Genomic DNA, 128333 nt, shown 5'->3' with positions numbered 1-128333 from the left:
ACCGCTGAGCCACAATCCCAGCCCTAAGCTAAAAGTTTTAAGCCACCTAACTAGCCCCGACTGTCCGAATGGCACACCTACAAGTTCTAATGATGAAACCACCCCTGTCATACCCTGTGAAACCAAAACCCGCTCTGTAACTGATGGCCATTTTCACATCCAGAAAATGAATCCCCATGGCCCCCGAGTCCAAGAAGAACAATAAACAGCTTCCCTGAATCTGTTGAGATCTGTACCTCTACCTCCCATGCCTCTCTGTATCCCAGGATCAGCCTATTCAAACAGGCAATAGAAGACAGATTTTTAGGTCTGATACTCTGAAGCCAGAAAATGTGGGTTTGAAACCTGTCTGGTCATGGCTCCATGACTTGGGGCAAGTTGCTGAATTTCTCTTAGTCTCACAGAAATGTAAAATGATAACTAGTGCCTTCCTCCTTCGCCTGGGCTGAGGATAGTGGGAAAAATTAAATGGCGTGATTCCTCCCACAGGAAGTCCTCCTGAATCGCCAGCTGTGCCCTGCTCCCTATCCCTCATGAAGTCTCCCTGACACTTTCCTGCTGAGTTTCCATACATCTTTGAATTTTCCTTCTTAACCTCAGCCCACTGGCAATTTATCTTTTAGTGTTTGTTTTTATATTTTATGCTCACAATTTTCTGGGAATTCCTTGAGAGTTGGTATAATTATGCATTTTCCTTACTGCCAAATCTCCTAGTGCCCCATATAAGGGCAACATGACGGGTGCAGACCTTAACAGATTCAGGGAAGCCGTTTATTGTTCTTCTTGGACTCGGGGGCCATGGGGACTCATTTCTGGATGTGAATGGCCATCAGTTACAGAGTGGATTTGGGTTTTATAGGGTACAACTGGGGTGGTTTCATCATTGGAAGTTGTGGGTGTGCCGTTCAGACAGTCAGGCGCTAGTTAGGTAGGGTAAAACAGCAACTTGCTTAAAACAAGTTGTAAAACAGCAACTGTTTTACAGGAGGGTAGCTGTGAAAGGTGGAAACTCATTGTTACTTGGAGAGATCCGAGTCCAGATGGTGAGAAATGGGTATTTCTTTTTCTGGAATTTATTGTCTCCCAGAGTTTCAGTATTTGTCTCCTTCTTTCAGGGTCCATTGTGATCAGGAAAGGATCTCCTGGAAGGTTAATGCTTGACTAGTTTCCTCTCCCTCCTCCCGAGCTTCCTGTCTGTCCGTTTTCCTTTGGGGGCTATTTTGTAGTAAACTTATTTTCCATAACTCTTCACCCAATACTGTGTGGCACTCAGTAGGTATTCTATAAAGATCATTGAATGAATTAATAAATGAATGAGTGATTGACTCTATGAAATAGGTTCCATTGTCCTGCCCCCTTCATTTATTGATTTATTTATTTAAGTATGGGAGATGAAACTCAGGGGTGCTGTACCACTGAGCTACATCCCTGGTACTTTTTATTTTTTATTTTAAAACAGGATCTCACTCAGTTCCTTAGGGTCTCACTGACTTTGAACATGTGCTCCTCCTGCCTCAGCCTCCTGAGTTGCTGGGATTAGAGGTGTGTACCACGGTGCCTGGTGTTAGTTCCCCCATTTTGTAAAGAGAACTTAGTCATACAGGGAGTGACTTGCAGAGTGACTAAGCCCTTCTGAATGTCAGCAGCTGTACTAAGAACTTTACTGATAGTACCACTTGTTACCCTCAAACTGAAGGATATGGAAAAAAAAAAAGTCCAAGGACATTTCCCCTAAGCTTTTTTTTTTTTAATTTTTTTATTAGTTGTTGTTGGACCTTTATTTATTTTTATGTGGTGCTGAGAATCGAATCCAGTGCCTCACACATGATAGGCAAGTTCTCTACCACTTGTGTGCGTGGTTTGTCCTTACACAAACCATCCATTTTGGGGGTGGAAACTGATCCCAGTATAGTACTGTCACAAGGCCATTTGTCAGGAAGTAGCAAAGTTGGCATTCAGGAACTTGATGCTAGAGTTCAGGTGACTAGAGGAAATGATAGAGAGGAAGGATTTGGGGGGCTCTAGATGGGTGTGGCCCACCTGTCAGGAGTATTAGGGGGACTCTGCCTTAGAGGGTTTTGGACTAGGTGTTCTGAGTGGCCCACAAGCTCAGAGATTCTGACTGGGATCTAAGGGGGCACACAGGGGTGTTCCAGTGGTGGGAGGTGGGGACTGGGCCAAGGCTCATCTGTGGGGCTGAGCCAAATACATTGAAGAGCTGAGAGAGGCTGAGTGTGGCTGACATGAAGGAAGACTGTGGGCCACAGCTGGTCAGAACTGAGTAGGCCCTTAGTTCCTCGTCCAGCTCCCTAAGCCCCTCTCATTTTGCAGATGGAGATACTGAGACCCAGAAAGTTCTATATTTGTGATTGGCAGGGGCAAATCTGGGAGTTTTCCCTAGTTGCCAAGGGCATGGTCTCTGGCCTACATTAGGAATCACTCTTAGGAACAGCTCTCATAGCCTTTCTTACTTACCCTGGCTTTGGGATCCTGTTGAGGGTTCAGTCCTCGCCTACTGCATCCTCTGATTGGAATAATTACTAATAATTTCCCTTTAGTTCCTACTAAAATATTTGTACCCATGCAAACTGTGCACAAGATAATTGATATTGCATTGTTTATAATAAGTTGGGAATGACCCCAGTGCCCATGAAGAGACTGGCTAAATAAGCCATGAGACTTGTGACAGTGGAATGACCTGGACAGTGAGCACTCTCTGTCCTAACACAGAAAGGCCGTCACAGGGAAAAGAAGAGACAGAATGGGAGAAGCTGGTTGAAAAGGAGGGAATAATAATTCCTTTTTTTATGTGTTTGTCTATGCATAAAGAAACTTTGGAAATTTACATAAGAGATTATGGGCGGGCAGGGTGTGGTGACACATTCCTGTCATCCTAGTACTTAAGAGACCGAGGAAGGAGGATCCCAAGGTTGAGGCCAGGCTGGGCAAGCCATCAAAAACCTGTCTCAAGGGGCTGGAGATGTGGCTCCAGCGGTAGCGCGCTCACCTGGCATGCGCGTGGCCCGGGTTCTATCCTCAGCACCACATACAAACAAAGATGTTGTGTCTGCCGAAAAATAAAATTTAAAAAAACCTGTCTCAAAATTTATAAAAATTTTTTTAAAAAGTGTTGGGGTTATAGCTCTAGGGTAGAGCACCCCTGGTTTCAATCCCCAATGCCACAAATAAAAAGAAAATACATTACTGAAGGGGGTACTAGGTGCAGGGGAGGGGGAAGGAGAGGATGGGAGAGGGACTTCATTATTTGCCTACTTATAAATATTTTTAAAATCCTGTGAATGTATTTGCCTATTAATAAAATAATAATGGAGACAGCTGCTCTTGAGCTCCTGCAGGATATTGTAATCCAGGAATGGTAATCAGTGTGGACAGATTTCCTAATTATTCAAGAGAAGTCAGAAATCTCAATTTTACTGTAGAATTTCTTGAATATGATACATTGACTCCAATTTTTATCAAACACTTTTCAGGCCAGTAAATAAGTCAGTGGGTCAGACATGGCCTGAGGGCCACTGGTTTTCAGCCCCAGCCCCATGGCTTCCTGCTCCCGGCTCCGGGGTTCTCAGCATCCCAGGTCTCTGTCCTTGTGCAGGCAGCTGCAGGGCTGAGCAGCTTCTGCCCTGTCCCTCTTTTGGCACCTTCCAACCCCTGCCCCTTGGGGCTATGACATTTGGGGCTTTTAACTCAAGATCTGGAAGGCAGAGAGGGGTTATGAACTCTCAGATAATTCCCTCCCCTGGGGCACGGCAGGCATCAAAGCCCAGCTGCCTCCTGCTGCCCACCCATCTGTCCTTGGGAGATGGGGACAGGAGCTGGGCTGGCAGTGATGGGGATGGGGGTGGGCAGGAGTTTCTGATTTGAGCTGCAAATGGCTGGGCTCTGTTCAGACTCAGAATCCGAGACGAGACATCTAGAGATTATTGGAAAAGGAATCCGTGGCAGGGGGAACCTAGTTGGTGTATGCTGAAAAAATTCCCCAGGTTACCAAATTCCAAAGCCAGAGAGGCCGGAAGGACCATGTGACTCAACTCCCTTGAACAGATAGGGACCAATCTCTGTGCTTCACTACAGGTCCTAGGCCAAGGGCTTGCCACCTCTCTCCTGGGTACCTGGACTGCCCCATCTCCTCACTGGACTCTCTGCAGCCCCCTCCCCGCTTATGTCCACCCTCAGCCAGAGGGCCTTTTAAAAAGGGAAAGCTGATCATGTCTGCTTAGAACCTTCTGACTGCTTCCAGCCTCACCTGTCATCTCTCCTGCCCTCCTCTTTGACCTCACCTCCTGCTCTTTCCTTTGCTTACTCTGTTCCAGCCACTAGGGCTGTTTGCTGTTTCTTTTTATTTTTATTGCTGTTGTTTGGTACCCAGGATTGAACCCAGGGGTGCTTAACCACTGAGCAACATTGCCAGCCCTTTTTTTGTATTTTACTTAGAGACAGGGTCTCACTGAGTTGCTCGGGACCTTACTAAGTTGCTGAGGCTGGCTTTGAACTCACGATCCTCCTGCCTCAGCCTCCCGAGCTGCTGGGATTATAGGCGCCCACCACAATGGCCTCTTTAACAAGCCAACCTTCTTCCTTCTGTGGGGCTTTTATTCCTGCTGTTCCCGCAAAGCCTCCAGCTTTTTCTTCTCTAAAATGTTGCCTCTTCAGAGGGATTTTTCTTGATCAGACCCTCCCCACAAATATGCACCCTCTTTATCCCCTCTCCTGCCTTCCCCCCTGCCCCCATTGGGATGCTGGGGATCCAACCCCAGGGCCTTGCACATTCAGGCAAGTCCTGAGATGCATCCCCAAGCTCCTGCCTTATTTTTTATTCGTGACATTTATTTCTCTCTAACATAGAAATGCATCTTCATTTGTTTCTTGTCTAGAATGTAAGCTCTGTGAAGGCACCAATCATGCCTAGATTGTACTCCATTGTCCAGCCAGTGCTCCGTGGAGCCTGGCACAGAGCAGGTACACAGTGATCCTGTCCCAGCTGCCACAGAAAAGGTGCAGGTCTGCAGTCCAGGTGGTGGCCAGTCATGACTCTGCCATTGCCTGTTGGGTAGCCTTAAGCAAGTGGCCCCGTCTCTTTAGGCCTGTTTCCTCTCTTGTCAGACCAGGGAATCACTAAGGCACTTTCAACTTAGAATCCTGGGGTCCTCTCCCTGCTTCTGTTTTTTTTTTTTTTCTTCCTTCCTTAAAGAATATGAAAGTCATTTAAATAAACACAGTTGTCTTTATTTATTTATTGAATAGATAATGCACTCACAAGGTTAAAAACTTAAAAGTACAAAGTGGGTACATTGAAAATCTCTCCTCTACCCTGTCTTCACCAGCTCCCTTCCTGAGGCAACCAATGGGATGAAGTATTTTTGTGTCTTTCTTTCTCCCTCTGTTGGTCTCTTTTCTCTCATTTATCCACCCCATATCCCCACCATTTTAAAACAAATGATAGCTCAGTTACATACAGTTAAGTGCTTGGCCCTTAAAAAAAACATACCTTTGTTTTCAGAGATTAGTCTGTAGCTGTACACCAAGAATGCTTTGTTTAGCAGGGCACCGTGGCGCACATTGTCATCCCAGAGGCTTGGAAGGCTGAGGCAAGAGGATCACAACTTCAAAGCCAGCCTCAGCAACTTCCTCCACTCCCCGAGACCTGTCTCAAAATAAAAAACAAAAAGACCCTTTCTCAAAATAAAAAACAAAAAGGGCTGGGGATCAGGCTCCATGTTTAAGTGCCCCTGGATTCAGTCCCCAGTACCAAAAAGAAAAAAGAAAAGAGAAGGAGAGTGCTTTGTTCTCCTTCATGACTCTATAGCATTTCATTGCATGCCTATACCATCATCCACTTCCCAAGTCCCCTAAATGACAGGCAGTTAGGTTGTCTTCAGCCTATGACAGCAAGACTTCAGTGAGTCACTTTGTGGATCCACTGTTTGGATATCTGCAGAATAAATTCCTAGCAATGGACTTGCTCATTGAATAGTAGATGTGTTTATAATTTTGATGGATGCTTTCCCTAGGGACTGCACCAATTTATCTTCCAGACATCAGCATTGAGAGTGGAGGTATGTGTCAATGGCGAGGTACTTTTTTGGGGGGCGTATCAGGGATTGAACTCAGGGGTGCTCGACCACTGAGCCACATCCCTAGCCCTGTTTTGTATTTTATTTAGAGACAGTTTCTCACTGAGTTGATTAGGGTCTCACTTTTTGCTGAGCTGGCTTTGAACTCACCATCCTTCTGTCTTAGCCTCCCAAGCTGCTGGGATTCCAGGCATGTGCCACCGTGCGGAGGAGGAGAGGTACATTTAAAATGGGCTGTGGTAAGTCTTCCAGACTTCTTAAAGACTGGTATATCTGCCTTGCTCATCCTTGATTTTCCCTTCAATGACATGGGTGTCCTATTTCAGAAGGGGAAATGAAATCATGCATTGAAGGTTCCTGGACCCAGCAGGGCTTCCATAAATGTTTGTTGATCTTCCCCAGCTTAAAGTCATTATGTGCCGCAGTGGCTCTGTGGGAAGAGGGACCTGGTCTGTCTGGGTTACTGCTATAACTCCTAGTTAATTCAAGGTTCCAATAATTGAGGATTGAGTGAACGAGCCCTCTGTCTGCTTTTACTCTGCCCTTGGGGGTTTGTGACCTACCCTGCCTGACCTTTCAGCCTCTTCTACTGTTTCTCCCTTCTCCTGAGGCTCCAGGTACTCTGCTGCCACAGGCCTTTGCACCTTGCTGCTTATTCTGGATGACAGACTTTGCCCACCCTGCCCCCACCCTTGGTGCAAGTGTGGTACCCCACACTTGCTCGCTTTGTTTTTAGTCATCCTTGAGTCACTTTATCCAGAAAGCTTCCTCCACTCCCCGATTGAGGCTAGGACCACCCTCTATACAATCTCACTGGACTGAGTTTTTCTTTCAAGCCTTATCACAGAGAGGAATAGTAAGGGCATAAATGCTGATCACATCCTTGTGGCTGAAAGCCCAGGAGACCCAGGATTGGTCCTGTCCTGTTCACCACTAGGTCCCCTGGGCCAGACACTAAGTCGGCACTCAGTAACCCTTGCCCTGAGTGAATAAGTGGATGCAGACACCCACGACATAGAGGGGTTGAGCTGCCCATCTCCACCCGAGACAGGGGAAGCCCTGACTCCATGGCCCATCCTCTTTCCAGGGGAATAAGCTACTCAGGAGGTTCTGGATGGCTGAACCTCAGGAGGTTCAAAGGCAGCCTCAGCCATTTAGCAACCCAGTGAGATGCTGTCTCAAATTTTTAAAAAATAAAACCTGGAGGGAGGAGAGGGTGGAGAAGGAGCAGGAGAGAATTAAGGGACCCTCAATTTCCCTGCAGTTAGATTAAGGCCTTACTCAACCATTCAGCAGACTTCTCTTGGCACCCTCTGAGGGTCCTTGTCCTCAGTGGATTCCTGGACTTGCAAGAAATCCAAAGGTATTACAAAAAATTCTGATCCAAAGCAGGAAAGTGATTAATGCCAGAAGAAAATGAGAATCAAATTCCTTTGGAAGACCTGCAGGAGAGCAAAGGGTATCCAGGTGCCTGTCCCAGGTCTTCTAGGAGGAGGGTCCTTGAGGGAAGAGTGAGCACTCAACAAGTAGAGAAGGAACCAAAGGGCACGTGGGGGGAGGCGCAGTCTGAGCAAGGCAGAGAGTTGGGAAAGCCGGGGTACTTTTGGGAACTAGAGGTTAAGAGCAGAGGAAGACAAAGTGGGAAAGAATGGATCTCAGAGTCAAGGACACAGAGGCGAGTTCCTGAAAGACCCTGCAGCCAGTGCTTCTTAAGATCCACAAAGATGGAAGAGAACTTAAATGCCTGTCTGCATGAGACAGCAATATAATACGTACAGCGGTGACACTGGCCGGCCATAGGAAGCTGACTACACCCAATAGTGGTGAGGATGAGCCTCACAGAGAGCAGAGAGTCGTGAAGGAGAAGAGCTGCTCCAAAGGGGAAGGGGAAAAGCGTGTATGTGCCCCATAACAGGAGATGCCGCACCAGGATGTTTGGTGTGGTGCTGGGGGGGTTGATGGGAAGAGGCGAAGCAGTCCCCGAGTCACTCAGAGCTGCAGAAGCAAGGAACTGAGTGGGACAGATCTGAGAAACATCAAGAGAAGCTTAAAAAAAAAAAGTAGGAAAAGTTCACAAACAGTACACTCATCGCTGGGTGCGGTGGCGCACCCCTCTAATCCCAGTGGCTCAGGAGGCTGAGGCAGGAGGATCACATGTTCAAAGGCAGCCTCAGCTATTTAGCAACCCAGTGAGATGCTATCTCAAATTTTTTAAAAATAATAAGAAGAAAAAGGGCTTGGATGTGGCTCAGTGGCTAAGTGCCCTTGGATTCTACACTTAGGTATGCTTCTCTCTTTCTCTCTCTCTTTCTTTCTTTCTTTCTCTCTTTCTTTCCCTCCTCCTCCTCCTCCTCCTCCTTCTTCTTCTACCAGAGATTGAACCCAGGGGTGTTAATCACTGAGACACATTCTCAGCCCTTTTTATATTTTGTATTGAGACAGGGTTTTGCTGAGTTGATTAGGGCTTTTTTAAGTTGCTGAGGCTGGTTTTGAACTCGTGATCCTCCTACCTCAGGCTCCAGAATCTCTGGGATTACAAGTATGCATCACCACACCTGGCTTCCCTCTGTGTATTATATTACTATAAGAATTTCAAAAATACAGAAACACATAAAACAACACTATGTATTTTGCAAGATATCTTAAATATGTGAGGATGCACATCAAACACAGTAGAGAGGGTTTCCATGAGGTCAGAACTGAGTGGGGGTGGGGGACAAGGAGAAAATTACGTATAGAAAGGGTCCTAGCAGGTGTAAAATGATTATTTGTTAAGAGTTGAGGGATGCAATGAATTCAACCCTCTGTACTTTGGTGCATAAAAAAATAAATGTAAAAATTAGATGAGAAAAATCAAGCAGTGAACTAGTTCCTTTACACTATAGAATGTTTCTAAATGCTTTTTTAGTTGTAGATGGATATAATACCTTTGTCTTATGTATTTATTTTTATTTTTATTTTTTAGTACCAGGGATTGAACTCAGGGGCACTCAACCATTGAGCCACATCCCCAGCCTTATTTTGTATTTTATTTAAAGACAGGGTCTCACTGAGTTGCTTAGTGCCTTACTTTTGCTGAGGCTGGCTCCTACCTCAGCCTCCGGAGCCCCTGGGATTATAGGCCTGCGCCACCGGGCCTGGCTCTTGTTTATTTATTTCTTTTATGGTGCTGAGGATTGAACCTAGTGCCTCACACATGCGAGGCAAGTGCTCTACCACTGCACTGTAACCCCAGCCCCATACATCATACAATATTTTGCAGCTATTAAAGAATAAGAGAAAACTCTGAATGCACCAACCAATGATGGCTGAGAGCAACAGGTTTGGGACTAGGCCCTCCAACCTGCCTCCCTGCCCCCCACACACACTCAGCCCCTTTCTCTGGATCCATGAGTAGGTCTTTAAAGGCATATCACAGTTCTGAAAAGATACAACCAAACTAGGACTCTCCGGGGAACTGAGATGCAGTGTCAAAAAGTAGCTTTGATCTTCTCGGTAATATTGTCATTTATTTTTCCCCCAGTTCTTGAGATTGAACCTAGGAGTGCTCTATTACTGAGCCACATTCCCAGCCCTCTTTTTTTTTTTTTTTAATTTTTAAAAATTTTATAACAGGGTCTGGCTAAGTTGTTGAGGCTGCTCTCAAACTTGTAATCCTCCTGCCTCCACTCCTCAGTCGCTGGGACTACAGGCTTGCACTACCACGCCCAGTAATATTGATAAGAAGAATCTATTCATGGAATTTAACATGAATGAATACAGGTAGTAGTGAAGAGCAGCTCAGGGAGGCATGGAATGTTCTGGGCCTGCACCAAATCAAGCCATAGGTTCATCTGTTGCCTGGTGAAAAATCTAGGCGTGAGGAATTGGCAGACCTGTCCCCACCTGGTGTCCCCATCTGGCTGCATGACCTCAGGAAGGTCCCAGCCTCTTTCCTGGCCTCAGTGTCCGCATCTGCCCAATGGGAATCAGATTTCTGCATCACCCAGGGATGTGGGAGGATAAAGGGAGGGCACAAAGGGGAATCCCATGAATGTAAGAGATTATTCTCTGGGTCAGGGGAGGAGAGGAAGCGGAGGCTTCCCGTCCACCTGCCAAGCCCGCAAAGGCACAAAGGAAGTGGAGGGCGGGGCCAGGGACCACCCAGGCAAGCACACAGCCATCTGCTGGACAGGAGCTCTCCTCAGCAGCGGGGCGGGGTGTGTGTGTGTCTCTTGGATCTCTCAAGGGCCGGAGCTGGCAGAGCCGCCACCCAGGCTGCCTGGAGAATTGGGATGTCCAGCTGGTTTCTCACACTGAGCCCTCTTAGCCTAGTCACCCTTTCAAGCCCCCAGCGTCCCCTCCCACCCCGACACGCATACACACAACCCAGAGGACAGTACCACAGCAGCCCCTGTTAGCCCATCCTCCCGCCAGAGCCAGAGGGCTTCACCAGGCAAACCCAGCGATGCCCGTGCCTGCTCAAACCCTCTGACAGCTTCTCGTTGCTCTGAGAACAAACTCCAGAACCTTATTTTCCAGAAGGCTTGGCCTGAGCTGCCACTTCCCTCTTCAGCATCTGCCATCCGTGTGAAGAGCCTGGACTCAGAAAGAATCCATTTTGGTCAGGATTTGGGCTCATCTCTTCACTCATTTATTCAAAAATGTATATTGGGCATCTACTATGAGCCAGGTACTGTTCTAGGCATTTGTGATAAAGTTTCCTGTCTTTATAGTGTGTCCTTTACCGCAGAGGGAGGTCGACACTAAACTTAATCAGTAAGGAAATGACATAGCCTGCTGGAAGGTGACAGGCTACAGAAAAGAAGAAAAATCAGAGCAGAGGAAGTTGATCAGGAGTACTGGGAGGATGTAGGTTGCATTTATAATTAAGGTGGTCGGTGGGTCTCATTAAGAAAGTGACACTAAAGCAAAGACTTATAGAAGGTGAGGAGGCAGAGGGGGTAAGAGGAGGCAGAGGGGGCAGCCAGTGCAAAGGCCCTGGGGTAGGACCAAGTCTGACTTGTTTGAGAATAGCAAGGAAGTAGGAGGGAACTCAGGGAGGGAGGATAGGTCAAGTAGGGTCCTGTGGGCCTTGGTGAGGAGTGAAATGGGAGCCTTGGAGGGTTTTGACCCTGAGGGTTTGAAGGAGACAGGACAGGGAAGAAGAGGAAGCCCAGAAGGATCGTGATCTCAGAAAAAGTTCTATGGGGGACTGCTTTAGCCAAATCCTGCAGAGCAGCTCCAGGGTCTAAGCTCCACCTCATTGCCATCCACCCCACCCCTGCCTTGCCACAGACCAGGAAGATGGCTGAGATGTTAGGCTACTGCTTGAAGGTTCCTCCAAGAGGCGCCAGCAGCCCGAGGGCAATCCTCCCCAAGGAGAGATGGGGGGGCTGGTCACTGAACCCACAGAAGTGACTAAAAAAAAGACATAAGGGGAACAGTGGGGCATTGTTCCTGGTGGCTCCAGTCCTCACATACCAAAGCCCCAGAAGCCACTTCCTGGACTGGGATGACGAAAGCTGGGGACACACTCCAGAATGATGCCCTGGAGGTTCTGGGTTAGAAAACACCACCCTGCCCAGACCTTGATCTCCTCTGCACTCTCCGGGCACCTGGTGGTCCAGCCTTGACTCCCCTGCCTGCCTCCTGTGATGGTGAGCTGGTTGCCCTGGGTTCACGCTGTTCGTCTTCAGATAGTTTGGATTTTAGGAAGTTCATTCATTCATTCCATAAACAGTGCACGAGTGAGTGCCTACTGTGTGCCCTACTGTGTACCCGGCTGCAAGGTTATATCTGGAGATACACAGTAAACAGGAGAGACCCACTTTCCATCCTAAGGAGCTCATGGCCAAAGGGAGAGATTCAGAGAAACAAAACAAAACAAAACAATCCATCTGATAAATGCAGAGATGGGAGAACCCAGGAAGCTGCAGGGGTCCAGAAGAGATGGTGGCCAAGTGGGGAATTTGAAGAAGTTGTGCAGGTGGAAGAAAATCCATCCAGGCTGGTGGTGGAGTGTGTGCAAAGGCCCTGAGAGCCCCACCATGGGTCACTGCCCCAATGTCCCTGGGTTCAGCCACCATCCTCCTCTGGATGGTTGCATCCACAATCCACAGGACAAAGACACCGGGAGGACATCATTAATTCCTTGACTTCTTGGTGGGGTTCCTTCCTGCAGGTGTTAACTCACCCACATTCCCTACTCAACCTGCATCAGCAAGCAGAGACCAGCCACAGTCACAGGCTTGCGGTCCAGGGAGGAGTTTGTGGTTTGGGGCGGGACACTGACAATGCTGTCTACAGCCCAGTGTTCTCAACACCTCCATTCCCCCTCGGACCCCATCTCCTGCCCTCTTCCTCTCTTTCTGGCACTGATCTCTCTGTTCTTCCAAAGGCTCATCTCAGGGCCTTTGCACCTGCTGTTCCTTCTGCCAGCAATGCTGTTCCCCCAGATAGCCACCTGGCCCACCATCACCTCCTCAGAGAAGCCCTCCTGGACCACGTGCAAAGTTCCCTCTCTACCTGGCTCAGTTCTGTTTTCCCCTCTAGCACTTATCACCACCTAATTTGAGGTGCATTTACATGCTCCTTTGTGTATTATCTGTCTCACGCAGTGACTGGGAGCTCCTTGAGGGCAGGGACCATGTCTGGTTTTGCTCATGGCAGATTCCCTATCACAAGGCTGGGAAGTCAATACACATTTTTGAATCTGAAACCTAAGTGATCTCCAAGAGCCCTTCCGGGTCTAATCATCTTGAAGTTTTGGTTATGACAATGACTCACTTCCCCAAATTCCAGCGGCCAGGGGTGGCCTCTAAGAAACTGCTGATGTGGGAGCCTCCATCCACCCCTCCCCATCCAGACCCATCTGGCAAGGGTCAGGGGTCACTCTGTCCAGCCCTCTTTCAGCCCCAAGGTGGGAGAGACCCGGTGCTAGGGTACAGGCGTCTCTGAGGCCCGGAAGAAAGGCTCGGCTCCCCTTGGCAAATGCCCCGCTTCCTTCCCAGGCCTGTGTCTGCATTTCTGAACCAGAAGGTGCTTACACAGAACATCCTGGGTTTGACGACAGATTCACCCTCGATGAAGAGTCCTTAATGAACCTCCCTTCCTCCCCTCACCAGGCGGCTTCAGGGAGAATTAGCTGTGTCTCTGGTAGTTACAGGCAGCCCAAGGCCAGGCAAACAGGAGGTGCTACTGCGTTTCTGGGGCCACGATTTTGGCAAGAGTCCAGAGACAGCTGTGGAGTGGAGACAGCACACTTCCAGACCCCGTCTGAGCCTGATTGGCTGTGTGACAGGCGTTGCTCTTCTTGTCTTTTCTTTCTCTTTTCTTTTGTAACTAGGGATTGAACCCAGGGGTGCTTTACCACCGAGCCTCAACCCCAGTCCTTTACTTTTCACTTCTTATTTTGAGACAGGATTTTGCCAAGTTGCTGAGACTGGTCTCGAACTGGTGATCCTCCTGCCTCAGCCTCCCAAATCATTGGGATTACAAGTGTCCACCACCAATGCCTGGTGAGGCATTGTCCTTCTGGCCTCAGTCTGCAACTATAAAATGGGGCAATAAGAATCCTGTCAAGGTGGGCATGGTGGCGCACACCTGTAATCCCAGCAGTTTGGAGGGGCGCTGAGGCAGGATGATCGCTAGTTCAAAGCCAGCATCAGCGAAGGTGAGGTGCTAAGCAACTCAGTGAGACCCTGGATCTAAATAAAATACAAAATAGGGCTGGATGAAAGAAACTCTTGCTTTCTCACTTTCCTTTCACTGGGCATGTGGCTCAGTGGTCGAGTACCCTTGAGTTCAATCCCTGGTACCAAACAAACAAAAAAATCCTGTCTATACAAATGTTGCTGTGATTAAGTAAGACAAGAATGTGAAAGGGCGAAGCTGCCAGGAGCCAAAAGGGAAGAATAAAAAGCTGGAATCAGGGAGGCAGGAGGTCAGAGTCTTCTCCTCTCTTTGAGCCTTGGGTGTGGCTCCTATACTAATAAGGGGTTTAGGCATGGAGATCTTTAGGGGACCTCTGTTATTTTGTTTGTTTTTTTACAACAACAAAAAGTTTATTTGGTAAAGCAAACAGATGCAGACCAAATACAATGGCGAGAATACCAAAAGTTTAATTGACCATTTTATGTTTAAGTTCTAGATGTAACAGTGTAACCAAAAGCTCTGTCCTCCTCCGTCTTCAATCCAATAACGAAGACAAGGTCTTGAGAAAAAGGGAGAAGAAGGTCTATTGCTTTGCTAGCAAAAGAGAAACAGAGGGCTGGGGATATAGCTCAGCTGGTAGAGTGCTTGACTTTCAAGGGTGGGGACAAAGAGACCATGAAACTGACATCTCATTAAAAGTCACATCATTCTGAAGACAAGAGAACATCATCTTTCAAGTGCTTTAAAAAAAAAAAAAGTCAACCTACAATACTAAATCCAGTAAAATTTCACTTAAAGAAAGAAAGTGGGCTAGTGGTCAGTGACACACATCTGTAATATCCCAGCAACTTAGCGAGGCGCTAAGCAACTTGGTGAGACCCTGTCTCAAAAAAAGAAAAAAAAAAAAAAAAAAAGAGCTAGGGATGCGGCTCCGTGGTTAAGCGCCCCTGGGTTCAATCCCTGATACCGGCAACAGCGGCAGCTGGGAGAATAGTGCTGTCCCGGCCTGCAGAGGGCGCTTCAGACCTACCCCACGCTAGGCCCCGCCTCTCGGCCCCGTGCGTGAAGTTTGCGCGTCACCGTTCTTTGAATTGCGCAGGCGCGCCGGAAGCCCTCTCGAGCGGCGCTTGCGCAGACGGGGCCTCGGTGCGGCTTGAGTGCAGCTCGGGGCCTGATCGGATCTGTGACCGGAGCTGTCTAGAGCCATGCTGTCACCGGAGGCGGAGCGGATCCTGAAGTACCTGGTGGAGGTGGAGGAACTCGCCGAGGAGGTGCTGGCGGATAAGCAGCAGGTGGGAGGCCGTCCGCGGCCCTGGGCCCAGCGGCGAGGTCGTGCGGAAGTGCGCGGGGGGCAGTGAGTTGGCCTGGGCTGTGCTGTGGCCCAGCGGCTGCGCCGACGTGGGTCAGTCACTCGGCCTGGGCCCTTTTTCGGCGGGCGTTGGTTAAGAGGGTGCCTGCCTACCGGGCATTCCCGTTCTTGCCCTCTCTGGCCGCCGCGGGCTCCCCAGCATCCCTTTCAAAACGCAGTTCTGAACCCCTTTGTGGATCTCGGTGCTGCACCGGATCAGGGCTCCGAGGGGACAAGAGGAACACGGAAGAGGCCGGAGGGGCCTTCCTTGTGACTGGGCGCGAGGGGAAACGTTAGGGCCTGGTAGACCCGCACAGGGAATTTGGGTGGGTCTAGTTCATAATTTTAGTGCTTGAAGGTAGTTCATAGGTTGGGGGGCGGGTAGGTTTTTAAAGGATCCCTGTGTCTGCTGCGTGCAGTGCACAATATAGTGGGGGCGGAGACAAGGGTGGAGGCAGGGAGACCTGCAAGGGGCCATCGTCCTAGCCCAGACTCGAGATGGATCTAGGGACCAGGGGGTGGTGGTGACGTTAAAAAGTGAATTGATTAGAAACATTTTGGAGACGGACTCAGTAGGCTGTGATAATGTCTAGATAAAGGAGTGACTGAGCCATCGGAATCAAGTGTGATTCCTGAATTCCTCACATCTCCAGTGAGAACATAGGAGAGGGAGTCAGGTATTCATGAGAAGAAGAGGGGCTTGGGAAGAGCCTGTCAAATTACTGTTTAAAGGTCTGCCAAATGAGAATCAATATAGCAGTTAAAGTTTATCATACACTGTGTGTTAGGTACTGTGTTAGCTTATTCAGTTTCTTGTTCAGGTACCTACAAGGTAGGTTCTGTTCATAGCTCCATTTGGTGGGGTGGTGCACCAGGGATTGAACTTTGGGGCACTCAATCACTGAGCCACATCCCCAGCCCTATTTTGTATTTTATTTAGAGTCAGGGTCTCACTGAGTTGCTTAGCGACTCAAAGTTACTGAGGTTGGCTTTGAACTGGTGCTCCTCCTGTCTTAGTCTCAGGTGCTGCTGGGATTACAGGCTTGTGCCATGGTGCCCAGCTCTTTTATTATTGGGTTTCTTATAATACTAGATCAGAATTAACAAGAAGAGCTTTTCCAAAAACAGAGCATCTTAGGTCTGCTTAATTACAATGTCTAGAGAAAAGGTTTCCATTCCATGGTAATTCTGATATACCCACAAGTTTGAGTGGATAATATAAAATTACCCACTTAGTCAGTGAATGTTTTCTTAGCACCTTCTGTGGGGGCTAGATACCTGCACAAGGCCTCACCTTTAAAGACCTGGAAGTTGAATCCAGTTTAGGCAGGATGTTATTTTCGAAGCCCCTCATCTGTTGAGAAGAGACAGGTTGGGGCAAGAGACAGCTAAGTTTCAGTCTGCTCCTGTTTCAGATTGTGGACCTGGACACCAAAAGGAATCAGAACCGAGAGGGCCTGAGGGCCCTACAAAAGGATCTCAGCCTCTCTGGTAAGTTGAGACTTCCTTCCCTGGAGGCCTATTCAGTCTTTGAAGTCATTCACCTTGACCTTGTTAGATATCAGGCAGGAGGCCACAAATGTGTGTGATTCAGTCTCATGGGAAATTAAAACAGTCTGTGGAGTGAAGGAGCAAATGTCACTGTTCGATAGGCCATTATTAGCTCTTGTCTCGCTGATGATGGTAAACATTGAGATGGGGATATATATAAAAATGACAGTTCAGGCCCTTATGCTGTACAACATAAGGCCCTTGTGCTGTACAACAACATCCAATCTTGTCTTTAGCTTTTGAACAATTTCCAGTTATACATCTTATGTTGTACAGCATAAGATTGGATATGGGTAGATATTGAGACTATCCAGGAGGAAGGGAGGGGGTGGTGTTCTTTGGATAAGGCCAGGTGGCTGTGGCAGAGTAAGTAAGAGGGGCGAGGTGTGAGATAAGCTTGGAGATGGGCAGCAGTCAGGTCATAATGAAAGGCCTTGGGGCCAAGGGAGACATTTGCATTTTGTTTAAAGTTTAGTAGTATGTACAAAACCTTCCAGTTGCTTTCTATCTCACCAGAGTACCAGAGTTGTCCTACAAGACTCCATGTAACCCAGCCCCCATAAACATTCCCCTCACCCCCACACATTGACTCACACTGTCTCTTTGTTGTTCCTAACACCAAGCACACTATACAGATCTTTGCTGTTCCTGTTTCCTCTGCCTGACTCCCTCTTTCCCAGATGTCTACCAGGCTTACACCCTCACTTTCTTCAGTTCTTTGTCAGATATCACATCATCAGTGAGGCCTGTACCACCTGGTATGAGTAACGCATCCTCTCCCTAGTATTCCTCTTAACTGGCTTTCTTTTCCCACCAGCTCTCATCAGGCTCTAACAAATCATATCTTCCTTTATTCCCTGCCATCTACTATAACACGAGCTCCATGATGCAGGAGCCCTGTTTTCTTTTGATGTGTTCTCTGAAACAATCCAGCAGATAATAGGTGCTAAAAATAAATACTTGTTGAAAAAATGACTGTTTTCTATTTCAGAAGATGTGATAGTTTGCTTTGGGAGCATGTTTATCAAGATGTCTCACCCTCAGACGAAGGAAATGATTGAGAAAGGTAAGGCCTCCAGAGGATAGGTCAGGGATGTGGTTGCCTTTCACATCAGCTGAGCTTTAACCCAGGCAGTGAGATGGAGGGCAGCTCTGCTACAGGGTTCAGACTGATGTGTGTTTTCATTCCTGCTCTGTCACTATGGACTATTTCCTCATCTGTAAAAGGGGCACACATCCAAATAGCACAGTTAAAAAGATGAGATGAAATAGCATATGTATAACATAGTGCTTGTTTATAAACTGGGTTACAAATAACAGAAGACCCAACAAATTAAGGCTTAAGGAACTGTGATTCTATTTTTCTCATGTAAGAAGTTGCCCAGAAGACTGCCACAGCTGCCCAGCAGTGGCAGTTTAGTATATTCTCATGTCACCATTATGGGCCTCATGTCCCATAATGTGCCAGACTGAAGGAAAGGCAGATGACCCTCTACATATGGCCTTGCATTCTGTTTGGAAGTAAGGCCATCCTCCCCAGGGACTTCCTGGAAATACCTCATTGGCCAAGGCCATCCATAGCTAAGTCACAAGCCTATTCATAGTTGCAAGTGAGCTTTGTTTTTTATGTCCCCTGCAGTAGAGAATGGTTGAAAACAGGTTTGGGGAGAGCAAACCTCTAGTATCTGCCACAGCCTGGGCACCTAACATGTTGTTTCCAAAACCATGAAAATTCTGAAAGCTCTGGAGAAACATCATAGAAGCCAAAAGGCTTTGTAAACATGGGTTCTTGACTGGGAAAACATTACACATATTTTCTCCTCCTTATCTTTTAAATCATATGGGCCAACAGGATCAGCAAGGTTGCCTTGGTTCCTGAAGACAGAGTGTCTTCTTTATTCCCTTTGAAACCAAAATTCTCAGGAAACTAGATCAAGCCTATAAGAGTTTCCAGCTTTTGTTTGAAAAACACAGGCACAGTGTGGTTGGATAAAGAGTTCCTTTGCTTGGTGGTAGGCCTGAAGCTGCTCAGGCTGAGCTTTCAGCAGGGTCACTTATCTGGGTTTAGGATCTAATTCTGGGCTCTGTTAGCCCACAGGTGTGATCTAGTCACTGTACCTAGAGGGATTCCAGGACACATCATTGTTCTCAGGGATATACGCTGACTAGACGGACTCAGGAGACACTATTTCCTATTTACAATGAGAAATAGAACCATTGAACCAGACGCAGCAATGCTTGCTTGTAATTGCAGTGACTTGGGAGGCTGAGGCAAGAGGATCTGAAGTTCAAGATTCGCTCAACAACTTAGTGATACCTTGTCTCAAAATTTTTAAAAAGGGCTGGGGATGAAGCTCTGTGGTCAGCCACCCCTGGGTTCTATCCCTAATACTGGGGGTAGGGGAAAGAAGAAAGAGGATCATTGTCTAGAGCCTGAAGCTTGGCTATCCAGGGCTTCTCCCCAGCCAAAAGATCGAGAGTCTGAGGGAAGACAGATTAGCCAGAAAGTTACCCATAGCAGGTGGGAGTTCATAACATTTGATAGATGGTTAAAATTTGAGAGCTGCTTCTGTCATGTACAACTTCTTAGGTTCATGTCACCTAAGAAGTGAGGTAGGATCACTTTTTCTGTCCTCAAAATTAATTAGATTAAGCTGAAGCGTTAGAGTTGCCCATTGATTGTTCAGGTCACACATTTTCTAAGAACCCCTAACCTTGATGGAATCGGGTTTGTAAAATTCGTCAGTCATCTATTTTCCAGCCATCAAGGTTGGCTAGATCCCTAATTTTGTTTCTCACATTTAAATCTTCCCTTGCTCACTGAGGGCCGGTGGCCTGCCGTGCTGAGGTGGCCTAGCCATCCACTGGCCACCTCAGTGTTCTTTGCTTAACGAAAAAAAGATGAGTAAACCAGGAGTCGGGGAACTGGATGCCCAAGCCTCGTCTTGGGCAGGTCATGTTCTTCTTGCTTTTAGCCCTTCCTCAGTTGATTTCTTTCTTTCTTTTTTTTTTTTTTTTTAATATTTATTTTTTAGTTTTCGGTGGACACAACATCTTTGTTTGTATGTGGTGCTGAGGATCGAATCCGGGGCCGCACGCATGCTAGGCGAGCGCGCTACCGCTTGAGCCACATCCCGAGCCACATCCCCAGCCCCCCTCAGTTGATTTCTGAGGTCCCATCTTGAGGGGGTTAGGGAGAGGCTGGGTTTCTCTCTCTGTAATACAGCCTCATTTTTTCAGATCAGGACCGCCTGGATAAAGAAATAGAAAAACTCCGGAAACAACTTAAAGTGAAGGTCAACCGCCTCTTTGAGGCCCAAGGTATTGCCCTGGGGGACCTGGAACCAGGAGGGGAGGGAACCATCAGTCACACTTGGAAGGACAGGATGGGAAGCCCCTCATAGATGGACAGTGATGGGAGCTTCATGTGCTGAAGTATGGATAGGGAGGTTTGTGGGTCTTTTAACTCCTGTCATAGCTTCTTTTCCAGACATCAGAAACTGCCTGGGGTGGTGTCATATCATATGCCAGCACTTGATGTAGGGACCATGATAATTCTGACCGAGATAACTCAGGTGATAGGCTGGGGCTGGGGGTCAGTGGTAGAGTGCTTACCTGCACATGTGACACACTGGATTCGATCCTCAGCACCACATAAAAATAAGTAAACAAAATAAAGGCCTGTGTTCATGTACAACTAAAAAAATCAATTAATTAAAAAAAATTTTTTAAAGCTCAGGTGGTGAAGTTCAGGACTAAAATCCTAGGTAAACCTAAGCATTTCTGTGATGGAGTCTGGCATAAATCTGTAGTTCTGAAGGCAGCAGCTGTGACTTTGCAGGTTCTTGAGGCCCTGGAGCTGTGTTGCTGTGCATCGTCTAGTGCGCTGCAGAACCGGAGGCCCATCCTGTCAGACAGGCTGTTTGGCAGCATTAATGCAGAGTTAGCCGCTTTCCTGGGCCTGACTCCAGAGCCAGCAGTAGGTTGGGCAGCAGGAAGCACAACTTGCTCACGAATTCTTCTCCCCCCAGGCAAACCGGAGCTGAAGGGTTTTAATCTGAATCCTCTCAACCAGGATGAGCTTAAAGCTCTCAAGGTCATCTTGAAAGGATAAGACTCAAGTACCAAGATGGGGGACCTATGGACCAGCATCCAACCCTCCAACCTTGAAACCTGCAAGGACAGGATGAGCCCTGTAAGGGCACTGGTGTCAGAAATATGGCTGTGGCTCCTCTATGAAGCCTCTGTCTGCAGCACTTGGCTGCTGTGGGATCTCTCAGCTTGTCCCTCTCTACTGTCTGACCACTGAGGCTCGGTGGACACAAGACCTATTGACAGGCCCTTCTGCTACCAGTAGGTGTGTGGGGGTGTTGAATGACTGCAGCGGGCACTTCTCAACAATGGCCTGCTGTCCAGATGGGCCCTGGGTAGGGAGAAGGGAGAGGTGGAGCACAAGCTCCTGCCAGCATTCCTCTAGAGCGGGGAGGCCTTTTCAGGCAGCATGTGTAACAATGGAAGGAAAGCAGGAGGCTGGGTTGGCAGGTGGCTTCTGAATGAAGCCCGGACTCTGTTCATCACCGCCATCCATGAGCCAGACCCACGTTTCCCCCACCTCCAGTTTTGTCCTTCCTGCTGGCTTTCTGGAGCAGGTGCTGCTTATCAAGCCCCACAGCTGCTCTCAGTGGGGCCTTGCAGAATGCATTAGGAAGGGCTTCCCTCCTAGTTCATGTTCATATCTAGTGCCTCTGAAAGCTTTTAAAGGAAGTGGTGCTGCTCAGTCTTGGCTTCTTCCTGGCCTGAGATGCTAGAATAGCTGTGCTGTGAGGACAGAATTGTCATTTGTGTTTATTGAAGGATCAATAAATGTTAGCTACACAAACAAGTAGTTTCTAGTTGTTACTTCATTCAGTCCTTCACTGAGGACATAGCATTCCTTTTAAAATATAATTTATGAAGGGAGGAGGCCCTTCCCTTAAAATGATACCAGGCTCAAACAGGTAACAAGTAACAAATGAGGTGTTGCAGCTCACATGGTCCCCTCGCTCCACTTGGCCCCAAGTGATGGAAGAACATGGGCCAGTATGGCGAGATCATAAGACTTCCAAGAGGAGCTGGAAATCAGGTGGTTAAGTTGAATCTCAAATATTGCTGACCAAATATTTAGAAACTTGAGTTTCAGTCAGGTAAAACACCTTATGGAAGCCAAATATGACCCAGACCTGCAATTCGCATCTCTGTGTAGAAATCCCTGTTTTCCCTGAAATAACCCTGAGAAGTAGGAGGTGGAGTCGAACAAGCTCCACGTCTGTCCACAGGGGACTAATTAGAGGAGTGAGTAGTTCCAGAGTGGACAGCCGCATGGCCGTGAGCAAGGAGAGGGAACTTGGACCCCAAGGTAGAACAAGTTCCAAGCTACACTGAGAAAAGCAAGAGGCAGAACAGGTGTGTCCAGCTGTGTGTCGACACTATGTGGTTCCCTCAAGGCAGAAACTAGGGTGGGCACAAGGGTGGGAGGGAAGATGTCACTGTTTACCCTTTTTTGTAGATTTTGAACTTTATGTAAATATATTGCATATCTTAAATAGAAATGTAAAGGTAGGAGTTGCAGAATTAACTTTGGTATATGCCGTCTGGTATGACTATCTGGCTTACAGTGTCCCCTTTGGAACCTTGCTCCTGCTTGCCTGGTGGGTGGGTGCCCCAAAGAGCCAATCAGATTCTTTTTCCTGGAAACAGGAAACCTGGAGCCCATGCCTTGAGTTACACAGCCTTGCCACACAGGGATAAAGGGAAGTTCCCTTCCTCTGGAGGCAGTAGGTCCAAAGCTGGGTTCTTGGCCTTTCCAAGGCCCCTTGGCTCACTTTTTGAATTGCTGTTATTTTTCTTCCCCACATTTGCAGCCCAAACAACCCAGAAATGGAGAGTTAGAGGGAGCCACCTGGATCCCTGGATAGGTAGGTCCCCATGGAGCAGTTAGCCTGTCAGTCAAGGTTGTTGTAACCCCTCTGAAACCAAGAATAGAATTTGGACTGGAATGTTGAAGGCAGGGGTGGGTAGGGATGCAAAATATTTTACTTGTACCCAGTTCCCCATGCAATCTTGTTTACCCGCCCAAGGATTTCTGGTTTTGAAAACTCAGCTCCCAACTCAAATAGGAAGCCCCAGATAGGTGCCTAAGGCACCTAGATGACAGACAAAAGCATTTTGGGGTGAAGGGGTGCTGGAGATTGAACCCAGGGATGCTTGATCACTGAGATGCATCCCCGGCCCTTTTTATTTTGACATGGTCTTGGATAAGTTGCTTATGGCCTTACTTAGTTGCCGAGGCTGGCTTTGAACTCACAATCCTCCTGCCTCAGCTTCCTGAGCCACTGGGATTACAGGCATGTGTCACCACTCCCAGCCACAAATGCATTTTTGAAGAGACACTAAGCAGCTTTACCTCCCAACCCTCACCTTTTCCATCTGAAAAATGGGCACACTGACTTTCAGATGGTGACCAGGGAAATCCATGGGTTCCACTGAGAAGCAAGGTCATTGTGTTGCAAAAAGGAGGGCTCAGCACTTCCCCAGACACCTAGTAAACACAATCTAATTGCTTGCTTTGCAAGAACAGTTTAAAGACAAATTCCCTGGAGCCTGAACTCTTGATCCAAGGGACCCTTCCAGCATGATCTGAGAGGCACCAAAATGCCAAAGCCAGCCAAGCCTGGTGGTGCACACTTGTAATGCCAGCTACTTGGGAAATGGAGGCAGGAGCATTGCAAGTTCAAGGCCAACTTTAGCAACTTAAATAGACCCTGTCTCAAAATTAGAAAAAAAAGGACTGGGGATGTACTCAGTGATAGAGCACCCCAGGTTCAAGCCCCAGCACTGCCAATTTAAAAAAAAAAAAAAAAAAAAAAAAAAAGCCAAAGTTCAATGAACCTGGCTGCAACCAACAGCCTCCCCTGAGCCAGACCCAGTGCCCAGTGACTTTCCTCCAAGTAAGGCCTGTGCTCATTTATTAGATGTGATCTCTCTGGGGTAGCAGAACTTGCTGCACACTTGTCTTCTTTGGGTCCATTCACCAAGCCAGTCTGTCAAGGTTAAAGCCCCTCCAGTCCCAGGGATTGGCTGTCTCCTGGTGCAAAGAAGCCGGAGGGTGGGGGTAGGGATCCAAGGGTTCCATCCAAAGCAGCAAGCAGAGGCTGCTTAGCCAGTAAAGCTGCTGCCAAGCTGGAGGGAGAGAGAGAGGGAAGGGGAAGGCCGCGAGGTACCACTGTGCTGGGATCTGGGGTGGCACCTTGCAGGGCCTCTTGGCTCCCCATGGCAGCTGGGGTCAGCTGGATGCTTTCTTCTGGGCTTGGAGAGAGCGGAACAGCTGCCTCAGCTGTTTTTTCCTATCGTTGACGCAGCCTGGAAGGGAAATGAGGTGTTGGCTGGGATGCTATTCTTGGGGGGAGTGGAGGGTTCCATGCACCCATTAGGAGAGAAGAGGGGACAGCAGGAGTTGTGCAGCCACATGTGGCCAGGGTTTGCATCCTGGCTCCACTTCTGAGCTGCCAGGGCCCTCAAGTAGTCATTTACCTCTGTGAACGTCAGTTTCCTCAGTCAGGACAATACCACCCACCTTGCAGAGAGAACATAAGGACCAGGCAGCAAGAGCTGAGGTTGGCTGGCCTCCAGCCAGGTGCTGCAGGTGTCACACATGCATAAACGTCTTAAACCCTCACAGGGCCATGTGCCCCAGCTCATACAAGCGGCCCCATGGGAACTTGAACCCGGGCTATCTGGTGCTGGAGCGGAGCTCATAACCACTGTCCCAGGCTCACTTTAGTCCTGCTGTTGCTCAGTGAAGATGCATAAAGCTAGCACAGCATCTGAAGCCCAGGAAATGCCAGCTTTCTTGCCCTACCCAGCCTGTGTGCCAGGCACAATTGGCTAAGAGATGAGTTGTCCCCACAAGTGGCCCCTGGCTCACCAAAATGTGTCCCTGGGCAGTCCCTGCCGAGGCCACCTCCCAGCATGTTCATGGCGCAGCCTGTTTCTGCCTGCTTTCACAGCTGATCCTTAAGGCATCTCCAGTCATTTAATCTGTGCCAGGCATATTGATGGCACTCATCAGTGCTGCCTGAATGACTTGGCCACAGTACTGACCTGGAGGTACCTGCCATCTTAGCACTCAAACCCCTGCCGGTCATCAAGGCCTCCCTGAGCTGAGAACCCACTATGTCTATCTGGCCTTAGGATTTTCCAAAGTGAGTCCCCTGGAACCCTAACTTAACTGTCTATCATTGGCTCGTTCATCATGCCAAATCTTCCTGTCCAGTGCAAACCCCTTTTTACAAGTTGCAGACTGATCTCTTATCTGCTGACTTGTCATCCAGATATTCCTGAACATATCCCTAACTCAGTCCTCAATTATCTTCCTCCTGCCCCCAACCCCGACCTCCTGTGTTTACCACCACCCACCCAAATACTCAACTGGAAACTTGGAATAATTCTAGAGACTTTTAAAACAGTGGCTCTCTACCTGCACTGAGTCATTGGGAGCTTTTAAAAATGTCAATGCCCAGTCCAACCATATCTTTATTTCTGATAGGCATATTTTTTTAAAGTCCCCAGGTGGTTCTGATGTGCCACTGAGATGAAGAACCACTGTGCCCTCCCTGGGCTACCCAAACAGGTGCCCAGGAGCCAGCAGCACTGGTATTGGGAGTGTTTTGCCCACAGAGATGGCTGCGATTTTCCCCATTGCTACACATATCTCTGTGAGGTGACTGCCACTCCTCTCATCAAGAGGGGGTCTATTTCCTCACTCTGCAATTCTGGGATGGCCTAGCAAATCGAATTGAGCAATGGATGGAGCAGAATGCCCATGTGGGACGTCCGAGCCTCTGTCTCAAGAGGCTTTACCTTGTCTTTTCTTGGAACTCTGGGACTACCAGGGGAAGAAGCCAGGGACAGGCTGTTGGCCACATGAAGGAGGCCCAGCTGACAGCTAGTATCAACCCTCAATTGGGATAATGAGGATCTCCTGGGTCATTGTGTCCCAATAAAGCTGCCAGGGCCTACAACCTATAAGTCACCCCAGGAGAGACTTGAAGAATAATGAAGAAATAGTCATTTGAAGCTGCTGGGTTGGGGAGGGCTGGTGACAGCATAGTTAGTTAACGGAGCATCACCTGAGAGCCTGTCAAAAATGCAGCTCTCAGGCCCCAGCCCTTACTGAATCCTAATACACATTTTAACAAGATTCCCAGGCATTACAGTCTCCACCAACAAGGCAGCGCGGCAGACACTGGGGCTCCATGTGGAAAAGCTGATCACAAGCCCCCTCATCTTTGCCTTCATCAAAGCAAATTGTTTGTTCCAAACTTGTAGCTGGGGTGGCCATGTGACCCAGTTCTGGCCATTAAGATGCCTTACAGGTCCCTGGAAGGGCTTCCCTTTTGGATAAGAAGTTGATGCCTTTAGAACTTTTCTGTCTTCCCTCCTGGGACAAGGCACAGAGTGTCTGGAGTTGGTGCAGCCGTTTTTGCAACCATAAGACAATAACTATGAACACCAGACCAACTGCTTAGTATGGCTAGGCAGAAAGAAGAAAGAGCTGGGTCCTCAGGGTATCACAGCCATGTGTCAGCCCTGTGTGGCCTACCCAAGACTTCCTGTGGCTCAGATAAGCCAGCCCCTCTCTATTAGTTGGCTTTTTAGTTGCATGCAGCCAAACCTGATCCTAAGTCCTACCAACCCTAAAAAAGATAAAAGCCACCATGAAACAAAACTTAAAAACAAATGACAAACCCAGGGAAATCTTTACAGTAAGTTTGACACAGGGGTAATGTCTCCAACACATTAATATCCAAAGCTTTTATAAATTGAAAAAAAAAAAGCTATAAGCAACCCATAGAAAATAAAGAGCATGGATAACTTACAAAAGAAGAACTGCAAATTTAAGAAACTGAAACCTCACTGGGATCAATGGAGTGCACATAAAACAATAATGTGCCACTGCTTTTTACCTATCAATTGGGTTGGCGGAGACTTTTTTCTAAATTACAAACTGGCAAATTGGTGCGATCTTTCTGGAAAGCAGTTCGGTTGTAAAACGTTCATTCCTTTGGCTCTGTAAGTCTGCTTCTAGGAATCTGCCCTAAGGTAATAGCCAGAATTTCAGTTGGATTATGGGAGAGGAGTCCATTATGATATTATAAAAGTAAAAAGTTAGACTTGTGCCAAATGGCCAATCAGAAGAGACTGGCTTCGTGAATTTGGGCACACACGCAAACTCAAGTATTTCGCAGCTGTATGGGAATTTTAACTAAGAAGTCAGGAGAGTCCAGCAGTGAATGTTCGGGTCTTGGGGTCACTAGAGTTCAAGTCTGACTCATCACTTAAGACTGAGGCCTCCAGCAACCCATGACCCATCTGGAGACCATTTCCTCATCTGTAGAATGGTAATAAAACTCACCTAAAGATACAAGATAATGTGTGTAAAGGGTTTAGTCCAGACCTGGCCAAAAAATTCTTCCAAATGGGAGGTTCTGATTAATATTCTTGAATGGGAGATGCTGGACTCAAAATTCCAGCCCAATGCCAATTTTAGAGAAGAAAAAGTATGAATATATGCATTTTTGTAAAACTCAAAGGAAACACGCCAGATTGTTAAAGATGGTTATGTCTGCATGTTTTTTTTTTTAATTTCCTTCTTTAGTTTTCAAATATTCTACAATGAGTGTGAATATATATGTGTGTGTGTGTGTGTGTGTGTGTGTATTTTTTTTCCCCAGTACTAAGGATTGAGTCAGGGGTATCTAACCACTAAGCTACACCCTTAGCCCTTTTTATATTTAATTTCAAAGCAGGGTCTAAGTTTCCCCCACTGGCCTTGAACTTGTAATCCTTTTGTCTTAGCCTCCCAAGTTACTAGGATTACAGATGTGCACCTGGCTGTGTGAATACTTTTTGGTCTTTTTTTTTGGTGGGAAGAGGCTACCAGGGATTGTCAGGGGCACTCAACCACTGAGCCACATCCCCAGGCCTGTTTTGTAATTTATTTGAGACAGGGTCTCAAATAGTTGCTTAGTGCCTCTCCGTTGCTGAGGCTGGCTTTGAACTCAGGATCCTCCGGTCTCAGCCTCTTGAATCACTGGAATTGCAGGTGTGTGCCACCACACCTGGCTGTGTGAATAATTTTTATAATCAAGAAAAAATTTTCACTTTTTAGAAACTAGCTTAAAGCCAAGGCCCGAGGCCCTTAATTTCTCTTAATGACATTATGCATTTTTCCATTGGTTTTCCACTTAAGCCTTTTGGGATCCGCCTCCTGACAGATCAACAATGTCTCGCTGTGTGCCAGACAGTGTTCCAGACACACACGGGAACTGTTCCCTCTTAATTCCACAGATGAGGACCAGGAGGTTGACTCCCTTGCCTGGGGTCACAGAGCTGGTGAGGGGCAGACTGATTCAGACATTCCACTGCTCCTTGAGGCTGCCTCTAGACAACCCACCACCTCCTGGCGCAGCCTGGTGCCCACGCCCCACCTGGCACGACATACCGAGGTGTGTGTTGGTCACGGAGTTTCCCATGCCTGACAGGTCAGCAGCCCCCTCCTCTCTGCTGACAGGGCCATCATTCCACATAAGGTCAAAGCCTCCGACTCGCTTTTCCCTTCCTGTGAGCCTGCACGGGCAGAGACACAAAGGTTAAAGAGGCCAGGACCCAGCCCTCTCTCAACCCCATGGGTGTCCACCCTGTCAGAAGCCCTTTTTTGGGTCCAACCATTCACTGTCTGTTCCCTGGACCCCACCCAGGTCTCTGAGAGGTTGTCCTCTATTTTTATGCTGAGGTCCTCACACATGCCCTCAGGAAGATGCTCCCAGTTGTGATTTTCACTTTAAAGTCTGTTTTCCTCCCCAGACCATAAACACCACGAAGCTAGGGACTAGGTCTGCCATCTTCATTACCAAATTCCTAGTGTGTGGCCCAGGGTCTGGCACACAATAGAGTCTCAAATGTTTGTTGAATGAATAAGCAATGGTAGGTTTAGTGGATGCCTGAGGTTTCTCTGCTCAGAATCGGTTCACCTTCTTTCAGTCCAGTGGTGCCTCTGCTTTTCTTGAAGAGTTACCTGTCTCCCTCACCCCTAGGCCTCGGGTGGGGGTTGCTCCTACCCCCTGGTCTATCAGAGTTACAGTGATTGGTTCAGGAATGGGCATTCTCACTTCCAGCATTGAGAATTGGCCCTGCAACTTTTGCTGGAATAATTGGGAGAAAGCTGATACAGAAGAGTGGGGGTGGGCAGAGAACAAGTGTGTGAGTGTGTTTGTGCGAGAGGGAGGGAGACCAACCAACTAACATTGACTAAGTACTGATGCACCCAGTCCTGAAGCTAACCCTGGGTCCCTCCCATTACATAAACATTGTTATAACAATAAATAGTCTCTTATTTGGGCAGTTACTGTGAGCTTAGCATTTTGCAATAAATTATCTTAGTAAATTAAAATAACCCTGAGGGACAGTCATTTCCCATTTTACCTCTGAGGAAACTGAGGCTCAGAGAGGTGAAGTGATTGGTCCAGGGTCCCATAGTTAGGAAATTTTGAATAAATCCTGCTAGATTGAGTCTCAGAAAGCTGTGGATGGCCTTGCTCCCTTCTGGAGAGGCGGAGTCCTTGGGCCAGGACCTGACCCTGTGTGGACATCCATAAAATGTGGGGCCATCCAAGGGCCTGAGTTCTCTTCCCTGGTGGAGCCCCGGCTGCCTCACCTGGCCTCCATGTCCACCACGTGCAGTGTGTCCTGCAGGAGTCGGGTCTTGAGCTCATAGTCCTCCTGGCTGCTGGCCGTGAGTGACGGGGATGCATTGACCTCCAGGAGCCACCTGGGGAGGAACGGGAGGGAGAATCTGAGGATTTCCTTGAGGCTAGATGCGGTGCCTGGGACCCACTGTCACTCCACCCAGGCGGCTGCTCCGTCTTTCCCTCTGAAGAAAGGGAGCTTAGAGGAGCAGAGCCAGCCCTGGGCGAGGGGGACCGTGGGGCCCTCCTGATGGTGATGCTTTTCCTTTTCCAGTGGAGACCTGAGTGCAGGAAGATCTCTTCCAGAGGGAAAGTTGGCCACAGCTAGCAACTGACCTGCCGGGTTGGGGGCTGGGCAGACGGGGATGGGGGTGGGAGGTGGCGGGAGACGCCATCTAAAGGGAGAGCTGTGGGCAGCTGCAGGCAGCGTTGCCCCAGGGGAGCGTGAGCCCAGAATTATGAGGTCATCTGATTTTTCTAGAAAAGCCCCAAATCCTAATTTTTAGGTAAACATCTCCCAGATTTTGTCAAAAAAATTAAACACAGAAACATTCTGAAGATCAAACCTAAAATACCTGTATCTGCAGGTCCCAAACAGCCCAGGACCTCCAGTTCCCTGGAGCCCACATGGGTCTGGAGGTTTTGTGCAGCCTGCTCATTTTACAGACAGGAAGCTGGGGCACAGGAAGAGCAAAGGGCTCCCCCGCTGGACAGTGTGGGGCCAGAGACCCCCTTTCTACTCCTCCCAGCTTGTTCCCGCCTCAGTCTACCCTAATGACGCAGCCAGAGCTCACTGCCAGGGGCAAAGGAGAGAGACCGCTGGGTGCTGGGACTCAGTGTCCCTTTAGCCAGGAGCTGACTCAGGTGTCACCACTCCTGGCTCTGAAAGCCCACAGCACCTCCGGGGTGACCTTGGGCAGGGGAGTGGCCTCCTGCATCCAGCAGTGCCGATGGGGAGCAGCCCAGCCTGGGCACTTGACCCTGAGCTTCATTTTGCCCTTGACTCGCCGCTGACCTCCCCCTCCCCCAAGCCGACAACCCACGGGTTTCCATGTCCTGTCGTGTCATGTGAGGCCATCGCTCTGGTCCCTGCCAGCTCCAGCTTGTTCTCCTCGCCAGCTCAACCCCCTCCATGGGCAAGAATGCACCACATTCTTGGCAGGAACAGCCACCGTGACAATATTCCCTTACGTGGCACTTCACATCCTCCAAGGGCCAAGACTTCCAGAGGGGAAGTGTTTTGCCGGGTATGAGGGGAGCACCCCTGACTCAGCCCACCAACAGGACAGGCTTCCCAGAGCCAGCACGAAGCCCCGTGTCCCACAGACCACAGCTCATTTGTCCCTCCTAACAACCCTAGAGGCACAGCACAGTGACCAACCCTGTTTCACAGACTGGCAAACTGAGGCACAGAAAAAAAGAAGTGTATCCAAGGTCACACGGCCAGGAAGTGGCTGAGCTGGGCTCCCAGACCAGGGTGCCCGCGTGTAAAGTGAGACCCCGGGCCCGGCCACCCACTTACGGCTTGAGGTCCTGGTCGATGAGGATGTCGTAGCCGTACAGCTCGAAGCAGTGCTTGTCGCTGATGATCACCTTCTGCACACTCTGCAGGCTCTTGATGAAGATGTTGTCCATGTCGCGGAAGAGCGCCTCCACCGCCTGGGGCCCGTGCCTGGACGCCAGGTACTGCCGGAAGCGCTGCAGCATCCACTTGCAGCCCTGGGACCCGGGCAGTGGGGTTGGCAGAGGAACCTGAGCCAGCAGGACCCACCTGCCACAACCCTCCTGGGAGCCCATCAGCACTACACTAGGCCTGGGCAAGCGGGGCCCAGCCCTGAGTCCCAGGATTAGGACAGCTAGAGTGTACCCCCCTCGTGGGTGGAGATTCTGATCACCCAGAACTGGCTACCCAGGCCCCCAGAGGCCCCTGCCCTGATGGCCGGCACAGGCCCTCTCCCTGGGCCTGCGTTTGAGGGCATCTCAAGGCCTAGGATGGCCAGTGGGCTGCTGGTCACAGGGTCGTGTGTGTGTGCAGTCACCCTGAGTGGGATGGAGGCACAGAACAGAAAAGAAGGGAGCAGGTGTGAGCTGAGGCTCAGTCTCCCGTTGCCCTAGATCAGGCCCTTCACTCCCAGAAGCCGAGCATTCAGCATTTCAACCTGGCTCTGCAGGTTACTATAGAGATGATAGATAGATAGATAATAGATTGACAAAAAGTATGTCTATATGATACACCAGTCAATGGATTGATCAATAGGAGGTCTCTGTCGGATGGAGCACATTTTCTTTAGGGGTGAATTTTTTTGACCTGAACTTTTAAATATTGAGGTACATGGTCCATGGACCTCTGTTATACCTTGCCCTGGGCTCTGCAAATGGCAAGGGTGGGCCTGTCCTCGCTGGTGAGCTATGAGCCCAAGACAGGCCTGTCCTGGGCTCCCTCACTCTGCCCTTCCCTCCCAACCTCATCCCAGAAGGCTGCCAGGGAGGGTAGAAATCCAGCTTCTCACCTTCTTTGGGTGGTAGTCCGGAGATGTCTTTTGCACAGCGACATTGGTGAGGTGAACATCTGGCAGAGGTTGGTGGTCAAGGACCAGAGTAGACAGGAAGGACAAGACACCCTCCATAGTACCCCCAGGACTGAACTGAGACCGTGTTTGGGAATTGATGAGGAAAACTACAAAACAGCTTAAAGTTCACATATGTGGGCTGTGGAGCCAGTTGGGCCAGGATTCAAATCCGCCTACCTCTTTACTACCCGTGAGCCCCTGAGCCTGGGGCCCTTGCCCTCTCTGAGCCTTTCTGCCCACCTATTATAGTATGTTGGCTTCACAGGATTATTTGAAGGATCAGATAAAACACTGTATAAAAATGCCTCTTAGCCAGGTGTGGTGGCCCACGCCTGTATTCCCAGGTACTTGGAAAGCTGAGGCAGGAGAATTGCAAGTTCAAGGCCAGCCTGGGCTACTTAATAAGACCCTGTTTCAAAATAAAATTCTAAAAAGGGTTGAGGATGTACCTCAGAGGAAGAACACTCCTGGGTCCAGTCCCCGGTCCCCACTCCCAACAATCACAAGTGCCTCTCACAGGGCCTGGCAGAGCTGATATTATGATGATTTTTTTCAACTCAAGAGAGTTTTTTTAACAAGAAGAGACACCAAATGTAGAACAGTCATCTCAGGACACATTGAGCTCCCTGTCACCAAAGGAGTTTGGACTGGGTGGCCACTAGTAGGAATACTAGAGAAGGGATTCAGCATTGGGATGGGGTCAGGTGGTCTTAAAAGGCCCAGCCCTGAGAGTCTGCTTTTGGTAAAATCAAAAGTTGTTACCTTCAAATGATATCAGTGACACGGTGCAGCTCAGAGTTCACACACATCATCTCATTTGTTCCCAGATACTTCCCATCTAACAGATGAGACTTTGGAGGCCCACAGAAGGCAGTGACAGCCATCTGAGACACCCCTTCCTCGGCACCCTTCCCCAGGGAACAGGACCGACACCTGAACCTCATGAAATGACCACTATACGCAGCTTCCTCCAGGACTCATTGGGAAGGCAGAGGCTCTAAGTTACTGGCTCAAGTCTAGTTCCCCTAAAGCATGTTTCTCCCCGTCTGTCACATATGGGCAGGGCAGGGTGGCTTCCATCTCTCTGAGAAGGTGGGTGTCCTTGTTAGCATCTTTTCCCTAGAATGTCATCTTCAGAACTTTTAAAAGACATTTTTTTTCTTTCATATTTGAGAGTTTTCCTGCCTCCATTTCTAAAGAAGGAGCACACAGACAATCACTCCAAAGGATGGAGCCCTCAGGCCTGTGTCCAGGTCATTTTCCAAAAGGTCCTGGGGCGATTCAGTAGGGTGTGTGGGGGGGTGTTTTTGAACAAATGACAAATGGAGCAGGGACTCCTGGATATCCAGGTGCAAAAGAATAAAATAGAACCCCTTTCTCATACCTTAGACCTACATATAAGAGACAAAACTAAAAATTCTTAGAATATATAGGAGTAAGTTGTACATTGGCCTAGGCAGAGTTTCTTAGATATGACACCAAAATTACAAGCAATAAAAAAAATAGATAAAATGGACTTTACCAGAATTAAAAATGTTTGTGCTTTAAGGGACATTATCACGACAGTGCTAAGACACCCACAGATGGGAGAAAGTATTTGCAAATCACATATCTGATGCGGGACCAGCATCCAGAAAACATAAAGCATTTTTACAAATCAACAATAGACAGATCACCCCATTTTTAAAAGAGCGAAAATTTGAATAGACCGATCTACAAATGGCCAACAAACCCATATGTGTCATGAGGGAAATGCAAGGTAGAACGACTTCACAACCACGGGGGCTGCTGTAATAAAGTGGTTAGATGATATTGTGTGTTGGTAGGAGGTGGGGAGATTGGATTCCTTCGCAAAATGCTAGTGAAAATGTGAGATGGTACAGTGCTTAGGAAAACAGTTTAGCAGCTCCTCAACAGAATCACCACGTCGCCAGCAATTCCGTTCATAGCCATGTGCTCAAGAGAAATGAGAATAGCCCGTAAAAAGTTTGTACCTCTCTCTCTACCTCTTTTAGTACTGAGGATGGAACCCAGGGCCATGCACCTGCTAGGCCAGGGCTCTGCCACTGAGCCACACCCCAGCCCTTTTGCACAACAAGTTCTCGAAGCAGCCTTTTTTCATAATAACCCCAAAGGGGTCACAACTCCCAGTGTCTATCAATAGGCAAATAAAATGCCATGCCCCCTTTATTGGAATAGAATATTATTTAGCATCAAAGAGATAGGAAGCTTAATCCCAGCTACTTGGGTGACTGAGGCAGGAGGATGGCAATGTTCAGTTCAGCCTGGGAAACTTAGACCCTGTGTCAAAATAAAATAAAAGGGCTGGGGAGGCAGCTCAGTGGTATAGCACTTGCTTAGCGTTTGTGAGGCCTGGTTCAATCCATCTCCAGGACCAGAGAGTGAGAGGGGAAGGTGTTGGTACATGTTACAATAAGAAGGAATCTTGAAATCATCATGCTCAGGGAAAAAAGGTGGACACCAAAGACCACACACGACTGATCCCACTTACATTAAATGTCCAGGACCTTGCACATGCTGGGCGAGCGCTCTGTCATTGAGCTACATCCCTGTGTCTAGGAAGATGCATGGAGACAGAAAGCAGTTGCAAAGGGCCGGGAGGGGAGCCGAGGGGGCATGGAGAGTGCTGGCTAGTGCGTGTGCGATTTCTTTTGGGGGAAGATGGAAATATTCTTACTGACTGTGCTGACAGCTGTTTGATTATGATACACACCATTCCATTGCTTGCTTTATCTGGGTGAATTGCACGCTGTACAAATTATATCTCAATGCTAGATATAGATCTCAGTATATAAAGAAATTGTAAATAAAGCTCAATTATATCCCAATAAAGCTGTTATTTAAAAAAAAAAAAATAGGAACAAGAGGAAACTCAGGAAAAACAAGTTCCTGATGACGATGCAGGAGAAGAAAGCTTGGTTCACAGCAAGACCCACTTCCCTCTGCTCCTTCCTGCGGTGGGGGAGGGAAGCAGGGCCTCCCCAGGAGCAGAGGAGGAGCAGGGCTGAGGGAGGAAAGCCAATGGGCCAGCCTCAGCCCTTGCCTCCACCAGCATCCCCAGATCGAGTCCTGATTGACCCACGAGACAAGTAGCAAGGAGCAAACAAGCCATCAAAATCAATCTGTGAGAGGTGCAGCTGTTGTGAAGTCTTTAGGGGAAGAGAACTTCCCTGGCTTAACGATGACAGTAGAGATGACAGCGGATCTCAATGGACAGCGACGGAATCAGCTGAGTGCAAATGGAAACAACCACATCAGGACAAAAATTAAGGGCAAACCCAATGAGAGACTATGGCAAATGTGACAGCCTAACGTTTCTGCCACATGAAAATCTCCCTAAACTGTCAACAGTAAAACCCTATGTCCCTAATAAATAAAGGCTGTGAAAACATAAAAGAGAAACTGTCCCTGGTAGAAGGCCATCTGGGAAAATGCTCAAAGTTTCTAGTAATAAAAGATACACAATTTAAAAGGAATGTAAATGAGGGGTTGGAAATTGATGAAATCCTGAGGCAGAAACCTCCTTCCTCATCAAGGCAGTTACACCTTTGGGCTTTTTCATTTTGGAAAATTTATAATTCAGAATAGTTGCAGGATAGCGTCACGACGGCCCGGGGATTCTTCACCCAGTCATGCCCACTGTCTCAGAAATGGCTTTTTAAAATAATTGTCCCCAACAGTGGGGACCAGAGATGAAATGAGTGTGTTGGGGTTGGGGACCTAGAGAGCTCCTCTGGAAAGAACCTGGTCAGATGCCCTTGACCCAGTATTTACTCCTTTGTCACATTATCCAAAGGGAAAAAAAATACAGTAAAATTGTTTACCAACAAAGTTGTCCCTTTCTCCTAGAAGACAGTGTACAGTCAACACTTTCTCAATAGGACCCTAAAGCTCAGGAAGTAATGCCAAGAGTTAATAAATGGGATGGTATCAAATTAAAAAGCTTCTGCGCAGCAAAGGAAACAATTAAGAACGTGAACAGAGCCAGGAACATTGGCACACACCTGTAATTCTTGCAGCTGGGGAGGCTGAGGTAGGAGGAGCGCAAGTTCAAAGCCAGCCTCAGTAACTTAGAGAGGCCCCAAGCAATTTAGTGAAAGCTTGTCTCAAAATAAGATATTTTGGGGCTGGGGATATGGCTCAGTTGGTAGAGTGCATGTCCCGCATGCACAAGGCCCTGGGTTCAAACTGTAGCACCACACACACAGAATATATATATTTATGCATGTATTATGTATATGTGTGTGTGTGTGTGTATATATATATATTTTTTTTAAGGGCGGGGATACAGCTCAGTGGTTAAGCACTGCTAGATTCAATCCCTGGCAACAAACAAACAAAGCATGTAAAGAGAACCCATAAAATAGGAGAAAAATTTCCCTAGTTACTCTTCTGATAGAGGATTAATATCCAGAATATAGGGGCTGGGACTGTAGCTCAGTGGTAGAGCACTTGCCTAGCATGCGTGAGGCACTGGGTTCGATCCTCAGCACCACATTAATAAAATAAAATAAAGGCATTCTGTCCATCTACAACTACAAAAAAAAATTTTAATATCCAGAATATATAAAGAACTAAAAAAAACAACAACTTAACACTGAAGAAAACAAATAACCTAATTAATAAATGGGCAATTGAGCTAAACAGACACTTCTTAAAAGAAGAAATACAAATGGCCAACAAATATATGAACAAATGTTCAACATCATTAACAACTGGGGAAACGCAAATCAAAACTAGACTGAGATTTCATCTCACAGCCAGAACGGCAGTCATCAAGAACATGAATAAGCTGGGCATGGTGGCGCACGCCTGTAATCCCAGCAGCTGGGGGGGCTGAGGCACCAGGATCAGCCAGCCTCGGCAAAAAGCCAAGATGCTAAGCAACTCAGTGAGACCCTGTCTCTAAATAAATACAAAATAGGGCTGAGGATGTGGCTCAGTGGTTGAGTGCCCCTGAGTTCAATCACCCGCATTCAAAAAAAAAAAAAAGGAAAAGAAAAAGAACACGGATAATAATAAATGCTGGGGAGGATGTGTGGAGAAAAAGGAACACTTACACTGTTGTGGGATTGTAAATCAGCACAACCATTACAGAAATCAGTATGGAGGTTCCTCAAAAGCCTAAGCATGATACCACCACCACATGACCCAGCCATACCTCCTCGGTATTTATCCTAAAGAACTGAAGTCCTTGTACTATAGCTACGCATGTACACCCAAGTTTACAGCCGCACAATTCACAATAGCAAACTAGGGAGCCAGCCTAGGTGTCCATCAACAGGTGAATGGATAAAGAAAATGTGATCTATATACACAATGGAGTTTTATTCAGCCATAAGGAAAAGTGAAATCATGTCATTTGCACGAAAATGGATGGAACCCGAGGATGTTAAGCGAAATAAGCCAAACTCACAAGGTCAAGGGCTGCATGTTTGCTCTCATATGTGGAAACTAGAGAGAAAAATGGAAAAGAAAGGTGTGGGGGTGGGCAGGCAACTCAAAAATATGGAAGGGAGGTCAGTAGAGTAGAGGAAGGGGACCAGGGGCAGAAGGGAAGAAAGAGAAAGGGGAAATACCAGGGAATGACATTGGCCAAAGTATATTGTTATATTACTGAATGTACAAATGTGTATCAAGTCCCACCATGTGTACAACTATAATGCACCAACAAAAATATGGGAAAAAAAGTTCCCTTGGAGCTTTGTGTGTTATGACAGTAAGGAATTGAACACTTCCCAAGTGCCCACGGCATGGAGGATTAGAACACCAGTACATCCACTCAGTGGGATGTTTTATAATTTTTAAAAAAGTGCACAAGGAAAATACTGATGATAATGTTTAGTGGAGAAAAATTTATATTTATATCATGGGATCACTCATATATAAAATGCAAATGACAGCAAAATTTTTAAAAAGTTCTACAAATGAACCTGGAAGAAAATACACCAAACGCCAAGTAGTTGTTTCTAGGAAAGGACACTAGAGAAGGTTTTTTTCCTCTCTTTCTCTTTTTTTGTACTTTTTAAAATTTCCTGATTTGTCTTCAACAAGCTATACTGCTTTTAGGATGAAGCCCATATTCTTTACATGTTTATTGTTTTTATTATCAGAGCAAAACGTGTCAGTTGCAGACACAATTCATACTGTAGAGAAATGTATGAAGCTGAAAGTCAACGTGTCCTTGCCTGATTCTCATCCTCTATAGTGTTCAGAGTTCCTAGATCAGTAGACGATGAACTTCCTTTCGTACATGTTTCATAAACAGGAACACACATTTTTAAAAGCAAAAATAGGATTGTAAACAAACTGGCACTACAGCTTGCACCTCTTTCCACTTAGGAGTCTGTCTTGCACACCTTTCCATGTCATGACATTCTACTAGGTACTTTTTTTTTTTGGTACTGGGAATTGAACCCAGTGGTGCTTAACCATTGAGCCACATCCCCAGCCCTTTTTATTTTTATTTTATTTTGAAACAGGATCTCACCAATTTACTTAAGACCTTGCTAAGATGCTTTGAACTCTCAATCCTCCTGCCTCAGTCTCCTGAGTTGCTGGGATTACAGGAGTGTGACACCACGCCTGGCCTTTGACTATAAACTTTATTGTTCTTAACAGATGCACAACATTAGTAGGTGCTTTATAATTCAGTTCACCATCCCTCGAGGATGATTTAGATTGTTTCTACTTGATCATTATTGTATACAATGGTTCAGTTAATATTTTTATAATTTGTGTATGTTTGCATAGGTGTGTATTTGAATAACTGTGTGTAAACTATATGTAAATATAATACATATGTTAAAATTAGGTTAAAGATATTTCCTATTATTTTGTGATTCAAAAACTTATCTGCAATTTTTTATATTATTTTTTAGTGACGAACACAATCTCTTTATTTATTTATTTATATGTGGTGCTAAGGATTGAACCCAGGGCCTCACATGTGAGGGGCAAGCGCTGTACCACTGAGCCACAACCCCGGCCCCTTATTTGCTATTTTAAAGTTGGCATTGTGGGAGCTGAAGCAAATGGGTAAAATATGTTAAATCTGGAGGGTAGATACATAGGACCCTGCTATAGTCTTTTCTGCAGTTTCTACACATTTTAACATTTCCAGATTTAAAAATCAAAAACAATTTAAAAGAAGGGATGGAAAATAATGCGTATTCACTCCATTCACTCACTGTGAATGTTTAATGAGCACAGGCTCATTAAATAGAAACTGGCCCCGGGAGAGGGCTCAGTTTGCTTAATAATCCCTGAGATGCCTGGAGGTGTACAAACACTCATGAATGTGGTGGTGCGGGGGTGGGGAACCCCAGATTTACCGGGGGTCACTCCGGCAGGCACAGTTCTATGTGCTTTGTATGCATTATTTAATTTTAATAACAAAAGAGGTGGCAGTAAAACTAAACTAAATTTGATGTCTTGCATGTGATAAGTGTGTTAAAATTATACAATAAACATGCGGAAAACGAAGTCAGCAAAGTAGGAAAAAAACAATTTGTGAAAAGTACTCAGAAGGGCCTGGGGTGGGTCCCTTGTTGAGGCAATGCCAATGCATGACCCTAGACACCCGCAAGTTAAGTGACAGAACCAAGGCAGAGAGGTGGGTTCTGTGATGTTTGGGGGGCACTGGGGTTGAACAGGGACACTACAGCTGAGCTATACCCCCCGCCCTTTTGATTTTTCATTTTGAGACAGGGTCTAATTACCCAGGCTGGACTCCAACTTTAGACCCTTCTGCCTCCGCCTCCTGAGAAGGAGAAATGAACTGGCTAAAAACATTGCCTGGAATTCCCAAGCAGGAAACTAGGCAGCATCATTCCCCGTTTCCAAACACAGATAGTCTCCTACATGCGGGTAATCTAGCTTCTAGACCTTTCTGAATTGACTCTCCATTTTCTTCTAATCTCAGGCCTGGAAATCTTAAAAACTTTCTCTTTTTTTGGCACCTGGGATTGAATCTAGGGGTGCTTCACCACTGAGCCACATCCCCAGCCCTTTTTATTTTTTAGAGACAGGATCTTGTTCAATTGCTTAGGCTAAACTTCTGAGGCTGGCCTTGAACTTGTGATCCTCCTGACTTGGTCTCCTGAGCTGCTGAGATTACAGGCATCAGTTGTACAGTACTGTAATTGGCTAAAAGCTTTTCTTGATGTGTATCATTTTATAGCTAATACATTCACATGACCTAAAAGTCAAAAAGTGCAAAATATATAGAAGAAAAAAAAAATCTCCTTTTCATCTCTCCCTATCTACACATTTCTTCTCCCAGAGACAACTTCTGTTTCCAGTTTTTCTTTCTTTTCTCTCTCTCACTTTTTGTGGTGCTAGGATAGAACCCAGGGCCTTGTGTGTGCTAGGCAAGTGCTCTCCTGATGAGCTACACCATTAGCCCTGTTTCCTTTCTTGTCTGGCCTTCAGAGATATCTACGCACAAATAAACAGACATATATAGATATATAATTTTAAAACATAATTGGGAACATGATTTTTGCTGTTCTATACTTTGCACCCCACCCCAGGCACCTATCATAAAGCACTCTGCCCTTTCCATTTTAATGGTTGCATAGTACTCTGCAGTATGAGTACACCATTTGCTTCATTGTTGCCTTCTTTTTTGCTCTCACAAGTGAGGCTGCAAAGTGCCTGACCTTTAAGCCTGTCTTTCTCTATATTGTGAGTACACCTGTAGGATGGAATTTCAGAGGGAAATTGCAGGATCAGGAGGCGTGAGAATTTGGCCTTCACAGATATTTACCAGATTGCCTTCTAAGGGTTTGCGCTAATTTAAGCTCCCACCAGCAACAGAGAGATTCCCCCCAGCCTTGCCAAGTCAGCGAGTTTTCAAAGTTTTGGTCCCTGACAATCAGATGGATGAAAATTGAGTTGTATTTGAGCCAACCACCAGGCATTAAAGAAAAAGGCATGCGAGTGCACGCACACACCCAAGATACAAACATATTCGGGGGTGAGGGGGTGCTAAGCTGTCTGCTATTTTGCATATGAATAACATAAATCTTAGGCATCAGTCAAAACCTGCCTCAAGCCTGGTGTATCGGCACATGCCTGTAATCCCAGCGGCTCTGGAGGCTGAGACAGGAGGATCAAAGCCAGTTCAAAGCCAGCCTCAGCAACAGGGAGGCACTAAGCAACTCAGTGAGACCCTGTCTCTAAATAAAATACAAAATGGGGCTGGGGATGTGGCTCATTGGTCGAGTGTCCCCGAGATCAATCCCCAGTACCAAAAAAGAAAAATGAAAAAAAAAAAAAGAAAAAAGGAAAGAAAAGAAAAGAAAGAAAGAAAGAAAGAAGGAAGAAATGCACCTGCCTTAAGCAAAGCAGTCTGGGGCCAGCCGCTCCCTCCCGTCCCCCCCAAGCCCGGGATGCCCGGTGGAGAGGCCCGCGCCGGTCCTGTGCCTGTTCACGCTGGTCCCCCGCCCCCCCCAGGCACCCAGCAAACATCGATGGGTGAAGAGGCGCGCGGGGCTGGCCCCTGGGTGGGACGGCAGGCTGTGGGCGGCGGCTGGTGGGACCCAGGATACACTGGTCGTCGATGCTGTTCAGCGTGAAGCGGGTGTTGGAGAACCGGGCGAAGCCGTCGCGGTAGAGCCAGGCCCGCAGCGGGATGTACTGGGGCGGGGGCGGGGGCGGCGGTGACCCGGGTGCCCAGTGGCACCCGGCACACCTCCAGCGTCGGCACCTTGGGGTCCTCCACCTGGAACCGCCCCCTCTTCCTTTCTACCTCCTCCACGAGCGCCGCGCTAACGTCACCCCTTGAGTCCACCCCGTCCTTCCCTGGGGCGGTGGCATGCAGGAGGGAACCAAGGTGCTGGCCACCACGTGTGACACCCCGCCAGAGTGAGAGGTTCTGGAGGAAAGGGGCCAATCCTGTCTCCATCCCCCTGTGGCCTTGTGCCCAGGGAGGAGTGGCACACCGAGGGCTTCGGCGGCGTTTGCTGAATGAATGAATGAGTGAGGGGCAGGGGTGGAGCAAGGTCGCGACTCCCTAGTTAAGAGAGCAGGCTCTGGAGCCAGGCTGTCTGGATTTGAACCCCAGTTCTGCCATTCACTCGCTGTGTGCCTTTGGGCAAGTCACTAAACCTCTCTGTAAAATGAGGATAATAATAGAACCTACTTCACTGTGTTGTTGGAAGGACTGAAGGAGATACAACCTGCTGGGTACTAACTAGGGTCTGGTACTTAGTAGGTGCTCACTACATGTTCACTGTGGTTACCACGCATGACTGAATGACAAAGAAGGACAGGCAAGCAGGGCATGGTGGCTCAGGCCTGAAATCCCAGTGACTCCCCAGAAAGGATCGTGAGTTCAAAGCCAGCCTCAGCAATGGCAAGGCACTAAGCAACTGGGTGAGACCCTGTTTCTAAATAAAATAGGGCTGGGGATGGGGCTCAGTGGTCCAGTGCCCCAGAGTTCAATCCCTGGTACCCCCCGCCCCCCACTCCCCAAAAAGGACTGGCAAATCCAGATGTTGGAACACCTAGGATGGTGAAACTTATCTGGTGGCCCACTCCAGCCCTAGAGCTCTGAGCTCTCCTGGGCAAAGAGAGAGGCTCACACAAGCTGCTCTCAGGCTGGCGCCCTGTCCCCCGCCCTGGTGACTCACCGACATCACCAGCACATAGACACGCAGGTCAAACTTGCGTCCTGTCAGGCAAAGAAAGAATTAATCAGTGTAGCGAATACTGGTTACCAGATGTTGGGGTGCAGCAGTGCGCAGACGGAGCTCCCCGTAAAACACGTGAGGTGCCAGGAGAAAGGAACTGGGGGTCCCTGATGGGGAAAAACTTGTGACTTAGTGGCCAAGGAAAGCCCCTGGGAAGTGGTGGCCTGCAGTGAAGAAGGGGCCCACCTGCCCCAGAGGGGCACAGGGCCTTTGGGCAGGACAGAGGCCCTGAGGGGGCAGAACCAGGCCAAGGGGATGAGGGGCGTGAGGTTGGTGGGGTCTCCCGGGATCTCTGGGGTTTATTCTATAAACCACAGGAAGCTGCTGGAGGGTGTCTGATGCCTCTGGCTATTGTTGCCGCTGTCCAGGGAGAGGACAGTGGCCAGGATCAAGATGGAGGCAAGAGGGACAGAGGTGAGAGGGTTGGCAGACAGCTGTGTGGGGGCTGGGGGTGTTGCTCAGTGGTAGAGCACTTGCCTAGCATGCATGAGGCCTGGGTTCCACCCCCAACACGCAAAACCAAAACCAAAAAATCAGACAGGATGCGGGGGAGGGGAGGAGAGACCCAGGGGCTGCCCCCTGGGGAGGGTCATTGGCCCAGGAGATAGGGGAGGGGAGGGGCACTAACTCTGTTGCAGTGAAGTGCCACCTACAAGAGCCCCCAGACCCTGCCCCTTCTCCCCTGTGTGGGCAAAGGGAAGAGGCTCCCTGGGCCTCAGAGAGGAAGCCGGCTCCACTAGGAGCCTTTGTCCTTGCCATTCCCTCTTCCTGTTTTCTCCCTCCAGTTCTACCTACAGGTGACTCCCAGGTGTCACTGGGTCCCCTGACCCTGCCTGATTTACTTCGCAATGGCTGCAGCTGCGTGGGATTCTTGTATTTCTTTGCTCTCTGGCTTAAGGCTGTCTGCTCACCTAGGGTGAAAACAGACTCCACAGGAACAGAGCCACAGCGGGCACCCAGGCCAGCGGCTGGAACTGAGGAGGGGCGTCATACTTGTTGGGTAAATGCATACGTGAAAGAATTGGTTCTCAAAGGAGAATTTTCATGAATCCAGAGGGGGAGGGAAGGCACGTCAACCACAGGGAATCTATGGCAGCAGCCAGGACAGATCTTTCCTGTGCATCCCCCTGCCCTGGATGTGAGCCTGGGCCCTCAGTCGAAGCTAGTCAAGGTTTGCTGAGTGAGTGAGTGACTGGTCAGAAGGGCAGGGAGCTGGGGACAGCCATCTCACCTCCGATCAGGTATGGATTTTCGATGTAACGCTGAGCTACGTAGTTCTCCACAGGGATCTCATCTCTTTGGTCATCAGAATTTCTTGGGTCCTAGTTTCAATGATATTATTAACATTTATTGAGCACTCTTGTTTACAAGGAATTACCTTAGGCACTCTATTTGGGATATCTTTTTTTTTCTTTTTCTTTTTGGTGCTGGGGTTTGAACTCGGGGCCCTTAACCACTGAGCCACGTCCCCAGAGCCCTATTTTGGATTTTATTTAGAGACAGGGTCTCACTGAGTTGCTTAGGGCCTCATTAAATTGCTGAGGCTGGGTTTGAACTCTCAATCCTCCTGCCTCAGCCTCCCGAGCCATTGGGATTACAGGTGTGTGAGTCTCTCTGTGCCCACCCTTTCACAATTTTTTGAAAGGAAACAAACAAAAACTTTAGTCCTTCAGTATCAGTGGACAAGTGCTCGATATGATGTCCACATGTGGCCAGTGGTCAGATACTAGACAGCTCAGATATGCTCTGTTGCCATCACAGCAGAAAGTCCTGTCAAGGTGCTGCCACCAGGGCATCAGCAGCCCCTGACGCCCGGAGGCCATCCCTGGCCCTTCTCGACTTGCCCACCCAGCTGGGGACATGCCATGCTCTCACACAGGGGCACAGCCCTCCAGGTCTGCAAACTTCCTCACCCATTGTCCCCTTCACAGTCACCTGATGAGGAGCCCAGGCTCAAAGACAAGGGTCACATACTTCCTGGGCTCACACAGTGGCCCTGTGCTGGGAATGCTCTCCTGAGCAGACTCTCCGCAGACCCCCACACTGCTCCCCACCCCGACAGCCAGACTTCCCTCCAGGGACCCCGTCCACCCCCTCTACTCACATGGCTTCCAGAGGAATTGATGGAGTAGCGGGAAGGCTGGGCCTCGAAGCCCTGGAACTTCTTGCAGGCAGTGCCCTGACAGGTGCCCAGGGAAGAATGGGGACGCAGGCAGCAGGGGGAAGTGCATTAATTGAGCACCTTCTGTGAGCCCACAGGAGTCAGGTCCTCCAGCTCCCCCCACCCAACCACCATCTCACTACCAAGGTTCAGAGGGCTCCAGTGATTTCCCCAGGGACTCAAGTCTGTTGAGAGGCCGAGGCAGGATTTGACCCAGGATTTCTACTTGCCCCAGGTCACACAGCTATTGTTTGCAAGGTCAGAATTTGAACCCAAACAATCTGGTTCCAATGACCCTGCTCTGCGGGCAGGCCTGTGCTGGCTCTCTGAACTTGGAAGGGAGAGAGGAGGGGAGAGGGCAGAGGACGCGTGGAGAGCAAAGGGAAAGAGGCAGACTCACCTTCCTCCAGTCCATGATGTCCTTCAGTCTCCGGAAGAGGAAGATGCCCTTGCCTTGGGACCGGGCTACCTGAGGGGAGGGGTGGGGGACACAGGAAGGCCACTCTCAGCTTGGTAGTTTCTTGTTGACCTCAGTACCTGGGAGCCCTCCCCAGCGTTTCTCTATGTCCATCTCCCCGAAACCCCTCAGGCCCAGAAAAATGATCCAGGTGCCCCCCGCCCCCCAGGCCTGGGGGAGCAAAGGTGCTAAGCACAGGAGGGAGCTCAGACAGGAGGGGGAGGAGAGACTCCTCTGCGCACAAAGACGCGCATTTGCATGAATAATGCAGAAGAGAAGACAATTAAAAAGCCATTCCTACAGTCCTGGGAACATATCATCCAATTCTTTTTTTAGAAATCAATTTGCCTTCCTAATTAGGTTTTGCTTCTGCTAATACCAAAATCAGTCTGCCTGTGCTGAACTCCAGTATGGAGAATTCACAGCTCACAGGGGCTGGGGCCCAAGGATCTTGACTACGCTGCAGAGTGGTCCTCCTGTGTGTAAGGGGGCCCCAGCGGCCCTTCCACCCTGGTCACCTGTCAGATCTTGCATATCCATAGTGCCCATCAGCTCAGTCACCCTCTCCTCACCTCGAAACACAGCCCATCTGTTACAGGATAGCTTTGCTAAGCGTTCATCCAAAATGTATATATTGGGTGCCTATTGTGTGCTGGGTGTTACGCAATAGCTGTAACAGAAGGCAGGAAGGTTCCCAGTCTAACCTGTTTTGAACTGAAATTTGCCAGCCAGGCCTGGCTTCTAGAGCCTCCTGGAGCAGGTCTGATTCCTGGAACCACCCTATGGTTATCTGTGGCGACTGAGCCTGTCCCCCAGAATCATCTTTATTTCAGCACAAATGCAACCAGCAAGTGCAAATTCTCATTTCTCTCTGTTCTCCTCTGAGCGTGGGCCACGTGGCCCGCCAAGGCCTTTTCTACAAACTCGGGGTTGGCAGAGCTGCCACAGGGCTGTAGGTTGCCCGTCGGTCATGCTGAGGCCCCCTGCTCTGCCTGCCCTCTGTGCACCCGGTTCAGGGTTATGTGTGCCCAGAAAACAAGGCGGACACAGTGAACAGGTCCTGGGCTTCCCTAGTCACCAGGGAGACGCAAACGAAAATCACACTCCCTGAGCAACAGCAAGTGCTGGTGACACTGGAGAAGCAGGAACTCCCACATGCTGGGCAGACAGGCACATCCCAGGAGGGTCACAGGGCTGGGGCCTTCCGGAAACTGAGGCAGTGTGAAGACCCCCCTCCAAACCCTGATTCTGCAATCGAGTCAGATTTCAGACATGTCACTCGGAGTAACAGGCGGGAGTTTATTGAAGGGATGGGGAAAGGGATACTCCCGAGGAGAGAGTGGGTCCTGAGAGGAACAACATGCCTCCCCTGCACTGGTTTTCCTGAGATCCCCGAGAAGTTTCCAGAGAGTCCCACCCAGGTCCACCTCTTGGCTTTTGACTGACAGCAGCAAGACATCACACTTTGAGTCCCCACTACCATGACAACCCTAGTCACTTTGTCCCATGCTGATGGGTTCTAATTGGATTCTTTTTTTTTTTTTTTAATATTTTTTAGTTGTAGATGGACACAATGCTTTATTTTGTTTATTTTATGTGATGCGAAGGCTCGAGCCCAGGGCCTCACACATACTAGGCAGCTCTCTGCCACTGAGCTACAATCCCAGCCCCCTAACTGGATTCTTAGCCATATATTCTCACAGGTTTTATGATCAGGAGGAATTATGCTTATCTCCCTGAGTTTGGGATCTGGTCTGTGGAAAGGTTTACAGAAATCTCCCCCTCAGGCTAATTTGGTTCCTTTATTCAACATTATTTGGGGCCTGCATTTCTCCTGCAGACAACAGGCAGTTTGCTGAGGAATGTGACAGAGCCTGTCCACCTAAGCCAGGCAGGGCTGCAGGGAAATGCTTCTTGGAAAAGAAAGCCTGTGGGGGTCAGCGCAGTGGGGCCGTCTTATATGATTACTCCCTTAACCTGTGTTCCCACCAGCCTCATCTCTCTGTTACATGTCAACACATGAAAGTGCCAGCCTTGGAAATACTTTCTCAGTGGAACAGTATACAGTAATGACAGTTAGCAATTCCCAATTACTTTCACCCGTTGGGTGAATCACATGACTAAACTGTTGAGGGAAAGAACTAGAAACTGTGGAAATATTCATATTCTGATTATATCAAGTACAGAATCAGAGAGAACAGATCTGTGCCGTCAGTGGCTTAGGGGGTCATGAATGGAGGAGGTCAGAGGGGAAACGCTGAGGGGCTGGTAGGGTTCTGTTTATGACCTGGGTGCTGGTTACTTGGATGTGTTTACTTTGTCAAAATTCATACCAGACCCCTATAACTTGGGCACCTTTAAATGTTTATCTTCAATTAAAAAGTGTCTTTTAGGGGCTGGGGTTGTGGTTCAGTGTGAGGCACTGGGTTAGATCTAAACATCACATAAAAATAAATAAATAAAATAAAGATATTGTGTCCATCTACAACTGTAAAAAAATCTTTTTAAAAAAATGTGTCTTTTAAGGCATGAACCCTTTGATCTCAGAACCCCTCTCTCACCCCGGAAGCCATTCTCCCTCTCTTTTCTTGCAGGCAAAGTCCCTCTCTCTGTGATGGGGCTAGAAAGGCTTCCTACTGGTTTTCCCAGCTTCCCCTGCAATTAGCATGAGCCAGTTTTGGCTAATGAGACATAAGGAGACATCTTCTTATCCATTCTGGGGAGATTTTTCTCTGTGTTAAAAATATAAAGAGAGAGGGAGGGGCCAGGTGCAGAGGCTCACATCTGTAATCCCAACTACTCTGGAGGCTGAGGCAGGAGGATCATAAGTTCAAGGCCAGCCTCAACAACTTAGCAAGACTCTGTCTCAAAATAAAAAAAATAATAAAAATAAAAGGGGGATACAAAAACATATCAAAAAAATTGTGCACCATGATCAGGTAGGATTTATCCCTGGGATGCAAGGTTGGTTCAATATACGGAAATCAATAAATGTTATTCACCACATCAATAGGCTTAAAAATAAGAACCATATGATCATCTCAATAGATGCGGAAAAAGCATTCGACAAAGTACAGCATCCCTTTATGTTCAAAACTCTAGAAAAACTAGGGATAACAGGAACATACCTCAATATTGTAAAAGCAATCTATGCTAAGCCTCAGGCTAGCATCATTCTGAATGGAGAAAAACTGAAGGCATTCCCTCTAAAATCTGGAACAAGACAGGGATGCCCTCTCTCACCACTTCTGTTCAACATAGTTCTCGAATCACTGGCCAGAGCAATTAGACAGACGAAAGAAATTAAAGGCATAAAAATAGGAAAAGAAGAACTCAAATTATCACTATTTGCAGATGACATGATTCTATACCTAGCAGACCCAAAAGAGTCTACAAAGAAACTATTAGAGCTAATAAATGAATTCAGCAAAGTGGCAGGCTATAAAATCAACACGCATAAATCAAAGGCATTCCTGTATATCAGCGACAAATCCTCTGAAATGGAAATGAGGACAACCACCCCATTCACAATATCCTCAAAAAAAATAAAATACTTGGGAATCAACCTAACAAAAGAGGTGAAAGACTTATACAATGAAAACTACAGAAACCTAAAGAGAGAAATAGAAGAAGATCTTAGAAGATGGAAAAATATACCCTGTTCATGGATAGGTAGAACTAACATCATCAAAATGGCGATATTACCAAAAGTTCTCTATAGGTTTAATGCAATGCCAATCAAAATCCCAACGGCATTTCTTGTAGAAATAGAGAAAGCAATCAGGAAATTCATATGGAAAAATAAAAGACCCAGAATAGCAAAAACAATGCTAAGCAGGAAGTGTGAATCAGGGGGTATAGCTATACCAGACTTCAAACTATACTACAGAGCAATAGTAACAAAAACAGCATGGTACTGGTACCAAAACAGGCGGGTGGACCAATGGTACAGAATAGAGGACACAGAAACCAATCCACAAAACTACAACTATCTTATATTCGATAAAGGGGCTAAAAGCATGCAATGGAAGAAGGATAGCATCTTCAACAAATGGTGTTGGGAAAACTGGAAATCCATATGCAACAAAATGAAACTGAATCCCTTTCTCTCGCCATGCACAAAAGTTAACTCAAAATGGATCAAGGAACTTGATATCAAATCAGAGACATGGCGTCTGATAGAAGAAAAAGTTGGCTATGATCTACATACTGTGGGGTCGGGCTCCAAATTCCTCAATAGGACACCCATAGCACAACAGTTAATAACTAGAATCAACAAATGGGACTTACTCAAACTAAAAAGTTTTTTCTCAGCAAAAGAAACAATAAGAGAGGTAAAAAGGGAGCCTACGTCCTGGGAACAAATCTTTACTCCTCACACTTCAGACAGAGCCCTAATATCCAGAATATACAAAGAACTAAAAAAATTAGACAATGAGATAACAAATAACCCAATCAACAAATGGGCCAGGACCTGAACAGAAATTTCTCAGAGGAGGACATACAATCAATCAACAAGTATATGAAAAAATGCTCACCATCTCTAGCAGTCAGAGAAATGCAAATCAAAACCACCCTAAGATACCATCTCACTCCAGTAAGATTGGCAGCCATTAGGAAGTCAAACAACAACAAGTGCTGTCGAGGATGTGGGGAAAAGGGTACTCTTGTACATTGCTGGTGGGACTGCAAATTGGTGCGGCCAATTTGGAAAGCAGTATGGAGATTTCTTGGAAAGCTCGGAATGGAACCACCATTTGATCCAGCTATTCCCCTACTCGGTCTATTCCCTAAAGACCTAAAAAGAGCACACTATAGGGACACTGCTACATCCATGTTCATAGCAGCACAATTCACAATAGCAAGACTGTGGAACCAACCTAGATGCCCTTCAATAGACGAATGGATAAAAAAAATGTGGCATTTATACACAATGGAGTATTACTCTGCATTAAGAAATGACAAAATCATAGAATTTGGAGGGAAATGGATGGCATTAGAGCAGATTATGCTAAGTGAAGCTAGCCAATCCCTTAAAAACAAATGCCAAATGTCTTCTTTGATATAAGGAGAGTAACTAAGAACAGAGTAGGGACGAAGAGCATGAGAAGAAGATTAACATTAAACAGGGATGAGAGGTGGGAGGGAAAGGGAGAGAGAAGGGAAATTGCATGTAAATGGAAGGAGACCCTCAGGGGTATACAAAATTACATACAAGAGGAAGTGAGGGGAAAGGAGGAAAAATATAAGGGGGAGAAATGAACTACAGTAGAGGGGGTAGAGAGAGAAGAGGGGAGGGGAGGGGGGAGGGGGGATAGTAGAGGATAGGAAAGGCAGCAGAATACAACAGACACCAGAATGGCAATATGTAAATCAATGGTTGTGCAACTGATGTGATTCTGCAATCTGTATATGGGGTAAAAATGGGAGCTCATATCCCACTTGAATCAAAGTGTGAAATATGATATATCAAGAACTATGTAATGTTTTGAACAACCTACAATAAAAATTAATTTAAATAAATAAATTAATTAATTAATTAAAAAAAATAAAATAAAAGGGCTGGGGATGTAGCTCAGTGGTTAACTACCCCTGGCACCCAAAGGGGGAAAAAAAAAAAAGAAAAAAAATGGAGAGAGAGCAGAAAGGGAACACAGGGAGGGAGAGGGGGAGTCAGAGAGACAGACGGGGAGAGAGACAAGAAGAAATGTCTGGCCCTTCCTTCTGCAGTCACAGCAGCCATCTCATAGACATGAGGTGACAAATCTGATGACTAAATACAGGGAGGAAGCAGAGTGGACAGGGAGAAGACCCAGGGGGTCCTCAAGGCATCGCCACGCACATGCCCCAACCTGGAATGGCCGACCTCCAGCTCTCTTGTTGTGTGAGATGATGAAATGTCCTTATCGGTTAAATCACTGTAGTAACTTGACAAATCTGTTCCAAGAGATGCCCCCCGCCCCCGCTCAAGCGAATAATCCTAAAAGTGAAAAATAAACTTCCTGCACAGTAATAGATCAGGGTTGTTAAGACTGGAAGTCACCTAGAGCTCCGGCAGATGGTGTTTCCAAAACCAATCTCAACATCTCCAGTCCCGTATGTTCTTCAGAACCCCACCAAGAGGTAAAGTCAATGTCCCCTCCCCTTGTGGGGGGCAGGGCTTCAGGACAGTCACAGCTAATGGTGTGTGGAAGAAGTGGCAGGGTGAGAATTCTAATGAGGATCAGGAAAGACAATGTGGTTTCTACCCAGCCATGATGCAGAGCCCAGATGCCATGCTGTGAGGAAGCCCAAGTCACATGAGGGGCCCACAGGGAGGACAGCTGAGTCTTCTAGCCCTTACCCTGGCTGGGCTCCCAGCCAGCAGCCAGCACCATCTTGTCAAATTGGAAGCATCCTCCAGCCTCAGCAGAGCTGCCCCAGAGGATGCTGGTGCACAGATGAGCCTTCCCTGTCAAGCCCCAGTTGGAGGCTCATGAGCTAAAAACAAGAGGTTATTATTGTTTCAGGGCCTTCCATTGGGGTGGTTTGTTACTCAGCAATAGGTAACCAGACTTATTACAATGATTATGTTCATGGCTGATACTTACCAGTTTACCTTGTGTCAGGCCTCTATGACATGGGCATTGATAGTATTCCCATTTTCAACCAAGGAAACCAAAGAACAGAGAGGCCAAGCATATTGCCCCAAGTCATCCAGCCAGCGGGTCATAAATCCAGGATAGTGAAATCTGTGCTACACAATCCCGGGGCTCATGTACCTCTTGCAGAGTGCCATGGGATACACAGAATCATACAGCAAGCATGGGGTGGCTTCTGGGAATATTACTTGATAACTTGGGAGGAAAATATTTTTACATATAAAGATACATTCATGATTGGAAAACATTTAAATGGATTATTAGAATGAAACATAACTTTGGTTTTGTACCAATTGTGGCCATTCACAGTCCTTGTCCCCTTGCCAAGAACCACATTTGGGTCACCCTGTGGGTTGTCCAGCCCTCTGGGGAGGTCTGAGCCCTCATGCTACTGCCATGGGATTGGATCAGGCGTTAATCTACAGGATGCCACGGGAAGTCTGCTGCTGAGACTTCTGGGAAGAGTTTGTGACGTCTTCAAAAGTGACACAAAACCAGGGCATTCCTGTATTCCCATGGCATGTAGAGGTATAAGGAGGTGAAGGTAGAGCTGTGGCAACCACATTGTGCCCAAGAGGAACCATCTGCCTGTCGGGCTAGGAATTGATGGGGTTGTCGAGCTGCCCCAAACCATCCCCTGTCCAGCTATTCCTCATTAAAGGAAATTCCCCTGGACCTCTGAATTTGAATGAGAAAAACATCTTCCTTTTGACACCCTGCCATGTGCGCTGTGTTCCCTTCTATGATGAGTGTGGTCAACACATCGTAGGGGTATCTGCCATCAGAAGCTATCACAGCTATTTTCATGTATCACATCACAATTGTTGCTGATATCTCAAGATGCTGCTTATGCACCTGTGGTTCTGAAATTATGGTAGTGCGGGGGTCTGCTGTTGATGAAGAGCACGGATATTCTATAGCACAGAGGGTCTTTTAATAATGTGCGTGGCAGCCCTGAGAACACACCTCACAGACCTCCAGCTGCAGGAGAGCAAGGCCCTGAGGGCGCCAGCTGCCGCCTGCTGACAGGCGCTGTATCCTGACCTCCTGTCCAGAGGCTGCTCCCAACCCATGACTGGCCGGTTCTGAGGCACAGGGGACTTCTCTGACAGCATGAAGCCCCCCAGGTCTGGCTGGACTTTGCTCAGGCTGCTCTGCCCTGGGAAGTTCCACCCACCTCCCTCCTCCCTCCCCTCAGCCTTTCCTTCCTTCCTTGCCTCCCTTCACCGAGGTCCCACAACTCCCCCAGCCTCTCCCAGCTCCTCCCCCATTTTCTCTCACAGGCTAAGCTCTGGCAGGTGGAGTCTTGTTTGTCATCTATTTCTGGGGGGACCCCCAACTAACACATATACTTAGTTTTCCACATAGTTGTTTTATTTTTTTTAAATATTTATTTTTAAATTGTAGGTGGTGGACACATGTCTTTATTTCATTTTTATGTGGTGCTGAGGATCGAACCCAGTGCCTCACGTGTGCTAGGCAAGCGCTCTACCACTGAGCCCCAGCCCCAGCCCTAGTTGTGTTATTTTGTAATCAAATATGTTTAGATTATGCCTGTAATCCCAGTCACTCAGGGAGGCTGAGGCAGGAGGGTCCCATGTTCAAGGCCCCTCTGGGCAACTTAGTGAGACAGAGTCTCACTAAAAAAATCAAAAGGGCTGGGGATGTAGCTCAGTGGTAGAGCACCCCAGGGTTCCATTCCCAGTACCTTAAAACACAAAACAAAACAAACCTAGTCTTTCATGGATATGTACTGTACATACTCAGTTTCGAGCTCATTCAACTATGTACATCAAATGTGTGCAGATTTTATGTTGATCAGATCTCAATAGTGTGATTTATTTATTTATTTTTTTTTTTAGTTGTAGATGGACACAATACCTTTATTTTGTTTGTTTATTTTTATGTGGTGCTAAGGATAAAAACCAGTGCCTCACATGTGCTAGGTAAGTGCTCTACCACTGAGCCACACCCCAGCCCCTCACTAATGCCATTTTACATAGGAACACTGTTCTTATATTTCACCAAATGTCAAAAGGTCCGCGGCATTAAAACAGTTCAGAAGCCCCACCCTCTTGTTCCAGTAAGCCATGTTGGTTGGGATTTCTATTATTTGCTGACCAAAGCATCCCAACTCTGAGAGGGTCTGGCGGAGCAGTTTGAGATGCTCTGTTGGGTGCACACAGTGTAACTGAATGTTCAAATGCGGCTCTTCCTGCTGGTGGGTTGAGCAAAGAACAGCCCAGGGTCACCAGGGATACCCACAGCCCTGTGAAAAGGGTTAGACTGGCTTGGTGGACACACAGACTGATGGACAGGCTGGTCCCTGACCACCAGCACCACAGAGAGGTGGGAGCAGTGGGAGTGGGCCATGTGGTCTGCGCCCTGCCACCTCCCACACCCCACAGGCCAAAGCTGCAGGGAGGGCAGAGTGCTCAGGTGGGAAAAGGATGTTCATGCATGTGCTTTTTACACTAGACTGGACATTTTTTCCCCCCTGTGCTAGGAATCAAACCTGGGGCCTTGCACTTGCTCGGCAAGAGGTGGCCACTGAGCCACACCCTAACCCCTAAAGCTGGACTTTAATGGTCAGATCTGTTTATTCTTATTCTCTCCAAGATTGACAGCAAAGCTGGGAGATGGTTTGGGCTCCAGCCCCATAGGAAGAGGGTCCCTGAAGAGCGGCACTGGGGGACAATGCTGTCTCTGCCTTTCTGATCCAACCTGCCCCCTCCCTGGCTGTTCTGTCATCCCTCCTTACACAGGCTCCAGGGAAACTGCAGGGAGGACTTGGAAGGACAGGGCTGCCAGAGACTGGCCTGGCCACAGCAACCCCTTGAGAACTTCTGCCTGTGAGTGGACAAGAACCAACTAGGTCACAACAACAGGCCTTATGGGAAGAGCAGAGGGACTCAGGGGACATCTGTTTCCCAAATTTAAAGTAGTGTTCTACCTTTCAACATTCCCTTCTCCCCAGTAGTATCCAAATAAAAAGATCCAGAACTAACACTCCAGGCCTCTGGTTCTCAGAGTGCTGCTGGAGCAGAACAGCCCTCATATCTGGTGTGACCTTTCATCTTACGCATCAGCCAGGTGAGTCTCTGCTGCCTAGTTGTTTGGTCAAACACTAGTCTAGGTGTTGCTTTGAAGGTTTTTTTGCAGATGTGAGTAACATCTGTAATCAGTAACTTTAAGTGGAGGATAGTGTGCTCCATGTGGGCCGGGCTCAACCAGCCCTTGAAGGCTTAAGAGCAAAAACCGAGGCTCCCTGGAGAAGAAGAGATTCTGCCTAATACTGTAACAAAGAAATCCTGCCTGAGCTGCCAGTCTGCTGGCCTGGACTGTACATGTTGGACTTGTGGCCCTCACAGTATTGCAGAAGTCAGTTCCTTAAGCGAGGGCACACACCTTGCCGGCTTCGGTTTCTGCACACTGCGCAGGCTGATGGGGGCGGGGACGTGACAGGCAGCACATATTTGCTCGCAGGTTTGCCCAGGCCTCCGGGGTCAGCCACTCAGGTGGGCGCGATGTACGGCCTCTGCCAGAGTCTGTCGTGCCCCAGTTGGGGAACAGCTTCTTTCCAACCTCACCAAAGTGTCACCTGGGGACCAGGGACCAGCAGTGATGGCATCCCCTGGACACAGCTTCTCAGGCCCCACCTAGATCTGCTGAGTTGGGCTCTGCATGTTAGCTAGATCCCTAGGGGATGCGGGGACACAGAAAGTTTGAGAAACACTGCCTTAGCGCTTCCCAGCGGCAAGAAGAAGAGGGGTGTTTCCTGGACTCTTGGAAAGAAGAAGAAAAGTGAGACAATTATTGGGCACCTAACGCCAAGCCCTTGATAGAATTTGGGCGATGCATGGATATAACATGCACAGCTTCATTGAATTCTCCACTACCCCGTCGGGCAGGTCCGCTCAGTCCCGGTTTACAGATGAGAAAGTGGACTGGCCGGGGCTGAAACCTGCTGGGGTCGCGCAGCGGGGAGGGAGTGGATTCAGAATTTGGCCCCCGGCCACGCCCACTAGCAGCACCGCTCTCCCCGGCCACGCCCACTAGCCCTGCTACTCTCCCCGGCCACGCCCACCAGCCGTGCCACCCTTCAGGCCACGCCCACTAGCCCTGCTACTCTCCCCGGCCACGCCCACCAGCCGTGCCACCCTTCAGGCCACGCCCACTAGCCCTGCTACTCTCCCCGGCCACGCCCACTATCCGCACCGCTCTTCCCCCACAGACAGTGCAGTGCGCCTCGCCTCTTCAGGGCGGAAGACGCACAGCCAAGATGCCGCCCCTTAATTACAGCTGTCTTGTGTCTGCCGCCAACAAAGGCCGTGGGCCGGGAAAGGAATCAACCTAATATGCAATTGCTCATTCCCAATTAGCACAAATTATCATTTGTCTGAGAGGATAATGCTGGGAGCCCGACTCTGTCCCTGGTGGGTGTCACTGTTCATCTGCCTAATCCCTACTCCTCCAGCCCCAGCCGCCTCACGGTGCCTCCCAGGACGCAGAGGTGGTGAGAGGGTCTGGGTACATCAAGCATCTGTGCCCTCACTGGGTCCCCCTCCAGGCACCCATGCCAGCTGACTCAGTCCACGCCAGCCAACACTGAGCCGCGCTCTTCTGCTCCACGGGAAGGCTGCCCTCTCCTCCTCACACCCAGCTCCTTTCCCGGAGCCTGGCGCCTTCTCAAGGGGCTTTGATGATGCCCTTTGAGGCTTTGGTGGTGTCATGGTTAGGATCTGGAATGTCCCCCAAAAATCTCTGCAGCAATGTCCAGAGGTGGGGCCTTGGGAAACCATTGGATCATGAGGGATCTGGTCTCATCAGTGGATTAATCCATTTGGTGGATTAGTATTTTGAATGGACTACGGAGAGGTGGTAGTAACTACAGGCAGGTTGAAGGAAGTAGGACACTGGTGTGGGCCCTTGGGGATGGTGCCTTGTCCCTTGCCTCCTCTCCTCTCTCTCTCCTTTCTCCTTCCGGACTGCCATGAGCTAGGTAGCTTTCTTCTGCCACAGCCTTCATTCACACACACACACACACACACACACACACACACACACACATTTTTAATGCAAGTGCAGTAGAACTATACCACCAAGCCACATCCTTATACCTTTTTAAATTTTTTTTTTTTTTTTTGAGAAAGGGTCTTGCTCAGTTGTTGAGGCTGGCCTTAAACTTGGGAACCTCCTGCCTCAGCCTCCAGTGCTGCTGGAATTACAGGTGTGAGCCACTGCATCTGGCCAGTGTGATAGTCTGATTCTGCCCCACCTCAGACCCAGAGCCATAGAGCCTCTGACCACAGACTGAAATCTCTGAAACCATGAGTCATAATAAACCTTTCTTTCTCCAAGTCACATCAGGTAGTCCTGTCACAGCAATGAAAAGCTGACTAACAGTGGCATGTGGCCGAGAGGGTAGCCTGGGCACAGGAAGGGCTGAGCGCCATCTTGCCCTGTTTCTTGACCCTGGAAGGGCTGTCCAGAGCAAGGCTTCACACAGGCAGTCCCCTCTGCTGGAGGGCTCTTCCCTACCTCTTCCCGCCTTTCTCCAGGCTGACTCCCAGGCATCCTTCAGCTCAGAGATCAAGACCAATTCTTATAGTCACAGTCATGACTATCATTTACAGAGCAGTTACTATATGCATTCACTTGTCTACTACACAATACTATGCAATAGGAACCACAGTTCTTCTCACTCTGCAGATGGGGAACTGGGGCACAGCAAAGTTCAGTAATCTGCCTGAGGCCACACAGTAAGTGGGATGGTTAGTGTTTGAACCAAGGATTGGACCTCAGATCTCAATCTCTCACTTCTGAGTAGCTGGGGAGGTCCCCACCCTGGTTCCCTCTCCTGACACCATTCTCCTTTTTTTTTTTTTTTTTTTTGGTACTGGGGTTTGAACTCAGGGGCACTTGGCCACTGAGCCACATCCCCAGCCCTATTTTGTATTTTATTTAGAGAAAGGGTCTCACTGAGTTGCTTAGCGCCTCACGGTTGTTGAGGCTGGCTTTGAACTCACTATCCTCCTGCCTCAGCCTCCCAAGCCACTGGGATTACAGGTGTGCACCACTGCACCCGGCACCATTCTCCTTAATGACACTCAGCATACCCTAATCATGTAACACATGTATCCTCTGCTGGCTTATTGTCCATCCTCAAACAGAGCAGAGACCGCGACCGGCTCTCCATCCTTAAAATGGGGCTGGTAAGGCCCACCCCAAGGCTGATGGACAGTAAAGCACTTGGCTGGTTCACCCACTGTTTTCTTCCACGTTAGGAAGAAGGGCTCTGGACCCCTGCCTTGTCCTGATGACCTCTTGTGCATTCAATAAGTGCTTATTGAACACCTACTACGTGCCAGCAGTCACAGCCGCTGGCTCTACGAACTGCCAAGAAAAGGAACTCAAGTGGCCCTTTAGGGACAGCAGTCAGTGCTTCTAGCAGATCGCCCAGGCAGAGCCGGTCCCTGTTCAGGTGCCTGGGGCTTCCCAGGATCCCCGCTGACTCCCTCCCCCAGGCCCCTGCACCAGGCACTCACAGGCTTCATGATCCAGGTGATCCCCGGGTTTTTGCGAAACTCCTCCACAAACAGGTGGTACTCGCAGGGCATCTCGAAGGTCTTGGGGAAGAAGTCGCACTTGGCCGCCTCCAGCTTTCCCGCGTCGCGCTCCAACTGCTTCCGGAAGCGCTTCAGGTTCTTCACCATGTAGTTCTTGCGGGTCAGCTGGCAGCGGTGGGCAGGCTGGGTGAGCCTCCAGCTCCTGCCCGGCCCCAGCTCCTGACCCCAGCACACCCCCAGCCTCCTCTCTCTGGACACAAAATAGCAGGAACAGTCAGAGCAACCCAGACCCAGAGCCTCTAGTCTGTGACTGTCCCACGTCCCAGGCAGGGACACCGAGGCAGGGCAGAACGCAGCCGGTTGCCCAGGGCGCCAACGAACAAGTGGCACATCCAGAGTTTGATCCGGCCTTTTCTGACGTGGAAGTTTGTATTTATTAACCATTAAGCCACACTAACATTTTATTTTTTATTTATTTTTGGTACTAGGGATTGGATCCAGGGGCGCCCAACCACTGAGACACATCCCCAGCCCTTTTCATTTTTATTTTGAGACAGGGTCTTGCTAAGCTGCTTAGGACCTAAGTTGCTGAGGCTGGCCTTGAACTTGCGATCCTCCTGCCTCAGCCTCCCAAGTCTCTGGGATTACAGGTGCGCGCCAGCTACGCTCACATTTTAAATCCCTCACCACTGGTCCTCCAGGTCTCTTTGAGGCCAGGTTCCCTCCAGACCTCCAATCTACCTCTGGACCCTAAGCTTCTCAGCTTGCCTGCACCCTGAAGTCCCCCAAGACTCCTGCTCCTTGCACCCCCAAACCAGCCTGCCCCCCATAGCCTGTGTCCTTAGTTCTGCATCCTCAAACAGGCTGCTCCTCAGGCTTTAGATCCGCACAACCTCTAACCATTGAGCTTGCCAGATACCTAGGCCTCATGTCCCCCACCTGGCATACACCCCATCATCCCCTTATATTTTTCTGTTCTGGTCCTTGTCCCTCCCAAACAAGCTCCTACTCATCACCACACCCAGTAACTTGAGTTGTAGGCTGGGTCCCTCTGACCTGCCCAGCTCACCTCATAGTGGTTCCGAAAGTGACAGATCCGCACGTGCTCGTCCATGTAGGTGTGGTCAAAGTTCTCCCGGAGCCAGCTGACGTCACACCAGTAGAAGTCCCACTCCCCTTCGCTGGGGTGAAGAGGCAGAGGTCGTGACCTGAGGGCCTCAGCACTGCTGGGGTCTGGGGCCCCGGGACATGCAGCTGAGGGGCCCAGGGAAGGGCGTGAGGCAGTGTGCCCACAAGGAGTCCCTCAGAGGCCATGGGCACCACTGTCTGCAGATTGTGCCTTCCCTGAGCCCTTAGCACATGTGGCCACACTGAGCTCAGGTACCAAGTGGCCGCAGCTTAGGCAGGGCCTGCCTGTCCAGTCACAATCCACACCAGGCCCTGCAACATGGGGCACACCTGTCCACGCCGCCTGCCTTCCTCCTCCACAGCCCACGGTGTCAAGTGACGGAACGGCTCACGCCTGAAAGTGCTTCTCAGTTCACAAAGTCCCCTCTTGCTAAGCCTCAGAGTGGCCCTAAGAGGTGACAACAATCATTCCCTCAATTCCAGGACAGGATGGCCTTGTACACCAAAGACACGGCACCCCCAGAACTCACACGGGGCTCCATAGGTGCCACGTTCTGACCCTGTTCTTCACCACCATGCCAGAGAGGGGGACAGGAAATCAAGTGATGGACTAAATCCAGGGACTGGAGCCAGGTGTGGGAGCTGGGGTGCTCAAAAGAGGCATCAGGAAATAAAATAGTGCTGCCATGATTATGCCACTTTTTTTTTTTTAAGTACATATAACTGAAGGTCCCTGTATATCCTTGTGTCTATCTCCTCTTTCTGCCCCAGAGGAAAAACAGCCTGGGTTTGGTGGCTTGTCATCTCTTCACAGGGTCTGGATGGCTTTCCTCTGTCTGGACACGGCCTGTGACATTGTCTGGCATGTTTTTTCCCAACTTCCTCCTTGCTATTCCTTATGGCTCACACCCGCCAGGCGCTGTTCAAGTACTGTGCAAATATGAACTCATTGATCCCCACAGCAACTCCAAGTTCTGTCGTTATGCCCATTTTACAGATGAGGGAACTGAGGCCTACCCAAGAGGTTAAGGAGCTCACGAACAGAGGCTGCTGGGCTCCAGAGTCCAAGCTCTGGCCAGAACCACTGCAATTTGCTTCCTTATTTGACACATGGGGTCTAATTCAGTCATTTTAACCACCACCTTCCACTTCATTGAGTGAACACACTACAGTGTATCCATTTTCAAACTAAGAGGTATTTGAATTGCTCCTTGCTTTTTTTTTTTTTTTTCCCCCTACTATGGACAAATGGACTGAGTTTTGAAAAAAAAAAAATCTTGGGGAACTTTGAGGCAGATACTGAACAAGAAGGAGGCAGCTACAAGAAGGGTGACCCATGACCTTGGCCTGAACATGACCAACTGTGGGAGAATTCTGTGGTGGTCTGCACTGCAATTCTAAGAGATGCCAACATGAGCCAGGAGTGGTGGCACATGCCTGTCATCCCATTGGCTTAGGAGGCTGAGGCAGGAGGATCGTGAGTTCAAAGCCAACCTCAGCAACTTAGCAAGGTCCGAAGAAACTTAGCAACACCCTGTCTCAAAAAAAAAAAAAAAAATATATATATATATATATATATATATATATATATATATATATATATATGGCTGGGGATGTGGCTCGGTGGTTAAGCACCCCTGGGTTCAATTCCTAGTACTGGGGTCAGGAGGAGTTTAAGAGCCATGTCCATGCTTTAATGTCAATTGGGGGGAAAAATAAATCAATAGCAAGACAAATGCATAATCCCACAGATGCTATCATAGCGATATGAAAGTTCCTTTATTTAAGTAGAAGGAGTGAGTCAGCTTGAGGACAATCCTAAGCAAACACCACATGCCTGCACAGGTGGTGACACAGGTGGTGGCAGCGATGGAGCGACATGAGTCAGGAATCACCCTTTTCCAATTCCATCCTGAGTTATGAATGAAAACCCAGGCCTGGGCCTCCTCCAAAGCTTCTCTCAGGCTGTTGCTGCACACACAGCAGTCGTGAGCAATGGCTTCCGGAGTGGATGGAACCCCCCTGGGGACATGGCCATCTGCCCTCCAAACCCTTGGTCACCAGACAGCCCCATTCCAGGCTGGCCGCCCGGGCCTCATCCAGCTCCCTGTCCCTCTCCACTCTGATGCTTGCACTGGGCCACATCATGCAGGAGAGAGAGCCCCTATTCTGGTCCTGCCACAGGCAGTGACTCCTATGTGACCTTGCCCTCTTCTCTGGGCCTCAGTTTCCCTACTAGAGAATCAAGGAGTGGATATTTCTGCTCAAGATGATGGACATCAATGAGCCAGACCAATACTGAATAAGTAAGAAGCAGGAGAAAAAAACTATTTCCTTACAGAAGAACGCTACCCAGCTGGGTGTGGTGGCACATGCCTGTGATCCCAGGGGGTGAGGGGGCTGAGGCAGGAGGATCATGAGTTCAAAGCTCATAGCCTCAGCAATGTCGAGGTGCTAAATTATTTAGAGACCCTGTCTCTAAATAAAATACAAAATAGAGCTGGGGATGTGGCTCAGTGGTCGAGTGCCTCTGAGTTCAATCCCCAGTACCCCCCTCCATAAAAGCTGATCTTCATTGGAGAAACACCACCTCAACTTAGTGACCCAGGTAACACCAGTGTAAGACCCGCTGGGCCCATGAGCCCCCTGATGCGGCTCACTGGGGAGGACACCGCATCACTTTGTGGTGTTCAGCCCTACGATAAGAAGACATCAGACAAATCCCAACCCAGGGACATTCTGTAAAATAAAGAGTTCTCTTTGAATGTATCAAGGGCATATTTGTGGTAATAAAGATCAATTAAATGTAATGTGGGACCTGGAATGGATTATGAGGCAGAAAAAGAATATTATTAAAAAAGTACTGGTGGAATTCCAATGATGCCCGTTGCTTGCTTCATAGTGTCTGTTCACTTCCAGGCGTGGACAGACGTACTGGTCACATAAGCAGCTAGAGGAGGAAACTGGGTGAAGCTGCTAAAAGAAGGAGCTGTGTCCTGAAACCAATCCCCCTCGTCACCAAGGGACAACTGTATTTTGAAGCTTTCAGTTTAAAATGAAATATATTTCACCATATACAAAATCAAATCAAAGGCCTACACGTAAGAGTTAAAAATATAAAAAAACTCCTAGAAGAAAACATAAGAGGGCTGGGGTTGTGGCTCAGTGGCAGAGCGCTTGCCTGGCATGTGTGAGGCATTGGGTTCGATTCTCAGCACCACATACAAATAAATAAAATAAAGGTATTGTGTCTATCTACAACTGAAAAGTTTTTTTTTTTTAAAGAAAGAAAATATAAGAGTAAAATTTTGTGATCTTGGATTAGGCAATGCTTTCTTAAATATGATACCCAGAGTACAAGCAACCAAGATAAAAATAGATAAATTAGACTTCGTCAAAAATTAATTTTGTGCCTCAAAAGTCACAGTGAAGAAAGTCCACAAAATGAGGGGAAATGTTTTCAAATCTTGTGTCTGATAAGGGTATAAAGAATACTTACAACTCGACAATAAATAGACAAAGAACTGGGTTTTTAGATGTGCGATAAGTTTTAATAGTCATTTCTCCAAAGATTTACAAATGGCCAACAAGCAAATGAAATATGTCAAGCATCATTGGCCATGAGGGAAAAGCAAATCAGAATGAGATGCCACTTCACACCGACTTGGGATGGCTAAAATTTTAAAAATATCAATGAGTACTGGTGAGAATGCCTAAAAACTGACATTTTATACAGTCCTGTTGGAAACAGAAAATGGAGTCCAGCGGTTCATCAAAAAGTTAAATATAGAGTTACCCTATGACCTAGCAATTCTACTTCTAGATGGAGTTTCTCCCAAGAGAAAAGAAAACATGTTCCACTCATACATGCATCTTCATAGCAGTATTGTTAGCCCCAAAGTGGAAGCCATCCAAGTGCCCCTTCACTAATGAATAGATAAAGCCTGGTATGTCCATACAGTGGAATAGTACACAGAAATGAAGGGAGTTGGGGGTCTAGCTCAGTAGTAGGGTGTGTGCTTAGCATGTGGGAGGCCCTGGGTTCAATCCCCAGAACCAAAAGAAAATTCAAAGAGGGCAAATCTGTGGTAGCTGCCGTCATCAGCATCATTATCCTTGCTGTAACGGTTTCCAAAGTCCCAAGGAGAGGGCTCTGTATTCACTCTCTGTACCTCAGCTTGCCACAGACAGCTGACTCCTAATTTCTGCAGCACCAGGATCCGGAACATTCGCTCATCTGTTCCTTCCCGCTCTGAGAGCCTACTGAGGGGGGCGGGACGAGCCTGTGACTCTGCAGAGGCGCACACCAGCTGCAGATCCTAGCCTTACAAGTGAGGGACCTCTGAAACGTGGCATTTTCGTTACTCTGTGCCCAGGTTTCTCATTGGTAAAATGGGGTTGACAGTAGCATCTACCCAGATTTTGGGGGATGGCTAAGGATGCCAAGGGCTAGAGTGTCTAGCAGGGCTTTTTTTTTGGTACCGGGGATTAAATCCAGGGGCGCTTAACCACTGAGCCACATCCAGGGAAGAGCATGCCTTTTTTTTGTGGGGAGGGTATTGAGAATTGAGCCCAGGGGCGCTTTACCCCTGAGCTACATCTCCAGCCCTTTTTATTTTTTATTTTGTGACAGGCCTCATTAAGTTGCTGAGGGTCCTATTAAGTTGCTGAGGCTGACCTCGAACTTGCGAACCTCCTGCCTCAACCTCCCGAGTTGCTGGGGTTACAGGTGAGCGCCTCTGTGCCTGGCTGGCATGGCTTCCCTGCCTCCTTCCGGCCTCCTGCTGTGTGGAACGTGAAGGTGGGCTGGAGCTCCACTTGGCACTGAGGACCAGGGACTTGCTCAAGGCAAAGCAAAACCAAGAGCCGGAACTAGCCAGGCCCCTCATTTCTCTCAGCCTCCTCGCCATCCCGCAAGTTCCTATTTACGAACCTCAGTGGAGGGGCGGGGGGCAGATAGACGGGCTTCTAGCCCATCAGAGCCTCTTTGCTTCAGTCTCTGGCACATGCATGCCAACCTTACTCCTCCCTCATGCAGCCGGGGGTCGTATATTTATTTTCCTCCCTCGGCAGCCCCAGAGCCCAGCACCAAGGCAGAAACATAGGCCTACAGGTCAAGTCACTTGTTCTAGGCCACAGAACTAGTACGTGACCAGCTAGGTTAGTCCTTGACCTGAGCCCATCCTGGGAGGACTCAAGCCAGCAGGTCTGTGCTGGCAGCATCCCTCTGTTTCTCCGGAGAGCCACAGGACACCCCCGGCATCAGTCAAACAGACTGGGCACCTATGTGCTGTGTGACCTTAAGCAGTTGACTTAACACCCCTGAACACTGTCATACCTGACTGGATGTAAGGCTTAAATTAGACAGGGACGGTGTGAGTGATTTGACCACCAAGTGTGGGTGCTAAATAAATGTCAGCGCTACTTTAGGGCAAGTCCTAGTGGCTACTGGGGGGGTGGGGGCTGGGAGAAAAACCAAGGCAGGCAGGGATCTGTAAGAAACAGGGGAGGAGAGGGAGGGGGCAGGAGGAGAGGGAGGGGGTGAAGAGAGGGAGGGGGTGAGGAGAGGGAGGGGGTGAGGAGAGGGAGGGGGTGAGGAGAGGGAGGGGGTCTTACTCTTTCACTTCCACCCATCCTGGCCTGTGGCGCAGGACATCCATCAGAGTGTTCATAAGGGTAGTCTTGAACCGGATCAATGCTCTCTGTTCTCTGCAAGACAAGGCAACAGAGCACTTGCTGGAATCCAACTTTCCTAGGACGCTCCAGGGATAGGATAAAGGGGGAGGAAGAAAGATCAAAGCCACAGCTAGAAATGCTGAAAACAGAATCCCCGAATTTCAGAGTTTAGCATCAGAGCTTGACAATCCCTGAAATAATCAAATTGAGCATTACAGAAACTTTGAATCATCAAAAAACAGCAAGCGTTTTGTCTGGAGCCTACTACGTGCTGGGCATGGCCGGGCTGCTCCACGTGCACCATGACTAGCTCTCACACTCCATGCCACACGTGCGCCCATTCCCCTTCCTGACATCCATCTGGGAAGATGGAGCAGATGTCATTTCCCCTATTCCTCCTACGAGGGCACTGAAACCCAGTACACTCTGTATAAAACAAACATATGGTGGTGAATTCCCTGGGTTTTCTTTGGGCTTCCATATCCCAGGTGTGGAGATAAAAAAGCCAGCCAAGGGCTGAGGCTGGGGCTGAGCGGTGGAGCGCTTCCTGGCATGGGTGAGGCCCTGGGTTCCATCCTCAGCAGCACATAAGGATAAACACACAAAATAAAGGTATTGTGATTGTGTCCACCTATAATTAAGAAAAAAAAAAAAAGCCAGCCAATGGCCACCCAGACATGCCAACGGGCACAGACTTAAATAAAGCCCCAGCAGAAGCCTGCTCTCTTTAGCCACAAGAGCAGAGCCCCCCAGCAGGACGCAGGGCAGAGAACAACTGCTCCATCAGCCAAAGCCTGCAGAAAACATCTGCGTCCCCCACTTGTGCCAGCAAAGGCCAGGGAGTCTAGAAGCGATGCCCCTGCCCCTGTGGTGTCAGAGAAGGCCCGGGACAAGGCTGGGGCTTCCTCCCCACCCGGGAGACCCCGTGGAGACCCGGACCTCAGCTCCCAGCCCTCAGTGACCAGCTGCCCTCTCGCTCTGGGGTGATATCATAGGAGGCCTGGTGGAGAGGGAGAGATCAATACAATTGAAAACAGGAAAAAAATCAATAAAATAGAAGGCTAATTCTTGGGAAAGATCAAATCAACAAAACCATTTGTCAGCAAGATGAGAGAGAGAGAGACAGAGAGAGAGAGAGAGAGAGAAGATGCAATCACCTAGGAAGGAGTGACACAGGCCCTGCTGATGGGAAAAGTACAGTTAGGAGCAGGCCAAGGCCCCCGCACACCTGCATGTGACGACCCACACAGGGTGAGCCCCGAAAAGCACTCGGCACCATACACACCTAATGTGAGACAGGTCATTTAAATAGCTCTGTGACTGTCGAGGAAATAGAATACATGATTTTAAAACTCCCAAAAAAGACATCTTCAGGACCAGATGGTTTCACTGGAGAATTCCCCCAAACATTTAAAGAAACATTAACCCCAGTTCCACACAGTCCCTTCCACAAAAGGGAAGAGGAGGCAGAGCTTTTAAATTTACTTTGTGAGTTTAGTGTTCACCTGCTATCAGAGTCAGATGAGGAGCACATGCCTGTAATCCCAGCAGCTCAGGAGGCTCAGGCAGGAGGATCACAAGTTCAAAGCTAGCCTCAGGAATTTAGTGAGGCTGTAAGCAACCTAGTGAGACCCTGTCTCTAAATAAAACACAAAAAAGCGCTGGGAATGTGGCTCAGTGGTTAAGCGCCTGGTGCCCACATAATGTCACATAATTATGGTATCAATAATACCCACATAATTCTGGTACCCAGAATAAAAAAAAAAATACCAAGGTAAAGCACAGTCAAGTTGCTGGAGGCCAGGAAGAGTTACTGCCAGGGGTGGAGTGGGGAGACAGAGACTGACTTCTGACTTCTAAGAAATAATGTCAGCCTGAAGACAAGGGACTGTCATCTTCCAAGTATGTAAAGAAAAAAGTCAACCTAGAATTCTATTCCCAGTGATATGGAAGGGAAGAGGAGAGGGAAGGGAAGGGAAGGAAGGAAGGAGGAAGGGAAGGAAATTAGTTCCAATAATTGGACGGAGAGGGACCACTCACCGCTCTTTTCCTTTTGAAAATCCATGGCCCTTGTAATTTTGATTCTGTAAGGAGAAAAGGAAAATGATGTCACTGGTTTTGTACATCCACCTGCCTTCCCAGCCCACACTCAACCATGCCTCCGTCCTGAGACAGGAAGATGCAACCTGGTCAGGTTCTCATCCACCATCAGGTGCCCAGAAAATCAGTGCAGAACTTACCTGGTGCCCTTAGGGTGAGTTCCCAAGCAGCCCACTGCACTGGAGACTCGTTCCATGAGCAACACCCGCAGAGTGTGACACCTATTTTATTGGCGCTCCAAAGTTCGACCCTGAACCCCAGTTTTGAGAGCTCAGTTTATCAGGCTCTGCGTCTGTCCTAATTTGGGGGGTGTGTCTCAGCGGTAGAGTGCCTGCTAAGCACATGTGGAGCACTGAGTTTGATACCCAGCTCTAAAAATAAAAAAAATAAATAACTTTGCATGTTTGATTGGACCTAGAATACAGGAAAGGGCTGTGTCAGACTCAGCAACATGAATTCCTTTCACCCAAAACAGACCGTTCAAATCCTCAATGTGTGTGTGGCTGGGGGAGAAGGGTGTATTTCAGCTCCAACCATTTCCAAAACAGCTTGTCCCCCCAGTCCTGGTAAGACTGATCCCTAAGGCATGTATGAAAGAGAAACTGATATTGGCCCTGTGCAGCCAACCTTTACAGTTGGGACAGAGCTGTGATCCGCATTCATTTTCTGAGACTGCGTAATAAATCGCCATAAATTGAGTGGTTTAAAGTAATGCACATTCACTATCTCATAGTTTCTTTGGGTTTGGAATATGTGCACAGCTTAGCTGGAATGTCTGCCCTGGTCTCCTAAGGCTACATTGAAGGTGATGGCTGGAGTTTTGGTTCTCATCGGGGCTCATCTTCAAGCTCATTCACATGTTGGCAGAATTTGGTTGCTTGGGGTTGTAGGACTGCTGCCCATGGGGATTGCTCCCAGTGTCTAGGGGCTGCTTGCTGTTCCTTGCAAAGTGGCTCCATAGGCAGTTCACCACATGGATGTTCTTCCTGTATGCCACCCTTAGCATGTCCCTTGGACTTCCAACCCACTGCCCTCCAAGCCAGGTATGATGGTTTCATATAATATAATGTCATCATGGCAACAGTGATGCCACAAATTCACCCACACTCAAGGGGAGGGAATTATGCATGGCATGTACACCAGGCGTTGGGGACCTTGGGGGCCATCTCAAAATTCTGCTTACCACATTATCGTACCCCTCAAAGAGCCCGTGGAAAGGGACGCGAGATTGCGCTTTCCAAAACCAGTAGTTAATTCCCCCGCAAAAAAAAAATGAAATCGTATCCTTCCCCCACCCAAGCCCTGCCTACTCGCCCAGCACTACTCAGCTCACCCTACATATCTTTTTGAAAATTAGATCTTTAATCCTCTCTCTTTTCAATTCCACTTTTCATGGGTCTATCCAGTTGCTCCAGAGTCCTTGGTTGCAAATTGTTTCCTTCCCTTACCAAATTGCACTGGCATGTTTGTCAAAACTCAGTCGACCATGACCATGTGGGTCTGCCTCTGGACTATATTGGGCTCTACTTACTTGTCTGATTCCTATGCCACCATCCCATGTTCTTAAGTACTGCAGTTTTCTAGTAAATCGTGAAATCAGGCAGTGTAAGTCCTCTGGCTTTGATTTTTAACATTGTCTTTGCAATGAGGTGCCATTTGCACTTGGGTATAAATTTATTTATTTGTTTGTTTGTTTGTTTGTTTATTTTTGATGCCGGGAATAGAAGCCAGCTAAGCATGGCTGTGTGTGCTGTACCACTGAGTTATACTCAACCCAACAATACAAATTTTAGAATCAACTTGCTGATTTCTACTAAAAGACATGCTGGGATTTTGATGAGGAGCACATTGACTCTAAGATCATTTGGGGAAGAAATGGCATCATAAAGCATTAACTCTTCTAATCCATAAAATGTGCTTGTTTCTCTCTCTCTCTCTCTCTCTCTCTCTCTCTCTCTCCATTAATTTAAGTCTTCTTTATTTTTTTCTCAATGGTTTCTAGTTTTTAGTAGAGAAGTCTTGCACATTTTTGTGAGGGTACACACAATTTATTCTGTCCTCTCTTAAGAAGTTCATATACCCAATTTCTTGGGTCATTTAAAAGAAAGCATAGTCCTACACTGCCGCAGTCTCTGGCTGGGCACAAATCACGAGTCTCCACACAGCTTGTAGATTCAAACAGCAATTCTTTATTCCCGAACTCACACCGGCCGTCTACAAACACGTTCTAGGGGAATCCACGTTCTCTGCTCAAATCCACTCTCTCCCAAATCCACTACTCTGCCCAAATCCACTCCGCATGGGCTTCGGTCTCCCAAAATATACTGTCTGACCCTAAGCACTCAAGAGGAACTCAGCAGCAGGATACGCCCTATTCTAAAGGGGGAACACCCTAATCTCCTATTATGCTAAACTGCCCTATTCTAAAGGGGGAACACCCTAATCTCCTATTATGCTAAACCGCCCTATTCTAAAGGGGGAACACCCTAAACACGGATCCTGCCCTGGTCCTTGAGCAAGGTCACCTTTCAGAAGTCCTTCCACTAGACAGCATGGGAGTAAGCTGGCAAGGAATTTGTCATACCTACTTGGCTGATGGCTCCCAGCACTACACCAGGCCTCTTGCCCAAATCTAGAAAGTTAAAGGAAGAAGCCTTAACTTAAATCCAGGCAAGAGGCCCTGGATTTGATCCAAACACCAAAAATAGGGGGGACCTTCTTGGATGTGGGAGGTGAATGGGGAGGAGTCAAGACAGAGCCCCGGTGTTTGTCCTGAGCAGCTAGGGAGTCCCCCACCAGTAGCCATTCAACAGTGATGAGCGTGTGTCTGCTCCCTGCAGGAGCCGGCGTTAAGGCAGGGAAGATGGACCTCGAATAAATAGCAACAGGAATTATGACTCCTGACAAAAAAAAGTGACGTTCACGTCACTCTGAAAGCAGATAAAGTTGTTTTTTGTTGTGAAAGGGAATTAAAAGAAATGGAGATGCCATTTTTGAGAGGTTGGAACCTGAGCAGCTTGGGGCAGAGGAGCTGGACTCTACAGTAATTCATTTCCCTTTTTGCGCCTCATCTTTCCTAGTCTTAAAATGAGAGTTGGCTGGTTGGTCTTGGAGAGCAGGGTTTTGCCTGATTCACCTCTGTGTCCCTTGGTCAGCACTGGGCTCGGCTTGGAAAAGGCACTAATTAGAGTTTTACTGTTGTTTGTTTTTTAATGGGCCATGGGGAAATCTGAACTTGAGCTTCCCACGGGTCACAGAATGCTTATCTTTATTTGTTTGTTTGTTTTGTAACAAGGATTGAACCAGGGGCGCTGAGCCGCATCCCCAGCCCTTCATATTTTTCCAGAACATGGTCTAACTAAATTGCTTAGGGCCTCGTTAAGCTGCTGAGGCTGTCCTCGAACGTGAGATCCTCCTGCCTCAGCCTCCTAAACGGCAATCTTGGTACAGCTTAGAACCCGGTCCCGTAGCTTTCCTGCCAGAGGGTCTGCCCGCAGCCCTCGGGCCTCGTAGCCTTCGGTCCCGTTTGGACCTTTCCTTTCTGGGTCGCAACGCCCCGCGATGACCCGCCCCCGGGCTCCGAACCCCGTGGCTTCCCTCCCTCTGAAAGCCTCTGGCTCGGTGCCTCTCCTACCTTCGGTCGCGACATGACGCGGTTCCCCAGGGCCAGATCCCAGCCGCCACGACGTCCGGCTCGAGCCTGAGCGTCCCGTTGCCAAGGTGACGAAGGGACGCCCGGATCCGCCGCTCTGATTGGACGAGCCAAAGGCGCGCCTCGGGGGGAGTGCCCCCGCTCCCGCCACCGGGGACCGGCGCTGGCTCCCAGGGCGTCCCGCCCCCAGGTCCTCCGCCTTCTCAACCTTTCCCTCCCAGTCCCACCTTTCTGCGACCCTGGGCACACCTGGCCAGAGGATGGCTGCCCGCCGCGGGCACTTACTCCCAGCGCCGCCTCCAGCCAAGCTTCCTTGACCTAAAAATGCTGCTTCTGAGAAGTTGTCGCTTTTTGATAAATGCCATGGGACTGCTTCCTTACTCAACGACCCTAAGACACCTGGTCATGGGTAACGTCACCAGTGCCCTCTGCTCTGTCAGTCACCTTCTAATTTTTAAGCACCAGCTCTATGCCAGAACTTCCCTCGACACCTGCAGCAGCCTCCTGACCGATTATCCCTCTGGCCATCCAGATTCGGCCATGCTCTCCCCTGCTGGGTACAACCTTCCCTGGCTCCCCATGGCCGTTAGGTGGAAACCCTCATCCTGATTGGCAAGCCTTTTTGTACTGGGGATTGAGCCCAGGAGCACTCCGCCACTGAGCCACAACCCCAGCTCTTTTCTGTATTTTATTTAGAGACAGGATCTTGCTGAGGGCGTCGCTAAATTGCTGAGGCTGGCTGTGAACTCGTGATCCTCCTGCCTCAGCCTCCCGAACCGCTGGGATTACAGGCGTGGGCCTCAGTAAGGCTTTTACTGATCCGGGGTCGGAGGATTTAGCAGCCTCATCCATGCGCTGCTCTTCCCATTCCAGTCTCCTCCCTTCCTTCAGTTCCTGGTTTGGTCCTTGGCCCCCTCCCACACTCCTGGGTACACACTCATCTCTGTTCATCTTGGGGTTCCTTTTTCTGGTGCCTCTTTTCATCCCTTTGCCCAGACCTCAGCTTGCATTTGATCTCAGGAAAGTCTTCTCTGACCACCGGCTTCTCTAGGCAGACTCCTTTGAGTCCTCAATATCTCCCCCACAGAAGCACCAAGAAAGAAAAAAAAATGAGTTTTATTTATTTGCCACTGCATTCCCAGAGCTTAGCTCATGGCCAACACTCAAGACACATTAACTCAATGAATAGTAACAAACTATGAAACAAAGCACAAGAAACCCAAGGTATAGAGCCCCAAAGAACCGAAAATAGGTATTAAACATTTACGCCCACATGTTCATAGCAGCTTTGTTAATGGTGAAAAAGTGGGGGCTGGGTTGCAGCTCAGTGTCAGAGCGCTCGCCCAGCCTGTGTGAGGCACTGGCTTTGATCCTCAGCACCTCATAAAAATACATAAAACAAAGGTTCATCAACAATTAAAATTTTTTAAAATTAGCGGAAATATCACAAATGTCCAACAAGTTGTTAGTACATTCATATAATAGAATACTATTCAGCCATAAAGAAGAATGAAAGAATGAAGTATTGACACATGCTGATATTTGGACTATTTTTTTAAATACTTATTTTTTAGTTATAGGTGGACACAATATTTTATTATTATGTGCTGTTGAGGATTGAACCCAGTGCCTCACACATGCCAGGTGAGGGCTCTACCTTTGAGCCACAACTTCAGCTCCTGATATTTGAACTACTAATGTTGATACATGAATAACCTCAAAAGCATTATGCTAAGTAAAAGAAGACACACAAAACCCCCACAAAGTGTGTATGTATATATGTATGTGTGTGTGTGTCGCTACCTAAAGAACTACAAACCTCAAGGAACAGGAATCTCCTTTGCAACTTTCTTTATAATGGTGGAAACTATTACCCACAATCTAAATGTCCACTGGGAGGATGGTAGATGAATAAAATGGGGTATATTCTAATAATAAAATATAGCATTGTAGGGCACTGGGTTCAATTCTCAGCACCACATAAAAATAAATAAATAATACAATAAAGGTATTCTGTCCATCTACAACCAAAAAAAATTTTTTTAATACTATACAGTGATTAAAGTGATTCAGATGTTCCCCAAATTTATTGTTCAGTGAATAAAAGTGACAGAATGATACATTTTATAAGGTTATAATTTGTGTTAACTATAAACATACATATGAAAGTATGTTTCATATTCTTATGGGTATATAGGTGTGACAAGCTTTAAAACATGTCTCAAAAGATACACACCAAGCACGTAAGAACTGTTATATCTGGAGAGAGAGGAAAGGAATTGGGGAGAGGAAAGACAACTTCACTACTCAAGTTCATTTGGAAAGTTCTATTTAAACAACACAGTTGAAGCAAGTAGGTCAAGCAGTTCTTATCTGGATTTTAGATTTTTTTTTTCTTAAATGAAAAAAACCCTCAAGTCCTAGTAATAATATGATAGAGGAGTTTCGGAGTTTGGGAAATGTATAACAGTGTAGTCTAAACAAGTCGACATGGGGCCAGTAAAGACTTTCAGGAAGAAATGAGAGTTAGCCTGATAAAGGGGATGGGAAGAGCATTGCAGGCAGAAGGAACAGTATGTGCAAACTCAGAGAGTATGGAGTATGTCACAGGAAGAAAATGCAGATGAGGACCAGGAGAGGGTGTCAAGGAGGGGAGAGAGGAGGCCATTAAGCCTGAATGCTTTTGTTGGTTTCCTTTTTTTTACAGATTTGGTAACAGATTGTTTTAGAGACAGGGTCTAACTAAATTGCTTAGGGCCTCGCTGACTTACCTAGCTATTCAATATGTCCTCTCATTTAATCACATAAAGATCCACAGGCCTTTCCCCTCCCCCTCTCCTTATTTATTGATGATAAAACTGAGAAGCTAAGCAACTTGCTGAAGATGCTCCCAGCAGAAGACAGGGCTCCTGAGGTCATGCTAAGCAGCCTGAACTTTTTTCTAAGGGCACTGGGGAGCTCACAAGTTTCCAATTGCTGCTTGACATTATCAAAAAATTAGTGACTTGAAATCACCCGAAGGTGTGAGGAGGTTAGGAATCTGACCCGGGTCTCACTGAGCTAGCAGGGCAGAGTTCCTTCTGGAAGCTCCAGAAGACAATCAGTTGCCTTGAGGTTCCCACCTGCATTCCTTGGCTGGTGGCCCCCTTCCATCTTCCAAACCAGAAGTCACAGCACCCCACCCTCTGCAGTCGCATCCCTCTGACCCTCACTCTATCCCTCTTTCGCTGAAAAGACCCTTGTGATGAATCCAGGTTCTCTCCCCATCTCAAAATCAGCTGATCTTGGATTTCATCTGCAGGAAAAAACAAACAGACATAATTTCATCCACGGTAATACTTCCCCCTTCCCAGGCAGCATAACGTTCAGCGTTTCCAGAACCTAACATATGAACATCTTTAGAGAACCATCATTTTTGCCTACCACGGTGAACCACTGAAGGGTTGGAAGCCAGGGAATGACAGGGTGAGACCTGCAATTTTGGCATCTTTATAAAACTGGCTTGTAAAACAGTCACTTCATGACTGAAGAAAAACTGGGCTTTGCAATAACAAACATTTTCAAAGGCTGAACAATACACAGCTAATCAATTATTAAGTCTAATAATGATATCTCTCCTTTCTTCGGGGCTTTGAACAACAGTTCTTTCATACATGTGTCTAGATCATTCCCCCTAATGACCAAGTGAGGGTGCACAGGACTGTCATAATTGTCCCTGTAGGATGAGAAAAGAGACCCAAGGACACTCACCTGCCTAGGTTCCCAGAGCTGCTACAGCCAGGTCCTTTATCATTCCCCTCCCCCTCCCTCCCTCCTTTCTTTCTGTCCTTCCTCTTTTTTCCCCCAGTACTGGGTCTTGAACCCAGGGCCTCACACACACCAGGTGAGCACTCTACCTCTAAGTACAACCCCAGCACTTTTAAAAGTTTTATTCTGAAACACGTTCTTATTGCATTGCCTAGACTGGCCTTAACTTGTGATCCTCCCACCTCAGCCTCCCAAGTAGACGGGGTCACAGGCGAGCACCACCTCACCCGGCTGTCAGCATCTCTGTATTCCATTTGGAGTGGGGCATTCTGGGAAACTCAGTGTCAGCGTGTCTTGGGAACAAATTTCCAAGTGTAGTTGGGCACCAGATAAACGTGTGGAGCTGGTGAAGAGCCCGCTTTCATTCCTGCGGCTCAGATAGTGACTGTCAAGGCAGGGCGCCTGAAGCCATCCTAGCATTCCTTCCTTCCCCCTGGAATGCCAGCTGCACTGTCCAAACCGTCATCTGTGCTGAGTGCCCACCCCCTTCTTCCCAGCTTCTTCGTCCACTCTGTACCAGGGCACCATCCTCTCTTGCCTGGGTGGCCACAGTCGACTTCTCACCAACTTCCCAAAGGGAAGAGTTAGTAAGGGTAAGAGAGGGACTTAAAATTTAGACCAGATGACTTGGCCTCCTGGGGTAAAGTGTCCCATGCTTTCTGTCACATGGCAGAGAAAGCAATGTCAAGGCCCAGTCATGGTCATCGATGGTCCTGCGTGCTGGGCCCCCACTCCACTCTCTAGCCCCATCTCTTACCACCTCCCTTGGCTTCCTCTGCTCTAGCTCTTGACAAAGGCCACATTTTTGTCACCATGGGTCCTTTGCAGTGCTGTCCCTTCTGTTGGAAATACTCTCTCCACTCTTAAATCCTTATATACCAGCTCTCATGGTTCTCCCTGCCTCCCTTTGTGCCTTTCATAGAAAACTTCCCCTTTTGTGAATGTAACTATTTGCTATTTGCTAGTTTCATTTGCCTTCTCTCCTAGATCTGAGATGCTCCCTGTGCACCTCCTAGCCACACTTGGCCGTTAAACATTTGACATGTAGTTTGTCTGAATTGAGATGAACTCTATGCATAAACATATACCAGATTTTGGAGACAATACAATAAAAGTGATATAAAGTACATTAATAATCCTAAATATTCTGTGCTGAAATTATAATATTGTAGAAATAGTGTGTTAAATAAAATCATTAACAATTGATTTCCTTCTACTTTTTAAATGTGGCTACTAGAAACCTAAATGACACATGTGGCTGGCGTCCTCTTGGGCAGTGCTGGTCTAGATTGTTAGCTAATCAAGAGAGAAACCATCTCCATCTTGTCCACAGATGTGTGGTACCTAGTACCTCGTACTCAGCAAATATTTACTGAATAATCGGGTTTGTATGAGGAAACTCAGCACAAAGAGAACTGAGGCAGGCAGCCTGATGTGTGCTGTGAACTTGAGAAAGAAAGAAAACATGAAGAAAAGGTTTTTATCTCCAGTCACCACATTTCAAGTGGACTATGTCCTCTTTTTGTCCTGCTGTATGCTGACACTTCCCCACAGTCACCTAGTACTACAAGATGGAGAGACAGGGTGATCCCTGGAGGATGGTTTAGCTGCTTCTATGTCAGTCCCATAAAAGATGTCTGGTCTCAATTATGTTACATACTTGGACCTAGACGTACAGAGTTAGCTGGGACCCCATGGGGATTTTCCCAGGGTTGCTCATTCACAAGTCAGAGGTGAACAGGGTCTTGAACCTTGGTCTTCTAGGACTCTTGCCTCTAATTAGATCCCATTTTAGTTTCCTAACCCAGAACCCAGGTGATTTGAATACTCCCACATCTCCCTTCCCCTGATTTTATCTCTAATTTTTGGGATCCCCAAAGTAGTTATGCCTGGTCCCAGGAGAGCTTGCCCAGCTGGCACCATCTTCAGAGGGGTCAGAGTGGATGAAAGGAAGGGATGGGATGATGGATGGATGAATGGGAGAAGGGATGGATGGATGGATAGATGGATGGATGGGATAATGAATGCATAAGTGGGTGGGTGGATGGATAGTAGGATGAAAGGATAGATAGATGGATGGATATGTGGGTAAACGGAAGGATGGATGGATGGGAGGATGGATGGATGGACAGGAGGAAGGAGGATGGATGGGAGGATGGATGGATGGACAGGAGGAAGGAGGATGGATGGGAGGATGGATGGATGGACAGGAGGAAGGAGGAGGGATGGGAGGAGGGATGGATGGACAGGAGGAAGGAGGAGGGATGGGAGGATGGATGGATGGACAGGAGGAAGGAGGATGGATGGGAGGAGGGATGGATGGACAGGAGGAAGGAGGATGGATGGGAGGATGGATGGATGGACAGGAAGAAGGAAGCTGGATGGGAGGATGGACGGACAGGAGGAAGGAGGATGGATGGGAGGATGAATGGATGGACAGGAGGAAGGAGGAGGGATGGGAGGAGGGATGGATGGACAGGAGGAAAGAGGATGGCTGGGAGGATGGGTGAGAGTGCAGAAGGGCTAATGGGTGAGAAGGAGGATGAATGAAGAGTGAGAAAGGCAGAGGGCTAGCGGAGGCTGCACGGACGGGGTGATGTAGCAGAAGGAAATCACCCACTTTTCTTGTCGCGCACACAACCTGAAGAGCTGGGAGCCCAAGTCCAGGCGCTCACGTTTGGCTGGAGACCCGGGGCGGGGGAGCGGGTGCTCTGCCCAGGGGCGCAGGGCGGTCTGCGCCGCGGGAGCCCGATCTCCGGTGGACCCGCCGGGGGCTCCCTGGACACCCCTCCCCGCCGCGCCTGACGGTGCCAGGGTGGGGGGAGCGCCCCGCCCCCACCTCCGGAGGTGGCGCCCCACGCGGCCGCAACAAGCTGCCGTTGTCCCGCGGGCCGTGGGCCCAGCACACTGGGGCTTTGTCCGGCCCCCGCCACGACCCACGGGGGGGCCCCACATGACCGAGGGGGTAGGAGGAGCCTGCGGCGGTGGCGGCGGCGGCGGCGGCGGCGGCTCCTTCGTTTCCCTCCAGGGCCGGGGGTCGGCGGGCGGTGGCGGCGGCGGCGGGACCAGGTTGGGTAGGGCCGCGGACGCCAGGCCCCCGGTTCCCCGTCAGGCTGCAGGCTCCGGGCCTGGGCCAGCAGGGCAGCAGTGACCCGAGCGCTTTCCGGGCGGCGAGCTGGGGGTGCGCCCCGACCCCCGCCCCCAGGATCATGGGAAATGGCATGACCAAGGTAGGGGGGCGGCGACCGCGCATCCCTCACCTGGCTGTCTCCAGCCCTTCCGGCAGGCCACCGGCTGCGACTAGGTCGGTCTGCCCGCCTCTGACCTTCTGGTCCCTCTCTGAGCCCTGTGTGTCCACACCTCTGTGTCCCTGAGGTTCCGAGGCCTCGGTGTGTTCTCTCTCTCTGCCTGTGTCTGTCTGTCCTCTGTGCGACTCGGTGTCTTGCTGTATCTCTGTGGCTGTTACTCGGGGATACCTTGCCTTGTCTTGCTGTGTCCCTCTCTCAGACTCCCCAGACTCTGGTGCTGTTTTTCCGACCCTCCCCACTCCGCCCCTGCATGCCCTACACCTGCACTGGCCTTGGTCCCCAGCCCACTATTCTGCTGCTCCTCCCATTCCCCTTGGGTCCTTTGTCCCCTCCCTCTCTGTCCCCTAAGCCTCCCTCTTCTTCCCTCTCGCTGGTCCCCAAGCCTGACTCTCCCTTGGTTAACTTGCTGGCCTGCTCCCCCAACCTCCCCAGAGCCCCAGACTCTCTCACAGAGGGCCCAAGCCTCAGCGATTGCTCCTGAGGAACCCTCATGGGACAGAGGGGGGCTGTGAGTCTCCCAGCCACCAGAGGTGGGAAGTGGTAGGGCCCTGCCCTGCTGACCCCTGCCTCTTCTTCCTCTAGGTACTTCCTGGACTCTACCTCGGAAACTTCATTGGTGAGCACTGCCCACTCTGTCCCAAGCCTGAGTCCACCATCATACTCTGGCCCACATACCAGAGTCAGGAATGGGGCTAGAGGTGGGGAAGCCACACAGGCTGGGAGGAGGAAAGGGGTCCCGGGGGAGGGGAAGGAGCAGCCATGGAGCGCTGGGGTCTGATGCTGACATCTTCCCCATTTCACCACAAGGCCAAAGGGCAAGGTTCATGATCTGAGCTGGGACCATGCGGCAAGTCTGCTCTGCACCTCTGCCGCCTCCTTGGCTCAAGGCCCACCAGCCTCTTCAGGGCCCTTCTGGCCCTGTGGTTCTGAGCAGGGGTCTGCTCAAGGCTGTGTTTCCACCTGGGAATCCAGGAACCTTCCCCCATCCCCTTCTCTCCTGAGGAGGGGTCTCAGGCCCTCCTGTAAGCACAGACCCATCATCCAGCTGAGGCTGGGGTGGTGAGTCGACAAGCTTCTGCCCTCCCTGTTCTCTCATCCAACATTTCCCAACTTTCAATGGCGGATGGGGACAAAGAGAAACAGTACCCCCCATCCCCCTCCTCAGGGGCTTCCAGGTGGCAGCAGGGAAGCAAATCTAAACAGAGATCTTTGACTGTGAGGGAGGAAACAGACTGAGGCAGGTGGTCCAGGGCTTGGGGGATTCAGAATAGAAAAGCCACTTCAGTCTACAGTGTTGAAAAGGAGGAGCTCAGATGTTCTACCCTCATAAGCCCTAGTCCCTTTTTTCCTGGGACCCCAGTAGCTCCTGCCACATTGATTTCCATACTTGGCTACATTAAGGTCTGAGTCCTCTTTAAGTATGTAGGTCCCATGAGGATAGGAGCCAGGGAGTTGACCCCCAGACCCCAACGGCTGCATACCATATGCACTCCCAAGACTATTGTTGAGTAAGGACATGGCCTTGTGGAGATGAGGGCCATGGGCTGTTTATTCTGATCCTAGAAGGTCTGCATGGGCTAAACATCCAGTCCCTAGAAAGGCTACTGTGGGACCTACCCCTGAGTAGTTTTCCATATATCTTTGTAGATAAAAGATATAATATTTCAAACAAAATGGAAACCTATCCTGCACACTGTTCTGGAATCTGAACTTCCCACTTCAAAGTCTACTGTGTGCATTCTTGCACATCAGCACAGAGATCCTTTTAATGTCTGCACAGTGTTCCAAACTATGACTATGTCACTATTTACCCAGTCCCTTTCTGATGGACATGAGGTGGTTGTAATTGTTTAACTATTCCTGATATGAACCGCGCTGCAGAGAACACTGTCTGCCACCCAACAGCTTTCTGTGTGTACAAACGCTTCTGTCCCCAGATTCCTAGAGGCAGAACTGCTGGGTCAAAGAATGTGCTGGGCAAGGGTGTTTAGGATGGAAAGAACAGCGTGAGCAAGGCAGGGAGAGGCTGGGCTGTGTCCTCTGGGTGCCCCAGAGGCCATTCTGAGCCTCAGGGTGTACAGGACCTGGAGAAGGAGCCGTAGCCAGGGGAGGAGGGGCTCAGCGGGAGCCAAGCCAAGCGGTGAGGTGCAGAGCTGGGTGGCGGCTCTTGCTGTACTTAGCCTCAGTACCCAATAAGTCATACTTGCCAAATTGGCGCAAACACCTGTTTCTTTCAGATGCCAAAGACCCGGATCAGCTGGGCCGGAATAAGATCACACACATCATCTCTATTCATGAGTCACCCCAGCCTCTTCTGCAGGTATTCTGAACCCCCATCCCAGGGCTGTGCATAGGTGGGGATGGGCTCTAGATCCCCATAGCACCCATTTATCAACTACCTACCATATGCCAGGTCCTGTCTTGTCTTCTTGACTCATGCTTATGTCTTCTTCACCATTGGATTGGTTTATATTATCATTCTTATTTGGCAACTGAGGCCCAGAGAGGTAAATTAACTTACCTAAGGTCACACATCTAAGAAACTTACCAGCTGGGATTTGAGCACAGGCCATCTGGCCCAAGAAGACTCTCCTTGATGCTTAAAAAGGCCCTCACAAAGCCACAAAGGCCCACACAAAGGCCCTCACAGTGGCGCATGCCTGCAATATCAGCTACTCAGGAGGCTAAAGCAGGGATATTGCAAATTTGAGGCCAGCCTCAGCAATTTAGCAAGACCCTGTTTCAAGATTGAAATAATTAAAAGGGCTGGGGACATAGCTCTGTGTTCAATTCCCAGTACTGGACAGGGGAGGGTGGACAAGATCTTCCTTTACTGCATGGATGATTCCAAACAGATGATTCTGGGCTGTGTCTTGCTATGCAACCTTGGACTGTGACTTCACCTCTTTGGGCCTTTGATCCCCAATCCTGACTGCCCCCAGAGGGTTGTTGTGAGGATGCAAAGAGAATGCAGGGTGATGAATCTGCTTCCAACACTGCAAAGTGTGGTCCCCAATGCAGGGGCTGCATTGACATGGAATCCTGGGAGAGGGGAGGTGAGGGTGTCAGGACTGAGGTGGGAAGCAGTCAGTCCAGACCAAAGGCCCTGCAGTAGGAGACCTGGGTTCTCATCTTCATCACTTATTCTCTTGCTGACCTTGGGCACAAGACTTCCCACCTCAGAGCCTCAGTTACCTGACCTACTAAATGAAATTTTTTATATCAGTACCTACCTCGCTGAGTGGCTGACAGCCACATAATAGATGCTCAACAAATTAAAACTGATATAATACCAAAGTTTAAAATATTCTTTTTTTTTAAGAGAGAGAGAGAGAATTTTTAATATTTATTTTTTAGTTTTCGGCAGACACAACATCTTTGTTTGTATGTGGTGCTGAGGATCGAACCCGGGCTGCGTGCATGCCAGGCGAGCACGCTACCACTTGAGCCACATCCCCAGCCCCCAAAAATATTCTTATCACATAAACAGAGCCTCCTCCTCATCTGTTTATAAGTCTGTGTCACCAGGCGTGGTGGCACATGCCTGTAATCCCAGCAGCTCGGGAGGCTGAGGCAGGAAGATCTCAAGTTCAAAACCAGCCTCAGCAACTTAGCCAGGCCCTAAGCAACATAGTGAGACCCTGTCTCAAAATAAAACATAAAAAAGGAGAGCTGGAGGGGCTGGGGATATAGCTCAGTTGGGAGAATGCTTTCCTCCCATGCACAAGGCCCTGGGTTCAATCCCCAGCACCACAAAAAAAAAAAAAAAAAAGGCTGGGGAGCTGGGGATGTGACTCAGTGGTAAAGCGGCCCCGGATTCCATCCCTATTACCAAAAAAGAAAATCTGTTCTGCCACAGATGTGCTATGTGGGTAGGGTCCTTTCCCTCTCTGGGCTCAGTTTATCCGATTTGGGTCCTTTTTTTGAGGTGCTGGGGGTCAAGCCCTGGGCCCAGACATACTATGCAAGTGCTCTTCTTCTGACCTATACCCCAGCCCTCAGCCTCCATGTTTTCATGTGACAGATTTGATAGTCTCTAAGGGCAACCTCCAATAATCTATGACTTTCGGTGTCAAAGAAGAAATTTCCAGGCCATTGGGAGTGTGAGTTTGCCGTATAGGGCAGCCTCGTTTTGGAGTATTTAGAATATGCAATCCAAATAGACTTCACGGGGAGGGTTTCAGGTCATTAATATATTCACCTGTGAGGTGACTGCTTACAAAAATTAGCCTGTGCCCCAGCAGCCCTCCTCCTCCCACTAGCCTCTCTCCATCCCAGGCACCAGTGAATTTAGCAGAGTTTGATAATACCATGCAAACCCAAGGCCAAATGTTTTGCAAAGTGAAATTGCAAACCTTGCAAAAGATGCAGGGTTTCATGACCTTGGGGAATGTGAGCTAGGCAGAGAAGGCCAGGACTTCACACAAAGCCCTGGGCAAATGAGGGCCTAGTGGTGGGCCACTTAAACATCAAAGTATCAAAGGAGGTCCTCAAGAAAAGCACTGAGGTCCTCAGGATGTGGGCAGAAATAATCTTGACAAAATTATGTGGAAATTAATAAGCATGAAGCAAAGGGTATCACAGCAAATGTGTTGGAAAAATTACCCACAGTTTATTCCTTGACTATTATGTAAACTTGGTTTTATAATTTTTACTTCTTTTCAAGATAAACAAATCTGCTTTGCCCTTTTTACTATGTAATTTTGCAATCTCCACTTGCAGGGGAGACACTTTCCCAGGCTATTGGATAAAAGGTTTGCCAAGTCCTTCTTATCAAGTCCTCATGTCCAAGTCACCTATGAAGTTAGGGCATTGTCTGCTCAGAAAGCTCTGGAATCACAGACAGAGTTGGGAGGCTCACAGAAATGGTACCTACTTTCTTTGGACAGAAAGAGAAGAGTGGCCCAGAGAGAGGCAGGAACTGGGCTGGGGTCACACAGCACTTGGGTTGCTCCAGCCAAGGAAAGGGGGTGCAGGCAAGGTCCCCACTCCCTTAGTGTGGGTTTTTTGCTTGTTTATGTGCTATTGGGGATTGAACCTAGGGGAACTCTGCCAATGAGGTACATCCCCAGCCCTTTAAAACAAACAGACAAAAAAACCTATATTGAGAAAGAGCCTTGCTAAATAGCCCATGCTGGCCTCAAACTTGTGTTTCTGCGCCTCAGGCTTCAGAGTCACCGGGATTCCAGGTGTGCTTTGTCTTTGCAGGATATCACCTACCTTCGCATCCCGGTGGCTGACACCCCTGAAGTACCCATGTAAGTTTCCCTGAATGGACCAACAGAGCTACCTCCTGCAGTGGGGGAGGGGAGGCCTGAGGAAGGACAGAGAATACTCACACCAGATAGCTGTCACAGGGCACCTCTACCCAAGTTTGTCTCAACCATGCTCCCTCATTCCTGAGCCTCAGTCTCCTCAGCAATGAGATGGGGACAGTTCCCTGTCTCTAGGGATCAGGTGCACCAGCAGATTCCAGAAGGTGAGGCTCAGCCTGTTCCTGGCCTTGGAGTTAAGACTTCTGGGTTCCAGCCAGCCTTTGCCATTTACTGCTGTGTGACCTTGGACAAATCACTTCCCATCTCTGAACCTCATCTGTAAAACAGGGTTCTGACCAGAGGCAAGGAGGCTTTCAAAGGTCCCATGACATGCCTTAAGGATCTAGGACAGGAGCTATCGGGTAGTGGGGGCTCAGGAAAACAGACATTTTTGCTGGGGCTATTCGCATCCGTGCCCTTCAGCTCGGGATGGACCCAGGCTAAACTCCTGCCCCGTGGGGAATTCTGCTCCCAGCCCACGGCTGACTGAATTGTTCCTAGATGTTCTTATGTGTGGCCTTTCAAGGACATAGGTAGGAGGAGACCCCAGGGTCCCACTCTTGAAAGACCCCTAAGAAGTGGGACCCCGGGTCTCCTCCTATTTCCTTGAAAGGCCAAAAACTGCAGGACCCTGCAGGGACGCTCTGCGGGATGGCGGCCCCTCCCGCCTGGCCTGCCACCACCGCTGCCTCCCACACCTCCCCCTGCTCCCTGCCAACGCTGGCTGACCTGAGCGCCCAGGGCTCCATGTCCCTTGATAGTCCCATGAGGAAAGGGCTCCCGGGAAACCCCCCCATACCCGCTCCTCTGTCCTCTCTTCTCCAGCAAAAAGCACTTCAAAGAATGTATCAGCTTCATCCACTGTTGCCGGCTCAATGGGGGGAACTGCCTTGTGCACTGGTGAGTTGAGGGGGAGCTGGTGGCTGTCCTCCATCCCCAACACAGCCATCCCGAGGGCCACAACACTGACAGTCCACCATTCACCCAGAGGAGCCGCCACAGGCTCCAGTCAGGGTCCTGTTCTTTACCAGCCTGAGGTCGTAGCCCAGCAGTTGTTTCTCCCTGAGATTCAGTTTTGACATCTGTAAAATGGGGGAAAGGTTGTTGAGCTGATGAGAGAGAGAGAGAGAGATGACCCAGAGAGGGGCAGGAACTGGGCTGGGGTCACACAGCACTTGGGCAGTCCATTCCTCCTGGCTTCCCCTCTCCCCTCTCCCAGGCCTGTGAGGTGGGGAACCCAGGCTAGGAGGAGGGACTTTTGATCTACTCATTTACCCCAGGCCTTGCCTATGTCATTTATTCCATAACTTCTCACCAAGCACCTGTCCTGTGCCTGGCTGGGGCTCTGGCAGAACCAGACTGAGCCTGGCCAGCACTTCTGGAACCTCCATGAGACCACTCTCTCAAGCCTTGCCTTCTCTCTCCCTCCTTCCCCTGTTCCAGTTGCACTAGACTCCCATATTTCAATTCCACCAGACTTCCACCTTATGGTCTTGGTGCACGCTGCCCTGGTTGGCAGGTTGGCTAACATGGTTGGCTGACCCTTACCTGTCTCTCAAGACCTCTGAAACCCCTTCCCTGACCCTTCCTCATCATCCCCACTAGATCAACACCTCTTCCTCTATGGAACTCCTAGGCCCCAGACTCATCTTCAACACAGTTACAACCACCTGAAATCATGTCTCTGGTTAGTGTCTGTCTCCCCAACTTACTGAGCTCCAGGACAGAAGAGACCATTGCTCTTTTATTCCCTCCCTGTGTCCCCAGGACCTGAAAAAGGAAAAGATGATGAGGAAATGTTTTTTGAATGAATGAATGAGGTTTCGCCCAGGCCTTTGATGTGGGAGAGAGAATGCCAGGCAGAGGGAATCTCATGGGCAAAGACCTGGAGCTAGGAGGAGAGGTCCTGGCCACTTGCTTGTGGTTGGAGGCAAGGGCAGGGGCGCTTCAGTGGGCGGGTGCCTGGGAGGTATGGGGGAGATGGAACCTTACCTGAAGCCCGGGGGCTGCTGGGGACCCCAGCTTTGCAGGCATCTCCCGCAGTACCACCATTGTGACAGCATATGTGATGACGGTGACGGGGCTGGGCTGGAGGGAAGTGCTTGAAGCCATCAAGGCCACCCGGCCCATCGCCAACCCCAACCCAGGCTTCAGGCAGCAGCTGGAGGAGTTTGGCTGGGGACACTCCCGGAAGGTAAGGGCTGGCAGGAGCTGCTTGGACTGGGGGGGTCCAGGGACCCTTCTTTCCCCTTGAACCCTGGGCAGGATTGGGAGGAATTCAGCCCAGGCTTCAGATCTGTCGGATTATCCTGGGGTCTTGAACCAATCCAGCTCCTGAGTTTAGTTTGTGTTAACAGCCAGGTGGGTTTGGGGGTTCATTTGTTTGCTTTTAAACTTAGAGTCTGGCTGCCCCTAGACCAGTCTGTAGACCCTTCAGTCTGGCCTGGTGTCCCAACATGTCCTCAGGCCCCATCCATCTGCCTGCCATCTAAAGCTTTGAGGGTTTAACCTCTTGGGGGAAAACTGGTCCTAACACACCCCAGCGTTGGATCTTTCTGAGGTCAAAGCAATCCCCTTCCTTATCTCTCCCAGAATTTCAGGAATTGAGGTCACCCCCGGACACAAAGGGTGAGAGAGGAGGGAAGAAAGAGGAGAGAGCTGGGAGGGCCTGAAGGCTCCCAGCAGGGTGACAGAAGGGTCCCCAGAGGCTTAGCTACAGGGCTGTGCTAGAAAGAAGCCCTGGTGAGCGCAGTTGCTGAGACCACGGATGTGGTCAGAGGCCAGAGGGAGGGGTTCATGCGGCCCCTGCTGTGTAGGTGGAGGTCACTTTAGCAAATCTGGAAAATGGAGGGAGTTGCGGAGGGAGAGGGACTCTCGGCGGCTGCGCCTTGGAACTCCGAGAAGAGAGGCCAAGGGATGCTCGCGGGGGCGGGCGGGGTGGGCAGCGGGCCGAGGGCGGCGGCCCTGGGGCGGGACAGACCCTGACTCCGCAGCGGCCACCCAGCTTCGCCGGCAGCTGGAGGAGCGCTTCGGGGAGAGCCCGTTCCGCGACGAGGAGGACGTGCGCGCGCTGCTGCCGCTGTGCAAGCGCTGCCGCCAGGGCTCTGCCACCTCGGCCGCCTCGGCCGCCCCGACCGCGCCGCACTCGTCAGCCTCGGAGGGGACCCTGCAGCGCCTGGTGCCGCGCACGACGCGGGACGCCCACCGGTCGCTGCCGCTGCTGGCGCGCGTCAAGCAGACTTTCTCTTGCCTCCCTCGGTGTCTGTCCCGCAAGGGCAGCAAGTGAGGACCCCGCCCCGAGCGGCTCCCCTCGGCCTCCCGCTCCGCCCCTTCGGGGGCTGTCTGGGCCCCCCACAGTCAGGACGGGCCCAGAGGCTGTGGGAGCCCCGCAGAGGCCCGATCCCTGCCCCCATGTCCACCTCGCTTGTCTGCGTCCGCGGTCGGTGTGTCCTCCCTCTGTGCGTCTGTGTCCGGGCCGGCCAGCTGCAGCCACCTGGTGCCTTAGTCCTTGGGCTGGGGGAGGGGCCCGGCTTCCACCCGTAGTGGCGGCGGGAGCGGGAAGTAGGTAGGGAAGGGGTGGACCGGGCTGGAGGGATATTAAAGAGACACGAAAGCTGCCTGACCCCGTGCCTGTCATTCAACAAAGGCCAGACCCTAGCGTCTGTGGAAAACAGGGCCAGGTGTGCAGTGTGCAGCCGTCGGGGACGGAGGGGCCTAACCTCCTCAACTGCGGTCTGCAGAGCTGGATTCTGGGACGGCGAACTCCTGACACAGCCCCTCATCTCTCCCAGAGCCCTGATCTCCCTCCTGAGAGGCTCCTAAGTGCTTCCTTCCACCTCTCGAAGCCCCCCACCTCTTCTCCACACAGGCACTGGCCAGTAAGATCCAGTAGTGCTTCCCCAACACCTGACCTCTCACTGCTGAAGTTTACTTTATCCTAGGGGAAGATGTAAGCCTCAGAAAGGTCAGGCAGCTTGCTCAAGAACACACAGCTAGAACTGGGGAGCCTAAGTCTCATGACAGTTGGTAGGAAGTAGCTCCTGATTTGGGAGGTTACTGGTGGGGAGAACCCACCTCCAGCTAGTGGGAATCATCCTTCCCAGCTAGAGTTTAAAAGCAAGAGCAAGCAGGGACTGACCCCAAGAATGAGTAGAGGTCATCAGAGCTGAGGAGTCTGAAGCAGCAATAACCCAACAGCCACTGCTATGGGCTTCTAACTTTGTACCAAGCCCTGGGTGTAGGGGCCTGAACGAAATGACCTTCCTGTCACCCCAACCTTCTGTTTCTCCTTCATTTACCAAATGTTCATTGAGCACCTGCTGTATGTCAGGAACTGTGTTGGGCACTGGATTTACAGCAGTGGGTAAGACCTCTGCCCTCACCTTGCTGACCTTCTGGTAAGATACCAGGTAAGCAAAAGGAAACATACCAGGTGGTGAGGGAGTGGACCATTTTGCTATGGGGAGTGTAGGGAGCCTACGTCTGCTTGGATGGTTTATGGTACCACCGTCCAACTGGTTTAAAACACTTTAGATGGTGTCTTCCCCTATTTAAAAACCTCCACAGGCCCCATCACCTGGAGGACAAAACAAAGCCCCCTGATCCAGTGTTCTGTGTCTTTCAATATGCTCCCTCCTCCCCCCTTCTAGCATTCCCCCCCACCTTGGACTCACAGCACACCACTCCTTTGTGTTTGTGCTCACTCAGGCTGTGTACTAAACTTTCTACCTGCATCTCAGGCTATTTAACAGATGAGGAAACTGAGGCTGGTGCCCAAGGTCATCAGGTAGCAGGTGGTGGGGAAGTCTGGCTGTAGACCCCACCCTCTAGACCCCACCCTCTGCAACCTAGAAAAATGAAGGGATGGTCCAATACACTGAGGACTCCTGCTTAGTTGTATAGCCTGCCTCAGACTCTGAAAATTTAACCAAACTTGGGCAAAAAAGTGTCTGAAAAAAAAATCGCATCTGTATTGAACATACACAGACTTTTAATTTTCTTGTCATCATTCCCTAAACAATATGGTTTAACAACTATTTACACAGCATTTACATGAGAGGTGATTTAAAGTCTAGGATATACGTAGGTTATATGTAAATACTACATTATTTTATATAGGAGACTTGAGCATCCATGGATTTCAGTTTCCAAAGGGGTCCTGGAACCCATCCCCCACAAATACTGAGGGTGACTGTCATTATTCTTGTAGCTAATCATATGAAATAATTTGTGCTCTGCTCCACTGGAGTCTAAACCCAGACTGTGTCTATGGAAGTGCTGCTGGCACATGGAAGGGGTCACAGGTGCACATGAGGGACAGTGCTTGGGTCTCTGGTCAGTGCTGGCTGGAACCCCGCTCTCTGCCTGCTTCAGGAGAGGATGTTATTCTCTCCACCCTGTTTCACCAGAGGCTGGAGCAATCTGAATTTCTTAAAATCTTTCAGGTCAGGAATCCCCTTTTGACAATTGAACGAAAGAAACGTAAAATGCATAGATGTGACAAAATTTATGTACTATTTCACAGGATCACAGACCTCACCAGGAATCCATAAATCCCAAGTATAGCTGCCAGGAGGTAGGCTGCAGCACCATTTAGGTCTCTGGACTCTCCCCAGTCAGCTTTGAATGCTGACTCTCCCACCAGGCTCTGGGACTTTGTTACAGGGCTTCAAACTTTCTGAGCCTTGGTCTTCTTCATGTTAAAATAGGTAATGAGGCTGGGTTGAAGCTCAGTGGTAGACCGCTTGCCCAGGTTCAACCCCAGCACCACAAAATAAGCAATTAGACTTGTCTCCTGTGCTCTTGTGAGAGCCAATGTAGGCACCATAGGGAAGGGTTCAGGCCCAGTGCCACAGTGAGCAGTCGGTAAATGGGGATTCTCAATATCTGAAGAAAGAACTGTGGTCTCTGGGCCACCTGCATCAGAATCCCTCCTTCAGATTCAGGTTCCTGGGCTTCTGGCCAGAAAGTCTGATTCCTCCAATAGGGTCGGGAGTGGGCACCAGAAACCGGTTACTCCCGACCCCATTGGGTTCTAGTAGCCAGTCCAGGTTCTGAAAAGAGACTGAAAGCCAGGGGAGGTATGGTCCCAGCCACTGGGGAGGTTGATCCAGGAGAATCTCTTAAGCCCAGGAGTTCAGGGGCAGCCTGGGCAATTTAGGGACACTGGGTGGGGGGCGGGGGGGGGTGGCATGGGAAGAGAGGGAGGGAGAGAAGGAGGGAGGAAGGGAGGGCGCGTAGAAGGAAGGAAAATCAGAGACCAACAAGCGTCCAGGGGGGCTAGGCAGAGCAGACCACGGGCGCAGGAGTGGGGCAGGGTCTGTTCCCTGGGTAGCAGTCGAGCACCTTCCTCTCAGACCCAGAGCCCAGGCCACCCACCGGAGCGCTCCTTGGGTCTTGGCAGTCCGGGGTGCCTCTCAACAGCCACCACGTGAGGCCCAGCGCCCTCGGGCCAATCTGTCGCGGGGAGGGGCAAAAGGAAAGCGAGAGGGGACGTAACAGAAAGCGAAACCCTCGCTCTGACTTTCACTTCCTTGGGCTCCGCGCGCCATCCAGGGGCCCGGTGATCCCTTAACCCGTGCGGGTCCCCTTCTATGCCTCGGGATCCAGCCGTCGCTTCACAGAGCTCCAGATGGCCAACGGCCCCTGGCGGAAAGAGGAAGAGAGAGTCCCGATCAGCAATGGACCTGTGTTGAGAACCGGGGGTCCCCTGCGTCTCCGCGACTGGCTAGTGGCACAGATCGAGAGCGGACTCTACGCCGGGTTGCGCTGGGAAGACCAGGACAAGACCCTCTTCCGCATTCCCTGGAAGCACGCAGCCAAGCAGGGCTACGAGGCGCAGCAGGACGCAGCGCTCTTCAGGGTAAGGGTCAGGAGCCTACGGACCCCAGCCTGGGGACGGCTCTTGCAGCACATGGTGGCAGCGGACCAACCCATGAGCTGTGTGACCTTGGGCCACTCGCTTGGCCTGGAGAACTAAGGGTAGTGTCCTCCATAAGGGAGAACCTCAGACACCTCCTAAAACAGAATCAGCCAGGCTGGCGGTGGACCTGCACCATCCCCATCTCCTCCCATCCCACGGCGGAATGAGATGCCTCTCATTCCAAACCCACCAGACCCTGCAACTTGGGAGCCTTCTCCGTGCTCCCTATATTGGACCTTTTCAGGGCCCCCTGCAGGAAGAACTCCTTCCGCTTGGCCATCCTTAACTTTCTCCAAGTTGACTCCTTTCCAAGCACACTTAAACTCTGAAATCTCTCCCACTGGAGTGGGAGTCTAAACCACTGGAGTCTAAACCCAGACTGTGTCTATGGAAGTGCTGCTGGCACATGGAAGGGGTCACAGGTGCACATGAGGGACAGTGCTTGGGTCTCTGGTCAGTGCTGGCTGGAACCCCGCTCTCTGCCTGCTTCAGGAGAGGATGTTATTCTCTCCACCCTGTTTCACCAGAGGCTGGAGCAATCTGAATTTCTTAAAATCTTTCAGGTCAGGAATCCCCTTTTGACAATTGAACGAAAGAAACGTAAAATGCATAGATGTGACAAAATTTATGTACTATTTCACAGGATCACAGACCTCACCAGGAATCCATAAATCCCAAGTATAGCTGCCAGGAGGTAGGCTGCAGCACCATTTAGGTCTCTGGACTCTCCCCAGTCAGCTTTGAATGCTGACTCTCCCACCAGGCTCTGGGACTTTGTTACAGGGCTTCAAACTTTCTGAGCCTTGGTCTTCTTCATGTTAAAATAGGTAATGAGGCTGGGTTGAAGCTCAGTGGTAGACCGCTTGCCCAGGTTCAACCCCAGCACCACAAAATAAGCAATTAGACTTGTCTCCTGTGCTCTTGTGAGAGCCAATGTAGGCACCATAGGGAAGGGTTCAGGCCCAGTGCCACAGTGAGCAGTCGGTAAATGGGGATTCTCAATATCTGAAGAAAGAACTGTGGTCTCTGGGCCACCTGCATCAGAATCCCTCCTTCAGATTCAGGTTCCTGGGCTTCTGGCCAGAAAGTCTGATTCCTCCAATAGGGTCGGGAGTGGGCACCAGAAACCGGTTACTCCCGACCCCATTGGGTTCTAGTAGCCAGTCCAGGTTCTGAAAAGAGACTGAAAGCCAGGGGAGGTATGGTCCCAGCCACTGGGGAGGTTGATCCAGGAGAATCTCTTAAGCCCAGGAGTTCAGGGGCAGCCTGGGCAATTTAGGGACACTGGGTGGGGGGCGGGGGGGGGTGGCATGGGAAGAGAGGGAGGGAGAGAAGGAGGGAGGAAGGGAGGGCGCGTAGAAGGAAGGAAAATCAGAGACCAACAAGCGTCCAGGGGGGCTAGGCAGAGCAGACCACGGGCGCAGGAGTGGGGCAGGGTCTGTTCCCTGGGTAGCAGTCGAGCACCTTCCTCTCAGACCCAGAGCCCAGGCCACCCACCGGAGCGCTCCTTGGGTCTTGGCAGTCCGGGGTGCCTCTCAACAGCCACCACGTGAGGCCCAGCGCCCTCGGGCCAATCTGTCGCGGGGAGGGGCAAAAGGAAAGCGAGAGGGGACGTAACAGAAAGCGAAACCCTCGCTCTGACTTTCACTTCCTTGGGCTCCGCGCGCCATCCAGGGGCCCGGTGATCCCTTAACCCGTGCGGGTCCCCTTCTATGCCTCGGGATCCAGCCGTCGCTTCACAGAGCTCCAGATGGCCAACGGCCCCTGGCGGAAAGAGGAAGAGAGAGTCCCGATCAGCAATGGACCTGTGTTGAGAACCGGGGGTCCCCTGCGTCTCCGCGACTGGCTAGTGGCACAGATCGAGAGCGGACTCTACGCCGGGTTGCGCTGGGAAGACCAGGACAAGACCCTCTTCCGCATTCCCTGGAAGCACGCAGCCAAGCAGGGCTACGAGGCGCAGCAGGACGCAGCGCTCTTCAGGGTAAGGGTCAGGAGCCTACGGACCCCAGCCTGGGGACGGCTCTTGCAGCACATGGTGGCAGCGGACCAACCCATGAGCTGTGTGACCTTGGGCCACTCGCTTGGCCTGGAGAACTAAGGGTAGTGTCCTCCATAAGGGAGAACCTCAGACACCTCCTAAAACAGAATCAGCCAGGCTGGCGGTGGACCTGCACCATCCCCATCTCCTCCCATCCCACGGCGGAATGAGATGCCTCTCATTCCAAACCCACCAGACCCTGCAACTTGGGAGCCTTCTCCGTGCTCCCTATATTGGACCTTTTCAGGGCCCCCTGCAGGAAGAACTCCTTCCGCTTGGCCATCCTTAACTTTCTCCAAGTTGACTCCTTTCCAAGCACACTTAAACTCTGAAATCTCTCCCCGAGCAATAAGCAACCAACTGCACACCAGGCCATTGTCACCACTCCAAACACCCAGGTCACCTCCAGCTCCTCCTTCTTTAGCTTCACCTCTCCCTTCACACCAAGAAGTACATGCAATGTCCTCTTCATTTATCTCCTCCTTCCTAGTCCCCCCACCATGCCCCAGCATGGGCAGTCTGCTTTCTGGTACCTCCTGCTAATATCTCTAGTTGCCAAATCCTGGGATACATCCCAGCCTTCACCTTCCTTGACTTCTGCATAGACTCACACCTGGTGGACTCTCCCTTCTCCCAGAAACACTCTCACTTGTATTCCAGAATCTACCCCTCTTGTCCCAACCCCTGCTGCCATTTTCCTCCCACCTCCCAGGCCCCTGCTGCTCAGCCTCCATCTCCTCCCCTCCTCTGTGGGGGCTCCTAGCACTCCGTCTGGACCTCCCTCCTCAGCCTCAGTATGGAGGCTCCAGGCCTCCCCTCTAAGCCTCAAGCCTGCTGATCTTGCAGTCTCCCAGATGCTGTCTCCTGGTGGCCTCCAGGCCCCTCAGATTATGCCTATGACTGTACCACACTTGTAAGCTCACCCCCCACAAAATTCTGTCACCTGGGCACCTGAACCCTAGCTGCTCAGCAACTTCCAACCTCATAGTATCCAATTAGCGAGGCCTGCTGGTTCTTCTGCAAAACATCTTAAACCCATTTCCACCTTCTCTCCCAGGACAACTGCAGTGACCTCCCTGAGCTCCCCCAACCCCGACCCCCGGCCCTCAGCCATCCCCTCAGTCCTTTCTAAGTGCAAAGATGTCCTCCTCAGAGTCCTTCCAAGGCTCCTATGGCCCCTCACCCTGCCCTCAAAACCCTGCAGAACTGCCCCTCCCGGGCCACTCCCTTCCCTCCCTAACTTGGGTTCTTTCACTTTCTAAATACTTTGTGTGTTGCCTTAGGACTTTGTACGTGCTGTTCCCTCTTCCCCCTCCTGGCCAGTTCCCTTCAGCCTCAGCTCAAACATCTCTTCCTCAAGAGTCTTCCCTGGTGCACTCATTAATTTAATGCATTTATTAAGCACCAACTCAGGGGTCTCCCAAGTCATCCCCATGGGAGTCTGTATGAGTTCCCTATGAGTTTTCCTGCCTGAGATGAGTCTGTCTCCTTACAGCAGACTGTGAGCTGCAGGAAGGTGGCAACACTGAGCACAGTGCCTGACATACAGTAGGTGCTCAATAAGTGTTGAATAGGTAGATACATGGCTTATCCCTTAAGCTTTATTCACTATAGTTCAGAAGAGGGGGATTCTGGGGGCTGGCCCTCCCCATCCCTCAATCCACCATTAATATACATATGTGACTCCATGACCCCAATAATATGTGACTTCTGGTGCCCTGTACCCATGGGATAAAGCTTGACCTTCAAGGACATTCATAATCTGTCTTCAACCCATCTCTTCTTCCTTAATTCCTCTCCCCTTTCCCTCAGCACAAACAGTCAAATATGAATTCTATATTTGCAAATTCTCCTGCTTGCCAAAATGTATTTGTATTCCCCAAATCAATACTTGAGGCATTTTTGCAACCATTCATAGATATGCACAGAATGACCAAAATGTCAGTGGCCCAGTGGGGACATCTGAAGCTGAGAGCGCTGCCTTCTGTCTTCAGCTCCCACATGGTGAACATTGTCCCTTCCATGGTCTATGTAGTGCCGTATGTTTAATATTTTGTGAGTGATGTCCCTATTTAGAATGACCCCCAGGCATAATGCTGAAGCGCTGTCTAGTGTTCCCCAGTGCAAAAGGCCACCATGTGCCTTAGAGAGAAAATTCATGTTAGATAAGCATTGTTCAAGGATGAGCAATAGTGCTCTTGGCCATGAGTTGAATGTTACTGAATCAACAGTGTATATTAAAGAGTGTCCTTCAACAGAAACACATTAGACAATGTTATGGACTGGTCAGTTGAAGAAAATGCTGTGACCAGAGAATTGCGGAAACTTAGCCCTGTATTTCCCCATGTGTGTGCCTTAGAGAAAAAATTCATGTTAGATAAGCTAATAATGGTGTCATATTGGCTAATTCAGTGTTTGTGAAGACTTAACAGAACATAACTAACTTGCATAACAAGAATCTGCACTGAGGCATGCATGCCCAACCCCTTGCTGATGTCAGACATTGCACCGTTTTTGCCATAGGTGTCTATTATTTTTGTTTTCGTGCTGGGCATTGAACCCAGGGGTGCTCTATCCCTGAACTACATCCTCAGCCCTTTGTATTTCGTATTTTGAAACAGGGTCTTGCTAAGTTGCTGAGGCTGGTCTCAACTTGCCCTCACCCTGCCTCAGCCTCATGAGTCACTGAGATTACAGGTGTGCATCACCATGCCTGGCTTCATGCCTATTAAGTTTTGCTTTTGATGTGCTCTCTGAACTGACTCATCTCAATATCCTTAGTTCAAGGATAGGTGTACAATAAAAGAGTAACAGAGAAGAATGCAGCAGATATAATGCAAACTGATGTCTCTGGTTCCATATTTTGCCTCAAGAATCTCTCATCTGGGGGCTGGGGCTGTAGCTCAATGGTGGAGAGCTTGCCTAACATGTGAGAGGCACTGGGTTTGATTCTCAGTTTCACATATAAATAAATAAATAAATAAAGCAAGCTATAAAAATACTCTCTCATCTGAAAAGTAGGAGGCTAATTAGAACCAAGTTTATTTATATTATTAGTATTTATATAATGTGACTCATTTGATCTTTTTGGATCTAAATTCCCTCTTTTATAAAAGGAAGGAAGACTAATTCTTAAAGTCCACTTAATTCAATAATTCCTTGGTTCTACAATGGACTCATATACTAGTAATAAAGATTTGTTAATATTTTAAAAAGAGATGTTCTCTGCCTCTGGAAGATTTCTCCTGTATTATTGTCTATTAATCTTATAGTTTTATCTCCTACCCATGTTTTTTTAAATCGTCTGGAGTCCACTTTGTTGGTGGCAACAGGTTGAGACTTAGTTTCATGATTATCAGGATAGCAAACCATTGCCAATATTGATATGCCATCACTTTATTTATTTATTGTTATTTATCACAACCCATAATTTGGGACATGACGATTTCTGATCAGCTGATCACAGCTGCCCTCTGACAGGATTGAGTTCCTTGAGACCCAGGCTCATATGTCTTGCTTCCCATCAAATCCACAGCTCTTGCTAGAATATAGTAGGAACCCAAAGACTGTGGGAGGGGGAAAGGGAGAGCCCCAGAGAAGGATTCAGAGCACAGACAGTCTCTCATCCCTCCGCATGGCCCCCCAAGTGCCCCGCCCTGCTCTCCTTCAGGCCTGGGCTGTGTACAAGGGCAAGCACTTGGAGGGTACTGACAAGGAGGACCCCTCCACCTGGAAGACGAGGCTCCGCTGTGCCCTCAACAAGAGCATCGACTTCCGCGAGGTGCGCGAGCGCAGCCAGCTGGACACCTCCCACCCCTACAAGGTCTACCGGCTGGTGTCTGACCACACCTCCCGCCCAGGTACCACCCTTGCCCCTAAGGGTAGTGGCCGAGGGTGGCTCTCTGGGCAATGATGGACCTGTTGAGTTTGAACTCTGGGGAATTTACAAGGCGTTTAGATCTCCCAGTTTCCCTGTTAGAAAAGGGGGAAGGGCTGGGGTTGTGGCTCAGCGGGAGCGCTTGCCTAGCATGCGTGAGGCACGGGTTCGATTCTCAGCACCGCATACAAATAAGTAAAAATAAAAGTCCATTAACAGCTAATATATATATATATATATATATATATATATATATATATATATATATGGAGAGAGAGAGAGAGAGAGAGAGAGAGAGAGAGGGGCTGGGACTGTAGCTTGATGGTAGAGCGCTTCCTAGCACATGTGAAGCATGGGGTTCAATCCTCAGCACTCCATAAAAATAAACCAATAAAATAAGGCATGCTGTCCATCTACAACTATCAAAGAAAGAAAGAAAAAGAAAGAGAAAGAGAAAGAAAAGGGGCAGGTCCTGCAGTGAGCTGCTGTGCTCTTGACTGGGGTGACCTTAATTGAGGGGTCCTTTTGGGGCCCTGGGAACAATAAGCTGTTCTTGCTCCATTCAGTTTCCAAGGTCCATGCTTCTCCTGCAAAAGAGGGCACTCCCTCAAGTCAACAGCGACCCCCTGGAGAAGCAACTGGGCCTGCGTGCAGGGGACATCAGGTCAGTGTGGCCTTTGAGCCCCTGAAGACTTGTGGACTCAGTCACTGCTCAGCGAAGCCACCCCGTGGCCCTCTCTCTGTCTGTGATCTCCAGCAATATCATTCACCTCATCCCTCCATGAACCCCACCCATCCCCCCACCAGCTCTGCTTTCTTGGTACCTGTGGCCCCCCTCCCCCACCAGCCCCAGCCCCATCACCCTTTGACCTCCCCACCTCTAGTGTGCCCACTGTCCCCGCCCACTCCATCTCCATCATTCTGTCTGATCACCTCTGTTATCTCCTCCCGGTCACCTCTCCCCATCATCTATGGGTCATTGCTCTGTCCCCATTCCCCTGTCAGCTCCGGCCCTTTCTATGTCCTTAACGTCCCCATCAGCTCCTGTTCTGTGGCTCTACCTCCCCATCTCCTTCATCTCTAGCTCCTTCACCTCTATGTTCACCTCCAGCACTTCTCTCCCCAGCTCGGATACTATCACCTCCAACACCCCTATCTGCTCTTCGGAGTGGGGAGGGTCTTGAGTTCTGAAACTCTAAAGTTCCCATCAGCCAGAGCTGGCCTTCGGTCTGCCAGACCTCCCCCTCTCCAGGTGGCATCAATCTAGCAAGACTTGGGGCCTTGGGTCTCCTTTCTACTTTCATGGCCAGCCCTTTCTTCCAATGCTCAGGATGGCTCCAGATTAGCCACAGAGGATGAGGACAAGGAGCAGCCCCCAAGGCTGGCCCAGCAGGGCTCCTTGCCACCAGCCGCCCTCCTCCCAGACCCTTTGGCTGACCACAGTAAGGACTCCTCACCTGCCCCAACCTCCTCCCTGGCCCCCCCCTGGATCCCCAGGTGCAGGAAGTCAGGGTGAGGTTGTGTCTGACTGATCCCCTCCTTCCCCAGGGTACCAGGCACAGGACCTTGGACACCCCTGGAGCCCAGTGCCCTGTGAAGACTTCAACAGCCCTGGTAAGGAATCTAAAGGCCCTCTCCTAAAATAAATAAATAAATATCCTCTCCTCTGACCAGTGTGCAGAACTGGGGAGGGCTGGGGATAGGGCCAGCTAGCCTGTGTCTCCTCCCCCACCCGGACTCCCCAAACAGCCACAACACCTAGCATTCAGGGACTTAAGTTTGTGTCAGGCGTCTTTCTAAGTTCTCCCTATAGACCTGCAATATAGAGGCTGCCATTGTCCCCATTTTACATATGCAGACACTCGACCATGCTCAAGGTCACACAGCTAGTTACTAAAAGGTCACAGCTCCTAAGGAGCAGTGGAAGAATCGAATCCAAGGGCTGCAGAGCCCGCAGCCCGAACTCATATTGAACTGAACTGCTGCTCCTCCTACCGCTGTGTTATTGCCGTTGCTGTTATTATTTCAACCAGTATTAAATCTTTGCTGGGAGATCCTAGAATCCCGAGATCTGGGCTAGGAAAGCCTCAAGGCCATACCCTCCTGTACAGGCGGTCCCAGACCCTGTGCTTTAACCACAGAGCTCGACTACCGGTTCGTCTCCACTGGAAGCTATCATTTTACTATCACCACTGCTAGAATATTATTGTGACTGATTGGGAGGGAGTGATAAATTCCCGAAGTGGGAGCCAGAAGGACTTCCCGGTGCGCCGCTCGGCTGTGTAGGCTGGTGGCAGGGGCAGGGGTGGCCTGCCAACGCTCAGCCCGCGCCCTCTCCCCTGGTCCCCGCAGATTACTGGCTGCACGTGCGTCTTTTCTATGGCCCGGCGCTGGTGCGCGAAACCACCGCGCGCACCGCGGAGGGCTGCCATCTGAGCCCCGGGACAGCCGCCTCCGCCGCCGCCCAGCGCCTGCTGGGGCCGCCCGCACGCTTGGCGCAGGTTCACTTCCCCGAGCCGCCGCCGGGCGCCCGCGTGCTGCGGCGCCTGCTGCCGCACCTGGAGCGCGGCGTGCTGCTGTGGGTGGCGCCCGAGGGCGTGTTCGCCAAGCGTCTGTGCCAGGGCCGCGTGTACTGGCGCGGCCAGCTAGCCCCGCACCGCGCGCAGCCCAACAAGCTGGAGCGCGAGCACACCTGCCAGCTGCTCGACACGCGCCGCTTCCTCGAAGGTGAGCGCGCTGTAGCTCCGCCCTGGGCGCGGGACAGAGGGCTGGGCCGGGGGCGCGGTCACGCGGTTGCCAAAGGAGAGTGGGCACCCGAGAGGAGGATGCCAGGATCAGGGCCCAAGCGTCCTGGGCTTGGGGTGAGCATGGAAACAAAGGTCACACAGCTCAGAAGCGCCAGGGATGGGAAAGAACATGGACATCAAGAGGGCTGGCCACAGATCCCTATCTAGGTCTATAAGGGGCAGGGGCGTAGGCACTGGCATACTGAGGCCCTTAGATCTGTGACATAAGCCTAGGACTCAGGTACGTTTGTTGGCATAAGAGCGCGGGCATGGGGTGGGCATCAGAGCACTGGCAGACATAGGTGAATAACAATAAGCATGGAGTAGGCCTAAAGACCTGAGAGTGGGCATAGGGACACCAGGCAAGGGACATGAACGCAGAAAGTGGGTGCAGATGTGGGACATAGCACAGGCACAAAAAGCTGGCTTAGGACATGGGCACCCAATGGGGATGTGAGCTTACAGAACCTGGGCTCAGGATATAAGCACAGGGTGGGCCGCCTGCTAGGCCAGCCACAGTCCCAGCCCCACAGTCCTGGTGCTTGCAGAGCTGCACGCCCACCTGCAGGATGGACGGCCGGAGCCGGAATACCAGATCCGCCTGTGCTTTGGCGAGGAGTACCCGGGTCCCCCAGACCAGCCGGAGGAGAGGCTCGTCATGGCTCACGTGAGTCATTCCCTCCATCCCAGGGAAGAACCACACCCTCCAGGCCCTCCAGTCCCACTCCATACCCAGCCCCACCCCACCCAGACCTGTATGGCCTTCTGATATCAATGGGTGTGGGGACAAGGCTGTCACTAGGGCTGTGACTTCCCATGGAAACAGAGAGTTGACTGCCTGCGGTCCCCACAGGTGGAGCCGTTCTTCGCCCGTGAGCTGCTCCTGCACTCCAGGCGCCTTCACCCTGGCATCCCGCGGGGACCCCAGCAGGGCATCCTGGATGGCCTCACCCACCTTTGACAATCAACCCTAATTGGGATGCTTCCCCCTCTCCCACTCACTAAAGGAAGCCCCACCACGGGGTGAGACACCCCAATCCTGCCCTCACTGAACCAGTGAACTTGGGGCCTCCCCCACCTATTGCCCTGATAGCGGGACAGCTTAGGCGCTGGTGGCTTAACTCTCCCTGAAGGGAATGGATCCTGGAACGCTGAGGGGGGCGGAGGCCCCTGCCCCTAGGCCTGGAGCATCAGCCGGAAATAGAATTCAAGGCCCCAGGAAAAACAGTAATGGGGTTAGAAATAGGACTAAATCGCCTGTTGAAAGCCCAACACGTCAACAGCTGCTTAGAGCTAGTCTTATGGTGCCATTGGGTTCATTTGCTTAAAACCTAGTTGACCTCAGGGTGGTTCAGAGTGGGAACAACCAGTAGCAGTTGCTTGGCCTCTGAGGGACTCTGGGCTTCCAGATCCTTCCTCCCAACTGCTGCTAGTCTCATTCCTTTATCTGAGGGACAATGAGGGGGATTCCGAAACAGAGGATTTGAACCGTGGGTTTCAGATGCTAACCACTGAACCACCAGCACAGTCTTTAGAGAGTGAGGCAGGATCCCAAACATAACCCTAAGGCAGAGGCCACAGTGGCAATCCAGTCCCTCCCCCAGCCCCACTCATCTTCACAAACTGTGAGTTGTGGGGAGGATTGGGAGGATTCCCAACTGGAAGAATTAACCTCGATGTTAAATCCCCCCCCCATGGGTAAAGCAACATTTTTCTTCCTTTTCTGATTTCTGACTTTATTTATAGGAATCCTCTTACAGATGCCAACATAATAAATCTTTTAGTGATGCATTAATAAGTGCCTGTGTTTGTGTTGCTTCGAATCCTGCCCAGAGCCTCACACATGTGAAGAATGGACCATATCACTGAGCTAAACCCCCAGCCAGTAAGCTACTTTCATGGGGATAAAACTGTAAGATTTAACAAAGGACAAAAGTCAATTAGTAGCTGGCACAGTGACGCACATCTGTAATCTCAGCAGCTTGGGAGGCTGAGGCAGAAGGATCATGAGTTCAAGGTCAGCCTCAGCAATTTAGCAAGGCCCTAAGCAACTCAATGAGACCCTGTCTCAAAATAAAATATTAAAATAGCTGGGGATGTGGCTCAGTGGTTAAGTACCCCTGGGTTCAATCCCTGGTACAAAAAAAAAAAAGTCAATTGTTGCTGTTTTTTCAGTCACTAAACAGACTTTTTCTTTTCTTTTTTTAGTTTTCTCTGTCTTTTTTTTAGTTATTGATTATATGTGGTGCTGAGAATCAAACCCAGTGCCTCACGCATGCTAGGCAAGCACATACCACTGAGCTACAGCCCCTCAACAGACATTTTTTTGAACACCTATTCTGTTTCAGGCTTCTTTCCAGTGTCCAGTGCTGAATACTAGGGATAGAGCAAAAATAGCACAATCCCTACTGTTTTGGGGTTCACAGCCTATTTTCCTGTGACTGTCCCCTAATCTCAGGAGAGGCAGCCCTCTCAGAAGGGGTAGTGTTAAGGAGTTAAAGAATCCTGAATTCAAATCCTAGCATTATCATTCACTAACTGTGTAACCTCAGAAAACTTACTTAACTTCTCTGAGCCTTAGATCCCTCTTCTATTCAAAAGAAGCTATGAAGACCTCCGGATCAGAGTTGGTCCAAGGATTAAACATGGTGGGGGGAGTGAGCTGGCCTGAACAGAGTAGGTGACCACTGTCTTGGCAGTGGGCAAGAGGGAGGATACTGACCCATCCTTCAGAAGAGCTGTCCTCTGGGCCTGAATGTATCTGTCCTCCTGGACCCCAGCTAGAGGCTGTAGCTGGGGTGCCTTGTTGCTGGATTCTGTGTAAGAGAGCCTGATGACCCCTCACTGTGGCCTGGATTGCTGAAAAGTTGCCAGCTCCATTTTAGAGATGGAGAAACTGAGGTTTAACCAGCATTTTCCAGATGCCTCCTGGGAGGATCTCTCTGCCCAAATGTCTGTCCTCCCCACACCTGGCACTAGAGGGCGCCAAGGTTCACAGAACTGGGCTCTGCCTCTGCTAGGCAACACCACCCCCCCACCCCCCACCCCGCCTCCCCGGGGCTGGCCGACGGGGTATGTGTGGCCTCCAGGGCTCTGGGTGGCGGGAAGGAGGTGACAGAGGAGGAGAGGAGAAGCAAGACCAGCGGTGGGGACTCAGAGACCCCTGTGGCTTCTCTCTGTCACGCTCTACCTGTCTCTGGTGGTCTTAGCAGTGCACACCCCACCCCACCTGGCATCTCTACTGTCACTGTAGTCCCTGCCTCCTCTCTGTCTCTGAGGGTCTCTTCGTTTCTCTCGGTGTCTGGCTGATTCCAACCCACCCTGTTGGCCACTTGCCTCTGTGTAGCCCGGGTCGCTCCCTGGAGATGTGTCTGTGCGTTTTGTCTGTCCGTTTTGTCTGTCCGTACCTCGTCTCTGCCTGCTTCTCTCTTCCCCTCTCTCCCTCTCTCTGCTTCTCTGTTTCTGCCACTCTCTCTTTTTCTGTCTCACTCCATCTCACATCCTGTCCCTCCCTAGCTGCTACCACCCAGCACATGTGGGCTGAGGGTCTCCGTCCCTTCCCTCCCACCTCCTCACCCCTGGCAGCTGCTCACAGGCCTCTCCTGCCGGCCCCTCCTGGGGCTTGCAGGGGGCGGTGAGGGAGGAGGGCCCGGTAGGCTGCTGGGCCCACCCCTTTTTGCCTTCCCAGGCCGGGAGGCTGGGCCAGTGGGCCTTTTAACCAGCCCGCACAGGCCGCTCCAGACGCCAGCCCTGGAGGCCGTGCCTGGCCTCTGTGGTCTCTGCAGCCACCAACCCAGCCAGCCCGGCCAGCATGCAGCAGCCGCCGCCACCACCGCCTGGGCCCTTGGCCCCGGCCACTGAGCCCACCAAGCCCCCCTACAGCTACATTGCCCTGATCGCCATGGCCATCCAGAGCTCACCGGGGCAGAGGGCCACGCTCAGTGGCATCTACCGCTACATCATGGGCCGCTTTGCCTTCTACCGCCACAACCGGCCCGGCTGGCAGAACAGCATCCGCCACAACCTGTCTCTCAACGAGTGCTTTGTCAAGGTGCCTCGCGATGACCGCAAGCCAGGCAAGGGCAGCTACTGGACCCTGGACCCCGACTGCCACGACATGTTCCAGCACGGCAGCTTCCTCCGTCGCCGCCGCCGCTTCACCCGTCGGGCAGGTGCAGAGGGCACCAGGAGCCCTGTCAAGGCACGCCGGGGACCCGTCAGGGCCACCAGCCAGGACCCCGGAGTCACCCACACCACGACCAGCAGGCAGTGCCCATTCCCACCAGAGCTGCCAGACCCCAAGGGCCTAAGCTTTGGGGGTCTGGTGGGGACCTTGCCAGACAGCACGTGCCCAGCAACTGCTGATGTCACCAGGCCTCGGCTGCCCATGGAGCCCAAGGAGATGTCCACACCCAAGCCTGCAGGCCCAGGGGAGCTCCCAGTGGTCACTTCACCCTCCCCGTGCCCAGCGTTTGGCTTTCCTGCCAACTTCTCTGAGGCTGAGGGCTTTAGCAAGGCCCCCACGCCCGTCCTGACCCCCGAGGCAGCCGTTGGGAGCGGCTACCAGTGCCGACTGCAAGCCCTCAATTTCTGCATGGGCGCCGACCCGGGCCTGGAGCACCTGCTGGCCTCTGCAGCGCCCTCCCCAGCACCCCCCACCCCGCCAGCCTCACTCCGGGCCTCGCTGCCCCTGCCAGCTGACCCCAAGGAACCCTGGGTCGCAGGAGGCTTCCCTGTCCAGGGAGGCTCCAGCTACCCACTGGGGCTGCCCCCCTGCCTATACCGGACACCAGGAATGTTCTTCTTTGAGTGACAGCAGCCTCACCTCTGTAAGGCCTCTGCCAAACCAGTGCCAGGCTGAGCCTGGCTCTAGGACCTGGAGAGTTCTCAAAGGACCAAGCCCCAGCCGGCCGAGCACAACCTGGACGGGAAGCCAGGACTGGAGCATCGACATTCAACCGGGCCCTGGGGGCCCCTGGAGAAACTTGGGGGTGAGGGGACCAGGGTCCTTGGGATTTGTTCTGTGGCTCTTGGGCCCAATAAAACCAGTGTGATGAAGAGGGGCAGCTTGCTGGGTAGTTGGGGCTGAGGGCTGGAATGTTGGGTTCTACGCGTGGCCATGGGGTGGTGCCACAGGGGCTGGGGACCCTAATGGAAATGTCTCGCTTGAGGCTTTCTCCTGCTGGGGACTTTCTTGGGGAGTTTCCCAGGAGCAGAGAATGGGGGCAGGCACAGGAGGGACTCAACCAAGAGACACCAGGCAGGGCATGAAGCGGAGCTGGCCTAGGGGTCCGTCTCCAGCCCGAAACCAAGAGAGACTCAACGCCCTCTATTAAGCGTAGCTATAATACCTGGGACCCTTTGTGACATTTCTTCTGTCCCAGGCTTGTACCCATCATCTCACCTGGGTGCCACAGAATGTGAGCCCCAATTCCAGTGACAGAAGCTGAGGTTCAGAGGGTCTAGGGTCCTCGGGGCTCACGGGAGCTTGATGGCAGATGAGTGACAGAGAGGAGATCACAGCCAGGCCCGTGTGGCTTTGACCCACAGTTTGAGGGAGATGCAGGGAGGAGAACCGGCCACCCCTGAGGAGGAAGGGCTTCTTTGAGACCCTGATTGTCAGGGCTAAAAAGGTGCCCCTTGTCCCTAGTCCAGACAGGGACCCCTGGGCTTGAAGGCTGTACAGACCCCCTTTCTGTGGATTTCCCACACCAGTGGGACCCTCTCCTGGGTCTCCTGGTGGCTCTTTATGAAAGCATTTTCCTGGGGCTGGGGCAGCCTTCCTGGGTGACCTGGGTACTGATCAGAAGTCGAGCTTGACCCTTTCCAGTGCCCCCTCCCATGGGAACAGGAGACGAAGACACCCGTGGCACCCATCAGAGGAAGAGACGCGGGAACCTCACTGTCACTGTCCTGAAGGAGCAGGCAGACGGTGCCCTCCCAGAGCCTGGTCCTCCCCTCCAGATCATGGGTACAGGGAGAGGAGAAGGAGCGAGGATGTTGGGGCACCTTGGTGTTGGCGTGGGGCACTGAGGGTCTTCCGTCCCACGAGGTGACATCCAGGGTCCTGGAGATCCTTTCATTGGGGAGGTGGCCCAGTCTCCTCCAGAGCCCTCCCTTGGGCAGCTGGCCATGCTGACTTCAGCCCCAGTGGCTCCCCCCTCCCTCAGCAGGTCCCCTGGGGCCTGGGAGGAAGCGAGCCCGGCTGGACAGCCTGAAACGTCTGGTTCCCACAGACTCCAGAGCCGAGGTGGAGGGGGGACCTGCAGGGCGGGGGCTCACTGCAACCAGAAGGGGCTGGGAAAATGCCTGGCCATCTGTGGGGGCCCCTTCTCCCCACGCCTGTCGCCCCCCGCCCCCAAGCCACCAAACAGTGGGCAGTACCATGAGGGTCTGTCCTGCCTCGTGCGGACAGCTTCTTGGGTCGGCAGAGGGGAGAAGGGTCCTCTGGTGCCAGGGGCATGGCCCAGGAGGGGGAAACAGACCCCAAGGTGTTTGCCCCACCGCGAGTGCCCGTGTGGGTCAGCATGTGGCAGGAGTGTGTGGCCATGCACGTGCTGGGTCTCAGTTGGGTTGAGGAAGGAGGCCTCCGCTGAGCACCATCCCCCACTGTGCATCCCTGTGGGGCCCTGGTGAGCCCAGTCTCCTCCCAACCTGTGTCCTGAGCTGGCAAGAGGATGGGAGGCCGACATCCCTTGGGGAAGAGGCCTGAGTCCCTGCTCACTCCCACCCTGGGGTACCCCCCACATCCAGCAGCGAACTCAGCTCTGGGCGGGAGCCCCCTCTGCACCCCCCCCTCTGACCCCTTAGAGACTCCTTCTCTGTCAAGAAGTGAAGACAGGCCCCTCAGCTCCAATCCCAGGCAGGACCCGGGCTCGGTGCCTGCTTGGCCTCACTGCGAGCTGGACTGGCGCCCACCTCTCTGGGCCTTGGTTCTACTCCCTTTGCCCAGAGGGTGGGGGATGGGCAGCCTGACTCCGGGTCTGAGTCCCTGGGGAGGGTCTGCCCTGGGGGGTGGTCTGGAGGAGGTCCCATCCCCAGAGGGGCTGTGCCAGGAGGCCAGACACCATGATCTCATGTTGCCCCTGCTCACTGCCCAGCCCAGGGACCCCACCCTCTGGGCCTCCTGCCCTCACATTCTTTCCATGACCAACAGACACCTCTGGCTCCCTCCTGGCCACCCCCTTCTGGGTGGGCATTGACGGGGTGGCAATCTCCACACAGATTCAGACACTGAATCTGGGTCACCCAGAGAGAGCCTCCTGGCCCACAAAAGGAGAGACTGAGGCCAGAGAAGGTGAGTGACGGCCGGAGCTCACACAGCCAGGCAGGTCAGAGCTGCCCGGTGGGTTCTCAGGGAACAGTCGGAGCCATTGGGTCTGACTGCACCTTGGGTGCCCTCCTCCCAGAGGCTGGTCTTTCCCAGGTGAGGACCCCCGACCCCATCCCTCCCCACAGGTCGGAGCAAAAAAGAAGGATCCTGAGCGACCTTGCAGAGGGAGCCTGAACCAAACCCTAAAATGGCAGAGTCGTGGTCTTTAAGAATATTCCAGAGTTCTTCATCACCACGGCTCAGATTCTTGGAATATTGGAGTTGGCAGGGCGGCTCCCGCCCTGTTTCTGACTCCCCTCCCTGACCCCAGGGAGGCTGCCAGGAAGGAGGAGGCCCCTTCCCATCAAAGCAAGGACTGTCCGGAAGCTCCTCACCTGCTGAGAGGCCTCCCTGCCCACAGGCCGGCCTTCCTCAGACCTCCTCCACTGGGCCTTATCTCCCCTCCCGCCCACCGCTTCCTTCCCTGGTTTATGGCATTCCAAGGCCCGGTCACTGCTCCTTCCCACACCCCAGGCAGCGCCCAGGCGGGGCGGAGACCCTCTCCCCCAGAGGGTGGGGCACCGGGAGGCTGCCACAGTGACCAGGAAGCCACCGTCAGCCTGGTGTGCAGGACCAGGAACCAGGCCTGGGCCCAGACACCCTTCCCCCCAGGCTCCCGTGGCCCCCAGCCCAGTGCCAGGCCTGAGTGCCGGGGAGCCCACCCCAGCTCCGCTGCTTCTCGCTGCCCAGCAAGGGACTCCCCTTCTCTGTGTTTTCTTCGTCTATAAAATGTGGACATTCATAGCACCTATGCCCGTGGGATTGGGAGGATTACATGAGTTAATATTTGCAAAGTGCTTAGAACAGGGACTGGCACACGGAAAATGCTCTCTAAGTGTTTGTTAAGTGAAATAAAAAGGTATTTGGATCCTGGGCATGTCCCCCTTAACCTGACTTATCCCCCACCTGGGTGGTGTCTGGTTGCTGTGGAGGGAGGAGGACAGGGTTCTAACTGTGACCTAGTTGGAACAAGGCTTTGCCTCAATTTCTGGCCTCTCTACTTCTCTGCTGTGCAACCTTGAGCCAGTAGATTCACCTCTCTGAGTCTTGTTTTCCTCATCTGTGAAATGGGAGTAATGACTCCTACGCCGAGGACTGGTATGTGGGAAGTCCCATCCTGCATACTGTGTGTGTAGGGGGTCAACAGGAATGAAACTGGGATTAAAAGCAACCTGCGGAGGACCTTCTACCCTGGGCCAGTCCTCTCTGACCCTTCCTTCACACATGGCAAAAACCACATCCCTGAAGGTCCAGAGATGCCTCGTCCCTGTTCCCGCCCTGCGGTAACTGGGTGGTGACTCAGGGAGGCAGCTGGTGGGGACAGAGGAAGCGGTTCCATGGCTAAAAACAGGCTAGAGGCCTGTTCCGTCCCCCATCAGCCCGAAGGCCAGGGCTGCCCCCTCAGGACCACAGTCCTAGAGCCAGCCCCGAGGTCCCACTGGTCCCCCTCGGGTGCCAGGGAAGCCGGCCCTTCTGCTCCCTAAAGACAGCCTCCTCCCTGCTGGGCTCCCTTTCCATCCCTAGGGCTTTGCACTGGCTGTTCCCTCCCTCCTTCTGGAATGTTCCTCCCCACTGGAGGACTCTACATTTTTAAAATTTTCTTTTCCCTTTTTTTTTTTTTTTTTTGTGGTACTAGGGATTGAACCCGGGGACATTTTACCACTGAGCTACACCCCCAGCCCTTTTTGTTTGTGTGTTTGTAAGACAGGGTCCCGCTAAGTTGCCTGGCTGGCCTTGAATTTGTGATCCTCCTGCCTCAGCCTCCTGCTGGCGACTTCTTAAAATCTAGAGCCCAAGTCAAACATCACCTCCTCCAAGGAGGCTGCACACCCTGGGCTATTCCCCCTCTGCCCCTGTCCTTGCCATCTGGTGGCTTCTGTGTGCGCATATTCATGTTCAGGCCTCCACCTGAGGATGCAAGACTCAGCCCACCAGGTGGGGCCTGCCTTGTTCCTTTCATCCTTGGAGTCCTGGTCACCTAGTCCAGGCACCAGGAATTATATCTCAAAGACCCCCCAGCCCCCTCGCTCAGAGCAACAGCCCCTGTGGGGAAAGGCCTTGAGATAGGGCTCCCTCCTCCTTCGCCCTCCAAGCATTGGCCTGGCTCCTCCTTCTGCCTGGACCTGTCTCCCACCAGGACCACAAGGTCCCCTCCTTCACATTGTCCTTCAGTCTCTGCTCAAACGACCCCAGCACCTAGAACAGTGTCTGGACCCAGCAGGGGCTCTGGGAACTGCTGTAACAAAGGGCTCAGGAGCCTGCACCAGGCTCCACCCACACACCTCATGCGACTTTGGCATTGACCCTGGGAGGCAGGGACTATTATTACTCACCTTTCCAGACAGGAACTGGGGCTCAGAGAGGACCCATAAGTGGATTTGAGTCCTTTCGGTTTGACCTGGAATTCGGTCACTTGTTCCCAGCCCGTCTGCTTAGAGATGTCTGAGCTCAATACTTCCCGGCTCTCGACCAGCGGCCTCCTGAGAAGACACCGCCTGGCCTCCCCTGCTCTCCCTTCTCCAGTCTCCAATCACTGACCCGCCCAGATGCAGGAGTCCTTTTTAGTGCATGAATGTGATCCTGTCCCTCCTCTGCTCACAACCCTTCCGTGGCTCCCTACTACCCTGAGTCAGCCTGCCCTCCAAACTTCTTCCCAACTTCTCCGGACCTACTTCCTGCTTCATCTTATACAAAAGCCCTACAGCGCCTGGTGCTCCATAAATACCACCCTTTAGAGTGAAGGGAAGAAGGGGGGAAGGAAAACAGGGGTGGAGACGGATGCCAGGTGGGATGGTGGGCCAGGTGGGCACCTCCCTCAGGATGGCCCCTGCCGCCTCACACGCCCAGGGCGGCCCCGTCACTGGCCGAGTCTTTTCCCACCACTGCCTGGTTGGGTCCAAGGTGGCTGGTGGAATTCAAGGCCACTAGACCCAGACAGGAAAAGGCAACGTCACCAGTCCGGGTGTAATCCAAACCAGATGTGGCCTCAGTGGCTTCCAGGCCCATGGGGGTGGTCACTGTGGGCCTGGCCAAGGCCCAGAGGCAGGAAATGGTCTTGGAGGAAAGCTTTCTGGGCTGGGGCCATCTGGGAAGGGCAGCCCCACTGAGGGGTTAACCCTTCTCAGCCCACAGGCGGGGGCGGGGGAAGTGCCCCAGCAGCACAGCCCACCTTGGGGGGCACAGGGATGGACACTGCGGGAGGCGCCCTGTCCTGGCATGTGGCCAAGCAAATCATGCAAGGAAGAGGGCAGTCCACAGCCTGGCACCTTGGGAACCGCAAGGGACAGAGCCTCGGCCCGACCCTTGCTCAGGTTCCAGCTTGGCCCAAACCAGAGACCCCCTCCCTCCATCAGGGCAGCTCCGGAGTGAAAAGCCTTTTGTCGCCGTGATCACCAGGGATGCGAGCCCACTGAGAGGGCAGGGGCCCAGGCCGCCCAAGAGGTGGCCCCAGCTCACACCTGACTGTGCTCTGCAGCCCCAGAGAGAACAAAACCTCTCTGAAATCCTCTTTTCCCACCCACATTCTCTGCCTCCAAGGAGCAGGGGAGGCTTAAAGGAGGCCCCCAAATAACCCAAACAGCTTTCTAAGATGCATTCCTGGGAGGAGATGGAGATGGGGGCCATCAGCCCTGTGCCGTGGTCCTGTGTTGGCTTCTTGCCCAGGACTTGTTAATTTGCTGTGTGGCCTTGGGAAGGTCACTTTCCCTCTCTGAAGCCTGTTTCCTTACCTGTGAAACATGCTAAAGCCCACCCCAGCCCATCCCTCCACTGTCCTAATGGCCGTAGGGGTAGCAGAGGAGAGCCTGAGGCTGCCATGGTCACTTTACAGAGGAAGAAACTGAGGTGTGGCTGGGAGTCTGGAGGCCTGGGTTCTGGTCCCAGCATCAAAATGGTGAATGAGGGATCTTCCCCCTTTGGGCCTTGGTTTCCCCAGCTGGATCCCAGCCTTGAGTTTCTGCTCTGGCTGGACACGGCCTCCTCCCCTCCCCCTGGAGGTGACTCATCCCTCATCATCGTGCTGTGTGGCCGAGGCTCAGCCTGGGTGGGGGCCAGTGAGGCCGAAAGAACCACTCAGAGGAAACCGCAGGCCTGGCCCAGCTGGCAGGTGGCAGGGGACGGCAGGCTCCAGGGCCTGGGGGCCCCGCCCACCAGCAGGCCTCCCCACAGAGCCCACGCCAGGCTCCCAGCCTCGGGAGTCAGGCACAGGTCCCAGAGTCCCCCAGGCCCACCCTGCGGGGCACCTGTACAGCAGGACTCTGCACCCACCTGCTGGAGCAGGGTGGAGCGGTCAGGGCCCTGGCTTCAGCCTCCAGGGCAGTGTTTGGAGAGGGATGGAACCAACTGCTAGGGCTCACCTGGGTCAGGAGGCAGGCAGAGCAGGGTGAGGAGCAGGGCCCACCTCACTCGGGGTTCAAATCCTGGCTCCACACCAAGTGTGTGACCCTGGGCCAGAGGCAGACCCTCCCTGGGGCTCCCCCTGAGCTGGGAAGCAGCAGAACGCTCACCCGCTGGCCCCGAGAGCGGCCCAAGTGGTCGGAATGGGGCTCACTGCGTCTCTGCCACCCCGGGGGACCTCTGAGCCCCTGCAGGCTGCACCACTCTGACCCAGCGGGGAGGACTGCCCTACCAGGCTCCGACCTCCTACCCTCCAGCTGCCCCCGCCATGGATGCAGCCCCCTGCCCTGCTCGGCTGCCTGGCCAGTGGGAGGGACAGAGAACAGGACTCTGCCCTGGGTCCCCTGGGCACCCTCACCATCACAGGCACCGCGTCTGCCCACGCCTTGATTCTGCAGGCAGCGGGGGTGAGCTCCTAGGCAGAGCCTCGCTCTGGAGACAGAAGAGTCCATTTCAAGCCCCAGCCCCTGACCCGCCTTCCAGCGCCTTCCCCTTTCTGAACTGTCTCCTCATCTGACAGCAGATAAGAACAGCTCCTGAGCCGGGCAGTGGCCCACACTTGTCATCCCAGCAGCTCCGGAGGCGGAGGCAGGAGGATCCGAGGTTCAAAGTCAGCCTCAGCAACTCAGTGAGACCCTGTCTCTAAATAAAGTACAAAATAGGGCTGGGGACGGGCTCAGTGGTTGAGTGACCCTGGGTTCAATCCTTAGTACCAAAAAAAAAAAAAAAAAAAAAGACGATGACCCCGCTGTGCCGCGCTCCTGATGCCCCAACCTGACGGAGGCAGAAATGATATAGTCCCGATATGAGGACTAACGAGATAACATATGCAAGCACTTAACCAAAGCCTAGCAATCACTGCCACCCAGTCACTGTGGGCTGCTGCTGTGCCTCCTCTGCTGTGCCCTCCCTGCCACAGGTGAGAAACCGGGGTGCAAAGCAGGAACGCCTGTGGCCCAGATGGCGCGCTGGGCGCTCTGGCTCCTAAGCCTGCGGGGGTGCCCAGCGCTCAGATGCACGTCGGAGAGCGCCCACCCGCAGTCGCGCAGAGGGAAGGAGGCCACGTCCACGTCCAACCTGTACATTTATTTACAAGGCACAAGCTGAGAGCAGGTTGGGGGCTGCCCAATGGCCTTTGTACTCCTCTGGGACCTCTGACCCCTGCATTTGAGGCCGTGGGTGACCCCTGGGATGGGTCCAGAGTGGCCGGGTGGGGCGGGCTTGACCCTCAGGCAAGCTCAGGGGTGGTCTCCTGTGTCCCCCAGCCTCTCCCGGCCCCCTGCCAGGCCTGGGCGGGGCGTGCCCCTCTCACACAGTTCCTGTGTGTTGGTGGTCACCAGGAAGGCGGTGGGGCGGCCAGATGGTATGTGCAAGGCCTTATCTGCTGGGAGTGGGCGGGGCATGAGGTCCTCCCTCCAAAGCCTGCTTCTTCCGGGGCAGCTGGGCCTGGGGAACTGGGGGCTGCCTTCCTGCCCCCTCCAGGGGCCTCCCTCCATGACTGCAGGAGCCCCACACGCATGTGGGACCCCCAGCCGTCCCACCCCAGCTAGGAGCAAGCCCAGGCCGGGGATGCCCCTGGTGGGCAGAGCAGGGGCCACCAGGGCAGCAGTTCAGAGGGAGCCAGTGGGGAAGGGGAGCAGCCGCAGTGGCCCTTGGTAGGGTCTGGGGTGCAGCGGACGGACGGCCAGAGCCCCTGGGGTGGGGGGCATTAGCTGGAGGGATCTGGCCACACTCCGAGCGGCTCAGGTCGGGGAAGCGTCACTGCACAGGGGCGTGGGGAGCCGAGCCTCCCTGCCCGCGCAGCCTTGTCCCGACCAGCCAGCCCAGGGGTCTGGCCTGCCTTCTCGGGCCTTCTGGACTGTGTGGCCTCAGCCCTGGCCACTGTGCGGCTGCGTCCGGGCCTCAGCTGCTCCGGGGGCTCAGACCCCTAGAGCCATCAGGGACCCTGAGCTGCTGATCTTCTTGAAGCGGTTGGCAGCGCTGACAGCGATGAAGTTTTTCTAGGGCAGGAGAGAGAGGGGTCAGGGAGAAGCTGAGCGTCCTCTCAGGGTCCCCTTCACTCCCAAACCAGCCACAGGATTGCTTCCTCCATTCATTCATCAGATTAAGTCAACCAGGCCAGAGCCCAGACCACTCTAGTGGCTCTAAGTAAAAAACCTCTTGTGGTGGCAGATAAGTCCCTTTGTCTCCTGTCCCTTTGTTTCTCATTCCTACCCCCTCACTCACTCTACTTTCAGCTATACTGGCCTCCTACCTGTTCCTTGAACTCACCAGCTGGCTCTGCCACAGGGCCTTTGCACTGACTCTTCCCTCTGCCTGGAATACTCTTCCCTCAGTCCTGGCACGCTCACTCTGTATCTCCTAGAGGGCTCCTCAGCGAGCCCTCCCTGATTGCTTATTTATAAGTGCAGCCTCTCTCCTGGCACTGCTGATTGCCCTCATTTTTTCCTAGAACCCAACCAGCCTTAATCCATTCCAACAACTCTCCATTTTCCACCCAAGGTAAGTCCATAAGGATTGGGATGATGGTCTCTTGTGTCCACTGATGCCTAGAAGTAGTGGCTGTTTGATAAATATTTGGAATATGATCCCACACAGGGATGGGGTCAGAGACACTTTCCTGAGCCCCCGCCCCTGATGAGCCCCTCCCCAGCCCAGGACGCAGAGAGGGAGACCAGCCCTGTTTTCCAGGCCTGGTGGAGGAAATGTGCCGAGGCAGGGCTGGAGGGGCTGGGGTCTGCCACAGGGACTCCTCCCGCCCACCCGCCCTCGGTACCTTCCAGCGCCTCTTCATGAGGTATTTCTTAAGCAGGATCTGGGACTTGAGGCGGCGGTTACAGCGCTTGGCTTTCTCGGCCAGGTTGTTGAGCCAGGGGTGGGCGAGGCACTGGGCAGCGCTCATGCGGGCCCTGTGGGAGGGGCGTCAGCAGGGTGATGGTGGCACGGTTCCCACCCTCCCTGGCACAGTCACACGGAGGCTCACCCCTGATCCTTGACGATGAGGTTGGAGACAAAGTCTTTGGCCTCATCCGATACGGCCTCGAAGGTCTCCTCGTCAAAGTACCAGTTGGCAGACAGGACGTTATTCAGGGTCTCTGTGTCATCGTCTCCCAGGAACGGGGAGAGGCCGCTCAGCCTGGAGGAAAGAGGTGGCAGGGGACCGGGAGGTGAGACTGGACCTGCAGAGTGGGCGGGGGGTGGGCAGAGCCTCGGAGGCACACCATGTGCTGGAAAGACCCCCGGCTTCCCGAGTGGGACAGACCTGGGTTTGGATCTGGCTGGGTGACTTTGGGTAAGTCACTTCCCCTCTCTGAGCCTCACTCTTCTCATCTGAAAAATGGGCATGATCATCCCAGCTCCCCAGGGAGGATGAGGAAGGACGAGTGCAAGACCCGGTGATGAGCGCACAAAAAGTATCCACTGCCCCTCTGCCCCGCCCGGGTCGCCTGCAGCCTGCCGTCCAGGACCCTGGGCTGAGATGCTACCCCTCTGGGGGCCTGGGCTTTTCCATCTACGAAATGGGTACAAAAGCCCCTTTCCTGGTTCTCCCAGTGGGTGGGCCCACCTCACCAGGACCCCGGGGCCCACCTTGGCCTCTGCTGCCCCTCCCCTGTACCCCAACCAGCCCCACAGTCACCGCCCTCCCCCGGGGCTCACAGCATGTAGGTGATGACCCCCAGGCTCCACATGTCTGTCCTGTCGGAGATCTGGTCATAATTCACCACCTCAGGTGACAGGAACTCCGGGGTCCCAAAATTCACCTTCAGCTTCTCGTTGGGGTTGTACCTGGGGGTGCGATCACGAACTCAGAGCCCCAGCCTGCTCCGGGCACTCTCTGCCCTGCCCTGGCCCTGCCCACACAGAGGCCGGCCCTGCTGTCCCCGACACCCAGGTGGTACCTCCGTGCCAGGCCAAAGTCGATGATCTTCACCAGGTGGCCCGTGGTGTTGACACACAGGATGTTCTCTGGCTGCGGAGACGGGGTGACCTGGATTGGCCTCTGATCCTGCTCTCTGTCCCTCTCCACCCAAGACCAGGCTCCCCGACACAAGGCCCAAGTTGCCAGTGTGGGCAGCCATCAGGGGCCGTCCACTCTGACTGTCCCTGCACAGATAGGAGGCTGAGAGCCCCAGGGGGCTCGTAGGAAGGCTCAAGGCTGGAGAACACTCGGTGGGTTTGGGTCGGACTCCCCTCCCTCTAAGCCACAAAGAACAACGTCCTAGTGATTCTGAGGGGGACTGAGGTCTGCAGAGGAGAGAGGTGTGCCCGGGTGGGTGGCCAGGGCAGGGCCACCTCCAGGCTGTGGCGCGCCAGAGTCCCAGGCCAGAACACACCAGCCCAGGGCTCCCAGGGCTGTTACCCCAGGATGCAGCTACCATTCTCCCCACTTTATGGCCGAGAAAACTGAGGCTCAGACTCAGAAGTGCCATGGTGGCCCAGAAATAAGTGACAGAACCAAGATCTGAGCCTGGATTGTCAGACTTCAGCACTGGCCTCCCGAGGTCCCCGCCAGCCAACACGGTCCCGCGTTACACTCTGCAGGGTAGGCCTGGGGTGCATGAAGTGCTTGTGGGTTGGGTGCAGGGCAGGGACCATCTTCTCCCAGTCTCCTTAGTCCATCAGTGACTAGCCAAAGCATTCAGTAGGTGCTCAACAAGGCTCAGAGGAAATCTGCTTGTCAAGCTCCGGTGAGTGTGAGGAGGACGCTCCCCAGCCTGTTTCCTCTTCCTAGAACACGACCCAGGACTAAGCCCAGTCCAGGGCAGACACAGGAGGGTCCCCGTGGTTTAAGGCAGGTTCCACATAAACCCAGCACCTCCTGGAGACAGAGGCCCAGCCACAGTAGAGGGAGACAGGACCAAAGTCCTTGAGCCCCCTGGGTCTTCGCCACGACCCCGTCACTTGGTCCCTCTGGGTGTTTGATTCGAGGCCTTTAACCAAACGCTTCCTGAGGCCTTTGCAGAATCCATGGTTCACTCGGCCAGACAAAAGGGACCTCCACGGTTCAGCCGGTGTCCCACCAGGACAAGGAAAAGAAAGGCACCAGGCAGCGGGCACTTGAGGGAACAAGCAGACTCAGACCTCCTTTTGGAGATGCTCAGGCCACACCCAAGAGGTCCCCAGAAGCCCTGCAGCCATGAGTCCTGGAGAACAGCCTTGGGCTGGGGAGCACCCCACTCTCTTGATCCTGGCAAAACCCTTTCTGATGAAAATCTTATTGTTATCCCGAAAGCCACACTGCAGGTCGACCTTCCTGGGGGCAGTGCATTTGATTGGGGATCCTGTTCTAGTCCCCAAAGAAACTGGCTTTCAGAGGGGAATGCAGGCCTCTAATGTCCCCACGCAGGCACCAGCTGCCCCCAATAACTCTGGGGTCACCTTGACTCTTTCCTGCCCCTGCCCCCACTCAAACCATCAGCAAATCAGCTTGGCTCAGGCCCCATCCCTCTCTGAGGGTCTCCCCACAGTCTCCTGAGCACCCCACGCCCGCCCTGGCCCCGTGGAGCCATCTCTTTACCCTCCTCCCTCATCATCACAGGATGGTGACAGGGCACTTTCACCAAGCGAGGCCCAAGAGGCAGTTGGAAGGATCCCATGACCACGCAGATCGAGCCTGTCACGAGGCGACCCCAGTGGTGTCAGAGCCACCTCCTGCCACCTGCTCCGACCTCCCAGTCTCTGGCTCTTGCCTGTCTCCGCCTTCACAGGCAAGAGGCAGAGCACCACGCTTCCTCGTTATTGTTGTGCACTTTCCTGTAATACTTTTAATAATATTTTTATGGGTATAGATGTATATATGTGTTAACCATTTCTTTTTTTGGGGGGGTGAACTCAGGGACCCTTAACCACTGGGCCACATCCCAGCCCCTTTCTCTATTTTATTTAGGCCCCATCTCACTGAGTTGCTTAGGGTCTTGCCAAGTTGCTGAGGCTGGCTTTGAACTCGCGATCCTCCTGTCTCAGCCTCTCGAGCCACGGGGATTACAGGCATGTGACACTGCACCCGCCAGAGTAACCATTTCTAAGTGTATTCATTTTTTTTTTTTTTTTTTTGCAGTGCTAGAGATTGAACCCAGGGCCTCACACATTTCAGGCAAATGTTCTATCATTTGCTACACCCCCAGGCCTCCGCACATTCTGAATGGTTTATAATGCTAATTATTGTCATTATTATTAGTTACATTATGAATGTCTGTTTCCCCCACTAATCTGTAGGTTCCCTGGGACAGGTATTCTGTCCTTTGGGGTCCTTATGGGAAGACCTGTGTTAGGGGTAGTCTAACCTGTTACTGGGCAGTCCCTTCCCATCACAGATACTCGGCACGTGTTTATCAAGTGAGTGAATGAAATCCACCCGGCTGGTGGCACTGACGCACCTTGGCATTAACATTTCATCTCTGCTAGCCTCGCCACTTACCCCACAACATTAGCACCTGCCGTAAGGGTACCTGGCACTGGTGCGGCCCCTCCCTACTGCACACCTGGGCAGGTGTCACCAAGCTCCGGGCAGCTACTACTAGCCAACAGGAGTTGATTTGGTACATGATTCCAGGTGCCCTCCCCGACCTACTGCATGCCTGGTGCCATGCCAGTTCAGAAAGGGACATAAATATTTTCCATTAAACTGATGGTGACACCCACATCTCCTGCATTGGTGCCTGGACAATATTCTCATTGGTTAGCTCCAAGAAGGCAGAGGTCGATCTTTATTTGGTTCAGCCTCAGATCTCCACCACGGAACGCTGGCTGGCAGACAGCAGGCCAGAGACACATATTCATTCTTTTGAATAAATGAACAAGCACTCATAGTACCTATCAAAGGCCAACATGGAGGCAGCTGCTTAGCCACCTGGTTGTGAGACACACCGAGCCTGGAGCTCACGGGACTGTAGAGGATCCTTTAGCATCCAGGCCCGATGGCACACACCTGTAATCCCAGCAGCTCTGGAGGCTGAGGCAGGAGGATCACGAGTTCAGAGGCAGCCTCAGCAATTTATCGAGGTCCTAAGTAACCTAGTGAGACCCTGTCTGTAAATAAAATATATAAAGGGCTGGGGATGCGGCTCAGTGGTAAAGCACCCCAGGTTCAATCCCCAGGACCAAAACAATAAAAAATATTCTTTAGCAAATACTTAGCACCAGACTAGAAGTTCCATGAAAACTGGAATCACAGGACCCCCAGCTCCTGGTACTTAGTAAGTACCCAATGCCCTTTGAATCTGTTACTGGAACGATGGATGGAAGTGGGGGTGGAAGACCACTGGTGACAACGCGGACATTGGGTGTTAGTGGTTAGTGCCCCATCCCTTTTGGGAGCCCCTGCCCAGTACCTTGAGGTCCAGGTGCAGGACCCTCATCTTGTGCATGAAGAGGATCCCGTCGCAGATCTGCCGGACGAACACCATGGTATCCACCTCGGTCAGGTGGTAGTCTTCATCCACGATCCTCTCGAAGAGCTCGCCACCCTCGATGCTGCGTGCACAGACCGAAGTACAGGCTCACCCTGGGGGCTGGCACCCACTCCCCTGACCCGCCCCCCAGCTGGCACTCACTACTCCATGAACAGGATGATCTCGTTTGAGGTCTCCATGGCCGCGTAGAGCTGGATCAGATTGCGGTGGTTGAGCTGGTTCATGACCTCGATCTCCAGCATCACCATTTCCTGGGGACCCGTCAAGCAAATCACTCCCTGCCTCCAGCCCAGACCTCACCCTTGGCCAGACCTGCGGGTCCCTGCCTGGACCCCTGCCCAGCCTCCTTCCCTGCTGGCCTCTGTGCCTCTGTCTCCCCCCTTGCTGAGATCTCTCCTTGGAAGTCCACACCGACGTCCCAACTGTCCACTGCATGCAAGGATCTGTTCCCAAACACACATCTCGGCCTCTGACCCCGTCCTCCTGCTCCACACCCCAACACATCAGTGGCCTGCCTGCCATTCCCTGGGAGAACTGAGAAGGAGCTCAAATCCATCGTTCTCCAGAGGAAGCCACGGATAGCACCTCTCCACAGCTGATGGGCCCCGGCTTGCTCCAGCAGAGGGGCAAAACGTTAGGAGCCACCTCAGCTTCCCCTGTCCCTCACTTCCTCATGCCCCACATGGGAGCCACTGGTAAGTCCTTCAGTACAGGCCACTTTCAAACTAGATGATGTGCCGGTCATTTCTCACCACCCCGCACTGCCTTCTTAGTCTAAGTCACCAGTATCTATCACTTTCAAGAAGTGTGCCAGCCTGTTACCACCTTGGTAGGTTGGTATTGGCTCTGGGCAGGGATATTCACACCGCAGGAAACCTCAAATGCCACCCATCAGCCAGGCGCGGTGGCGCACACCTGTGATCCCAGCAGATTGGGAGGCTGAGGCTGCAAAATTGTGCGTTCAAAGCCAGCCTCAGCAACTTAGTGAGGCCCTACGTAACTCAGTGAGATCCTGTCTCTAAATAAAATACATACAAAGGGCTGGGGTTCGATCCCTAGTACCAAAAACAAAACAAGAAAAAAATAATGCATTCCTTGCTACCATGCTTAGAGCCATGAAGGGCTGCTGTGCTCCAAGCTGCTCCGTGTGCACCTGCTGTGCTCTGGGCCTTTGCATATGCCACACTTGGGTGCCTCTGTGGAAAACGTCATAACCTCACTTCTTAGTACCCCCACTATTTCTGGTACTGGGTCCTTATTTTCCTCTCATGGTCCCTCTCCTCTTCCTCCTCCTTTTCTTCCTCTTCCTCCTCCCCTGTGCTGAGGATGAAACCCGGGGCTTTGTAAAGGCAGGCGCTCTACCACGGAGCTACACCCCATAATGCCTTCTGCCTGAAACTCCTTCCTGCTCTCTCCTCCAGAACATCTCACTCTGAAAAGCCCTTGCTCAGGAGAAGCTGGTCCAGGAAGCCTCCCTGACCCCGTGGCTGAGTCAGGGCCTCCCTGATCCCACTCCTGAGCCTCCCACCCCCACTCCCGAGTTGAGGCTGTGAACACCTGGGCAGGAGGCCATCCTCACCCCCACACCAGCCCCTGCCTCACCACCTGTGCCCAGCTGCCCGCCCATTCCTGGGACAAACATTACTCATGGCCTCTGCGCTGGGCCCAGGCTGGGGACTAGAGATGCTCTACACTGGGCCCTTCCACCTTGGTGGGGACAGGGACAGTAGCCACACACTTCGAGACTCTAGTGCCCAGCACAGGGCCTGGCCCAGAGCCTAGTCCCACCAGCAGGGTTGAACTGAACCTGGGGTCATGAAGAGCCCGAGCCTGGAAGGGGGAGTCCCCAGAGAAGTTCACTAACTGAAAAGTCTGGTGTGTGGTGAGGGCCCGGGCTCCTGTCCCTCTGACTGCGGCAACTTCAGTGCAACGAGTTTTCCCACCAGGCAGAAGGTGGTGAGAGGTGCCCACTCCAGGCACTGCGCGCCCCGCCAGCCAGCCCCCCACCCCGCTACCTTGTCTTTGGGGGTCTGTTTCTTGATGACTTTGGCTGCCAGCTTGAGGCCTGTGGCTTTCTCTGTGCAGGTACAGACGGCGCCAAACTTGCCTCTGGAAAGATGAGAAGCCAGGAGTGAGGGGCTCTGAAGGGCAGGGGGTCAGCAGGGCCCTGTGCACTGCTCCTGTCTTGGCCCCAGACCCCATGGTGACTCTGGATCCTTGTCTGGGAGGTAGGAGCCATGGCCCAAGCCAGCCCTGCTGCCCTCCAGAAGCCGGGTACCGGCTGAAGGCAGGCTGTGCTCAGGAAGGGCAGCTCCTGGGCAGGATGGCCCTGGAATGAACCCTTCCAGGCTTCAGAGAGACACCCTGGGCTCTGGGGAGGCGCCTTCAGGTCTCAGGGAGGGAGCTGGCTCTTTAGTGGTACCAGACCGAGCCAGGATTGTTACCAAGCAGGAACTGCAGGTCACTGTGGTCCCAGAAGGAAAATCCTGTGTATTTCCTCTGGGAACACTGAATGACCAACGATGTGTCCATGAGAGGGACAGTGTCATCTGCATGAGACAGCCTGTGCACGTGTGGGCACATAGAAATGACCGTCTCCACGTGACCCGTCCCCTAGTGAGCTGTGTCTGGGCCGGGGTCTGGGTGCCCACCCACCTCTGGGTCCCAGTTTGGGGTCTCAGCTCTCACCCTCCCAGCGCCTCCTTGGAGTTCATGCTGAATTCACTGCTGACATTTCCGGTCCTCAGCTCCACAATGCGGTGTGGGAAGGGGGCGGGGGGTGGTGGGCAATCATCTGGGGAAGCAGAGCAGAAGGTCAGTGTCAGGAAGGCTGAGGATGAACTCTGTCTCCCCTTGTCTGCCTGCCTGGGTCCCTTCCAGGGAAGGTAAGTTCACTGAATGATCACTGGGACACCAGGAGAGATGCTAGGGGCCCAGTTTCCAATTTCCAGTTCCATGACATCTAAAATAATCTTGGAAGAATCCAGTGTGCCGGGGCAGGACCATGGGAGAGCTGATTGGACTTCTGAGACCCTCCTACTTTGAAAGGTAGGGTACTCCATCCCGAAGTGTCTTTGTTTCTATTAAAACAACCAGTACAGCAGCCGTGAAGTGGAATCCCAGACTGTGGGGCTGCTGGTTGGTGCTGGGACCTGCCCTCCCTCGCGGCTGATCTCGCCACCCGGACCCGGGCGGAGCAGTTCGGTGGGGGGATGGCGCCACCTAGCGTCCCCACGGGGAACTGCGGGCCCCGCGGGCCTGCGGGCTGAGTCATCCGGAATGGAAACCTCTTTATAAATAGCAGGAGGCGGCAGGGAAGCCGGCCGGTGATAAATCAGGCGGCCCTTGGAGGTGGTTCAGGTCCCGTCTCGCCGAGGATGTGATCTCGGGGCGGGGCGGGGGGGACGGAGGTCTGTGCCACCGCTGGGGGCAGGAGGCAGGGCTGCTGGCCGCCGCCCAGCCGCCAGGTCCTCCCACCCAGTCTGGGTGGCACTGTGCCGCTCACCAGGCAGGCTGGCGGGTCTCCCGGGGCACCTCGGCCGGGAGGGGGTGCGGGTGGCGTCCGGACACTGGGCTCTCCTGACCCCATCTCACCCACCCCAGCCCTGTAGCGTCCCTGTTGGGGCCCTTTCCCTCTTCGCCCCCTCCCCAGGTCCACTCATACTCAGGGCTCTCTGCTGCCCACTCACAATCGCCCCTGGCTCCTTGTCTGCAGTCCTGCCCCATCTCATGCACAGTTCCGTGGTCCCTGGTCCCACACACAGACACCGGTGCTCCTCAGCTCATGAACCCTCTATGGCTCCCAGAAGCCCTTCCCCCCAACCTGTAGCTGACCAAAGCCTGGCATTTGAGCCCTTGTATAGATTGACCCTCAAGCCACACTGCACTGCAGATTCTTGCTCTAATAACCTGCCTGACTTTTTTCTTTCTTTCTGTTTTCTTTTACTTCATTTAAGTCAAAGTAGAATAAAATCTAAATTGGAAGTCAGGCTGCCTTCGCTTATGCTGTGGGGCGCTTGGCTTCCTCTCTTCCATTTCTATCCAAAGGAAATACTTCCTGAGGCCAGGAACATTCAGTCTGGTGGGCCTGGGTGGGGCATAACTCAGGGCTGTCCAGTCCCCTGAATGGGGACTCTTGGGACTGATGGGTCCCTTCCCTCCCCCCACCTCTAGGGCAACCCCAGTCCGCCTGCCCCTGGCCTACCCAAAATCTGGAAGCAGTCCTCTTCCCTGGCTGTCAGACAGAGGGCCTGCCCCACCTCCGATCTCTCTGAGGGAACAGCCTGGAACTCGATCCCCCTCGAGGTGTCCCCTTGCACCTTAGCCTGGCCAGCCTGGCCTGGGGCTTTGTCTCCAGCTTCCTTCTGGCTCCCTGCCTGGATGTTCTTCCCTCCTTCTGCCTTGGCTGGCCCAGGATCTGTGGGGTCAGGGGTCACCGGCACCCCTTCAAAGATGAGCTCTGACACCTCGCTTGGGGGCTTCTCCACGAGTGGCTTCTCAGAGCTAGAAAGTGAGAACAGAGTTGAAGCTCCCGGCAGCCGCCACCCTGCACCTAGGCAGGGCTCCAGGCTTCCAGAACCTACCTCACCTGCAGCGCCCGCCCCTGCCCCCAAATACATCCAAATTCACTTTGTGCAAAATCATGGAATGGTCATTACCTTGACCATCAACCCACTAATAGGTCATTATTAACTATTAATGGGTTGCTGATACCATGTAGATACAGCTAAGGAGCTATGTAGCTGGGAAGGGGGGTCCTAGGGATGGAACCCAGAGCCCCGAGCAGGCCAGCCAAACATTCTACCGCTGAGCCACATCCCCAATCCTTTTTCTTTTTTCTTTTGAAACAGAGCCTCAATAAATTGTCCAGGCTGGCCTTAAACTTGTAATCCTCCTCCCTCAGCTTCCCAAAGTAGCTGGGATTACAGACAGGTTCCACCTCACCCAGTTAAGTAGCTCGTGATTCTTAAAAACTGTGACCGTGAAATTGACTTTACATGATTATCAGATTGCTATGGTGTGATCATTGTGGATGGCAACATATCAGGAATGACTTCAGGTGTACACAACTGATGCAACACGGGACCTGTGCTGTATGATGGTTACCAAAATATTAGCATTGACTACCAATCTATTAGTCATCTTTTCATATTATACCAATAAAATTAGAATAAGAAGGATTATCCTTTCCCCCAAGGTCTTGGCCAGACCTAAGTCCACGGAATAAGGGGGACTCTTGACCCCAGATGCCTAGAAAAGGAAAGAAAAATTCAGCCTAGGTGGTCTTTGGGGATATCTCCCACCTAACATTCTAGGTCTGGTTTGTGCAGGGACAAGATGTTTAACCAATGCCCAGGACAGAGGGACCTGGACATTAGAACTCCCCTCCCGGAACCGAAGATGATGATGTCCATGGCCAGCTAGGGGACCTGAGCATGACCCCTGGGATCAGAGCCACCGCCCCCTCCCCGCTCCCAGGCAGAGGGTGTTCACCTGGAGATGACCGCGGGGCAGCTGGGGCTGTGCAGAAAGGCCGGGGAGCCCCTCCTGGCGGCGGCCTGGCCCTCGGCTGCCTTCTTGCCCATCTTGGGCTCTTCGGGGCCCTGGCTGCCTGAGGGTCCCTGCTCTTCCCTGGACTTCTTGACACTGGCCTCGGCCGTCTCCGTCTGCTGGGGCAGGGCTGCCGGCTGCCCAGCACTGCCCTCCGCGGGCCCCCCGCCCCCATCCCCCTCTTCCCCGGGGCCCTGGCTGCCGGCTGAGGGTTGCGTGGGGGCGCCGTCCCCTTTCTCTGGGGTGAGAGCTTTGGTATCTCCCTTTGGGGGGCATGGGTCAGGATCTTTCTTGGGGTCTGGGGGGCCAGGGTCCTTCTCTGCAGCTGGAGGTCCTTCACCTGCAGCACCTGTGGGTGCCTCTTCTGCAAAGGAGGTAAGACACCCATCAGGACCAGCCCTCCTGGTCCTCCCACCCCAATCAGCTGGGCAGAGACCAGTTCTGGGCTCAGGTCTCCACTCGGAAATGGCTTGCAAATGCTGGCCCCACTGGGCCTAGGGGCCACATGGTGGGCCCTAGATGAGTGCCAGGACCTCGGAGGCCTCGGTGGGAAGCTGTCCCTTTGGGTGGGCCTTGCTGTCCCTCCCTCCACTCCTTGCGTAAGGTGTGTAAGTGGGTCCCCAGTAGCCATCCACGGTGGCTTCACACCTCCTGGTCTCTCCAGGAAGGACTTCCTGCAGGCCCTGGACCCAGCCCAACCCTACCCAGAGATCATCCTGATGTCTGAATCCCCATGCACCATGCACCATGCAAAGAAACTTCGGCACAGAACTCCTTCCGAGGAACTGCCCAGCCCTGGATTCAGACACCCCTTCCCAAGCTCCTCCCTCCATCTTCGGCCCCAGCTTGGCACCTGTTGATGGGCTCTGGATTCCCAGCTCCACTGCTCCATTTTCTGTCGCCATGAGGTAGGGAGGCGTGTGCTTCTGTTTCTCTAACTCAAGTCTTCCTAGCTGCAGAAAGAAGAGTGAGGTATGTCGAGCTAGTGAATACCTCCTGTGGTCTGGCTGTGGCCAGAGGAGGCCAAGGCCAGCTGACTTGAGGGTAGAGACGTACCTGGAGCAGAGAGGGGCAACCTGGTGGCTGCCTGTCTTGCAGCGGCTGCTCGGGAAGAGTTCTGGGGAGGTTGTAAGGGATTGGGCCCAGTGGGCAGAGGCGGAGGCAGGGGTACGGGCAGTGGAGGCGGGGACGGAGAAGAGGATCTCTTACACCAGGGGCCATGTAGCCCAGGCTGCCACCACCTGTCACTCTTGGCCCCCGTTCAGAGGACACGGCATTCTTCCCACGGCCTGGCTGGGGGGAGAATGGTGTGGAATAAGCAGGAAGAGAAAAGGGAGGGGGCCCCAGGGGCCCCAGGGGAGCAGCCCTTTCCCAGGCCTTGCCCAGTACCCCTGACTTGGTCAAGACCAGAGGGGGACCCTGGAAGGAAAGGGGCTCCCAGGCAGGGCTGAAGAGCAAAACTACACCCAGGCCCAGCCCGACTCTGCCACCTGCCTGCTACAACTCCTAGGTCCCCCAGAATCTGAGGAAAGCCCGCAGGTCCAGGGACAATCACCCTGACCCAAGTACCCCGCTCTGTGCCTCTGGCTCTGGACCTACTCGGACCATCTTTGGGTAAGAATTGTCTCAGGGGTATCTGCTCGACATGTCCATAGGCCAGAAAGCTTTTTCCTTAGATAAAAGGGATGGTGAAGGCAGGCTGAGCGGCCATGGGAGCTGATCAGTGCCCTGGGCCCCTCTCCTGTGCAGGTCCAGTGCTCTCTGATGCCCCACCTGAAAGAAGGAAGCTGGCAGAGTCTTTTCAAGGATCCTTCACTTCGGTGGGGACCTGAGAGACGGCCAGGTCTGAGGTGTTGGAGCTGAGACAGGGAGAGCTGTGCTCTGAGGAGCCTTCCCTCGCCCGGGGGCTGCTACCCAGACTTCCTCTGCGGCACCCTGATCCCCAGGGTGGCAAACTGTCTGGCCACCCCACCCACACCGTGGCCTCGGCTCCCCCATCCAACAAAGGCAACAGCCACTGCCCAGGTGGGCGAGGGAGGGAGAGCCAGGAGGGAGAAGGCCTGGCTCTAGGCGGAGAGGAAATCCATGCTGTGCAGGGGCTGGAGGAAGCCCCTGAACCTCCATGTTTTATTTCCGAGGTGGCAACAAGAGCAAGGTGCAGAGTGGCAGCAGGAATGAGCCATGGCATGTTCAAAACGGCCAGGGGATGATACATGAGGTTTCCTTTATTTATTTTTTGGTACTTGGGATTGAACCCGGAGTGGGGGGATTTACCACTGAGCCACATCCCCAGGACTTTTATTTTTTTTATTTGCAGACAGGGTCTAAGTTGCTTAGAGCCTTGCTAAGTTCTGAGGCTGGCTTTGAACTTGCCGTCCTCCTGCCTCCGCCTCCTGAACCTCTGGAATTACAGGTGTGCGCCACCGCACCAGCTTGTCAAAGGTTCTCGACATAAAATAGCAAAAACCAGAACTGGAGCCTCCTCCACAGAGTCGACTCAGTGTGACCCTCCATTCCAGGCCTGGCCTCTGCTCCCACCCTTCTCTGTTCAGTTGACAGCCTGCCTCTTCCAAGAAGCCAAGTCACTAATGCCCACATAGCACCTGTCACAGGCCAGGCCATAGTGCTCTTGTGTAGATGAGCTTACGTGATCTTCATAACAACCCCATGAGGTAGGTGCTCTTACAGATGGGAAAATCGAGGCACATCTTGTCTTTACGCATCATCTTGATAATAACTGGCAGTATTTGTTCCATTTTTCGGATGAGAACAAGGAGAGTTAAAGGAATGAGTGGCTCACCTAAAAAAAATCACTCAAAGAAGGGATGACAGGGAGGTAGCTCCGTGGTAAAGCACTCGCCTAGCACATGTGCAAGGTCCTGGGTTCAATGCCAGCTCTGCAAACACACACACACACACACACACACACACACACACACACACACACGGAGTTGAGGCAGGAATGTCTTATTTCAAAGCCTAAAGTCCTCTTTCCTCCCTAAACTTTCCCAGAATGTGCCTCCACCCCTCTCCCTGCTCGTCACCCGAGGGGAACTCATAGCTTTCTGAGGATGGAAATGCTTCCTGTCCGTGTCTATGAGAGGACCTCCTAGCCTTCTGTTTGGTTGTTTCCACAGCAAGTTCTAGTTTAGCTCAAAATGTTGGATATGTCCCTGCAAATCCCTGCAACCAAACCCTGTCAGTGCCCCAGGCTGATCCAGCGTGGGCTGACAATCTGGGCAGGGATGCTCACGTGTGTCCCCAGCACAGAGTGTGCCTGCCAATCACTGTTTGATATCTGTTAAATAATTGAGTGACCAGCGAGAAGTGGCCTTGGGTGGGATTACTGTGCTGGCCATTGCTGACATCCCCTTGTTATTATTGTGGTTATCAATACTAGTCATGTACTGAGTGAGGACCACTAAGGGCCAGGCTGGACCGACTGCCAGATCCTCCTGAGGGACACTAGGGGCCAAGTGTCAAGAGCATTATCTATCTATCTATCTATCTATCTATCTATCTATCTATCTATCAGTACTAGGGATTGAACCCAGCAGTGCTCTACCACTGAGCTGCATTCCTGGTCCTTTATATTTATTTTTAATTTTTTGGTGCTTGCTAGGTAGCAAACCCAGGGGTGCTTAACCACTGAGCCACATCCCCAGCCCTTTTATTTTTTTATTTTGAGATAGGGTCTCAGACACTGCTGAGGCTGGCTTTGAACTCTTGAGCCTCCTGCCTCAGTTTTCCTGGCTGCTGGGATTACAGGCATACGCCACTATGTTTGGCCTTTTTTAATTTTCATTTTGAGGTGGGATCCCATTAAGTCACCCAGGCTGGCCTCAAACTTGTGATCCTCCTGCCTCAACCCCCCTAGGAGCTTGGGTTGCAGGCAGGCGCCACCACAGCCAGCTAGGAGCATTTTGAAGATGCTGAGACTGATGGATGCTAGAAAGGATAAATAGTTTGTCTTCAGAGTCACAGAACTTAGTGACTTCAAATGACCCAGATTCAAATCCAGAGCTCCCTCTAAACAAGACCAAAAATCCAGGCTGAGATAACATAAGTGACTTTTTAAAAATTATTATTGTCTCTGTTTTAGTTCCCAAATGAAACTTAATTGAACTTTTACTAATATGGGCCAGAAACTGGGGTAACAAGTGTCCTTTTAATCCTTACAAAACTGCTGAGTAGGGGTGACTGGTGCATCCATGAAGCTCTGTGACCTATAACTGTGATCTTGGACAAGGGCTTTTGAGGGTGTCCAGGTCTCTAGATGAGCATCTGCCCCAGGGGAAGGTTATAAAGCATTCTGAGCAGTGCATGGGAGCATAGTATGTGCTTTATCAACATGAGCCATTTCATTCCCATTTCATAGATGCAGCAGGAAAACTGAGTCACAGTGCAAAGCCACAGTCAGGATTGAAACTATCTAACTAACCCAAGACTTGGCTCTGAACTGCTGTGC

The 128333-nt window shown here is 51.3% G+C and overlaps 6 protein-coding genes across 10 annotated transcripts; 4 read left to right on the top strand and 2 right to left on the bottom strand.

Annotated features, from left to right (window-relative positions):
* The first annotated feature begins 14842 nt into the window (after window positions 1-14842).
* Window positions 14843-21882, top strand: Pdrg1 (p53 and DNA damage regulated 1). 2 transcript variants are annotated; one of them, XM_076849032.1, is made up of 5 exons: window positions 14843-15019; window positions 16491-16566; window positions 17621-17692; window positions 19867-19947; window positions 20658-21882. In XM_076849032.1, exons 1-5 carry the CDS (start codon window positions 14933-14935, stop codon window positions 20738-20740), a joined length of 399 nt encoding a protein of 132 aa, XP_076705147.1. In that variant the 5' UTR covers window positions 14843-14932; the 3' UTR covers window positions 20741-21882. The 2 variants fall into 2 exon arrangements, with proteins under 2 accessions (XP_076705147.1, XP_076705146.1); XM_076849031.1 differs by having other exon boundaries at window positions 17618-17692; window positions 20658-21876.
* Window positions 21883-23947: 2065 nt separating this feature from the next.
* On the bottom strand, window positions 23948-71080 carry Ttll9 (tubulin tyrosine ligase like 9). Of its 2 annotated transcripts, XM_076849029.1 has the most exons (15): window positions 71066-71080; window positions 67372-67415; window positions 65272-65364; window positions 59597-59708; window positions 58507-58692; window positions 45261-45329; window positions 44804-44878; window positions 43931-44021; window positions 42640-42680; window positions 41557-41644; window positions 31922-31980; window positions 30934-31130; window positions 29381-29494; window positions 28169-28293; window positions 23948-24024 (listed from the first exon to the last, which is right to left on the bottom strand). In XM_076849029.1, the coding sequence occupies exons 1-15, from the start codon at window positions 71078-71080 to the stop codon at window positions 23948-23950; spliced, it is 1386 nt and encodes a 461-aa protein (XP_076705144.1). The 2 variants fall into 2 exon arrangements, with proteins under 2 accessions (XP_076705144.1, XP_076705145.1); XM_076849030.1 differs by lacking the exon at window positions 58507-58692.
* A 6774-nt stretch (window positions 71081-77854) lies between these two features.
* Window positions 77855-87126, top strand: Dusp15 (dual specificity phosphatase 15). 2 transcript variants are annotated; one of them, XM_076851664.1, is made up of 8 exons: window positions 78120-78194; window positions 78781-78814; window positions 80436-80518; window positions 83407-83456; window positions 84339-84413; window positions 85119-85200; window positions 85536-85707; window positions 86518-87126. In XM_076851664.1, the coding sequence occupies exons 3-8, from the start codon at window positions 80436-80438 to the stop codon at window positions 86797-86799; spliced, it is 744 nt and encodes a 247-aa protein (XP_076707779.1). In that variant the 5' UTR covers window positions 78120-78194; window positions 78781-78814; the 3' UTR covers window positions 86800-87126. The 2 variants fall into 2 exon arrangements, with proteins under 2 accessions (XP_076707780.1, XP_076707779.1); XM_076851665.1 differs by lacking the exon at window positions 85119-85200 and having other exon boundaries at window positions 77855-78120.
* A 4917-nt stretch (window positions 87127-92043) lies between these two features.
* On the top strand, window positions 92044-100919 carry LOC143395758 (interferon regulatory factor 4-like). The gene is made up of 8 exons (XM_076851663.1): window positions 92044-92416; window positions 96144-96333; window positions 96917-97014; window positions 97681-97792; window positions 97899-97964; window positions 98703-99077; window positions 99685-99803; window positions 99990-100919. The coding sequence occupies exons 1-8, from the start codon at window positions 92186-92188 to the stop codon at window positions 100095-100097; spliced, it is 1299 nt and encodes a 432-aa protein (XP_076707778.1). The 5' UTR covers window positions 92044-92185; the 3' UTR covers window positions 100098-100919.
* A 1951-nt stretch (window positions 100920-102870) lies between these two features.
* On the top strand, window positions 102871-104196 carry Foxs1 (forkhead box S1). The gene has a single exon (XM_076849028.1). It carries the CDS (start codon window positions 102948-102950, stop codon window positions 103947-103949), a length of 1002 nt encoding a protein of 333 aa, XP_076705143.1. The 5' UTR covers window positions 102871-102947; the 3' UTR covers window positions 103950-104196.
* A 7774-nt stretch (window positions 104197-111970) lies between these two features.
* On the bottom strand, window positions 111971-125739 carry Mylk2 (myosin light chain kinase 2). 2 transcript variants are annotated; one of them, XM_076851678.1, is made up of 14 exons: window positions 125639-125739; window positions 124922-125158; window positions 124719-124818; window positions 123809-124229; window positions 122520-122818; window positions 121004-121109; window positions 120331-120424; window positions 118457-118566; window positions 118235-118376; window positions 114803-114873; window positions 114561-114689; window positions 113887-114039; window positions 113680-113812; window positions 111971-112903 (listed from the first exon to the last, which is right to left on the bottom strand). In XM_076851678.1, exons 2-14 carry the CDS (start codon window positions 125084-125086, stop codon window positions 112823-112825), a joined length of 2004 nt encoding a protein of 667 aa, XP_076707793.1. In that variant the 5' UTR covers window positions 125087-125158; window positions 125639-125739; the 3' UTR covers window positions 111971-112822. The 2 variants fall into 2 exon arrangements, 1 of the variants encoding a protein (XP_076707793.1); XR_013090807.1 differs by lacking the exons at window positions 111971-112903; window positions 113680-113812; window positions 125639-125739 and adding an exon at window positions 114166-114233 and having other exon boundaries at window positions 113955-114039; window positions 124922-125132.
* Window positions 125740-128333: the final 2594 nt, after the last annotated feature.

The sequence above is a fragment of the Callospermophilus lateralis genome, chromosome 3 (genome assembly GCF_048772815.1).
Source record: "Callospermophilus lateralis isolate mCalLat2 chromosome 3, mCalLat2.hap1, whole genome shotgun sequence".
In the NCBI taxonomy this organism is placed as follows: domain Eukaryota; kingdom Metazoa; phylum Chordata; class Mammalia; order Rodentia; family Sciuridae; genus Callospermophilus; species Callospermophilus lateralis.
Note: the sequence above shows the minus strand (reverse complement) of the source record. Positions and strands in the feature narration are given on the sequence as shown.

Coding starts and splice junctions, on each gene's coding strand:
- Pdrg1 (XM_076849031.1), top strand. CDS start 14,933: ATGCTGTCACCGGAGGCGGAGCGGATCCTGAAGTACCTGGTGGAGGTG. Junction 15,020..16,490: donor TGCTGGCGGATAAGCAGCAG/GTGGGAGGCCGT, acceptor CTCCTGTTTCAG/ATTGTGGACCTGGACACCAA. Junction 19,948..20,657: donor CCGCCTCTTTGAGGCCCAAG/GTATTGCCCTGG, acceptor TTCTCCCCCCAG/GCAAACCGGAGCTGAAGGGT.
- Ttll9 (XM_076849029.1), bottom strand. Junction 58,693..59,596: donor ACTTTCGGAACCACTATGAG/GTGAGCTGGGCA, acceptor CACCGCTGCCAG/CTGACCCGCAAGAACTACAT. Junction 44,879..45,260: donor ACATCATGGACTGGAGGAAG/GTGAGTCTGCCT, acceptor GGCACCTGTCAG/GGCACTGCCTGCAAGAAGTT.
- Dusp15 (XM_076851664.1), top strand. CDS start 80,436: ATGCCAAAGACCCGGATCAGCTGGGCCGGAATAAGATCACACACATCA. Junction 85,201..85,535: donor CACCTGAAATCATGTCTCTG/GTTAGTGTCTGT, acceptor TGGGGACCCCAG/CTTTGCAGGCATCTCCCGCA. Junction 85,708..86,517: donor GCTGGGGACACTCCCGGAAG/GTAAGGGCTGGC, acceptor GCGGCCACCCAG/CTTCGCCGGCAGCTGGAGGA.
- LOC143395758 (XM_076851663.1), top strand. CDS start 92,186: ATGGCCAACGGCCCCTGGCGGAAAGAGGAAGAGAGAGTCCCGATCAGC. Junction 92,417..96,143: donor AGGACGCAGCGCTCTTCAGG/GTAAGGGTCAGG, acceptor GCTCTCCTTCAG/GCCTGGGCTGTGTACAAGGG. Junction 97,965..98,702: donor TGAAGACTTCAACAGCCCTG/GTAAGGAATCTA, acceptor TGGTCCCCGCAG/ATTACTGGCTGCACGTGCGT.
- Foxs1 (XM_076849028.1), top strand. CDS start 102,948: ATGCAGCAGCCGCCGCCACCACCGCCTGGGCCCTTGGCCCCGGCCACT.
- Mylk2 (XM_076851678.1), bottom strand. CDS start 125,086: ATGGCCCCTGGTGTAAGAGATCCTCTTCTCCGTCCCCGCCTCCACTGC. Junction 114,874..118,234: donor TCCTGCACCTGGACCTCAAG/GTACTGGGCAGG, acceptor CCGTCTCCGCAG/CCAGAGAACATCCTGTGTGT. Junction 112,904..113,679: donor TCATGAAGAGGCGCTGGAAG/GTACCGAGGGCG, acceptor CTCCTGCCCTAG/AAAAACTTCATCGCTGTCAG.